General features: G+C 37.6%; 21 protein-coding genes and 5 pseudogenes across 31 annotated transcripts; 19 read left to right on the top strand and 7 right to left on the bottom strand.

Moving 5' to 3' along the window:
- The first annotated feature begins 2,243 nt into the window (after positions 1–2,243).
- On the top strand, positions 2,244–4,895 carry LOC126795967 (pre-mRNA-splicing factor SPF27 homolog). Of its 4 annotated transcripts, none has more exons than XM_050522699.1 (7): positions 2,244–2,529; positions 2,622–2,788; positions 2,893–2,976; positions 3,231–3,300; positions 3,390–3,523; positions 3,637–3,689; positions 4,453–4,895. In XM_050522699.1, the coding sequence occupies exons 1-6, from the start codon at positions 2,275–2,277 to the stop codon at positions 3,683–3,685; spliced, it is 759 nt and encodes a 252-aa protein (XP_050378656.1). In that variant the 5' UTR covers positions 2,244–2,274; the 3' UTR covers positions 3,686–3,689; positions 4,453–4,895. The 4 variants fall into 4 exon arrangements, with proteins under 4 accessions (XP_050378656.1, XP_050378657.1, XP_050378655.1 ...); XM_050522700.1 differs by having other exon boundaries at positions 4,593–4,894; XM_050522698.1 differs by having other exon boundaries at positions 3,637–3,685; positions 4,535–4,894.
- Positions 4,896–4,919: 24 nt separating this feature from the next.
- LOC126795961 (ABC transporter A family member 7-like) lies at positions 4,920–6,884 on the bottom strand. Its single transcript, XM_050522688.1, is given in 9 exon segments — positions 4,920–5,304; positions 5,398–5,420; positions 5,423–5,479; positions 5,596–5,701; positions 5,781–5,909; positions 6,024–6,108; positions 6,200–6,309; positions 6,393–6,598; positions 6,695–6,884. Coding segments are annotated over 9 exon segments (1,197 nt in total). The 3' UTR covers positions 4,920–5,013.
- A 167-nt stretch (positions 6,885–7,051) lies between these two features.
- Positions 7,052–9,425, top strand: LOC126793845 (ABC transporter A family member 2-like). The gene is given in 11 exon segments (XM_050520477.1): positions 7,052–7,089; positions 7,374–7,413; positions 7,462–7,579; positions 7,676–7,752; positions 7,871–7,972; positions 8,138–8,214; positions 8,216–8,267; positions 8,577–8,651; positions 8,738–8,869; positions 8,962–9,041; positions 9,305–9,425. Coding segments are annotated over 11 exon segments (912 nt in total).
- Positions 9,426–12,359: 2,934 nt separating this feature from the next.
- LOC126794326 (uncharacterized) lies at positions 12,360–19,675 on the top strand. 5 transcript variants are annotated; one of them, XM_050521002.1, is made up of 19 exons: positions 12,360–12,498; positions 13,008–13,049; positions 13,158–13,271; positions 13,563–13,595; positions 13,730–13,810; positions 14,449–14,560; positions 14,908–14,953; positions 15,055–15,126; positions 15,934–15,996; positions 16,072–16,226; positions 16,327–16,391; positions 16,578–16,728; positions 17,148–17,253; positions 17,349–17,484; positions 17,660–17,724; positions 17,842–18,006; positions 18,554–18,626; positions 18,716–18,815; positions 19,316–19,675. In XM_050521002.1, exons 1-18 carry the CDS (start codon positions 12,495–12,497, stop codon positions 18,784–18,786), a joined length of 1,554 nt encoding a protein of 517 aa, XP_050376959.1. In that variant the 5' UTR covers positions 12,360–12,494; the 3' UTR covers positions 18,787–18,815; positions 19,316–19,675. The 5 variants fall into 5 exon arrangements, with proteins under 5 accessions (XP_050376959.1, XP_050376960.1, XP_050376961.1 ...); XM_050521003.1 differs by having other exon boundaries at positions 18,716–18,811; XM_050521004.1 differs by having other exon boundaries at positions 18,716–18,803; positions 19,312–19,675.
- A 3,141-nt stretch (positions 19,676–22,816) lies between these two features.
- Positions 22,817–25,789, top strand: LOC126793846 (loganic acid O-methyltransferase-like; annotated as a pseudogene).
- A 1,052-nt stretch (positions 25,790–26,841) lies between these two features.
- On the top strand, positions 26,842–28,170 carry LOC126796031 (loganic acid O-methyltransferase-like; annotated as a pseudogene).
- An 8,236-nt stretch (positions 28,171–36,406) lies between these two features.
- On the top strand, positions 36,407–40,186 carry LOC126795298 (loganic acid O-methyltransferase-like). Its single transcript, XM_050522138.1, has 3 exons — positions 36,407–36,536; positions 36,756–37,418; positions 39,684–40,186. The coding sequence occupies exons 1-3, from the start codon at positions 36,444–36,446 to the stop codon at positions 40,032–40,034; spliced, it is 1,107 nt and encodes a 368-aa protein (XP_050378095.1). The 5' UTR covers positions 36,407–36,443; the 3' UTR covers positions 40,035–40,186.
- Positions 40,187–41,914: 1,728 nt separating this feature from the next.
- Positions 41,915–48,081, top strand: LOC126795122 (loganic acid O-methyltransferase-like; annotated as a pseudogene).
- Positions 48,082–48,487: 406 nt separating this feature from the next.
- On the top strand, positions 48,488–50,246 carry LOC126793848 (loganic acid O-methyltransferase-like; annotated as a pseudogene).
- Positions 50,247–51,580: 1,334 nt separating this feature from the next.
- Positions 51,581–53,474, top strand: LOC126796344 (loganic acid O-methyltransferase-like). The gene is made up of 3 exons (XM_050523154.1): positions 51,581–51,841; positions 52,062–52,709; positions 53,003–53,474. Exons 1-3 carry the CDS (start codon positions 51,749–51,751, stop codon positions 53,339–53,341), a joined length of 1,080 nt encoding a protein of 359 aa, XP_050379111.1. The 5' UTR covers positions 51,581–51,748; the 3' UTR covers positions 53,342–53,474.
- Positions 53,475–54,140: 666 nt separating this feature from the next.
- Positions 54,141–55,693, top strand: LOC126796342 (loganic acid O-methyltransferase-like). The gene is made up of 3 exons (XM_050523153.1): positions 54,141–54,347; positions 54,454–55,110; positions 55,219–55,693. Exons 1-3 carry the CDS (start codon positions 54,249–54,251, stop codon positions 55,540–55,542), a joined length of 1,080 nt encoding a protein of 359 aa, XP_050379110.1. The 5' UTR covers positions 54,141–54,248; the 3' UTR covers positions 55,543–55,693.
- Positions 55,694–56,786: 1,093 nt separating this feature from the next.
- On the top strand, positions 56,787–58,219 carry LOC126796346 (loganic acid O-methyltransferase-like; annotated as a pseudogene).
- A 516-nt stretch (positions 58,220–58,735) lies between these two features.
- LOC126796341 (ATP synthase subunit beta, mitochondrial-like) lies at positions 58,736–62,186 on the bottom strand. The gene is made up of 9 exons (XM_050523152.1): positions 61,631–62,186; positions 61,399–61,474; positions 61,192–61,280; positions 60,571–60,688; positions 60,378–60,481; positions 60,136–60,294; positions 59,782–60,006; positions 59,352–59,663; positions 58,736–59,084 (listed from the first exon to the last, which is right to left on the bottom strand). Exons 1-9 carry the CDS (start codon positions 62,099–62,101, stop codon positions 58,974–58,976), a joined length of 1,665 nt encoding a protein of 554 aa, XP_050379109.1. The 5' UTR covers positions 62,102–62,186; the 3' UTR covers positions 58,736–58,973.
- Positions 62,187–63,841: 1,655 nt separating this feature from the next.
- LOC126796345 (uncharacterized) lies at positions 63,842–66,428 on the top strand. The gene is made up of 5 exons (XM_050523155.1): positions 63,842–64,054; positions 64,149–64,331; positions 64,436–64,495; positions 64,920–65,195; positions 66,188–66,428. The coding sequence occupies exons 1-5, from the start codon at positions 63,863–63,865 to the stop codon at positions 66,242–66,244; spliced, it is 768 nt and encodes a 255-aa protein (XP_050379112.1). The 5' UTR covers positions 63,842–63,862; the 3' UTR covers positions 66,245–66,428.
- Positions 66,429–70,400: 3,972 nt separating this feature from the next.
- On the top strand, positions 70,401–74,081 carry LOC126794108 (cyclin-dependent kinase D-3). Its single transcript, XM_050520756.1, has 8 exons — positions 70,401–70,693; positions 71,102–71,400; positions 71,494–71,602; positions 71,786–71,911; positions 72,458–72,693; positions 72,784–73,107; positions 73,463–73,597; positions 73,695–74,081. Exons 1-7 carry the CDS (start codon positions 70,589–70,591, stop codon positions 73,518–73,520), a joined length of 1,257 nt encoding a protein of 418 aa, XP_050376713.1. The 5' UTR covers positions 70,401–70,588; the 3' UTR covers positions 73,521–73,597; positions 73,695–74,081.
- A 1,141-nt stretch (positions 74,082–75,222) lies between these two features.
- LOC126795048 (RNA-binding NOB1-like protein) lies at positions 75,223–78,071 on the bottom strand. The gene is given in 7 exon segments (XM_050521864.1): positions 75,223–75,375; positions 75,472–75,591; positions 76,029–76,194; positions 76,566–76,986; positions 76,989–77,327; positions 77,803–77,924; positions 77,926–78,071. Coding segments are annotated over 7 exon segments (1,467 nt in total).
- Positions 78,072–78,313: 242 nt separating this feature from the next.
- On the bottom strand, positions 78,314–80,938 carry LOC126793852 (putative disease resistance protein RGA3). The gene has a single exon (XM_050520481.1). It carries the CDS (start codon positions 80,918–80,920, stop codon positions 78,314–78,316), a length of 2,607 nt encoding a protein of 868 aa, XP_050376438.1. The 5' UTR covers positions 80,921–80,938.
- Positions 80,939–81,250: 312 nt separating this feature from the next.
- Positions 81,251–84,290, bottom strand: LOC126793544 (protein DETOXIFICATION 16-like). The gene is made up of 8 exons (XM_050520095.1): positions 83,780–84,290; positions 82,859–83,403; positions 82,577–82,663; positions 82,382–82,438; positions 82,063–82,301; positions 81,849–81,967; positions 81,670–81,756; positions 81,251–81,573 (listed from the first exon to the last, which is right to left on the bottom strand). The coding sequence occupies exons 1-8, from the start codon at positions 84,071–84,073 to the stop codon at positions 81,514–81,516; spliced, it is 1,488 nt and encodes a 495-aa protein (XP_050376052.1). The 5' UTR covers positions 84,074–84,290; the 3' UTR covers positions 81,251–81,513.
- Positions 84,291–91,823: 7,533 nt separating this feature from the next.
- LOC126794626 (beta-1,2-xylosyltransferase XYXT1-like) lies at positions 91,824–94,042 on the top strand. Its single transcript, XM_050521387.1, has 3 exons — positions 91,824–92,211; positions 92,326–92,589; positions 92,674–94,042. Exons 1-3 carry the CDS (start codon positions 92,070–92,072, stop codon positions 93,858–93,860), a joined length of 1,593 nt encoding a protein of 530 aa, XP_050377344.1. The 5' UTR covers positions 91,824–92,069; the 3' UTR covers positions 93,861–94,042.
- Positions 94,043–95,967: 1,925 nt separating this feature from the next.
- On the top strand, positions 95,968–97,211 carry LOC126793854 (alpha-1,3-arabinosyltransferase XAT3-like). Its single transcript, XM_050520483.1, is given in 5 exon segments — positions 95,968–96,362; positions 96,364–96,558; positions 96,560–96,609; positions 96,612–96,886; positions 96,888–97,211. Coding segments are annotated over 5 exon segments (1,239 nt in total).
- A 2-nt stretch (positions 97,212–97,213) lies between these two features.
- Positions 97,214–104,604, bottom strand: LOC126796267 (DExH-box ATP-dependent RNA helicase DExH3). The gene is made up of 18 exons (XM_050523050.1): positions 104,123–104,604; positions 103,684–103,841; positions 103,502–103,589; positions 103,114–103,356; positions 102,929–103,024; positions 102,418–102,766; positions 102,214–102,344; positions 101,917–102,090; positions 101,570–101,842; positions 101,109–101,303; positions 100,524–100,727; positions 100,334–100,403; positions 100,073–100,221; positions 99,438–99,743; positions 99,087–99,146; positions 98,807–98,959; positions 98,603–98,713; positions 97,214–98,442 (listed from the first exon to the last, which is right to left on the bottom strand). Exons 1-18 carry the CDS (start codon positions 104,492–104,494, stop codon positions 97,945–97,947), a joined length of 3,630 nt encoding a protein of 1,209 aa, XP_050379007.1. The 5' UTR covers positions 104,495–104,604; the 3' UTR covers positions 97,214–97,944.
- Positions 104,605–107,504: 2,900 nt separating this feature from the next.
- Positions 107,505–110,467, bottom strand: LOC126794354 (probable protein phosphatase 2C 8). The gene is made up of 9 exons (XM_050521047.1): positions 110,210–110,467; positions 109,973–110,081; positions 109,637–109,673; positions 109,433–109,518; positions 109,140–109,301; positions 108,678–108,761; positions 108,292–108,381; positions 108,083–108,130; positions 107,505–107,927 (listed from the first exon to the last, which is right to left on the bottom strand). Exons 1-9 carry the CDS (start codon positions 110,446–110,448, stop codon positions 107,817–107,819), a joined length of 966 nt encoding a protein of 321 aa, XP_050377004.1. The 5' UTR covers positions 110,449–110,467; the 3' UTR covers positions 107,505–107,816.
- Positions 110,468–110,633: 166 nt separating this feature from the next.
- Positions 110,634–114,381, top strand: LOC126793916 (2-oxoglutarate and iron-dependent oxygenase domain-containing protein CP2). The gene is made up of 9 exons (XM_050520548.1): positions 110,634–111,072; positions 111,346–111,393; positions 111,632–111,808; positions 111,914–112,064; positions 112,178–112,264; positions 112,432–112,556; positions 113,148–113,266; positions 113,635–113,746; positions 114,016–114,381. Exons 1-9 carry the CDS (start codon positions 110,785–110,787, stop codon positions 114,052–114,054), a joined length of 1,146 nt encoding a protein of 381 aa, XP_050376505.1. The 5' UTR covers positions 110,634–110,784; the 3' UTR covers positions 114,055–114,381.
- A 217-nt stretch (positions 114,382–114,598) lies between these two features.
- Positions 114,599–119,871, top strand: LOC126796348 (nuclear poly(A) polymerase 1). Of its 2 annotated transcripts, XM_050523158.1 has the most exons (12): positions 114,599–115,211; positions 115,315–115,392; positions 115,522–115,629; positions 116,289–116,351; positions 116,439–116,600; positions 116,895–117,008; positions 117,114–117,176; positions 117,270–117,599; positions 118,031–118,195; positions 118,292–119,179; positions 119,463–119,533; positions 119,694–119,870. In XM_050523158.1, exons 1-12 carry the CDS (start codon positions 115,092–115,094, stop codon positions 119,737–119,739), a joined length of 2,208 nt encoding a protein of 735 aa, XP_050379115.1. In that variant the 5' UTR covers positions 114,599–115,091; the 3' UTR covers positions 119,740–119,870. The 2 variants fall into 2 exon arrangements, with proteins under 2 accessions (XP_050379115.1, XP_050379116.1); XM_050523159.1 differs by lacking the exons at positions 114,599–115,211; positions 115,315–115,392 and having other exon boundaries at positions 115,593–115,629; positions 116,443–116,600; positions 119,694–119,871.
- An 824-nt stretch (positions 119,872–120,695) lies between these two features.
- Positions 120,696–122,619, top strand: LOC126793621 (uncharacterized). Of its 2 annotated transcripts, XM_050520195.1 has the most exons (3): positions 120,696–120,913; positions 121,627–122,221; positions 122,456–122,619. In XM_050520195.1, exons 1-2 carry the CDS (start codon positions 120,752–120,754, stop codon positions 122,176–122,178), a joined length of 714 nt encoding a protein of 237 aa, XP_050376152.1. In that variant the 5' UTR covers positions 120,696–120,751; the 3' UTR covers positions 122,179–122,221; positions 122,456–122,619. The 2 variants fall into 2 exon arrangements, with proteins under 2 accessions (XP_050376152.1, XP_050376151.1); XM_050520194.1 differs by having other exon boundaries at positions 121,627–122,619.
- LOC126793620 (uncharacterized) lies at positions 122,194–125,079 on the top strand. Of its 2 annotated transcripts, XM_050520192.1 has the most exons (4): positions 122,194–122,499; positions 122,794–123,380; positions 123,721–124,283; positions 124,599–125,079. In XM_050520192.1, the coding sequence occupies exons 2-4, from the start codon at positions 123,225–123,227 to the stop codon at positions 124,657–124,659; spliced, it is 780 nt and encodes a 259-aa protein (XP_050376149.1). In that variant the 5' UTR covers positions 122,194–122,499; positions 122,794–123,224; the 3' UTR covers positions 124,660–125,079. The 2 variants fall into 2 exon arrangements, with proteins under 2 accessions (XP_050376149.1, XP_050376150.1); XM_050520193.1 differs by lacking the exon at positions 122,194–122,499 and having other exon boundaries at positions 122,756–123,380.
- The last annotated feature ends 13,442 nt before the right edge of the window (positions 125,080–138,521 follow it).

Here is a 138,521-nt window from a genome sequence, read left to right on the forward strand (position 1 = left end):
TCACCTATAACTTACTGTGCCAAACAAATTTCTCGCGTCTATTAGTTATCGAATTCACATGCACTTTATGTAATTGCACAATTTCTAAACCATTTGTTATGATCAATGATAGAAAACTTCATAGCTTAATTCCATCTCTGCTCCAAAAGCTACTCCAGTGCTTAGCTTAGCTTAACTCATTCATTAATTCATCGACTTGGAATCAAATTTACTATCAAGCTCTACAAGAACAAGGCGTTTTGAGGCCATGAAAAACCTCTGCTAGCACATGTTGTGACTTGGTGTTGCACATAAGAGTGAGAAAATTCAAGAAACTGATGAAAGTTACATTAAATATTGAAATGTGGCCTACGTACAAGCAATAGTAGTCTTTAATCTGTTTGGAAATGACTTGTGCATAAGGAGAGGCTTAGTTGCCATGACTGGTATCACCTAAGAGAGTGCTGAAAGTTTATGAAAGCTGTATGAAAATGGTTTACCAGTACAATCACTAGTTTGGTTGCCTATAGCTAAAACCATTCTCTCCCAAGTTCACAAGTTTGTATTTATATCAATAAGTTGTGTTGCCACTTGTGAGATGTTGGAGAAACCAACTAGATATGACAAAGCATATGTTATTATGAATGTTTACACTTTTATGATTGGATAAATGTTATTTATATAAACGTTATTTGTTAAGTAATTATACCTAGTTCATCATCAGAGCAAATTCAATCTCATATTTTATGTAATGGAGCGGCCTCCAATGATTTCGGCTTCATTGTTTAGCCTAGGTTGACAACAACCAACACATAAGGGACACTGAAAACCAATCATCTTAGCTTAACCGGAAATGCCAGTAATTGTGAATGAGCAAATTAGTAGCATTATTGCATGGTCAGAAAACATAGAAGAATGCATTAGCATCGGTGATTAGTCAAAGAAAAGTTTGATCGACTTACTTAGTTTAGAAGAAGTTTCCAAATTTTGACTGAATCGTACTAAATATGACTGCTAAATTTTACTGCGCTAATTATTTCCACTAATTTAACTATTTAAGCAACCTAAAAATAGACCGGTGAATTTGATTTTTTTCATTCACCTATTGACTAACCGTCATTCGATAGTTATAAGTTCATAGTCATCCATAAGCTTGCATGTCTCAACAACTTTAAACTTTCAACCATTATTATAAATTTCACTTCCATCTACTGATAGTTATAACTGTAAATTCTTTACCAATTATGTAAACTCCTCCACAAACTTATCATTCCACCACGAAATAAACAGGTCAAATTGACAGGCAGTTTGCGGCTCAAAAAATCATGGACGAAGATCAAACTCATCAAGGAAAATTGTATAAAAAAAACTTAAAAATCTGTCAAACAAAATTACTTCATCATGGACCTTGTTGAGATAGTATCTTTTCGGAGCATTGTTGAGATAGTATATGTTTTATTGCTTATGATAGTATCTTTGTTGTTGTTGGTAGTAGAATTGTTTTCCATTAGTAGTAGTTTTTGATGATGGTAATAGTAGCTATAGCTTTATACAGTAGTAGCTTTATTTGTCATTGGTAGTAGTTTTTGAAGACAATTCTAACTAGTAGCCTTTTGATTCGCTTGGTAGTAGCTTTGTTTTTCATTAATAGTAACTTTGGTAGACATTCATAGTAACTTTTGTTTTGCTCGCTAGTAGCATTTATATGGCTTATTAATAGTTTTTAAAATCTCGTTGGAGGTTGTCGGAAATCTCATCTCAGTATCTTTTACTGCCGGTGGTAATACCTTTTGGTGCATGTGACAACATCTTTTATGACATCACTAGAGGCCAGAACCTCACCGGAGCCGGTCAGAAGTCGTATGAGACCTTTAGGGTGATGACTTTTTGGTCTAATGACATTTATTAAATATAATGGTTTTCAATGTCCAAACATTAAGCCATATTGAATTGTTGTGTCCTTATTTGAGAAAATCTTATTGGGTGCCCTTCTTTATAAAAAAAGGGGTGGTCCATTTGGACTTATATGTAATTCTGTAAAATAAACCTTGTGCCGGATGATGAATATGGGCCTTTTCTTAGTAATAGCTACTGACCTCAGACGTACACTGTACACTACTAGGTTGCGTTTGTTTGGGCCTTGAGTTGCATACAAGAGAAAAGAGAGATATCGTACTTGGGCCTTATTTTAAGTCCGATATTATAAGAAATAGTAGAACGGGTCGGGTTCACCACTTTCCCTCTCTCTCAAAAAGTATTGGGGATCTATCGGACACTCCCACACAGCTCACAACAATGGCGAACGCCACCGCCGCCGCCAGCACCGAAATCTTAATGTTAGAAGCTCCGCCGCAAGGTCCATCATGGCCGGGCCCCTTAACCAACGCCGAGATCATCGACGCATTACCCTACATCGACGAAGACTACTACTCCAGCGCCGCCGTCAAGAACGAGGTCGACCTCATGGTGGAGGAAGAGCTCCGTCGCAGCGCCAAGAAGCCCGCCGACTTCCTCAAAGACTTGCCGCCGCTCGCCAAGCCCGATTTCAAGGTCAGTAACCTCGCTAGGGTTTCAAGTTTCAACTTAGGGTTTTGAAAATATCTGCGGATGAAATGGAGAGTGAAAATTTGAATTGGATTCAGAATAATCCAGTTCTGGCGAGAGAGTACGACCGCGTGAGGGCCTCAAAGCCGCCGGTGGTGCTTGATTTCTCCAGAGATAAAGCGGAGATGCCGAGGAGGAGTGATGAAGCTTCTTGGAGACTGGCTCTGCAGAAAGCTCAGTGCTATTCGCAGCACAATGTCGTAAGGTATTTCAAAATCTGAGCTCGGTGCATATCGATACGAATGCCTTTGATTGTGTATCTATATGTGTGTGAGTTGAATTGTGATCGACTGAATGACCGGGTTTCAGGTTGGAGAATTTGGAGCTGATGGATAAGTATGGCCCTGATGCCTGGATTCGGTACAACAATGTATTGCAATCGCTTCAGTCAAGGTTTGTTTACCAGTTTTCGTATACGAAATCGGAGTTCTAGGTTGAGATGATTATTATATTTGTTTAGGATTGGTATTCTCTTTGTTACCTAGATCATGAGTATTCTTAAAATGAGAGTGTGTTACTTACTTCCTTATGACATATTGAAGTTTAGCTTCTTATGTGCAAACAAATTAGTTTTAGTGGGAAGTGCAGTTGATAGTACTTAATATCATGTGCATGCTCTTGTTTTACAACTGCATTGATCTGTGCAGGTTGCAGAAATTGGCTCATGAAAGCTCCCAAATGATTGGAACCGTGAATCGTGAGAGGAAAGAACATCAGGTGATTTGACTTCCTTTCTGACCATCCCTTATTTGTTTTAGATGCTTTCTTGTAGTTTAATTGGTGTGTTTGTCTTCATTGTTGAGCAGCAAAACACTGCATATGAGCTTAATGCTTTGTCTGCGCAATGGAGGGAACTTTCTCTGAAGAACATAGAAATCCAAGCAGCATGTGCTAAGATTGAGAATTACATAGATGAACTCAAAAAGGAAGCAGCGGAGAGGTACTCCTCCTTTTACTCTTTTTTTTTTATACAACTCCTCCTTTTACTTTCCGGGGTATTATATACTCTTGAATTCACTAGTTTCACCACTAATTATTAAATTCTGATTCCAGAGGCTGGGACTTAAAACCAATGGAGAATGGCCAATTGAATTCTGAATGAGTAGGTATGCTTTTGCTGCTAAGATAACATTTTGATTTTCTTTAAAGAATTCGGTGTTGTTATTTTTATTGTTGCCTACATAAGGTTTGGAAATGACATGTAAACGTGTAATAATATGTTTCTTCATTCTATGTTAGAATTCTCTCCTTCATTTTTCTCCTTTGGTTTTTAAATGTAATTTTGAAGCATTGATAGTTTGCACGTCCCAGTCAATGGATCTGTCCATTTATCAGCCTTACAAGTTTGGTTTCCAAATCTTGAAAATTTGATTCATTCTGTTTCATTTCTTTCCTTAGGCAAGCCATTGGGAAAACAGCACTACATATTCATAAGTTGTGCTGTACTGTGATATTGTTAATGATTATCCTAGTTTTGTGAGTAGATGACAATGCTCATGCAATTTATGGTAGATGTCTCGGTCATGCCTTTGTGCTACATTGTTGTGGCTCATTCATTGCAGATATAATGATTAACTTTTACGTAGTTTGAAAAAGGTCTCCCAGGATCCACAATGTCTAGGAATTGGTTTTTTGTTATCACCTAACGACTTTTGTGTTTCTATTTAAGGTTTTTTTTTTTTTATGATCTCAGAAATACAGATAAGAGTAAAATTTATGAAAGGTTTTTAATATTGAAAGTTGGCCTTTGCGCATTTGAAATCTTGTGATGAGTTTTAATTACTCACTATATGCTTCGTATGAGTTAGAGTACCAAGCTGCTATAATGATCAGAGTTTATTTAAGTGACTTGTGTCTTAAATGATGCAGTAGAAGTTAAGACAAGTTTGGGGTGCTGCTGTGATGAAATTACAGTCTGATGGCCTTCTTTAACCATTGGATTTGTAAACAGAATGTGCATGAGCACCTGGAAGTGGGAAACAAGCTAATGTTTGCTTTGATTCACGCAGCTGCAAAGGATACATCTTTCTGGATTATTGGCTGATAATGGGTCAGTTGGAGCTTTTCCTAGTTATTCCAGTTGGAATCCGTATAATTTGATGATATATCTGAATTTTTCTGTAATGATCATAACGAGTAGAGCTCGATTTGAGTAAATCGTTCCCAAGACTTGAGCTAAGTGGATTTTGTATTGGTGTAGAAGCCTTGTACCAAGCCATGATTTAGAGAGGAATCATAATATGGTTGCACAACGCACGTTATATGAAATGTAGTGCTTTTGTTCACATCTCAGTAGTTAAGGAGGACGAGTTACTGAAATAAGATACAATCTAAACGCATCGATTCATTCTTATAGTCACAGAGAGCCATCACCACAAAGGTCGGGGTTTTTGGTGCAAATTGCGTCTACAATCGAGCTTAACCTGGATTCTATATCAATGATGTTTGCGCAGTTGTAGCAACCTTGATGAAGACATCCTCCAAAGTAGTATCGATGAGACCCCATGCGAACACCTGAAATCGTCTCTTTGCAGCCTCCACGGCTCGGAAAACACCGGCGATGGTGACCTCATTTTCCGGCAACCCAAACTTCTGTGTCCCCGAGAGTCGGTATACCTTGTTGGCATTGGGTGACAATGTCCGAACCATCTTCTCCACTTCCTCATGATCACCACTTGTGGTCATTGTGAAGATATACAATCCTCCATATCTAGCCTTCAGCTGCAGTGAGTGAAGGAGGATGTGAAAATGAGTTGAGATCTTAAAAGTTGCACTGTATTGTAGTCAAAAGCTATACTATCAAATTCGATGTACCTCTTTCGGATTTCCAATACACTGCCATCTACGAAAATTACTAGTCGATCACAAAGGGCTTCTGCCTCTTCCATGGAGTGACCTGAACATCATATGCAGACAAACTTGCTTTGTAAGTGTATATAACAACATAGGTCTTACCTCATTGTAAATTCACAGTGAATACTATATAAGATTGGAAGAGAGGGAGGACAGAACTGGTTAAGATGATTGCTCGGTCCTGTTTTGCAGCTTTTACAACGTTCCATAAATTTTTTCTTGAAGCTGGGTCGAATCCACTACTAGGCTCATCCATGTAGGCCACCTGCACAAGAAATTTCACAGTAAAGTAGTTAGAGATCAGGGTAGTCAAACTTCAGAGTTAGAGCAGCATGTTGGTCAACCTTTGGATCTCCTATGAGTGAAATTGCGACGCTAAGTCTCCTCTTCATACCTCCACTATATTTCCCAGCCTGTTTGTCAGCAACTCCACCATTGAACAGATTCACACTCTTCAACGACTCTTCCACAGCCTGATCAGTGTAAACATATTAAGCTCAAGATGTGATAATTAACACTTTACAATGCCAATATATATATCTTTGTACGAATTGAGTTAGAATACATGTACAGGATGCATGGCTTACTTCTGTTAAGGCAGAACCTTTGAGATTCTTAAGTCTGCCATAAAACAGCAAATGCTCCCTTCCGGTCAGGGTCTCCCATAGTAAGCTACAAAATAAACATGAAACTAGTTTCAAGTAATTAAAGGAATGTTACCAAAAAGTAATATCTTAGTTGATTGCAGTATTGGCTAGCTTACTCATGCTGTGAACAAACGCCTATGCTGGTATATATTTCATCCATTTGAATCCGAATGTCCATACCATGAACATATGCTGCACCAGAGCTTGGTTTTGTCAGACCAATCATCTGCATGTCAATAGAAATCAGAGGTTAAATGCAACTACTAGATAGCGGTAACTAGTCATTGAACAACTGATGTAGTACTTTACCATGCTAATAAAAGAGGTCTTCCCTGCACCATTGGAACCAAGCATGCCAAAGCATTCCCCTCGTGGCAAAGCGAGAGACAATCCTTTCACTGCAAACTTCTCAGGGTTACCATCTCTTCCTGGATAAACTTTTCTCATGTCATGGCAAATGATCGCGTGACTTGTTTTATCTATATTCAGTAGCAAACTCTCAACCTTCTCCCTCTGCAAATTAATTGAGCATGCGATTGTAATTGGAAAGCAGCATACATTATTCATTTTGATTCAAATGAGTGACAAGAAGATTCAAATAAGACATTTACCTCGTGTAACATCAGGTTTGTCCATCTGGATAGAAACTGTAGATCCCTGCCTCTCTGCACTAGGTGTCCTAGTCTGAAGATGTGAGGAAAGTTGTTTCTTCTTTCCAAAGCAGTTTTGCAAGAAACATAGAGGACTTTTTCCACTTGCAGATGAAGTAACTTTGTCCATGTTATATGCAATAAAAAGCATCTCAAGGTATGGATTCGCCGATTCCGGCGACGGCAGGTTGCAACGACGGGAAGGATCACGACAGCCGTACTCCTCATCTCTCGGCGATCTAGTCTGTGCCAGTCAGAGCTCAATCGGCGACCCATGGCGGCTGAAATCGTGAAATTTCTGGCCGCCGTGGGTCGCCGATGGAGCTCTGGCCGGCACTGACCGGATCGCCTGGGAGGTTGGTAGTGTAGTTGTGCTGATCTGCCGCGTCGTTGCGGCCTGCCGTCCGGAATCGGGACGTCCGCACTTGAAGAGCCATATATATATATATATATATATATGGTTTGTGTGGAGGAAATCTTGTAATATAGTGATCATAGTCGAACTACATAATTTACACAATGAATATTCCTTTTGGGTTAGGCACTACTAAAACTTTTCAGTACATAATGCAGATGCCCTGCATATGTTTCACTTACCAGTTCTTAGCATATGATTGATTAATCATCATCCATGATGCAGTGGCTTAGGCATTGCCCGCTTCAATTCTAAAATAATGCTGGTGCAGTGTTATGTTTCAGTAACTATGTTATCTTTGAACAATGTTTAGGGCTTATGGGTCAACTTTGCAAAGGATCAGCTATTTTGGCTACTCGGACCCAATGGAGCTGGGAAAACCACAGCAATTAATTGTTTAACTGGCATCACACCAATAACTGGAGGAGATGGTAATAGTACCCTTGTTCCATCAAATTCATTGATTACAAATTTATGTAATAATGTCAATATGGAGATCATAAAATAGTGTTCTGCCTCAATAACAGCCTTGATCTATGGACATTCTGCCCGAAGCTCCGTTGGCATGTCAAACATTCGAAAAATGATAGGAGTTTGTCCACAGGTGTCTCTCTATCTCTCTCAAAGCAAAAAATATGCTATGTACTTATTTTTCTACCTAAGTGCAACCTTCTTTGTTATTTTGTAACTTAAATTTGCCTGTTTATTATCTCTATCCATAGTTTGATATTTTATGGGATGGATTGTCCGGGCAAGAGCATCTCAACATCTTCGCTAGCATCAAAGGACTACCTGCAGCATCAATTAAATCGTTAAGTGCCAGTGCCAGAGTATTTTGAGCAGGTTTTGATAAACCTACTAGAATTTAGAGTTGGTAATAGATTTGGTTGTCAAAATCATTTCATGCTCATCTGCTTTGAGAAAAAAAAAACTACTAATTCGTCATGTAAGAGATGAATAATGCTTTTCAAATGTATGCTACTACGAAGTCACTCGAAGAGGTGAAACTTACTGATGCAGCCAAAATGAGAGCTGGTAGTTACAGTGGAGGAATGAAGCGTCGCCTGTGTTGCAATAGCCTTTATTGGTGATCCGAAGTTAGTTATCCTGGATGAACAGGTAACGACATTGCAACTTATCCCTTTAGTTATTCATCTTATTTTCTTTGGTTACATCACTTACATGCCTTGGTTTATAATCTGCATACTGGTATGGATCCAATATCAAGAAGGATTTGGGACTGGTTCTATTGCGAAAGTGAGAATAAGAGATAACACAAGTGAACAAGAGCTTCCACCACACTATGGGGATGAAATTGCAACATCTCAGTAGGAAGCTGTGAAGCAGTTATTTAGTAACGTATGTTGCTTTCAAATAACTCGAGGAAGTTATTTACAGGCACATCCAAGTTAAGTCCTAACATGGCAGAACGTCTCACTAAAAGAACATACCAAAGCATATCTGACATTTCTGATTCCTCATGATCGAGAGGAAATTTTGGCGGTAGAAACAGTAAGTACTAAAAGAACCTCTAAGTAAGAGTCGTGATTTTCTGCTGTTTTAATTCTGCTCATATATATATAATGGAGAATTTTTTTGAACTTCAAGATTAAGAAGATGATCTTGGCATAGCAGACATTCAACTTGGGCTTGCAACTCTTCGAGTATTCCAAAAAGAAACAGCAGGGGGGAGATTGGTTACTCTCACATTAACATCTGGTGTTGGTTCAGGTAAACTCCTTCCTTTCATTTCACTGATATCCTTGCTCGTTTTCATGAATATGTTCATTTTGGTTACTTAATCTTGGTAAAGGAGTTGCATATTCCAGTAGGAGCTACGTTTATTGGGATTCCAAGAACGGAGTCTGAGTCCAAATGGTTTAGGGTTTTAGGGTACATACATTGGCAGCCCATTACACTGTTAAAAAAAACTACTTGCATAAAGAATTTACGCAAATCAACATCATGATGGAGAAATAGACAACGACTTTCCAATACGTTTAACATCAACCAAGTAAAAGGTCTACGTAGCCATTAAATATTACAAATGGATTGAAAATCTAAACTTAATTAGTCATCCAGGAAAAAGATCTGACACCAACTAATATTAAAGATCTAACACCAAGAATCTGCCATTGAAGATCTTAAATCGCCAGATCACTGCATATGGATGGACAGTCGCTACCAGAAGAAGACTACTATCTGGGAGCTTATCTTCTGCAGAGAGATGGGAAAGTTACTCTAGATCTGCAATCAAAGCAAAGTAAAGCACCGTAGAAAACAAAAACTTACAAGATAATAGATGATAATATTACAACGATTAGTATATAGCAACTGGTCGTTCACGGTCGGAGTTAGACGCCTTTCGGTGGCCAGAAGAAAACTGATAGATCTGACGAAACTTACTATACTGGCTAGAAAGATAGTTACATAGATCGAGATAGGAGGCAGATAAGCCATGGTGTAGAGCTCCCTTCAATCCAAAACATGATGCAACTCAGGTAATGCAGCTCCTGAGATATGCAAGCCACAAGCCTATCATCTTTGTCAAAAAAATTAGAGATAGAAGTGTGGGATACATAGTTCAGCAGCTCAATCAACCCAGCAACATCTTCTATTGGACTTAAAGGAGCTCCCCTCCGTAACCCTAGCTAAAACCCTAACACCAGTTGCTCACAACACCAAAATAGCTCAAGAAACAGAACCTCTGTTTGCTAACAAAACAGCTCAAAAGTCAAAACCGTTATCAGGATAAACTTCAAAACCTTGGTTGGGTTTTCCAGCAAAACCCTAGAGAGGAAGAACGAGAGCAAGAAAACTATGAATAAACTAGGTAAAGTAAACAAATTAAACCCAACCTTCAAACATGCTATGTAAAAGAGCAGTATATCTTGTAAAGCCGAGACAGACGAGCGAGAAGGATGTGGATGAAGAGTAACCAGCAGTAGCAGTGGTTTGAAGGATGAGAACGATGGATACAACGTGGTGGAGGGGCTTAGTTATATAGTGGTTTAGGAGAGCAACAATTAGTAATGGTGGGGATGTGGATGGGTGGGCAAAGCAAGAGTCTTGGGAACCGCCCTTTCGTCTCTTCTTCACCGTTCTCTATAATTAAGATTCCCTGCACATAATCACGTGCCTTGTTTATTTCCATCACGATACTCGATGATAATGAACACCCACCTTCAATTTATCGTCCCTCCTTTAATTTAAGTTTCCCACCAGCCAGAGGTAGATTTCGAGTTCGACGGTAAAAGAAAATGGTAAATTAGCCCACTTACACGAGATATCGTGACAAATTGATACAGTGATAAAAATGGCGGGAGTAAATAAGAAAGAAAACGAGAGAAGGTGGGAAAAAAGTTTGGTGGGAGACGTGCACACGTGGCGCACGATCACATATAGTACGGCGTAAATGAATGGTAGTTGTTGAATTAAGATTTCCCCTTAGATTAGACAAAAGCGACGTTGATGTGACTATACAGCTCAGACGGGTGGGTCTAACCACGCCGGGCGCACTTTAGTTCGGCCATGTTTTTTTCTTTCGGTGTGCGCGACTGTTGTGCTAATATGCGCAGGTGCATACTAGTCTTGGAATCATACTCGTTCATCATACACTATGATGCTGCCACGTAGCCCTAATGGTGATAATGGGGCCTCAAAATCTAGGGGCAGATCTCCCGGCAGTGTACTTTTGTCGGTTTCCTCGACCTCTTTTTCTCACTTGTTTGGACGGTCATTGTTATCTGGGCCAGTCCATACTTTCCCATTCACGGCCTTAATGAATTGGGCCAAGGCCCACACTCCAATTCAAGTAAATCCTTGCTATCGAGGATCGACGACGTCGCGCAAGTTGGATACGCATGAATGAATCATGATGTTACATGTCTATATTTATAGAGGGTCGGAGTTTGAGTGGGTTGTCTTTAAGTTGTACCGAGATCAACTTATATTAGATGTGTTGTCTACAATCATGTTCACCTTGCTGACCATGAACATTTGACAACAATCATCATATATGACTAATCTCAATTCTTGAATTGAGAATTGAGATATAATGAGTTAATTTGAATTAAAATTCATTGATCAACTAAATCTTCTTTGATAATTAGATGAATAAATATGATATTTTTTTTTCTCAAACCACATTTTCGACATTCGTCCTCCTCACAAATTCATTAAATTCGCTCTCCTCTTGTTATTTTCATCCACACAATGCAAAATGACCCAATGAAGGAAATGGAGGTCGGGTTGATCTAGAGGAGGGACCAATGAATCCAAGATCGAAAAGTCAGAGGCTTTGAAGAAGAAAATGACATTGGGGCTGATTTACCGAAGTAATCGGAGTTTAAGAGAATCGAGAGTCAATCATGGCGTCTTGGATTTTTCTGGGTTCATGGTGGAAGAAATGGAGGATCTGGGTTAGAGAGAGGACATGCATTTTGAGAGGAAGACTATATGATGATGAGAAGACATGCTTCCGTGTTGGGTTTCCACCTCCATCCATTCTTCTATGGGTTTCGGCAAATTTCATGAACTAAATATGAGATTCTTGAGAAGAAGAGAACGAAGAGATTGTGAGGGAGACAATTAAACAATACATTTTAAACCACATTAACCTCATTAAAGCTCAACCATTAGATTGAAATTGGGCAGATCAGACATTAGTTGTCCAAATATTCCAACTGACCAGGTGAACGAGACTTAGTGTTGTCTAAGGATGTGTAATATGACTATATGAGTACCCAACATGAGAGTGCTGATCACCTAGTCAGTTGTTGCGCTCAACAGCCGTCCGATCTGACTGTTTGTTGAAGTGTTTTTATTGTAATTTCTCTTATCAAATAAAAAGAAATAAAGATTTGGTTCGGCAGCTTTCAACCACTAACCCAAGTAGGGCTAGTAGCCTAGTACACAAAACTATGTGGCGAGTATCTAGGCCCACATAATTAGTTTCATATGTTCAATCAACGTTGAAAACAAAGCAACTCAGATTGAAAATTCATCCTTTGTATCCTCGATGGTTGAGCACGGTCTTATTCGTCGTTGCTACACACTGCTCTTATTGGGCCCCTTGAAATCTTGCAATGGGCTCTCAAATGTAACCCAATAGTCTTTAATGAGCACAGTGGACTGATAACGATCTGGGCCCAGTAGTATTGTAGCTACCGTATACCTCTTTTCTTTGTCAAGCCGGAACCGTCTGACACTCTGACGCATACAAATTGCTCACAACTCCATCCCTAAGCTAACAGCAGATTCTACGGACACCAGTGTTCACCACTTTTCTTCTTCCTCATCAAAACCCTAGCTCTCCGTACACAATCGTCCCCCAAACTCTTCGCCATGGGTAAGCTTCAACTTTGCTTCTTCGCTTCGTTCAATTTCAATTTCTCTTAATTTCATTCAGTTCTCTTATGTGTGTAAACTCCGGTAGATCTATTTGGTTGAACACGATCGTCGATTGATTTCTACTAGTTCCGATTGAATTGACGTGGCTTAATTAGTGTTGGCGCTAATCGAATTTCAATTAATTTCATCTATTTTACAACGAGCTTTTACTACGAGTTCGCCTTAGCTTCATTAGTTCAGTTATGATTTACTAGAGCTAGTAATCTCTGCGTTTGTTATCGAGTATGAAGTTTACTGTACAGTGTATCTACTCTGGCTGTTTAGTTAGTTATTGATTTACGTGTTTAATTGTTGTTTGCTTATCTGTTGTGTGGAGAATTACTGGTATTACGAATGTTGAACTCTTTGATAAACTTTATAAGTGAAAATCGGGGGTTTTGGATTGAGGTTGTGGCGAATTGAATAATTGATTGTAATTTACCTGTATGAACTTGTGCCAAATGGTAGATATTGAGGAGGAGATCCGCTCGCTGCAGCTGGACTCAGCAGGTAATTATGAGAGGGTTAAATTTATGTCAATGTACGGTATATGATAATGCCGGTTTGTTTGTGGTTTATATTTAACATGTGAGACAACGGGTTGTTTTAATCAAACAGAAGATAATGGGGATGTAAATCCAGAAGCTGCGAATCTGGATGTCGAGAATTTTGAGGATAAGATGGAGGAAGGTGATGAAAAGATGGATGAAGGTGATGAAAAGATGGTGGAAGGTTGGTAGTATCCTTGGATATGGGTTTTCTTTTACTGTTGTTATGGGGATGTCTGTGTTTGATATGTTGGAGGAAGGTTGGTTGTATCTTTGGTAGTATCAACCTGTTATCCCCACAATTGCTCTTTTCCTGCTATGGTTTGTCTTTTTGTATTTTTAAGAAAGCCTAACTCTGGTTACTTGCTCACTGACACATACCCAAGTTTCCTATGCGTACTAGCGCCTAGCATACATATACAATTTATTTCATTATTTTCTACTGTTGGACTGATATCAGATTCGGTTCTTGCAGATTCTGCTGAGCACTTGGCCCATGAGCCAAAAGGTACTTTGTAGCTATGATTTATATCTTTGTTATTATTATTTTGTGCTCTGTATTCATGTGCGTTTTGTTTGTAATTTATAATAATCTTTTGTTCATTATCCAAGTTATCTTCTCTATTTGACTCGAATCTACAGTGAAGGCGAAGGAAGAACAACATGATGAGGAGGAAATAAATAAAAAGAGGCACTTGAATGTTGTTTTTATTGGCCATGTGGGTAAGTTATCGAATTTTCATTGATTGCTTAATTTATTATTGTTTTTATCGAAACCGTTATTTTATTAATATTATATTCACTAGCTTAACTCAGAAATATTACTGTCTTGCTACACATTAAACCATTAAAACCCTCTTTGGAGATGTAATGTGGTGTTTCGTGCGGTTTATCTTGAGGCTTCTCCGTCTCCCTCTCCCTCTCCCGTTTCTTATATCTTTATCTCTATACTTCTCATTTCCCGATTCACACCATCTTACAATTAACATCTCCGAATGGTCCTTATCTTCATGTATAATGAGAAAGGCTATGCAGCATAACTCATTTTTTGTATGCCCTCAACAAGGCGGTAATTGTTGCTGCCACCTGAACTGTTGTAGCCTGATTTCAGGGTTTTTTCTTTCCTTGGTGCAGAAAATTAAAGCATTTTTTGAATTGGATTGAATTAACAGATTTTCTACTGGAGTTTTTTTTGGCTGCAGTACTTCTTTCCCTTACAGTCCTTTTCTCCTTGTGTTATAGCAGAGTGCTTATACTCTGAATGCTTTAATTTTCTCTCATGGTAATTTATATGCGACTGTTCTGCCATTATTCTTTTATCGGTTAACATGTATATTGATAAGCTTTTTTGTTGATTTCAGATGCTGGAAAGTCAACAGCAGGAGGTCAAATCCTTTTCCTTAGTGGTCAGGTTGATGATCGTACAATTCAAAAATATGAAAAAGAAGCGAAAGACAAAAGTAGAGAGAGCTGGTGAGTGTGCTATATTGGTATTTTTTGCAACTGTTTCAATTTCTTAGATCTGTGGATGGTAATACTATAAATGGTGGCATAGCCTAGAAGCTGTATGTTGAAAGTGCAGTTGGGGAGAAATATCTGGTTATTATATTTCATTTCTTTCTATCTACTTTTACAAACTTTATGCGCTTGAAGGTTATGATAGGATTGCCGAAAATATATATAGACTGATACTAATTCCATCCATTTGTTTTTTACTGTAGTTAATTTGGAACTGCATTAGAATACCTGGGGTATACGCACCTGATTTAGTGCTAGGATTCTTTGCTGATCATTGACAATGATTTTTTAATATTTGCTAGGTATATGGCATACATCATGGATACCAATGAAGAAGAGAGGGTTAAGGTATTATTTAAGTCATTGATTATAGAAATTGTCTTCCAACCTACTGATGCTTTAATGTGGCCAGTTTTCGCTTTAACTACTTGTTGGAAATCTTATTGCAGGGTAAAACTGTTGAAGTTGGACGAGCACATTTTGAAACTGAGACAACTCGATTTACAATTTTGGATGCACCAGTGAGTGACTTTAGTTTTCAGAACAAAGATTTGATTAATGGTACTGAAGTACATCAAAACAGAATAAATAACTATGTTTCTTCCAACTTGGAAGTGAGGTTAAGTGGTTAACTTCAATCTGCGTTGACCACTAACACTGATTCCATGGAATTTGCAACGACTGGTGTCTTATTCTTAAACCCCAGTATGAATGCAATCTCTGTCTTGATGCGATAAAGTCTGTGATGGCCTTGACCAGCATATGGCTAACCTGCAATTAGGAATCTTGGTTGATTTAGTTTGATAAATGATTCTTCTCATATATAACATTTGAATATTCCAATTTGCTCAATAACTAGCTTATTCCATTCTGGTGAATATGACCACTGTTTTGTCAAATGTAAGACTCAAAAAACAAACCAGGTCATGATCAGCAGCGCAATAGCATCATACCACCCTGACAGAACAGAAAATTAAGAAAATGAGCCAACATGATTGATTGAGAGTGACTTTGTTCAGTGGCCAGAAACAATATTTGCCAATATTTTTTTGGTCAGTGATTAATGTGTACCTCTCATATAGGTCTATTAATTTTTGCTTCCAGTAATAGAGAAATTATGATTAAAAATAAAGGACTGGTGCCCTCATTGGTAATTAGGTCCATAATATGGTTGTGTGGCTTCCTGTCCTTCATCTTTTATGAATTTGATATTTGCTTTATGGGTTGGTTTCTGGTTTTAAGATTTTCATCATCGTATTTTTTGAAATCATGAGTACGGTTGGTTTGTTTGATGGGAGAGAAATCTGATTGTCCATGTCTTGGATCAGGGTCACAAAAGTTATGTACCAAATATGATCAGTGGTGCATCTCAGGCTGATATAGGAGTACTGGTGAGTCTAGTTCTATGATGCTCAATTAGTGCAGAGGTTAATTTTGGGTATTTAACTCACTATCTCCCTGTTTAGGTAATATCTGCCCGTAAAGGAGAATTTGAGACAGGGTATGAGAGAGGTGGACAAACCCGTGAACATGTTCAACTTGCAAAAACATTGGGAGTGTCCAAACTGCTTGTTGTTGTGAATAAAATGGATGATCCTACTGTCAACTGGTCAAAAGAAAGGTGCTCTACCCTCTGTTAAAGAGAATACATCTTGTAATTCTTTTTTTGTGCGACTTGTTCTTATGTCATTGTCATTTTATTATGCTGTCGATTCTACCAGATATGATGAAATTGAGTCGAAGATGGTACCATTTCTCAAGACATCAGGCTACAACGTGAAGAAAGGTAAATGTGTGATGATTTATCACACCATCTTTGTAATATATGGGATTTAGGAACATTTTCTCTTCTGTGTAGATAAGTTCTATTTTGATTGCTGTTCTATCATAGCAATAAATAATGGTAATTTTTTAAGACTTTATAGTAATGGCTTGTTGGCTGAAGATTTCAATTATTTGTTGTGTTGTACAGATGTTCAGTTCCTACCAATATCTGGTCTTATGGGTACAAACATGAAAACTAGATTAAATAAAGAAATTTGTTCATGGTGGGATGGCCCCTGCCTTTTTGAAGCCCTTGATGCTATTGAAGTTCCTTTACGAGACCCTAAAGGTCCATTCAGGTAATATGTGGTTTTTATTATCTCTCTCTCTTTCTCTCTCTGTATTCTTAAATTCACCTGAATGGACGAAATTTTTAATGCCAATCTCTATTTCCCTGTCATATTTCTTTAACATAGGAATTAAAACTAAGAAAAGTTCCTATGAGAAGTATCTACTTTAATGTGTTCGATCTGTAAATAACTTTTTTGGCCAAATTATCTTTGTATAAATTTTCTTTTTCTGCCTGCGTCGGGACAGAGGCATTATGCCAATAGTTTATGGTGGGATTGATGATGATGTCTTGTCTTTATTGCTCGTCTTACTGTATCAGTAATCTCCACGGCAAATGGGATTAGTCTCTCACTTAATTTACCTGCAGAAAATATGGCTGTTTGTTTTACGTTTATATATAGTTGATAGAATTTAAATGCCATTTTAGGTTGCCGATCATAGATAAGTTCAAGGACATGGGAACTACTGTTATGGGGAAAGTGGAATCGGGTTCAGTGTGTGAAGGGGATTCACTGGTTGTCATGCCAAATAAGGTGCCACTTTATTGTACCTTGACTCTTCCGTTCCATTTTTTTTAATTTACTTTATACCTGTACTTATAATGAAAGTCTGGTACATTGGTATGCAGGCTCAAGTGAAAGTTCTTGCTTTATTCATTGATGAAGATAGGGTCAAATATGCTGGACCTGGTGAAAATCTTCGCGTTAGGTTGTCAGGTATCGATGACGAGGACATACTAGCAGGTTTTGTCTTGTCGAGTGCGGGTAAGTAGAATGTACTATGGTGATTGTTTCTTTATGTCAATGAAGAGAAATAATAGAGATGTTTAGGAGAAAGAGAAGTGAGTGAGATTTGAGAAAAATTGAGAAACTGCTTAAATGATTAATTGTCACTTTGGTCCTTATTATTAAGTTAACCTTTTGATTTTAATTTATGCAGCTAATCCAATACCTGCTGTTACTGAGTTTTATGCGCAATTGCAGATCCTTGAGTTGCTGGAAAATGTATTCATGCCAACCTCTCTTTATTGCCTCATTAAATTCTCCTCCAGTAAACAAATTTCTTGTGTTTCTTTTTCTAGATTGGTTAATGAACACTTGTACATATGTTCTTTCTTTTAGGCAATCTTTACACCTGGATACAAAGCTGTCTTGCATATTCACTCCGTTGTCGAGGAATGTGAGATTGTAGAGCTGATAGAGGAAATTGATATGAAGACTAAGAAACCGAAAAAGAAGAAGCCTCTTTTTGTGAAGAATGGTGCTGTGATAAAATGCCGGATTCAGGTTTGTTCTTAATTGTTGCTAATGTAATATCAAGTGAGGGTACATCATAGTATGCTGTTAAGTTGGAGGTCCCCAATCTCATTCATATGATGCTATTTTCCATTCACACCCCTATCTCATTCACATGATGTGATTTTCCATTCAAGTGGAAAAAATTGGTTTCCAGTTGGAAAAAATGGAAATGATGGGTTAGGTCCTTGTGTTTAATTAATAAATTTTTTGCAAGTAGTCATGTGATTTTTTATACTTATTTTACTTTATTACTCATGTGAATATATGGTCCTCCATCCCTAATTAAGTAACTTTGTGCAAGTAGTCATGCAGTCTGTTATACTTTACTCTATTACTCATGTGATAATTTGGTCCTTCACCCCCATCTCATTCACATGATGTTGTTATCCATTCCAGTTGGAAAAATTGGTTTCCAGTTGGAAAAAATGGAAATGATGGGTTGGTTTCTTCTTCTTTAATTGATTTTGTGCAAGTAGTCATGCGGTCTGTTATACTTATTTTAGTCTATTACTCATGTGAATATTTTGTCTTGCAGGTGACTAACATGATATGTGCGGAGAAGTTTGCCACTTTTCCCCAACTTGGGAGGTTTACCCTTCGTACTGAAGGTAACTGACTTGCCCTTGCCCTGTAAATTTTGTACACAATGATTTGGGTATGATATGGTTTTGGGCCGACATGTTTCTTCATTATGCAGGTAAAACTATTGCTGTGGGAAAAGTAATTGATGCTCCATCAAAGAAAAGTAAACAATCCTCGACAAACTAAGATCTTAAACAATTTTGGTATGAAGGCAAGTCTGTTAAAATGTTTGTCATTTCATACCGGTTACTTAGTGGACCTATAATTTTGTATCTTTTGTGCATCTCCCTTCTGTATTATTGTGTGTTGTAATGCCTAGATAGCTTAAAGTCCATAGATTTTATTTTATTTCTATTTTCAAAGCATCCTTCAAGTTGTGTTACTGAATTATATTTATCATGTTTCAACCCATTATAATTTTTGACCATTTGTACTTAAAGCCATGTACCAAAATGACCATCAGATAGAGTAGTTTCAGGAGTATTCACACCACAACTCCTTGCTTTTTAAATTCTGAGTCTGCCTGTCAAGGAGGTTTGCTTATTTTTTGGGTGCCTACATCAGGAAACAGATGTTCCATCTCTGTGTGAGCCTGAGTGTGACGTAAGCCTCAAATTAGAATTTGGGATAATATAATTTGCGGTATTTTTTTTTTTGTACATCTGGTAGAAGAAATTTGAATTTAATTATCGTCCATGTTTGTTCACACAGGCAGAGCTGGGTGAGTAGGACTGGCAGCATGATGGGCTTCAAATCTTTGAGATGCATTTGATCGTAATAGTACGCTACACGGTTTTTAGATTTGATCATCAGTCATGTACTGTTGCGGATGCCCATGTACTCTGGACCGTTGCTGGGTAGGGTGTCATTTTTCATTTACGGGTGTAAATTAGTCTTCATTTTGATTCACCCATTGCTGGGCTTTTACTTAATTGTACGATCGTTTATCAGCCTATTCCATCTATGTTTGTTATGATTGGTTTAATATTTGTACAGGCCTCCCTAACATGTGCGGAAGCTCGGTAGTTTGGCGATTTTTGTTTTATGCAATCTTGATGAATTTCTTTTCTTCTTGCATTGTGTTTTTACTTTTTGTTTTTGTTTTGTTTTGTTTCACTCTATGAAAAATGCTGTGAAAATGTGTACCAAGCTAGTTGCAGCTTATATACCGACTTCTTTTCTCAATAATATATGAAATTAAAAAGAGAAGTTCTAAATACACACCCATAAATTTTTAATACACCTATTATTTGATAATTCAATTAAGATTTTGCATGTATGTTAAATAACTAAAATAAATATATGTAATAATTCAAAAAATCAAATACAAATTAAATTATCAAAATAGAGAAGGATTTATTTTTGGTAACAATAAATTTAAAAAATTTAAAAATTTATAGAAAACTTTAAATTAATATATATTTTGATGGAAAATTAAGTGGGTGATACAAACTCAATTCATTCCTTTCACTGAAAAAAAAAAGAGATCATTTATATTTTTAGTTCCAAACAAATGTAATTCATGAAAACAAATTATGATTTTTTTATTTTATTAAATTTTATCTTCATACATTTAAAAAAAGAAAAAAAATATTCATCTTCTTCAAACAACCAATTCATCTCTTTCTTATATATATATATATATATATATATATACATATTCTTCAATTTGTTTATCATTTTTATGACTAAAGAATTTGAAAAGAACAAATGTGATCTATAATAGTTCGTAAGAATAAATAAGAATTAATATGAACACTCATAAGATAGCAATATATATATATATATATTAATATACTAATCACACTAAAAAGTAGCCTTGTATAGCTAAATAATGAGTTATTTTGTGATTTTTTTTAAATTCAAGGGTATTTATGTGGTGTATTTTGTAAAATTATTAGAATGTGAATTGAAATAGGTGGTGTAGCGAGTATGTGTGTGTATTAAGAGGTTTGTGTGTATTTAAAATTTCTCAATTAGAAATGCAGCAATACTGCAGCGTGAGGTGACACTACTCTTAGCAATGGCTAACATTGATACAATGATACTCAGCCATGTTGACATTAAACTTAATGGTTTTTTTTTAACTTTAAAAAACACATCCCAGCCATAGTACTATGAGCATGTAAGCCGTCATTATTTATAATATATTTAATAAATAAATAAAAAGCAAAGTCGATAAATCTCCTAATATCATATATTTCCAGTATATTTTGTCTTTTGGCTGATACAATTTTGATAGGCGATTTTAGACAACTGGCTCATAATTAATAAAATGCGTATATTAAAGATTTCTCTCTAGTGCTGACATTAAAAGATATATTTTTGAAAAATATGAAATGGTTGCGATGCAGGTGGTTGAAACACGTGATATAACAACTATGCATCCGCTCGTGACCATTTAGAAAAGCTCTATAAAATGGTCCCTAAGAGCATCCGCACCCATAAATTGCATTTGCTCAAGCAAATGGTAGGGCCAGAAGCAAATTTTGCTTCAAGCAAATCGATTTCATATTTTGCTCAAGCAAATCGATTTTTTCACACACCCATTTACAATTTGTTTGAGCAATTCAATTTTGTCTTGTTGTGTAATAATTAATTTTTTTTATCAGATATATTTACAACCAATAATAATGTGCCACGTGTCATTATCGACTCGATATTATTCAAAATTTCCGATAAGATTTTCGACTAATAGATAATTGACACGTGTCACTACCACGTGTCATTGTCGCTAAAATAATTGGAGCAGATTTCCGATAAGATTTTCGACTAGTAGAGAATTGACACGTGTCACTCCTTAGCTTATAAGATGAGGAGAATACCCGTTTGGTAAAAGCATAAAGAACTTACTTATCTTAAAACGGAGAAAAATCAACTTAGATGTAAAAAAAATAAAGTATACTGGGGTTAGTAAAATTTTTACTAAAGTTTACTAGAGGTAGTAAACTTCTACTGGGGGTATTAAACTTGAAAAAGAGTATTTCTAAAGGCCATAACACACCTTAAAACGGAGAAAAATCAACTTAGATGCAAAAAATAAAGTTTACTGGGGTTAGTAAAATTTTTACTAAAGTTTACTAGAGGTAGTAAACTTCTACTGGGGGTATTAAACTTGAAAAAGAGTATTTCTAAAGGCCATAACACACCTTAAAACGGAGAAAAATCAACTTAGATGCAAAAAATAAAGTTTACTGGGGTTAGTAAAATTTTTACTAAAGTTTACTAGAGGTAGTAAACTTCTACTGGGGGTATTAAACTTGAAAAAGAGTATTTCTAAAGGCCATAACACACCTTAAAACGGAGAAAAATCAACTTAGATGCAAAAAATAAAGTTTACTGGGGTTAGTAAAATTTTTACTAAAGTTTACTAGAGGTAGTAAACTTCTACTGGGGGTATTAAACTTGAAAAAGAGTATTTCTAAAGGCCATAACACACCTTAAAACGGAGAAAAATCAACTTAGATGCAAAAAATAAAGTTTACTGGGGTTAGTAAAATTTTTACTAAAGTTTACTAGAGGTAGTAAACTTCTACTGGGGGTATTAAACTTGAAAAAGAGTATTTCTAAAGGCCATAACACACCTTAAAACGGAGAAAAATCAACTTAGATGCAAAAAATAAAGTTTACTGGGGTTAGTAAAATTTTTACTAAAGTTTACTAGAGGTAGTAAACTTCTACTGGGGGTATTAAACTTGAAAAAGAGTATTTCTAAAGGCCATAACACACCTTAAAACGGAGAAAAATCAACTTAGATGCAAAAAATAAAGTTTACTGGGGTTAGTAAAATTTTTACTAAAGTTTACTAGAGGTAGTAAACTTCTACTGGGGGTATTGGCCAATCTGCTTGACACGTGGCAGCCATTCATTGGCTCGATTTTTTTTTGGCGCGTGCGTTGCACGCGCCTAACATAAAAAAAATTCGCCCGCGCCTGACGTCACCCACGGGCGGTGGGCTCCGCCAGGCGATCGAGCAAACGCCGGAGCAAAATTTGCTCGAGCGATCGGACGAGCACCGCGGCTGGGTTGACTGGGCGAGCAGCTCGCCTCCTCCTGCTCGCCGGTGCGAGCCTCCCCTTCTCCTGCTCGAGCTCCTCCGGCTGGTCCCTCCTCCTGCTCGAGCACGCCGGCAAAATTGCTCGCCGCTGCGGATGCTCTAAGGTTACATAAGTGTTACCCTTCCGCTCGTTGCACATCTGCAGTTTGGGTTCCAGAGATGACGAGCTCTGCACAAACAATGATCGGTGGGGATGGAAAATACAGCTACTCTGTGCACTCTGGTGTTCATGTACGTACGACCATTTTGCTGTCAATATTTTTTAACCCACACACAAGCCTATACACACAAAGGTTGATATATTTGTCTCTCTGATTGTTAATGACATGTAGTTATATTGTGTAGAAAGAAGCAGCTGATCGGTCGAAGAGAATGCTGATGGCAGCCATAGTCGAAACCTTGATGTCGAAACTGAGCCTCCTGCTAGAAGCTCGTTCCGGATTGCTGATTTGGGTTGGTCTGTGGGTCCGAATACATTCTTTGCGATCAACAACATCATTGAAGCTCTAGCACAAAAATGCCAGCTCGTTAAAGAACACTCTCATCTCCCAGCAGAAGTTCAAGTTTACTTTAGTGATTTGGTGTCCAATGATTTCAATCAAATTTTTGCCAGTCTCCCTGAGGACAGGCAATACTTCGCGGCTGGAGTTCGGGGATCTTTTCATGGAAGACTGTTTCCTAAAGCCTCCTTAGATATTGTTTACTCTTAGTATGCTCTCCAATGGCTTTCTAAGGTACCAGAGGAAATACTCGACTCCAACTCATCAGCATTTAACAAGGGGAGGATTATGTATGGAAATTCAACTATTGAAGTTGGCCAGGCATTTTCGGATCAGTATGCTAGGACATGCAGTTTTTCTTTGATGCTCGAGCACAAGAGCTTGTTCCCGGAGGGTTATTGTTGTTGTTGATTCCAGGCCGTCAGTGGCGGAACCTGAAAAATAATTACGGAGGGACCAATTTTTTTGCCAGAGGGGCAATTTATACTAAACATATCACTAATTGTGTAATTAAAACATAATTAAGGGGATAATTAATTTTCGCCTGAGGGGCCGTGGCCCTCTCTGGCCTCCTAAGAGATCCGCCACTGCAGGCCATCTGGATGGAACTCTTCCCACACAAAATTCCATTACTCCTCTTGTTGAACCCATAGAGTCTGGTCTATTAGATATGGTTAATGAGGTATAACATCATGACTTCATGGGTATATATATAGGGTGGTGTTATTGACCAGGATCCTTGCAAATCGACTATCGTCCCGACGAGCACTATGAGGTAGGATTTGCAAGCCATGGAGAGTAATCAGGTCGGGTTCTTGTCCGGGACGGGGGAGAAAGAAAAGACGCTTTGAGTTTTTTACGTTTGTACAAGCTGCTGCTCGACAACAACGAGAGCTTGAAGCTAATTGCCCAGAGCAGATATGGTGATAAGGGTGCCCATAGCAATTTTGGGTGCCCAAGTCAATTTTTTCTTATTTTCGTTTCTTCAAATCTTCAGTTTCAATTTATGTGATTTTGTGATTTCTATTCACTATGTTAATAAAGGGTAGTGTGACTATCAGTTTTTGTGGGATTTGTGAAAGGTACGACTATGTTAATGAAGCTATTTTAGTTACAATGTCGCCCACAATAGCAGTCAAAGTGACTGTCATAATGAGAGTCACACCACTTATCACACTAGCCATGACACTACTTATTACATAACAATGTTTGTGTGATAGGTAGTGTGACATGCAGCTAACTAGTGTGGCTGAGAGTGTGAAATCACATTAATGTTGATATTTAGATCGTATATATGAGTTGATTTGAGAAGTACAAGATCACATAGCAGTAAACAAAATATTTGTTATTTTTAGTCATTCTTCTTCTTATTCTTCTTCTTTTTTTTTTGCTTCTTTATCTTGTCACAACATAATCACATAAAACAATGTGACATCGGGTGTGACAGGTAGTGTGACAGTGGGTGTGACGGTGGGTGAACAACATGTGTACATGATATGCTGAGAGGAAATGTCTAAATATGTAAAATTATGTTAAAATTCAAAAGAAACTGGTATGAGTATGCCCAAAATTAAGAGAATAACTAGAATGAGGGATTATTGAGATCCGGTTTCGCCAGAATAACTTGAAGCACCACCATAGACGGTGGCCCCTTGTGAGGGTTCATGCACCTTCTACGGTGGTCAGTTCGGAGTGGGTATGGTATCAAATGAAAGAGGGAATAAAGATCTTTCCAATGATACCAACCATGCTCAAATCCATTGTCGGACGGGAAAGTTATGGCCGAAATTAGAAAGTTATGAAAAAAGATGATGAAGTTTTTACAAGGTCACTAAATATAAGTACTAATCACATCGGCTGGTGTCGATTAATCCCAATATGTTTCATTCATATAGTCACTTCATAATGCGATAGTTTTATTTTAAACGTAGTATAAAAGTTATGATACATTAGTGGACACTTCGGCGATCGACAATTCTGGTTCTAAATACGGTCGATCAACACCAGCAGATGTGATCGGTATATATATTTAGGGACCCCGTAAAAATTTCGTCCATTTTGGACAAGTTTGACCGTCCGTACCTATGGTTAACAAAAAAAAATGCATTTTGACATATTAAAACCTCATTAACTGGGGCTTTGTCAAATGAGTTTTCTCGGTGCGACCGCGCACGATCGGTGAAAAAAATTAGATGATTTCATATATGCAAACATCTTTCGACGTTCGCATCCTGGTAATGGATCTTCCCTTAGGGCATATTAGTGGTGGTTTTTGGTTTATTAGAAATTCTGACGGTCAGACGAGGTCCGAATTAGATGAAGTTGTAACAATGTCCCTAAATATTAGTAACAATAACATCAGCTGGTGTGTCGATTAATCCCGAGAAGTTTACTTCATATAGTTGCTTTATAATGCTACAATTTTATTTTAAACCTAGTATAAAGTTATAGTATAAAGAAATATAAAATTGTAAATCTAGTATTATTAACATATATAATATTTTATGTATAATTATTACAAAAAAAAGCCATAATTGATATATGTATAATATATTATATGCATGTATAATATTTTATTTCTTAACAGGCTTTTACAGGCCAGGCCTTGCAGGCTTTTGGCGGGCCAGACTGAGTTTCACCTCTAAACTAAGCTCGGCCCTCTACCCACGAAAGCATGTTTTCTCGAGGGCCGGGCTGGGTAAAAGCCCATCAGACTTGCGGGTCTTCTCATACTTTTCGAATCCGCGATCTTAATAATAAGGCCTACTGATGTGCTAGCATTTTCTTCAAATATGCGTCTTTTGATTTGGCTCATAATGCAAGTGATCGGTCTTTATATTTGTATAAACCAAGTGGGAGTTTGACATAAAAATCTGGATCAGCGTCGACTTAAAATAAGCTTTTTAATTAGAAAGTCACTAGGGTTACGTAATGTGAGAGAGAGAGAGAGAGAGAGAGAGAGAGAGAGAGAGAGAGAGAGAGAGAGGGATGTACAAGTACAACAGTACAAGCATGTGTATAGTTGACGTGATTCATTTTTACAAAGAAAAAGAGGATAATTACGTTGATGCGAATGAGCAGTTTGTTTATTTTGGATCTGCAGCTGTAAATCCTGTAATCCATGCATGTTGGTCTAGAACTCTAGATCGGTGAATTGGCGCGCATTTCATCTCTCGAGTTCAGAAGAAGACTAAATCAAATTATTGGGATTTCATTTCTTCCCAAATCCCAATAGTGCGCGCGCACAGCAATGACAGCATCACGCTGCAGCGTCGATCAGCTAAGAAATCGTACGCGTAATGTTTTATAGAAGAGAGTCTGTATTGTCAAGTGAGGAACGAGTCTTTGTGGAAACTTATTCACGGCACCTCAGACCATCTGGATATTGAATAATTAAACGGAGAAGTAGGGTTTGTAGCTACCCACCCCTAAATTACGTCAATGAGTAATCTAAGGTAGCGTCTTTGGACATGATTTAGTGTTCTATTATAATCAAGTTGAAGTAGTAGATCGAAATCTGGATCGTAGTCAACTTAACAAAGCTCTTAATGGTTTCTGGCTAACTGCTAGTTACACATTTGCATTTTAGGTGTTCCACAGTTGGGACTTGGGAGAGTTTGAGACTTTGGATGTTATCTTTCTTATTTTCAAAAGAACGACCACAGAGAGAGCTAGAGTAGTGAGATGGCCAGCTCTGCATATACAATGAACGGTGGGGATGGAAGATACAGCTACTCTGTTCAGTCTATTGATCAAGTATGTTCAAACATTACATTCTTCTTCCCGAATTTAATCGCCGGAAAACTTGCTATATATACCTTAGAAAGTTAAGGTAAATAACTTAGAAAGTTTTCCGGCATACAAGCCAGATTTCTGTACATAGAAGCTAGGGTTGATATTCCTCTTTTTTCAATTGTTATTAGTTATATGTACTTATATTTCTGCAGAGAGAGGCAGCTGATCATTCGAGGAAGATGCTGGTGGCAGCCATAGTTGAAAACCTTGACATTGAAACACCGTCTCCTATTACAAGCTCATTCCGGATTGCTGACTTAGGTTGTTCTGTTGGTCCGAATACATTTTTTGCGATCAACAACATCATTGAAGCTGTATCACAAAAATACCAGCAGGTTAAAGGCCACTGTCATCTCCCAGCAGAAATTCAAGTTTACTTCAGTGATTTGGTGTCCAATGATTTCAACCATCTCTTTGCCAGTCTCCCTCAGGATAGGCAATACTTCGCGGCTGGAGTTCCCGGATCTTTCCATGAAAGATTGTTTCCTAAAGCTTCCCTAGACTTTGTTTACTCTCAGTATGCTCTCCAATGGCTTTCTAAGGTACCAGAGGAGATACTTGACTCCAACTCACCAGCATTTAACAAGGGGAGGATCATGTATGGAAATTCAGCTAATGAAGTTGGCCAGGCATTTTCGGATCAGTATGCTAGGAACATGCAGTGTTTCTTTGATGCTCGAGCACAAGAGCTTGTTCCCGGAGGGTTATTGTTGCTGTTGATTCCAGGCCGTCCGGATGGAACTCTTCCTGCACAACATTCCTTTAATCCGCTTTTTGAACCCATGGAGTCTTGTCTATTAGATATGGTTAATGAGGTATAACAATATCACTATATAAGTATATATACATAACATCGCTCAGTAATAATCCGATAACATCATATGAAACATATAACGGTACGTATTATTTTTTGTGTGTAGGGTTTAATAAGTGGAGAGAAACTTGACTCTTTCAACTTGCCTATCTACTCGCCATCCATGGAAGAGCTAAGGAAGATAATAGAGATCAACGATGATACAGTTGCCTGAGAGGCCTACCCCTTTGCGTAGTGAGCAGGCTAGATCAGGATTTGAGAATATTCTCACCCAACACTTCGGCAGTGAAATTATAGAACCACTGTTTCATCGATACTCCAAGAATGTACAGGATCGTTCTCCCATTACTTCTCGTGATGGCATGGCTGTCGGACTGTTCGTTCTTCTCAAGCGCAATCCTTGATTGTTCTGCAATGAAACTGGAATATACTCATACTTATTATTGTGTTTGTAATTTCATTTTACATGCTTGTTTGTAACTTCATTTTACATGCTCTAGAGAGTTCTTGTATTCTTGTTACGTTGTTATTGTTTTTAAATTTGCAAGAAACCAAAATGATGAGGTTCTGCCGTTTTGGTATTCTGGTTCGGTTTTGTTAGGTTATGTTTGGCCTTGTTTCATGATAGAAGTTTCACGTATGATATACATGTACGTAGTATTAATCGGTGGGGAAAACTGTCAATTTAGTACTAATTTGGCCCACTCTTTGATCATTTTAATGACACATTTCAAAATATGCCCATTTCAACTCAAGATAACTAAACATTTGTCCAATTTGTACAAAAAAAATATTATTTTAAAACTATTTACCCTCACAAATTAAAACAATTATATAGAGAAAAATTTGATGAGAGATAACACTAGGCCGCAACCTCACCGGTCACCAGTAACCCGTAATAAATTTCGAGTCACCGGTGGTCGGAATTGGAAATCTAGTCAACGATAGCTGGAATTGCAAATCCAGTCACTGATATTACTAGCAATAAATTACTGCCTCTAACAATCCACAATAATAAATTATTGACCCCCAATAATCATGCTACTAACCCTAAGTAACCCACAAAAAAAATTGTTGACCCCTTAGTAAGCATCTTATTAATTTCAAAATATCATATAATTGATGTATAGTACTTAACTGCAAAAAAATGAATTACTAACTTTCAGTAACTCTAAACAATAAATTTTTTAACCATAGTAATCCATAATAATACATTATTGACACCTAGTAACACCCATAATATACTATAGACTGATAGTAACCCCACTTACTAACCTTTTGTAACCCACATACTAAATTACTGACCTACTGTAAGAGGGTGCTTTGAGGCGGTGCGACTAGGCCCAAAATCAATCAAGGAAATGATCCAAGAATGAATTTGTTGTGATTGACTTGATGATAACAACATCAAATTTGTATCAATTTCACAAGAATAAGACTTACAGATGATGTGGTGAAGGAGCTGGATGCTTGAGAGTTTGGTAGATAGAGGATTGCATGATTCAAGGTAAATTGGGTGAAAGCCAGATTCGAAGAGACGAAGCATGATCTCAATCTTAAAGTTTCTATGTTGTTGTGTGTTGTTTACTAGCGGCAAGGTTGCTATATTTTTGAGATTGATTTCCTCCATGCAACCAAATTGGTGAAAGGGCTATGGGTCTTTGTTTGAATTGATAGGTTGTAGAACAACGGTGCACAGTCTAGGACAATGGCTTCTTTCTGGATTCTTGCTGTTGTGATTCTGGGATTTGGGTTCCTTAAAATCTGGTAAGAGAACTTGTGAGCACTAAGGTATATGAGGGGTTGGGAATTGAAAAGAGATTATGAAAGATGTGGATGAGATTTTTTTTTCCATGAATTCAAGGATGCTTAGCATAATTGATCAAACACCAATCCCAGCAACAATCTGGCTAGAACGTGATATCTATTTTAGGAAGAAGATGATTCTATGGATATTTGGGTTGAGACTCACCTAATGGATTTTGGGCTTGGGATTTGGTTTAGTGGGTTTGGGCTCAATTTTGCTTGTTCCTCATTTCTCTACGAACCCATGTAGAGACTTAGATTTCGTAAAACATAAATTTTAGCTCCCAAGTCAAAAGTTATTCATGAACCTTGTTTAAACAATGGGCCTCATAGGCACCGTTACTTTCACACCATCACCCTTCGTGTAAGCCCTAAAACGTAGCTTGGGTCTATGCAAATTGTGTGTCTTGCTTAAGCTACGCTTGACTTGATATTAAGCTTGACATGAGTGCGTGACTTTAGGATCATTGACCTAAATATTTGCATAGTGAGCCTTGGTTTTGGGTTTGTGAAAAAACAGATATCAACACCTACATTGACCCCAAATAGTGACAACCATAAATAAATTATTGACTCGGCCCTCAATAAACAGGTTACTAGACCCCATTAATTTTTGGTTGAGACATTATTTCTTATATTTATGAGCAGAAGAAAGAAAGTGAATAGGGAGTTTTTATTCATACCTCTAAAAATGGTATTTAGATCTCCTTACTCAGTGGACCTTCATATTGCGTTTATATAGATACCTAAAATGATATTTAGACCTTCATAGTTTTCCTAAAATGCCCAATATCTAATTTGGTATATTAAATCAGACTATTATCAATTAATTAATTTCATACTCTATTTCAAATTCATTTATTATACACAACTCAGAAAATGTATAATAATTACACAAACTATATCCTCAAATTAATTCACTCTTCCACTCATTTTATAAATTCATGAAAAAATTAGTAGACTAACTTTTTCATTCACTAATATATATATATATATATATATATATAACTCACCAAGAATTAACATCAACGTATATGAAATATTTTAACCTCTGATGAACAAATTTTGTTATTTGACTCTTTAAAGTTTATGAGAAAATTTTTAGATAGTCATATAGTTTATACATTAAATTGTCTACATTCAATTTGATGTTAATCATCTACATTTAATTTTTGACTTATGATATTAACAAAAAAAGAAGGTAATCAATTAAATCATTTTATGCAATTTCATATCCCACTTTGGGAGTAATAAATATAAAATATAATTATCTACATTTGTAATTTAGAATAGATAAACTAAGAATTGTTTTTTGGTAATTTTATATGCATTGACTAAGTCAAAACTATATAGAAAAAAATAAAGGTCTAAGTACCATTTTAGGAGGTATAAATAGAAGCTTTCAAGTGAATATTAATTAATGATGAAAAAAAAGTCAACAAAAAACTATAAGCATTCCCGCCCGTAGCTACTATTTCTGAAAAAAGCAAAGCCACCAGGAAATGACCTCCCCTCCTTGTTTGTTGCACCCATCCTAATTAATATATCAAATACCCACCAACTTACCATCTTATCCAATTCTTCATTAGTTTTTCTTCTAAATAAGGAATAAAATATCATGGAAATTAGATATTTCGACCTTCTGAAAAATATATATTTTGAAAGAAATATCATAAAATATCGATTTTTATAAAAATTTTAATCAAGATAATTAAAATATTTTGAAATTATTAGCAAGCACTTATATATAATTGCGTACAAATGTAACACAAACCATCTTAGCGAGGATGGTTAGGATGATTGGTTGGGATGATTTAACACATCATGGGAGTGTAGGGTTTGATTCCCCCTACCAGCACCAATATTTTATCTCAATTTTCAACATTTGAGATGATATTAAAGCAATTTATCAGTAAAATATCTAGAATATTGTGATAATTTTGAGAAATATCAAGAATATCATATAATATTTATTTGACATGTGAGTAAATATTTTATAGTTAAAAAAACGAAAATATCACGATAATTATTAGGAATATTATCAATATTTTAGTCTTTGCTCCTAATGCTAAGTGTACTCAATTTTTTTTTCTTGGAAATAAGTGTACTCAATTACTTATTACACCTCCGTTGCTTAATATATCAAATACCCACCCAACTTAACCGTCTTATCTAATTGAAGATAACGGCTGCCGCTTCTCTCATCAAAGCTCGTATCTCTCTCATTAGTCACAGAATCATCGAACTCAGTTAACAAATCCACATGCACTCTCATTCTAATCACTCCATCACTATAACTTGTGTGCGCCGCACCCAAACAAGATTCTAATCATCATCCCTCGCTTTTCGATAAAGATTTCAGCTGTTAATTTCCCATTTTTAATCATAGTCGATGGTCGCTCCACTAAATTCGTGACAGTGATCTACATACAGATATGCTGGACCAACCTTGCTGGCCACGGGTCACCATATTCGGGCCAGACAAACAAAGCATTATCACAATGATGTCTTCTCTTAATTCATCTTAATATTCTCATGAAATAGCAACAGAGCAACTAGTGTAGCATTTCTCTGGCTCAGCCTCACACTACCTTCACTTCTATCATCCTCAATCTTTTATAAGTTTTAATAGAAACCATTAAACATGTATAAGTGACAGCAGATAATATGACTTAAATGCATACTATTTTTGTTAACTTTACACTTCTAGCATGAAGATTGAAATTTAAATCACCCTACATTATCGTCTTTACTTCTAGCATGAAGATTGAAATTTAAATATCTTCATTTAAATCACCCTACATTATCGTCTTTACTTCTAACATGAAGATTGAAATTTAAATCACCCTACATTATCCTCACACTACCTTCACTTCTATCGTCTTTACTACTCGTACCCTATATTAGACGGTCTATTAATCAATCTTACAATGAAATTTTGTGATGATACGTTTGATAACGTATGCTATTTGAGAACCTATATGTGTGGTAGGCTAAGAGAAATTTCTTCAAATACCTGACATATATCATATAATTCGAAGTTTAAGTTTATAACTTGTTCTTTTGTTTTTGTTGTGAAGAGCTCAAAAAGAGTCCAAAAAATCGGGCTCTTGGATAAATTAGCCTTCTTCAAAAAAACTTTAGATACGTTCTTAGTACTTAATACTACCGTTCATTTTTCATCTCTTTTATTTTTACCGTTCATTTTTTTTTAGGAATTCTAAACTCAACATATTTTAGCCTTGTAAGTTGAACTCTTTGACAGTTTGACCTACGCGATTATATATCCTTCTCATTGACACCTACTTGGGTTCCGTACTTTGCGTGGTTGTACTTGTACCGAAGAAGAAAAGTCTTTGTTCTTTTATCATTTGTTTTACTTTTGGGATACCATTTGTTAACAAATCCACATATCATGATCAAGCTCAGCCCTCCCGATATCAAACACGTCGTCTTCATCGAATCCAACCCAATTGTCCTCAAAATTCCTGTCTTCATCGCACTCCGTCGGCGAGACCTTAGCTGATACCAACTGTAACGACCCCAAAATTTCGAGCTTAAAAATTCAAAATTTCAAAGTCGTTAAACACAAAATAATCTCAATGAAATCGAAATCATTTAAAATGTCACAGTGGATCAATTCTGAGTTCTCAATACAACTCAGACAAACCAATTATTACAAACCAAATTTATAATCCTTACATAAAATGGAAATGTAATAATCCTCACAATCACTCACAATTCTCACAAATAAAACCACACCAATTCTCACATACAAATCCACGCTGAAAACCTCACCACAAGTAGGATTCGAACGACTTCGAGCCTCCGGAGTTGTCACTCAATCTCCACTAATCAACACCTGCGGAATTATCCCCTACACCATCGGATTGGTGCACCGGGATTGTAAACACAAACCCGGTAAGCTTATAGCTCGTATGAGTAAAATGAAAATATAATCGCATATCAATATATACGAAAAATCACAAATCATCAAATATAAATGCACTCATGAGTCAATGGACGACCCATCTGGTCGTCCCAAAGAAATATGAAATAAAACGCTCATGAGAAATTAAGTAACCATTCTGGTTACCCAAATGCATTTATATTACGGGTACCAAGAACGCTGGTACACATCTGTTACCCCTCTCGTAATACACCGCCGATATTGGATAGCCACCCGCTACCCAACATCCAAAACAATCTGAGTACCCATGAGCAGATAACCACCCGTTACCTCACATGCAGTACTAAGGCAGACATACTAGAGCTCTAACTGTATCGTAACTTTCGCCCGGCCAAAGGCTAGGTTTCGACTTGCCAAACACGTACAATAATCTCACATCATATTGTACCAAACATCAAGTCCGAAGACAATTCACATTTTAACAATCTCAATGTTAAAAATCACGTACAATAATCTCACATCATATTGTACAAATCAAAATCACAATAAAATCATAACAGTATATTATATAGCAAACTATATATATATACGTATTTATTTACCATTTATACGATATATATATATATATATAATCCATTATATCTTATACATGTCATAATTTATAAACACGTCCGAAGACAAACGTTTAACAATCTCAATATTAAACTCACATGCTTGTCATCGAATTGACTTAATCCATATGAATTCATAACAATATATAATATAGCAAATTATATATATATGTACTTATTACCATTTATACAATATATATAGAATCCATTATATTGTATACATGTCGTATTTCAATATTAAAAACTCTTGCAAATATCTTAGAATCACCGCAAAGGTAGATTCGTAAATATGTGAGATTTTACTCACCTTATTGACTCGGGCGTAATTCCACAATTTCCGGAGATAATCTTTCCCTTGATTTATCGATCACCTTGAAAAGATAAGAAAAGAATTTAGAAACATTTCGTAAACCTTTAAATGCCGAAACAGTAATAAACTGTTACTGTTCACGGTTACTGTTCATGTATTAATGTACAAATACACAAAATAATACGTATTTCTGTACGTATACATACTGTTTACGTATGTCTGTACGTATACATACTATTCAAAATGTAAATACAATCTCAGTAAATAAAATTTACTAAATTACCTTTTTACAATTTACTTTTTATAATTACTGAAAGTAAATTATATTTACATTTACCGTACGTAAAATTTAATTTACATTTACCATACGTAAATAAAATTTACATTTACATTTACCGTACGTAAGTAAATTACCAAAATACCATTCTGGAATACTGTTCAGACCGCCGCACGTGGCGACGCGTGGCGCTCACGCGCCACTCACGCTCCGAGCCCAAAACCAATCCTTTCCTTTCCCCGTCCCTCTCCACGGCCTCACGCCGCCTCTAGACCCCTCCACGCTCCCACACGCCCCGCCTAAGGCTTCGGTAACCTCCCTCTCCCCACTTCCTCCGATTTGTCTCCAATCCATCAAAATCCAACAACAAACACACACAATCCATCAATTACATCTAACCATACCTCGATTTGAAGTTACAAACCCCTATCTTGCATCGGAGAAGCTCGGATTCGTCGGCAATGTTCAATCTCTCGAGATGAACTTGAATCGACGTGATTTGGCCCCAAATCAGGTGGCAGAGGGTGCGAAGGGTGAGGATTGACGTCGAGATCCCCTCCTTCGAGCCCTTGCGTCGCCGGAGATCGAGTGGCGGCGAGTTGCAGAGGCTTGGTGGCGTCGCGTAGGCCTAACGGTGGTGCGGAAAGTGACGTCGTGCTCGGGGTTTGGAGAGGAGAGCCGTGCGGTGCTCCTGGGCTAGGCGGTGAAGACCACGTCCCCTTGTGAAGGGAGATCGGTGGTGAGGCCGAGAGGAAGAGGGAGAGAGCTCGGGGTGGAAGAGAGAGAAGAGAGAAAGAAAAGAGGGAGGCGGAGAGAAGAGAGAGAATGAGGGGTTTCCACCTTTGGAAACCCTAGCTGATAAAATCCCTTTTTATACTAGTTTCCAAAATCGGAAACGAACTTCCGACGTTAATAACTTTCGCGTTCGATGTCCGATTCGATCGCGTCACATGTCCACGCACTCGTATCGACGAGCTCTTCAACTTTTGTGAAGGAAGTTTTTGCAACCGAGCGACGGAATAAAAGTCGATATTTACGTATCGGAAATGTAACGGTTTTCTAATTAAACGTTCCGAGATCGTTTCCGTTTCTCGTTTTATAACGTCGTTACCAATCACATTCATTCTAATTAAAATTCGCAATTTTATAGAATACAAATCAAACTAATATTGTTTTGAAATTTTAGGGTTATTACATCCTCTGAGTTACCGACGCTGGCGCCGCCTAAGGCTTTCGTTTAGCTTAGTTGACGTCGTCGCCGGATTGGGGATGGAGATAGAGAGCGATCCAGCGATATGAGAGAGAGAGAGAGAGAGAGAGAGAGAGAGAGAGAGAGAGAGAGAGAGAGAGAGAGAGAGAGAGAGAGAGAGAGAGAGAGGTGAGAGCTTCATTTTTCAACTGCCTCAAAAAAAATAAGGTCGTTTTGTATTTTGCTTAGCTAATATTGAATTGGGCACACAAAATTGGACTGGTCAGATTTTTTTGGCACTTCTTGTGCAAATGGTCAAATAATAATTGGTGAGAAGTACATGGACTTCAAGACAAATTATGTGATCGATATTTAATTTATTTGATGAGAAGTACATAGACTTAAAGACAAATATTATGTGATTCAATATTTAATATCTTTTTCCTTAAATATGGTATTGTCTATATCATTGGTAATGAAAAGAGGGAATGCACTGAAGTGCGTATATCTATTATTGGCCTGACCGATTTCTGTGATCTTGATTTCCGGAGAGCAGCTTAGATTTTAGAGAGGTATGGCAGAAGGAATGAGCCTTACATCCTCTGAAGGATTCCCAATGAATGGTGGCGATGGCGAAGGCAGCTACTTCATCAACTCTTCTCATCAGGTATCACATACATGATACATGTGTTTTTCTTATGTTCTTATCTTCTCAGATATGTGTTTCCCTTGTATGTATGGATCGAGCAACACAATTCTAGCAGCTAATATATAATTTTAAATTGAAATTATATCGTGCTAGAAGGTTGGTTGACTTGATAATAGACGCGACATAACTTGTGTTTGCTTTTGTGCCTGAATTTTACCTATGTATAATCGCGTACAGAGATATGGAGCTGATAGATCAAAGGGAATGATGGTTGCCAAAATATTTGAAAACCTTTCCATCGAAAATATGTCTTCATCAACAACGTTGCGAATTGCTGATCTAGGTTGTTCTGTTGGACCTAACACATTCACTGCAGTCGAGACCATCATTGAAGCAGTATCACAGAAATATCATACAACCAAATGGCACCACTCTGGTGATCTCCCTGAGTATCAAGTATACTTCACTGATGTCGTCTCTAATGACTTCAATCATCTTTTTACCAATCTCCCTCAACCTAAGCAATACTTTGCCGCAGCAGTTCCGGGGAGTTTTCATGGAAGATTGTTTCCTAAGTTTTCTCTTGATATTGTTTACTCTGCATATGCTCTCCACTGGCTATCCAAGACACCCCAAGAGCTACTTGACCCGAACTCTCCTGCATATAACAAGGGGAGGATTTTGTATGCCAATTCCCCTAATGAAGTTGCTCAAGCATATGAGACTCAGTATGCAAAGGACATTCAGTGTTTCCTTCATGCTCGAGCCCAAGAGATTTCTCCTCAAGGATTAATGGTGCTCCTGGTTCCAGGACGTCCAGATGGAACAAGTCCACAACAGCCTTCCATCGCCCCTATTTTCGAACCTGTGGAGTCTTGCCTTGCGGATTTGGTTAATGAGGTACATTACGTTAGATGATGAGCACATATACGTGTCACATATCTTGTTATTATATATAAATATATATATATATATATATAGTTTCTATCCACAGTGAACCTTCACTTTGAAATTACAGATTGAAGTTACAATTTTGGTACACTTTTCGGTTAAAATTTTTCACTATAAACAATTCAATATTTAGGTATGTTATTCAAGATCATCTTTGCAAAGTTTCATCTAATTCGACAATGATTTGAGTTTTTAAAATTGAGATTTACACGAACGGTTCATGTTGAACAATTTTAATTTATTAATTGATTTAATCTAATTTCAATACTTTAACGATGTCCGAATTGGATAAAATTTTGTAGAGATGATCTTAAATAACATACATAAATATTGAATTGCTTATGGTGAAAAAATTTGACCGAAAAGTGTGCCAAAATAAGAACTTAACTCTGAAATTACAGAGTGAAGTTCCAATTTTGGCACACTTTTCGGTCAAATTTTTTCACCATATGCGATTCAATATTTAGATATGTTATTCAAGATCATATCTACAAAGTCTCATTTAATTCAGCAATGGTTTGAGCTTTTAAAATTGAGATTTTTACGAACGGTTCATGTTGAACAATTTTAATTCATTAATTGATTTAATCTAATTTCAATACCTTAGCGATGTCCGAATTTGATGAAATTTTATAAAGATGATCTTAAATAACATACATAAATATTGAATTGCTTATGGTAAAAAACATTACTGAAAAATGTGTCAAAATTAGAACTTCACTCTTTAATTTCAGAGTGAAGCTTCACTAGATATATATATAATTATATATATATATATATATATTTACAAGCCGTTTTAGGTGCGGACGTCCCGATTCCAGTGACGGCAAGCTGCAACGGTTGGGTGGACCACGACAGCTGCACTCCTCACATCCCGGCAATCCCGTCTGTGCTGGCCGGAGCTCCATCGACGACCCACAGCGGCCGAAATCTACAAAAATCAAGTTTCTGAGCAGATTCTGGCGATTTAGAGATTTCGGCCTCTATGGGTCGCCGATGGAGCTCCGATCGGCACATACGGGACCGCCGAGAGGTGAGGAGTGCAGTTGTCGTGGTCCGCCCCGCTGTTGCGGCCTGCCGTCGCCGAAATTGGTAAATCCGTACCTTACGTAAGGTACGAACGTCCGCACCTGAAAATCATCATATATATATATATATCAATGTTTTCAAAGAGGAAAGCAAAGGCGAAGACGATTAAGTCAAGCTTAGCGAGCCGAGAGTATCGGCGTGCTAAGGCAATCACCTTTCCAACAATTAATATTTTAATTAGATATGTATAAATGTTTTTTCTATTAGGAAATAATGAATTTCATGTGTCTTCAAACAAAAAAAAAGATGGATTTTATATATATATTTGAAGAGTAAACCCAGCCCAAGAAGAAAACCATTAAAAAAGATCATATTAGTCATATATTTGACCTTTATTGTCCAAATAATGTATATACGTGATAATCCCATGTTACTTAAAGATACGACGTCGTTTCCGGGAGAAGAAAGAAAACATCATCTTCAACATCTTGCCTTCCTACACCCCACCCTCGCCAACTGCAAAAAACGCCGCCCCGACGCCTCAGCGGTTGCCTTTCTAGCAGTCTGCTTGTGTTTGATTAGGCGAGGCTTTTCTCTCCCGCTCCACACCAAGGCGCCGCCTTTAAAAACATATATATATATATATATATATATATATATATAACTCTTTTTGACTACAGAGGTCCGCACCACTGTTTTAGTGCGGATTTCTATTTTTGCACCACTTTGCGATCAAATTTTCTCATCTCCACCGTCTAGTATCTAGATAATATTGTGTAGATCATCTCTGCAAATTTTTCAGCCAATTTGGTGATCGTTAAAGCTCTCAAAATTTTGTTTTTCTGTAAGAAACATGAACTGTTCATGTTTGACATAATTCAGTCCGTCCATTTTCTTTTCAATTTTGAGGACCTTAACGATCACTAAATTGACTGAAAATTTACAGAAATGATCTATACAATATTATCTAGATATTAGACGGTGGAGATAAGGAAAGTCGACCGTAAAGTGGTTCAAAAATAGAAATCTGCACCAAAACCATCAGTGCAGACCTCCTTATTTGAGAAAATCTGTATATATATATAAATATAAATGGTACGATAATTGTAGTATCTAATGATTAAAGAAGTATCGATCAACATCATTTTTTAACCTACGTACTATTTCACTGTTATCATTCTGCAGGGTTTATTGAGTGAAGATAAATTTGACACATTTAACTTACCAATGTACTGCCCATGCATGGAAGAGCTGAAGTCACTGATACACAAAAATGGATGCTTCGACATATTGACGTTGGAGATGCAACCTCCTAGCCCTAGCCCTAGCCCTTTTCATTCTGCGCAAGAAATGAGAGCTGGTTTGGACAGCATTCTGATAGAACATTTTGGGCATCAAATTGTCGAACAACTATTTGATCGATACTCCAAGAAAGTTGCAGGACGTTCACGCCTTGCTCCTTCTGTCGGACTATTTGTCATTCTCAAGCGCAGATACGTTGAGTCGTGTAATCAGAATGTGCTGGATTCTACATAGTCGATCATCGTTATGTTTGTTTCATATGCCATGAAAACTATTTTCTCCATCCTTTTTTCGTTTGAATATATGCACTTTCATGACATTGACATTATCATGTAAGGTTAAATAATGACTTTTCATTTACACCGTTGACAAGTCGATTCATATTACTTGTAACTGTGTAATTTTACTCTTCTTTTATTTTCTATATGAAATTAAAGCTTCTACTCTTTTTTTTTAAAAGAAAAGTAAAGCTTCTACTCAAATATATGCATTTCAATTACTCAGAAAGAAAATACATGGTTAACTTTACTGAACGAATTAGCTCTTGGATTAACAAAGGAAAAAACACATTGAAAGAGTAAAGTTAAATCCATGGACTTTATCTTCATGAACTATCCTCCTCCACTATTGAAGGGGCAAGGCTACTAACTTTTTTGTTGTGCTTAAACGAAATTAAACTTGGAAATTGATTTGCACGACAATCAATTTTAATTAGTGTTATAAGAAAAAGATGACATCCTCATTCCTCTATCAGCCCAGACCTTCAGAAATTGGCCAAGCACTGCCAGCCCACTCTCCTTGCACCCCACCTGTTTTGGGCCTCAGCTTCAGCCCAGAGCAATTGCAAGATCCTCGAGTTGCTGGAAAATGTATAAGAATTGGTTAGTAAACCAATGACTTACGCAGTTATGCTCTTTTTGACTTGTACTAAAACCCTCTATTTTTTTTATTCACGGCAAAGACATGTTTCTTTCGGGGCCCCTAATGCTCATGGACACTCACGTGCGTGAGGGAGGGTAGTCCACAACAGATGCAGTGTATCCCCACAACCGAAGGTAATACATCCGACATGAGACTAATTCCTGCAGGGACCCATGTAAAATGGTTCTAATCCGGTATTGCACCGGGGCGTCCTGGCCACAGTAATGTCCTCAGCGGCCCAATGAAAGCTGAGCTTTTCACTTTCAAGGCCCATCAGAAACGATGAGGTGTGCAATGTCATCGCCAATGATCGAACATGTGACCAATGCCACGTTTAAACACTGGTCAAAAGAATTGCCGCGGTCAACAACCTCTACACCACACCTTGTGGTTAAAAAACACTCTGTTTCTTCTCTCCTTAATATAAACAAATTAACTTGTGCAGTTGTGCTCATATGCCCCTTTATTTTAGGCAATCTTTACACCCGGATACAAAGCTGTCTTGCATATTCACTCTTTTACATGTAACTTGCATTTTCAATTTGAAGTTTGTTCCTTTTAGGATTAGCAAGATTCAGTTATTGCTTGGATTCTCTTCTGAACTTTTACTTATAAGTACCTTACTATTCTCAATCTAAATGCTTTCAATGACTTCTAATAGTCGGTTATTTTAGCTTAGGGGTATAATTTATATTCTATCGATGCTTACTTTATTTTGGGTTTTCAATTTTGCAGCTACGAAGTTCTTCCCCACCAACAAATCCCACTTCCAGCTAGGGGACAACAGTTCATGGAAACAGCTTAGATGGCAGTGTGATAGGTACTTTCTACTAATTATTTATTCGTAGTTTTGATTCTTTCAGTCATTTGGTTTGTAGATTTTGTTGTTGAGAGTGATAACTGGAATGTAATCGTTTGAGGACTCTGAGATGAAAAGAAGAAGGTAACGTACTGTCCGCGCCATCGGCCATCTTGAACATTGAATAGGCAAACGGAAAATCCGAGGCTACGTACGTAGTGACTTCAAATTAATTTGGTCTCTCTCTCTCTCTCTCTTAATGACGTGGGAGTAGTAAGTTTTCAATTAGGCTGCTTCATTCATGTTAAGACAGTCTATATATATTTACCTTTGCCTGTAAACAAGAGAGACGTGGTGAGAGACATAGAGAAACACAGGAACGAAGATGGGACTCATGGCAGCAGAGGAAACCGGTAAATGTTCTGAAGCCTATCCAATGAAAGCTGGAGATGGCCCCAGCAACTATGCCAACAACTCCATCTTACAGAATTTTCTTTAATCTCTTTGTAATTAACAGTAACACTTAAACGTGTGCATGCAGTTGTTAGTTTACTAAAAGAATTAACACTGAAACTTAACTGGCATGGGTTTCCAGAAAGGAGTATTGGATGCAACAAAAGAGATTCTCAATAAGGCAGTTACAGATAGTCGACATGGAAATATTTTCATCTGTCAACTCCTTTCACATCGCTGATTTGGGTTGCTCCGTTGGGCCTAATGCATTTTTCGCGGTTCAGAACATTCTTGAAGTTGTGCTATTCAAGTATCAAAGCCAAGGGCTGAATTCCCATATCCCTGATTTTCAAGTCTTCTTTAATGATCATACCTCTAATGACTGCAATATGCTATGTTAGCGTGATTTACGGCAGAAATCACAGACGTGATTTGTGAGATTTGTAGAATGTTTATTAGGTTATATATAGAGCAGATCATGATGTAATTAAGTAAGAAATCAATACAAGTTCATACCGTTTAACATGGTATCAGAGCGGATCCATTTCCAGTCGCGCCTCCAATCTGTCGTGGGCCCAAGTTGGGTGTCATTATCATGCCATCAGAGGGTTTTCGATTGGATGGTCACTAAGTGTCGTTGGTTACTGGACCTTAGTTTATTTAGTCACAGTATGTGGGATGTTAATCTGTCATGTGCATACCTAAAAATTAGGTTGTACGTGTGTGGGCGTGTTGGAGAGGAGAGATCTCACATCTAAGAAATGACAAATAAAATAGTGGGTGGATAATACTCAATTGTATCGAGGCCTTTTGTGATTAAAACTCAACACTTGTGAGATGACTAAGTTGGGACAATATCGGTACAGTTGGTCAACGGGCCACGTTTGTCACTGTTTAACATGCTATTCAATTCCCTCCCTCAGAATTGGCAATACTATGCTGCGGGTGTCCCTGGTTCATTCTTTGGTTAATTCTCCCAAGGCTTCCATCCACTTCTTCCATTTTTCTTATTCCCTCCATTGGCTTCCTAGAGTGCCAAAAGATGTTACAGACAACAACTCCCCGGCTTGGAATAAAGGAAGAATACATTACTTAGGCTCCAAAGATGAAGTAGTGGGGACTTAGAGAGCTCAATATGCCGAGGACATGGAATGCTTTTTGCATGCCAGAGCACAAGAGACAGTACATGGAGGTTGTTAGGATTTGAGATTTATTGAAAGTAAATTCTGAAAATGTAAAAGAAAGCAAGAAAGGGCTTGGAGGCTACATTGTTGATACTCATTGAATAGAAAATGTAGGTTACATGAGTATATATGTAATAACCCGATTTTTCATGAACGATTATTGGATTGATTTCAAATTTATAAGTTTGTGAAACTCATTACAAGTGTTTGTGTCACCTTGCGACTTCGGAAATCGAGAACGGAAACGTTATCGGAACGTTTATTTAGAAAAAAACGTTACGTTTTCGCGACGTGAGTATCTACTTTTATTCCGTCGCTCGTTTGCGAAAACTTCCTTCACGAAAGTTGTATATCTCATCGATACGAGTTCGTGGACACGTCACGCGTTGGAAACGGACATCCGACGTGAAAGTTATTAACATTGGAAGTTAGTTTCCGATTTTAGAGGTGGGTATAAAAGGAAATTTTTCTGAAGTAGGGTTTCCATTTTTGGAAACCCCTCTCTCTCCTCTCACCCGCGCCTCCCTCCTCTCTCTCCCTCTCTCTTCCCGAGCCCTCCCTTTGTCGAACCGAGACCTCCCTCCTCCGTGCGTCGTGGCCATCACCGCCGGCCCCTAGGCCTCTTCCGGTCCGACCCCATCCCCCTCCGAGCACGACGTGGCCCACCACGCCGCTGAGGAGCCGCATCGACGAGCGGGGTTCCTGCGAAGAGCTCGCCGGCGATTCTACCATTTCTGGCGCCATTCTAACTCTGATCTAGGTAATGATGCATTCAATATCATGGTTGTGGATGATTTTTGAGTTGATTTGATGGAGATTGGAGTAGATCAGAGGAGGATGAGGAATAGGAGGAACCGCCGCTTTAGGCGGCGCGTGAGGAGGCATGCCGGGGGCATAGAGGTGGCTGGAGGTAGGGGAATGATAGGAGCACTTTGTGCGACGTTTTTAACATGTTTTTACCTCAATTTGTACTTTGCTTAGCCCTTATTGTTGTACTATTAAGTCATTGAGTCGTAATAAGAGTCTTGAGCGGTATTGGATGCATTTTTGTGCTTACATGAGTTAAAACGCATAATTGGTTTAGAGTCCTAGTTTGACTAGGAATCCTTGTTAGGTTTTGAAACTAATTATCTCTTACTTATGATTTTATTTTCTTATTTTCAGATTGGATTGAAGAGATAATTAAAGAAAAAAAAAAGATGGAGCCAAGTCATGCAACAATTAAATAGAAGATAATCATTAAAGGCATAAAACATGACATGTTTTAGGGAATAAAACTTTCCATGTTTTATTCATTAAAGCATGGCATGTTTTAGGGAATAAAACTTTCCATGTTTTAGGGATTAAAGCATGGCATGTTTATAGGAAGAAAGAAGCAATTTCAAACCCTCCATCTTTCCTCTATATATACATGGCCTCACCTCTCAAATATCATCACTTCTCATTAGCATTCAAGAGCCAAAACTCTACCAAAACACCACCATAAATTTCCCTCACAAATTAGCCAAGCCGTCCACCCCAAAACTCTCATCATCTCCACCGAGTTTCACTATTGAAGACACACCTCCAAGGTTCCTACAACGTGTGATTCTCACAACTCATCTCCATGGCTTCGTCTATTTGTGTTAATCTACAATTCTTTGTCTATGAAGATTGTAAGTTGTTATTTATGTGGAAATATTGGTTTTGTATATGTTTTAGAATTTTCAGATTGTATTTGATATTTTTTTTAGACTATACCGAATTTATGTTCTTATAATTATTAAAGTTTGTATTTCTATTGTTGTGTTCTAATCATCTTTCTCATACTTTTAGATAATTTTCAGATATGTGCATATGAATTTAGTGCTTAGATGCAGTCCCTAAGATTGTGTTTGAGTGCTAGATTCATCAACCATATTGACACATATCGAATCATGCCCTAAGTATGTTCGATTTGTATTGATTAAAAGTGGTAAAAATTCTGGAAATTTGCATGTGAAACCATGGTGGGTGACGCCATACATGAAACATGTCTCCAACAAAGATTTGGTGCTTAAATGTAATCTTGTTTGATTTCTACTCTAAGTGTTATTGAATTCGATTGCATGCAAATTTAGATTAGGCCCTAAGTCAATCTAAATGTTAATTGAAATCTTGCACGATTAGATGGTCCCCTAAGGCTCTAATTGTATTGGTGTCTAAAAAGTATGTAATTGGTCGAATTAGAATGCATGATAGGTTCGAACTTGTAATTATGTGGTGTAATGGTAAATTTGGTTTAAGTTTGTTAAAGAGAAGTCGATCATGTAAATAATAATTTAGGTTTTATTTTAGTAGTTAATAATCAATCTCAAACCCCCCATTATTTGTTAACACTAAAAGTTTAGAGTTCCCTTCAATTCCCCGGAAAGAACGATCCCTGCTTATTCTATACTAACGATGATGTTTTACAGGGTTTATTATAGACGTTTTAAACCAACGTTCTATCAGGGAAGGAAGGAGGAGATTAGGAGGCGGCGGTGGCATGATCTGCGCCGTTGGTGGTGTCAGCGCGTGGGCCCCACGCGCTGTCACAGTAAGTGACGCGTGAGCGCCACGCGTGGTCAGCCGGAGGTGGCGCCTGTACCCCACGCGCCGCCACGTGCGGCGGCGCGTGAATAGTGTTTGCGAAACAGTAAAAATTTATTTTTATGATGGTGAATGTAAAAGTGATTTACGAACTGTAAATATACATTTATTTTACGTACGGTAAATGTAAATGTAAATTACTTTCAGTAAATGTAAAAAGTAATTTCGGAAGGGTAAATAAGTAATTATTATTTACTGAGACAATATTTACATTTTTGAATAGTATATATACGTACAGAAAACAGTATGTACACGTACATGAATACGTAATTAATGTGTATTTGTACATAAATATGTGAATAGTAAATACGTGAACTATAAATTCGTAAAACCAAAAATTGCTGAACAGTAACATATTTTTACTGTTTCGGCATTTAAAGGTTTATGTAACGATTCTAAATTCTTTTCTTATCTTTTCAAGGTGATCGATAATTCAAGAAAATGGATTACTTTCGGAATTGTGGAGTTACGCTCGAGATTATAAGGTGAGTAAAAATCTCACATTTACGAATCTATCATTGCGGAGATTTAAGATTATGCTAGAATTTAAGATTGAAATGACATGTATATGATATAGTGAATTGTATATATGTATAAATGGTAAATAAGTATATATATAATTTTCTATATTATATACTGTCGAGATTGTTGCGAATGATGTTCATTTTGGAAAAGAGATTTATATATTGAGCATGTCTATGAGATTTGTACAATATAAAGAGATGATTATTGTACGTGGTTTTAACATTGAGATTTGTTAAAACGTTTTTGTCTTCGGACGTGCTTATGTCTTCGGATGTGTTTTTGTCTTCGGACATGCTTATGTCTTCAGACGTATTTTTGTCTTCGGACGTGATTTTGTCTTCGGACGAGTTTGATGTCTTCGGACGAGTTTGATGTCTTCGGACGAGTTTTTGTCTTCGGATGTGATTATGTCTTCGGATCAGTCTTCGGACGTGTTGGTATGTCGGAACTTAGCCTTTGGCCGGGCGAAAGTTACAATACAGTTAGAGCTCTAGTCTGTCTGCCGGGGTATTGCATATGAGGTAATAGATAAGTTATCGGCTTATGAGTACCCATATATTTTGATATTGGATGACAGATGGTTGTCCAATATCGGCGGTGTACTACGTGAGGGGTAACAGAGGTGTACCAACGTTCATTAGTACCCGTATTATAAATGCATTTGGGTAAACAAAGGGGTTGTCCAATTCTCATGAGTACTTTCATTTTCATATTTTTGGACAACCAAATGGGCCGTCCATTGACTCATGAGTGCATTTATAATTTGATGTTTTGTGATTTTCGTATATATTGATATGCGAGTTATATTTTTATTTTACCCATACGAGCTGTAAAGCTTATCGGGTTTGTGTTTACAATCCCGGTGCACCAATTCGATGGTGTAGTAGATAACTCCGCAGGTGTGGATTAGCGGAAATTGACGGACCGCTCAGGGGACTTGAAGTTATTTATTTCCAGCTTGTGGTGAGGATTTTGTGTGATTTTCTTGTGAGGTTTTGTGAGGATTATACATTTCCATTTGTTATAATGTCGAATTATAATTTGGTTTGTAATAATCGGGTTGACTGAATTGTATTTTGAACTCAGCGATGATCCGTTGTGACATTTTAATGATTTCGTTTCTTTGAGATTGTTTTAGTGTTTTTCATGACTTCGAAATTTGAGTTTCATACTTGAAATTTTGGGATCGTGACAATATATGCTAAGTTGATACACCAAAATAATGTAACTACCTGCACGTTATCACTCCTATAATACTAAGTCCTAACAGAGGATTGATTCTACTTACTGTTCCTGGCTACTGGGATGAAACATCTCTTTCTCATTAACTGGCAAGTGTCACCTATCAAACTTTACAATCTTGCCTCTTTGACATGGCTAGGAAGGTAAGCATTCACAACCGTTCAAGTACTAACGGAATTCTGCATACAATGTTTGTCGTAGCTATAAACGTATCGTTTGTTTATGCAGGGAATTGTCAGCGAGGAGAAAATACTATGTGCGTCCTCAAGACATAGAAGCTGCAGTAGAACGAAATGGATATTTTAGCATAGAGATATTGGACCACCTAGCTTCTATTATCGAACCAGATGCCATTCCAAAAAATGGCAAAGTCTTGGCATCTCATGCGAGAGCTGCTTTCGAGGGAGTGTTCAAGCAGCATTTTGGAGAAGAAATCTTAGATGTGCTATTCGACTTGTTCCGGAAGAATTTTGAAGATCAGATCTCTGCTATTGAGTGGGAGAATGAAGTGGACATCCTTAATGTGCTTAAGCGCAAGACAAATTGATTTCATCATGATTCATGCTGTTTTTGATGATATGTTAGTTCTGTACTTACTGTTTTCTTAATATTTGAATAAGTGGCTATTTCCTAATACTTTTTAAAGTACGTTCTTTATTAATAACACCCCGGATGATTTCAACTGTCTCATAATATTCTCATGCCAACTTCATCGTCATTGTGTTCATCATCCTTTCATGTATTTTGCCTGATGTTTCCTATGTCATCCTAGCTATGACAAACAATTTATGTAAAAGAGTCGGACGACAATGAAATTGCCCAATGCATGCAGCTAAACAATACGCTAAACGACATATGATGAACTGCATTTCTAAGTAGATGAGAGTAATTTGTGGCATTTCTCAAGTCTTTGCCGTCCACTGTCAAAAGCTCATGAATCTTTCCACATACCAATGGTCAGTGTTAAGTGGGTATAAGTCTACCTTTATAATATGATCAGGGACGTCCATTGATATATAAGTGACATAGAAATTGATTTGTGGCCACGATAACAGAAACAACACAGAAAGCAACATAAGATGATGTGGCGTAAGAAACAACACGAAATAGGAGAACTCAGCCTTTCCTGTTTTCTTGTACATTTCTTTGACTATGATTAGTGTCAGATAGCATCAGTTTTGTATATAAACAATTATGTGCAAAATGTCATAACCTGGTATCCAAAGAGAGACAGAGAAAGAGAAAATGGCAGCAGAGGATTATCAGAAGCATTTCCAATGAAAACTGGAGATGACCCCAACAATTATGCCAAGAACTCCACATACATACCAGGTTCTTTTACAGTATCCTTTACTGGGTGTCTATTTTCTACTAATAAGAATAAACAACCTCTCATATTTGCTCAGTACAATTGTTGTTGCAGTTCTTAATCACTACACTGATACAGAATTATTATAGGCCTAACAAAAAAAACAATCATCACAGGCTTAGAGAAAATCTTCATATGCGACGTTTGCAAATGACTTGGGTGAACTAGCTAGACAATTTTGTTGAAACACCATTATAGTTTCGGATTCCTATTATAAAAAAGTGACATGCACAATCTCTACTTACGCAGAGAGGAGTGGCCGATGCTGCCAAAGAACTTCTGAAGAAGGCTATATCGGAAAAGCTTGACACAGACATCTTGTTATCTTCACACACATTTCGCATTGCAGATTTGGGTTGCTCTGTCGGACCTAATACATTTTATGCTGTACAAAACATCCTTGAATCTGTACAGTCCAAGTATCAATCTTGTTAAACAGTGACAAGCGTGGCCCGTGGACCAACTGTACCGATATTGTCCTAACTTAACCACCTCACAAGTGTTGGGTTTTAATCACAAAAGGCCTCGGTACAATTAATTATTATCCACCCACTTATAAGCTTTATTTTCTTTGTCACTTCTTAAATGTGAGATATCTCCTCTCCAACAAATCTAAAGGGCCAAATTTCCAAATCCCTGAATTTCAAGTTTTCTTTAATGATCACACCACAAATGACTTCAACATTCTCTTCAAATCACTCCCTCACAACAGGCAGTACCATGCCGCAGGTGTGCCTGGTTATTTCTACAGTCGCATATTTCCTATTGCATCAGTTCAGTTTGTTCACTCTTCCTATACCAATCATTGGCTTTCTAAAGTACCAAAAGATGTAAGGGACAGCAACTCCCCTGCTTGGAATAAAGGAAGGATACATTACTTAAATTCAACAGATGAAGTTGTGAGGGCTTACGAAGATCGATGCGCCAGGGACATGGAGTGCTTCCTGCACGTCAGGTCACAAGAAATTGTGAATGGAGGACTAATGATGCTTACCATTCCAGGCCGACCTGATGGTACTTGGGTACACCTCACTCAAGTGCTGCATCAAACGTTACCGATCAACTTTTAGTAACTTGCCTCAGTGAAATGGCTAAGAGGGTAAGGATATGGAGCTAGTCTACCATACTAAATAGGTTCATCACGTAATAGTTTATCCCAAACGCGGAAAATGAAATTTCTACACTAGAACTCATTTCATCTCTAAATATTGCATACCTAAATGATTGTGAAAAGTACATGGTTTTGTAGCTTAAAGAATACTTCTTTAATTTAATGCGGCTATGTGTTGCAGGGAGTTATTACTGAAGATAAAGTAGTACTACTTAAACATAAGGCATATTGATTTACTGTAAGGCATGAACGGTGAAATACCACATGAATGAAGAAAGCATGAGACACTAATATTTAGTAACCCATTAAATAAAGAAAGACATAGCTGCACGGTAGAGCAACAAGACGGATCAGCATTTGTTGAAAGATGAGAAACAAGGGTAGTACAAGATGGTAGCAGGAGTCTTTGTCATAAATTTCATCAACATGCAATTGATAGATAATGTTAAGAAAGGGAGAGGTGTGACTTTGATCTTCATTTCTTCACACCTACAACCTGCCATGAAGCAATTGTTTTAGTGAACAGTAGTCAGTAACTCAGTATATTATATATACTGAGATTATTCATTGTTCATTGCTATAGCTTCAATTTCTTTGATCTTAATCTTATCGAAAATAAATTTTCTTTGATCTTAGGAGAAATTACTTATTGGTACTAGACCACATTTGAATTAACTAAAAACTTACTTTTCATATTTCTTATACAAATTAGGACATAAACCCAAACCCAAAAAATAAGTAGAACAAAACTGATTAATTAATAAATGCAAAAACATCCAAAATATTCTTATTTTCGTGAAAATTACCAAATGTCATTCTTAAATCTAACAAATGTCTTTCTCCTCATTTTTTAGTTTTTTTTCGGCAAATTTAAGTTTTCCGGCCAAATCATCGGCAATTTGGAGGTGACCCAATATATAAAGTTGTTCCTTATCTCATGAGCTTTCATTTAAGTACCATATTGCATATATTTTGAGAAATTTTGAATTTTACTCACCAAAAACCACAGTAGCAATTAGTTTCTCAGTCGACATTAGCAGCTAGATTTATAGTTGACAGTAGCATGTACATTCCAAATCGACAGTAGCAGTTATATTTATAGTTGACAGTAGCATGTACATTCCAAGTCGAAAGTAGCAAGTGTCTTCCAAGTCGACAGTAGCAGCTAGTTTTTAACTCGACAATAGCAGTTAGTTTTTATAATCGCATTTAGTTTTTATAATCGACAGTAGCATAAAACATCTTCATTGATGGTAAAGAAGGGTAAAAAAATAAAATATTTTATGACATGTGGCAACTTGCCATCATTTGATCATTATTTGTAAATTTTAGTCTTTATTTGCTTTATCAAATTAAATAGTGAGTTATTTTTAAACGAAATTGTTGTATGATACTTTTGAGTAATTTGTTCTTGATCTTAATTATCTAATTAGGTGATGTGCAAGATTAATGCATATAAAATTGTAAGCCGGCCACCAATCTGAAAATATAAACATTACAGTGGCCGGCTTTATTGATACCAATACAAACAGTAGTAAAGATGATTCTTGCACATCACCATACTCGAGGGGATTTGATTTAGTATGTCGAGAAAGGCCATTTGCTTCATGAAACCACGTCAGTGTCTATGACATTTTCTAGACATATATTTCTTGATTAATTTCCCAAGACCTTCTTTCTTGGTAGTAATATAAATAACAGTAACCCTTAAGAAACATTATGCAGTAGAGAGAGATGGCAGAAGAAATATCCAGCAAAGTTTTTGAAGCACATCCTATGAATGGTGGAGATGGGCCCAACAGCTATGCCAAGAACTCAATTTACCAGGTTTCTTCTATAGTATAACTCTTTTATATAAAGTAAAGTTGGTTTGTCTAAATTTGTTTCCTGGAGTCATATGCTTATTGGATTATTTGTTTATCAATAACATAGATCTCATGTATATAGGAATCTCTATTGAGAACTTTAAACTAAGGATTTCATGGATACTTTCAAATCAACGATTAAAATAAACAAGATTACAAACTTAGCATTTCTAATTTTGCAGAGACGAGTTGTGGATATTGCTAAAGAGCTCATGAACAAGGCAATTCTAGAAAAGCTTGACATAGACATGTCCAACACCTTCTACATTGCAGATCTGGGTTGCTCTGTTGGTCCAAATACATTTTATTCAGTGGAAAATATACTTGAAACCGTGCGGTCCAAGTATCAAATCCAGGGGCAGAAATCCCAAATCTCAGAGTTCCAAGTTTTCTTTAATGATCATGCTGAAAATGATTTCAACATGCTCTTCAAATCCCTCCCTCAGAACAGGCAATACTTTGCAGTTGGTGTGCCTGGTTCTTTCCATGACCGTCTATTCCCTAATGCCTCGATTCACATTGTCCACTGTTCTTATGCCATTCAATGGCTTTCAAGAGTACCAGAAGCGGTAGTTGACAGTAGCAGTTCTGCTTGGAATAAAGGACGAATCCATTATTCAAATTCCACAGATGAAGTAATAAGGGCTTATGAAACTCAATGTAGTGAGGACATGGAGTGCTTCCTGCATTCCAGGGCACAAGAGATTGTGTATGGAGGGCTGATAATACTTACGATTCCAGGCCGCCCTGATGGAACTCCGCACTCTCTATCTCAGGCAAATATGACCTTACAATTTCTAGGATCATGCCTCATGGACATGGCTGAAAAGGTGACTAAGCAACAATCCACTGCTCTACGTTTGATACTATATTCTACTGCTCTATATGTTTGAGACTATATTCGATCCACTATACGTTTGATACTATATAACTAGTTCACTAAAGTCCTTTTAAGCAATGTTAGCTAATTGAACCTAATTCTTGTAAATCAGAAATATATTGGAAGACACTTCTCAAATTGAACATTTACATATAGCTATTGGAGAAGTCTGTCACATATTTGAATCTACTCAATGTACAGCAGATCCTTACGCTTGCTACGTATTTTGTTTTGGCTATGCAGGGAGATGTTAGTGAAGAGAAAGTAGATTCATTTAACATACCTATGTATACCATGTCTCCCCAAGAACTGAAAGCTGCAGTTGAACGAAATGGATGTTTTAGTATAGAGATAATGTCAGAGTTACCTCATCAGTCGATAACTAACACAATCTCCCTATCTCAACTACTTGCCTCACACCTGAGGGCCGGCATGGAGGGGATTGTCAAGCAGCACTTTGGAGAAGATATCATAGATGAGCTGTTTGACCTGTATCAGAATAAGTGTGAAGAAAATGCCTCCATATTTAAGTTAGGGAAGTCACTTAGCTTTCTTGCTGTGCTTAGGCGCATTGCAGATTGATCGGTTTGGACCAGGTTACTGGTCAAGCAATTGTTGAATTTCCCTTTAGCTTCCTTATTGCTTGTATAACTACAGAACAAAGTGACAATCCAAATGTATGGAATAAATGTAGTTGAGGATTTACCTGCAGTAAGATATATTTCGTTAGTTGAGGAACCCTAGATGATGTTGGATTAAGGATGACCTGCAGTAAGATATTTTTTCAGGATCATTAAAAATAATCCTGATATGTAATTAATCACTTCATCCAGGCTCTATTACAAAATCACTGCACCAAAATTGAGATCTTTAACATCTTGAAACTATAATAAATGCTGCAAATCTAAGATTTCAAATGAACCATAATGAGCAATATATACAAGGAAGTATCGTCAACCGTATTTCTGTAGCAAAGTTGCACACCACTTGCCCAGTAATGTGTTGTGCAGAAGCAGAGGCTGCCCAGCGGTTTGTATTATATACATGGACATAGGACTTCACGGAAACTATAGAGTTTTGTTTTGAGATTTTCAGAAAAGGAGAAAACTTGATTGGGTTTAGGGTTATTTTTCTTCACAAACATAGGATGGTCTTGGTCGTCCGATTATGACTATGACAACATTATGAGTTCGATGTTGTCATCGGACACATAGTACCCAAAATTGACCAAATTAATATATTCAGATTTTTTGTCTTGGGGTTTTTAGTTCTCATTTGCTATTCCCTCTTCCCTAATTAACTTAATATGCTATGCATCATCGAATAAACTTAATATACTAAGCAGCTGCATAGACATCTTGCTCCTTTAATGGCCTCATTTCCTTGGATAAGCTCAAGCCGCCTTATCAATCTGATGAGTTGTTTCCATTTTCGAATCTAGTTGAAGAAAAATGCAATGTTATAAATAGGGGGCCTGTAGACTCACCAAATGATCAAAATCGTAGAAGAAAGCAACAAGAAAGAGATGGCAACTAGAGTTAATGGTGCAGATTGTTTCTACAGCTATAGCAAAAATTCTTCTTTTCAGGTAAGCAAGCATGTCACTTTCATTTTTTACAAGCTTCTAATTTGTAAATTCATGGGAGCAAAGAAAATTACCCGTCAACTCATTTGTTTCTTTCTATCATTTTCAGAGGAATGCTATAGATGCTGCCAAGGAACTGATCAAAGAAGCAGTTTTCAGCAAGCTTGACATCGCATGCCTGTCATCCTCAAACACCTTTCGAGTTACGGATTTAGGCTGCTCTATGGGGCCTAACACGTTCCTAGCTGTGCAGAACATACTTGAAGCTGTGGAGAACAAGTATCGTACCCAATGGCGCAATTCTGAGGTCCCCGATTTTCAAGTCTTTTTCAGTGATCAAGCTGCAAATGATTTCAATGAACTCTTCCAATCCCTCCCTCCAGACAGGAATTACTTTGCGATGGGGGTACCAGGATCTTTTTACTCTCGCTTGTTTCCCAAGGCACATCTTCACTTTGTATACTCTTCATTTTCTCTGCAATGTCTCTCTAAAGTGCCCGAGGAAGTGTTGGACAGGAACTCCCCTGCTTGGAATAAAGGCAGGGCTCATTACTCAAATTCTGCACACCAGGTTGTCGAGGCATATTCAGCTCAATATGCCAGGGACATGGGATGCTTTCTAAATGCTCGAGCACAAGAGATCGTCGAAGGAGGGTTGATGGCATTTGTTGTTCCCGGGCGCCCCAATGGAACCCCTCATGCACAAAACTATTACAACATGACATTAGACCTATTTGGTTCCTGCCTCCTTGACATGGCCAAGAAGGTACACAGTTTTTTTTTTCTTTCATTGAACTCTTGCACATATAAAAGGCAATATCAGAAGCAATTGGTTATCATGTTTTTAAGAAGATTCCTTCATATTTTTGTGTAGGGTGTCATTGCTGAAGACAAAGTGGACTCCTTCAATCTACCCATGTATAATGCGTCTCTTGATGAAGTGGAAGCCATTGTCAAATACAATGGATGTTTCAGTATAGAGAGAATGGAAAACTTGCCTCAAGAAAAACTACAGCCTAATGTGTTCCGCTCAACTGTGAGAGCTGGAATGGAGAATATTGTTCGGGCAAATTTTGGCGAAGATATTTTAGATGAGTTCTTTGACTCATTAAACAAAAAATATGAAGAATCCACCTCTGTTCTTGAATCAGTGACAGCTGTTAGTTTATTTGTTTTACTCAAACGCCATAGCAAGTAGTGACTAATAAACAGAGGAGAGTTCTCCAGTTTATTAGATGAAACTTTGCTTTTGTGACTTGTAAGGGCCTTGGTCATGACATGTAATCTTACGGAATTAATAAGTGGTATTGGTTGTTCTATATTTTCAATAAAGTCTTCTCTTGCTATTAGCACACAGAAACTAGCAAACAATGTAGAATTTATACAACATGTAATTCATATTGTTATGATATTGGATGGCACAGCACTTCCTTTGGCCTGCAACCTATATGGAGGGAGTTGTTAGTGAAGGGAAGGTACCTGAGTATTCCATGTCACAGGTACTCTGCTTGTACGGAACAAAATGGATATTCATACACATATAGCTAGTAAGATAATAGTTTTTAATCTTCAAATTGCCAATGCAAGCTAATAAAAACCAAGTAAAAGTTTCTGGCATATTTCATCCTACGGTTTATTGATTCCTAACCTGTATAATATTTATTCATTCAGGGAGTTATTGGCAAGAACAAAGTAGATTCGTTTACATACGTATTATAAATGTCTCCCCAAGAACTAGTAGCTGTTGTAGAATAAATGGATGCTTTAGCATAGAGAGAGTGGAGAATGTACCTCTTCCCTTGGTTCATGACACTATTTTAAAGGCACAGCTAATTTCCTCTCACTTGAGAGGTGCCACGGAGGAGGACCTCAAGCAGCACTTTGGAAAAGAAGTCTTAGATCAGCTCTTTGAGTTGTTTCGCAAAAATTGTGAAGGGCATGCCTCCAGACTTGATCAAGAGAAGTTGGTCAACTTCCTCGTTGTACTTAGACGCAAGGAGTGCAGGTTGATTTAGACATGCTGTTTCAGTAGCTGTGATTTTTGAACTTGAACTTGATGATTATGTTTTATTTGTAATTCAAAAGCAATTGTTAACAATAATCGATGCATAGTGTTTGTATTTAGGTCACTTTTTAACATCTTCACCATTTAGTAGTTAGGTGAATTTCACCCAATTTGGTGACCGTTTGAGCTTTCACAATGGTGATTTACAAGAATGGTTCTAGTTGGACAAATTCGGTTGGTTCATAGATTTAATAGTGTTTTGATACCTTAGCGATCACTAAATTAGGTGAAATTTTGTATGAATGATCTAGACATACATACTAACTACTGAATAGGAACTCCTCACTTTAATTTCAAAGCGGGGCTCCGCTCTGGAATGAGACTATATGATAGAGAGAGAGAGAGAGAGAGAGAGAGATAGAGAGAGAGAGAGAGAGATGACAGAAGTTGATACCAGTAGTGTATGTGAAGCACATCCAATGGAAGGTGGCGCTGGCCCCAACAGCTATGCCAAGAACTCCATTCTGCAGGTTAATATATATAGTTGATAGCCTTCTCCTTTAATTCTTTTGCATTAGTTTATCAAATAATATAAACCCTTACATGTTCTGTTCTTATGAGTTAGTAACCTCAACAATCTTGGGTTTCGCAGGGAGGAGTAGTTGATGCTGCCAAAGAACTTCTGAAAAAGGGAATTGTGGAATCACTTGACAGTCATCTTGTCATCTTCCAAATCCATTAAAATTGCAGATCTGGGTTGCTCTGTAGGGCCTAATACATTTTATGCAGTTGGAAATATAATTGAAGCTATGGAGTTCAAGTATCAAAACGAATAGCAGAATTCACAACCCAGAATTTCAAGTTATCTTCAATGATCATACCTCTAATGACTTTAACATGCTCTTCAAATCCTTCCCTGAGAACAAACGATTTTATGCAGCAGGCGTGCCTGGTTCTTTCTATAGTTGAGTATTTCCTAGTGCCTCCATCCACATAGTTCACTCTTCCTATGCCATTCATTGGCCTTCTAGAGTACCAAAAGAAGTGTTGGACAAGCACAGTCCTGCTTGGAATAAGGGAAGGATTCATTACTTAAATGCCAGAGATGAAGTAGTAAAGGCTTATAAAGCTCAATATGCCGAGGACATGAAGTGCTTCCTGCATGCTAAAGCACAAGAGATTGTGTATGGAGGACTTATGGTGCTCACCTTTCCAGGCCTCCCAGATGGTTCCACAAGTTCTCAAGCTTGGGCAAATCTGGCCTTCCAAGTTTTAGGATCATGCCTTATGGACTTGGTCAGAAAGGTAAGCAATACATAATCCTGTCATAAACATGTTTCAAAACCAGAAATGTTGAAAATTTAGCTTCTCAAAATAAATTCCGTACTCTTTAGAATGAAATGCATTCCTACACATAAAACATAATAGATCTTAAACTTGGAAAATTTTCCGTATTGATTCTATTATTCTTGTTATTCTTATGGTGCATTGCGTAACACATGACCTGTTTTCCTTTATGGAGGGAGTTGTTAGTGAAGAGAAAGTGGACTCCTTCAACATGCCGGCATATTCCATGATCCCCCAAGAACTCGAAGCTGCTGTGAAACAGAATGGATTCTTTAGTATAGAGATGATGGCAAACTTACTACATCCCTTGGTAGATGACAGTCATGATACTAGTTCAGTTTCGCAACTACTTGCCTCTCACCTGAGAGCTGGCTTGGAGGGGATGGTCAAGAACCACTTTAGCGAGGAAATCTTAGATGAGCTGTTCGACTTGTATCGGGGAAAATGTGAGCATCATATGCACGACTTTCTTGCTGTGGTTGGACTCAACTTTCTTGTTGTTCTTAGACGCAGGGCAGAGTGAATTGAACATTCTCATTGTTGCAAAGCGTGCTTCCTTGGGTTATATCATCACGTATGTATGCCCATATGTAACACAGTTGAATCTGCAGATTATGCATCTGAGTGCACAAGTCATGAGTACTGGAATTTGGCAGAGTTGCTCTTGCCCTTGTTTTTGGTAACTTGTGCATTTATGCTTTCCTTCCATGTGGTTTTGAATTAATCTATAGAACACAAACTCATTTAAGCTCTCATTTGTAGGTGCAAAATGATTTTCCATGATAACATCTCTGTTACTAGATTGCAACATGAGGCAAGACAAGCCGAACAAAAAGAAGGAAAAAAATCACATTACTTGATAAAGAGTTTTACAAGTGTAGACGTGTGTTTCTTTCAAACTAAATATCTTTCTATCGATTGAGTATCTTTACTATTCCAATTTGTGTATCTTTTCAATTCTCGTTTGAGTATCTTTCTAAACGGCTTTCTGATGCGAGTTTCTATTGAATTTGAGAGTTTTGCAAGTGTGGGCGTGTATTTCTTTCAAACTAAGTATCAAATAAATACACACGAGTGCATACCTTATTGCATAAGGGAAGGGACCTACAAGAACATGCCCACTCCTCACCTTTCTACCTAATACAACCCTAACAAAATTAATGCTTTAACTGAAAAAGCCAGTTCTCTCCTCAAAACAAATGAAATTCCTGAGAATTACCAATGCCGACATTATTAGCTCTTTGGAAATTCAGGATGATATATAGCAGCTACAGGACCTAAGCATTTTCCTTAGCAATCTTCTCTGCCTTGGCAATGACTTCTTCAATTCCACCAACCATATAGAACGATTGCTCAGGAAGATCATCATATTTCCCATCCAGAACTCCCTGTAGAAACAAAATCCGAAATCAAAACATCAGGTAATGGCCAGGTACATATTCTAAAGGTATAAACACAGGGAACTGAAAGAATAGAACAAAAATAAAGAGAATGCATCCAACTAATAATTAGTGTTTAAACAGCTGCTGAAGGCAGTAAGCGTGAATGTCATTTGTCATTTTAGCAAATACATAATTTTTACGGTTCTAACAAGTGCAGGAAAGGTTAGAAAGTTCCGGGGAATCAAAATTGAAGAAAAGGAAAATTTTGATCACCTGGAAACTGGTAATGCTCTCTTTCAACTCCACATACTTTCCAGGAGCTCCCGTGAATACTTCTGCCACATGGAAAGGCTGGCTCAAGAAACGTTGAATCTTACGGGCACGAGCAACTGTCAATTTGTCATCTTCACTAAGTTCATCCATACCCAAAATTGCAATAATATCTTGCAGATTCTTATAGTTTTGAAGAACTTTCTGAACACCACGAGCAGTGTTGTAGTGTTCTTCTCCTAAAATATGAGGTGACAGCATGCGAGATGTAGAATCCAAGGGGTCGACCGCAGGATAGATTCCAAGCTCAGATATCTGACCAAGGACCAGTTGTCATTAGATTTAAGAACAGAAACATAGTAAATAGATCAAAAGATTATCTGCCAAAGGTTCCTAAAAGATTTTCAATTTTTGGGACTAAAAGACTACATACTTGTCGTGACAGCACAGTGGTGGCATCAAGATGGGCAAAAGTGGTTGCAGGAGCTGGATCTGTCAAGTCATCAGCAGGTACATAAATAGCTTGAACAGATGTAATGGAACCCTTCTTGGTTGTAGTAATACGTTCTTGGAGTCCTCCAAGATCAGTAGCTAATGTAGGTTGGTAACCGACAGCAGATGGGATACGACCAAGCAAAGCAGACACTTCTGAGTTAGCCTGTACAATGGAGACAAAAATCAGGGGCAGATTTAGATCAGAATGCGTTTATAGTGTATCTCTTTCAACAGAAAAAAAAAATTCGATAAAATGTTAACTCAAATGTCACTGTTGTGGGAGAGAGAATACTTGAGTAAAGCGGAATATGTTATCAATGAAGAGAAGCACATCTTGCCCTTCAGCATCACGGAAATGCTCAGCCACAGTCAGCCCTGTGAGCCCAACACGAGCACGGGCACCAGGAGGTTCATTCATTTGACCATATACAAGAGCGCACTTGCTATCACTCTGCAATAAAGGGGTATGTATTTAAGAACCCAAAGAAAAAGTAGAATTAGCAAAGATTCAAGTGTAGTTTGCAATAAGTTAACCTGCTTTTCTCCAAGCTTAATGACACCACTTTCAATCATTTCTCGGTATAAATCGTTACCCTCTCTTGTACGTTCTCCAACACCAGCAAACACAGAAAAACCACCTGCAGTAGGAGGACGAAGCATTTCATTAATCAAAAGGTCACCAACTTAGAGAAAGGTTAACTTAAGAATCTATTTTAAAAGAACCAACCATGAGCCTTGGCAACATTGTTGATTAGTTCCATAATAAGCACTGTCTTTCCAACACCAGCACCACCAAAGAGCCCAATTTTTCCTCCTCTTTGGTAAGGAGCAAGAAGATCAACAACCTGATACGTAGAAGACACACATGCCAATTGGTCTCTGTTAATGGGAATTATATAAACTAGTAACTAGCAGCATGACAGCACTCTGTGCAAAATGTAAGACAAGTGAAGAAGAAATAAAATAATGCTTTTGCAGAAATGAGTACTAATAAGTATAGTCCTTGAAGAGACATTTTATTTCTTCACATCTAGAATTTAATAACATGTAATCTCATATAGCCTCATTATTGGACCAAAAACATTATTAATTTGTGGGCAAGGCACCAAACATTGAACTTCAACAGCACCATTAAAAACAGCATCCAAAGTAGCTCAAAACTAAGAATTATATGTTTTAACCCAGGACAGTCTGTACATAGAGCTAAAATAAATAATTGTCCTTCAAAAGAAACTACATAGAGAACAACTCCTTCATACTTGTATACAAAGTTTGTTACTTTTTCAAGTTCTGATTGTTTCACTCTCGTTGAACCTAAACAAAAGAAATAAGGGACATCAAAGCATACCTTGATTCCAGTGACAAGAATCTGTTGCTCAGTTGCCTGCTCAACAAAGGCCGGCGCTTCTCTATGAATGGGCAGAGAGTGATCCGTATCTAACAAAATCCAAACAAAACAACATTCATTCACAACATTTATCATTCGAAATGCCGAAATAAAATTACAAAACTCAAAAGACAAAACATTTTCAGGTTTTAGAGCTTTTCTACTCACTAATTTCACCCCTGTGATCAATCGGCTCTCCGATAACATTCATAATCCGGCCTAGGGTTGCTCTTCCAACAGGCACCTATATACACAAAATTTACCCACACATTAACATTTCAGCATGAAATTACACATCATAACTACAAAAGTTACCCAAGTATATCTGAAGAACAGTCACAGTAAAAAGGTAAATTTCATGATCGAAAATGTAAACTTTGAACGGAAAATAGGATCTTACAGTGATGGGAGAGCCAGTGTTGAGGACTCGTTGACCTCTGACGAGCCCTTCAGTCCCATCCATGGCGATAGTCCTCACCATGTTCTCACCGAGATGCTGAGCCACCTCGAGCACCAATCGGATCGAGTTATCCAAAACCTCGAGCGCCGTCAGGATCGGCGGCAATCCCTCCTCGAACCGGACATCGACGACGGCGCCGATGACCTGGCAGACCTGGCCGATGGCGCCTTTGCCGGTGAAATCGTCGGTGATCTTGCCGGACGTCGCTGCCGTGCCGGATTTGGGAGGCGCTGAGACGGCGGCGGCGGAGGAGGTGGAGTAGTGAGCGGCGCGCGAGAGGAGGTAGCCGGAGGAGCGCGCGACGGGGGATCTGGAGAGCGCGGTCCTGGCGGCTGCGGCGGTGGATGAGGTGGAGGTGCGGCGGAGAGAGGTGCGGAGGAGAGTGGAGAGGAGCTTGCGGGAGGAGTACATGGTGGCAGGTTTGGTAATTAAGATGGGAAGCGAGGGGTAAATGGATCAAGAGCTCATTGGGGAGACTGTGAGGAGTGATGAGAGCGATTGGTTTGGGGCTATCGAATTGTTCGATTTTATCGTTGCATCACCCTGGAATTTCGGGGTCGTTTTTTTATTTTCCCGGGTTAACCCGTTTTATTTTATTCGGGTCCTTATATTTATATTTGATAAAATTGTCAAAATACACTTAAAATTTGGTTTAAATTGTCAATTTGCACTCCGAACTTGCATTTGAGTCAATTTATCTCCTAAACTTGGTAAAAATTGCCGATTTGCATCCCATCCGTTAAATTTAACTGTTTTCCATCCAATTTTGTGTCACATGTCATACACATGAGGGGTAATATTGTCATTTTCTATTTATATTTGTCTTAAAAACAAATAAAATATTCTTTAAAAGGAGAATTATTTTATTTATTTCTTTTTTCTACATACTTAACCCTATTTCGAATTATATATTCAACATACATACTCATTCAAATAGTGTGTTGTATATATATATATATATATATATTTATACGTATATATTGTTGGAGGAGGAACGAAACGAGAATAATAACGACGTAATAGAACAAAACGTAACCGTTTAATTATTAATAATGTGGCTTGTATATAGGCATTACAAAACCACAATCCCGTAGGATTCAGAGTCCTAATCTATTACAGAGATGTGAATCTATCTCTAACAGGAAACCTAATAAGGCTAAGACACACATAATGATAGAATAATAATTCTTCCAGAACACACATTTATTTTTAATTTTCAATTTATTTATTTATATTTTTCTAATATCTTTTAACATATCATATCACGTAAAATAATAAATATATAAATCAATAACATGTTTAAAAAAACATTGTAACAAGTGTTCATCTTAAGTAATTTTATTAATTTATTTCATTATTAAATATGAATAAATATATAATGACAATATTGCCCCTCAAATGCATGACATGTGACTTTAAATTGAATGGAAAACATTAAATTTAACGGATAAGGTGTAAATCGGCAATTTTTACCAAGTTTATGAGGTAAATTGACTCAAATGCAAGTTCAGAGTGCAAATTGACAATTACGACCAAATTTGAGGTACAAATCGGCATTTTTGCCATTTATATTTTTTCCATGTATATTATTCCCTTGAAATGAGTAAACTCATTTATTTTCTTTTTTTGGTCATATAGTAGAATTACTATCACCATACAAATCGTGTGTTAATGAAGTGTTTCGGGTTAGCCAATCATGTGATGATAAATAGTGTGAAGATTGTAGCTCATCGCAGCTTTGAATTAATAATAGAGAAAACGCTTTCAACGTAATAGAGAAAAATTAGATGCATATTAATCAAATTAAATGTTTATCAGATATTATTTTACACTTGTATATATATAATAAAATTTGATTGTTTTTCTTGTAAAGTTGATATCAAACTATAATTTCAATTTTCAATTTTCAATTTTTTGGGTATGAAATTGTGTGGAGTGACAAATTGACCGTAGATTTGATAGAGTTAGCTCTATGGAGATTGTGAATGATCTCATTCTCATACACCTATAGTGAAGTGTCTATTTGCCACAAATATATATATATATATATATATATATATAAAGGCTTCCATATATAAAAATATAAAACTGAAAATTGTCCACCAAGCTATTTTGTGGAAAGATATAAAAATCTAATCCACTTATAAACAGTTGATCACTGTCAAATACTTGATGGCTCTGAGTTCTTCCCAAGCATTTCTCAGACCCTCAAATCTTCCTCTCCAAATTCCAACACATGCTAAAGCTATAAACTTCAATCTCCCCAGATTGCCCAGAGCAAGAACCAGAGCAGCCCTTGAAGGAAATGACCAAAGTGCCATAGCCACTACCCCTCTGCTTGTTCAGGAACCACTGCTCAGCGAAGTAAGCTTTTTGTGGTCCTTTCATAACTTTTTCATGAACTACCCAGAATGATTATAATGGTTTTGATTGAGTTGTGTGGTTTTTGGGAATGAAGGAAGTGGAGGAGAGTGTGAAAGTGCTGAAGAATGCTGCAAAAACAAGAAAGGTTGCAGCAGAGGAGATTCTGTCTGCTCTATCTGTGCTTGAGAATGCAAAGCTGGATCCTTCTGGGTTTCTTGAGACACTTGGAGGGACAGAATCACCAGGGAGAACTTGGATGCTCATTTTTACTTCTGAGGTGAATTCTTTTTTCACTTGTGAGATGGCAGAGTTTGAATATTTTGTTTAAGCATTCGTGTTTAGAGATTAAGATTATTAATTTGGATAGTTTCGTGTTTGCAGAAGAAATTGAAGGGTGGTAGATACTTCCCTATTACAGCTGTTCAGCGGTTCGATGCTGCTGTAAGCCTTTGTTCTCTTTTCTATTGCTTTTGCTTAATTTGACAGATAAAATTTGAGATTATAAGTCAAACTAAAAGGATTTGTTTTTCACCTTCTTTCATGAGGTAAGAGACTGAATCTTTATTATAGAATGCGCTGTTTGACTCTCAATAGCTGAACACCAGCATAGTCAAGTTTAGTTTGAGATATTGAATGATGGGTAGGCTTCTCAGTTAGACACTTAGTGTCGTTTCTTATTGCATTCATTTTCCTCTGGTGATTATCATATGCCAAAGGCATTACTTTAGGGATAGACTTGCTTGTATATTGTTGTTGAAATAGTAAATTCATACTCTTGGAAGCATTAATCAACCATAAAAAAATAAAAATAAAAACAAGAGGCGTGAGTTGAGATTGACTGACAAATGTGCGCCTGGATTATCAGGGAAAGAGAATTGAAAATGGAGTATATCTTGGGCCAATTGGAGCATTAACATTTGAAGGTAGATTTTCTTGGAAGAAGAGAATGCTGGCCTTTGTCTTTGAGAGCATTCGGATAAAAATTGGAACTTTAAAACCTTTGGAGATAAGTCTAGGGCAAAAGGATGACATAGAGCCTAGCACGAAGGATCCTTTTTTTATATGGTTTTACATTGATGAAGAATTAGCAGTTGCTCGAGGCAAAAGTGGGGGGACTGCTTTCTGGTGCCGCTGTCGCCGTGTAATCTCTTGATCTTTTTTCTTTTTCTGAATTTCAGTTGAATATTCAGATGTCAATTTTACTTCTATAGATCATACTATATACATATTATATGTCAGGATTAACATGAATTCAAATTGGAATATATTTCACCTAGTTTACAAGTACAAATTCACTTCATTTGGCATTCTGCTGAGCTCGAAAGTGATTTGAGGAGATCTTCCTTCATTGGTATACTTTCATTGATCGTTGGAATTTCAGTGAATCTCTGTGCCCATTCATTCTACAGTGACAACTCTTTTATATCAAATAGCTTTATGCCAAATTGGGTAATGCTCCTGCCATTAAATCTTGGAAACCCATGTTTCCTATCATTTCAGGTATTAGTGAAACTGAAAGTTATGAGAAAATAGTAAAAGTAATTTAGCTCAAGTGATTCTCACCTCTCAACATCTCTTAGAAAGAAAAAAAATTAAAGTCATATATGTGTGTAAATAATGAATTGCCACTTTGCGAGAATGGAGTTTGCTTTTACATCATGACCAATTGGACCCTCTTCTAGAAATGTAATGATGTCAAAGAAATTTAATACATGCATAATTGGCTTAAGAGCTTAGTTTTACTATTCTGAGTCGGGTGCATGAATTTTAATCTTTTATGCGTGAATATTAATGTTCCTTCCTCAGTGATACATCCCATATGTTTGTGCTCCAATTCTGACATGCAAACAGTTTATATACTACTTTTCATTCATGCTGTTGGTATAATCAAATTTCCACATAAGGTATTCTGGATGCTTTCTGAACTAATTTGCATGTATTTGAGTTTCCCTCTGTACGTAGTTCATAGCTTTAGAACTGAGTTTTCAGAAGAGTTGGAGAATGGAACACAAATTTAAAACAATGCATCATTTTTTTTTCCTATTAAAAATAACAGTGCATCATTTATTTCTAGATGAAATACATTAGCAAGTGGAAGACCCAAAAATAAATGAAAACTAACCAGACCGACAGGGTATGATACAGGACACTACTACTAGGACGTACAAGAACATTAGAGCCTGTAACTAACAATAGCTCTGGCAAAAGGGTCCTGGGGAAGTAAGGGATTCTCCTTCCATGTATCATCGATTCATCGATGTACTCAAGGATCACAAGTGACTCGGCAATGGGTGTGTCATGGTGCACAAGCACAGGGACCTTCTTGTAGACAGGGTTATACTTGAGCTTGGGGCTCTTGTTTCTTAAATCTTCTTCTATAAACTCATACTCCACCCCTTTGAGCTTCAAAGCCCACTGAACCCTGGTGCAGAAAAAGCTTTGAGTTGTAGCAACCAGCTTCACCCCACCCATTTTCGGCAACACCTTTCGATGAAAGCTGGTGGAATACTTGTGTATTTGTAACTCTGTGCGGCTTCTACCAGTTCATAGTGGATCTTAGACTATTAAGCTTTAGAAAATTCAACTTTGACTACTGCATTTCGTGGAAGACTCACTCAACATAGAGAGTTGAGACAACTATGTTTTATTGTTTTCTAAGAGGAGAGGGACCTTCTTGTTCATTCAGTACTTATTTGACATCATTGCCTGCCTAATACAGTTGGAAATTGGTATTAGAAACTAGTATTATTACTATGATTTGAGTCAATGGCTACAAATGTGCTGTATAATTGTATATATCTACTGAATGATAGTACATTATTACTGTGGTCATATTACTCATTTTAGTTTGTAGGTCCGTCTGATGTACTGCCCTATAATCCATTGCTTTCTTTTGGGAGGTAAGTTTGGAAATTTGGTTTCAGTTGGTTTATGTTTTCAGTATATAAGCAAGCGGATGTGCAAAGAAGTGATGCAGAAACAATACACCCTGTACTACTAGGACAATGCCCCAAAAGCTGGAAATCGAAAATAAATCAAATTCATCTCAAAAACCATGGTTGTAGTTTTGCTTAATTATGGGACAAGATGGTTTGTTGGCTGCTAAGGAACGTCGGTAATTCAGGCTAAAATTGAAATATTTGACAAGTTTTCTCTCGGTGGAATGCGTTCTCTGATCGCCGGAGCTTGGATGAAGTTCTGACCCCATGCATGGAGAAATGGGAACCTCTCAGCTTCAAGCAGCTTCATGCCTCCAACTTCTTTCATTACATTGAGCCACTATGATATCCAACCCACTACCAAATCAAGGTACCCTATCTGTTCTCCACCAAAAACCTTATTTCCTTTAATCTGCCGCTCAAGAGATGCAATGGTTCTAGTGCAGATTCTATAGCCTTCTCCTTCTCTTCTCCTTCGGCCGTGAAAGCTCCCCACACTTCGATCACAACCTGCATACAAGAACAAGAGTGGGAAAGCTCAAAGAGTTAAAATGAAGCTAGCTTTGCTACAAGCTTACATGCATCATGTGTTAGTTTATATTTACACGCACCAAACCGGTGGCACATTATACAAAAACTGTACGTAGGAAAGGAGATCAAGTACTCAAGGATCAAAGCTTCATAAAGGAGATCGACGTACCTTTTCATCAGCAAACTGAGCCCAGAACCGAGCTATATATGGCTTTGTCATAAGGGTGCTGAGGGAGCAAGAGGTTCTCCTTCCATGTCTCATCAATGCACTCAAGGATGAGAAGTGACTTGGTGATGGGTTTGTCACGGTGAACAAGCACTGGCACCTTCTTGTGGACAGGGTTATACTTGAGCATGCAGGAGGGGACTCTTATTTCCCAAATCTTCTTCTACGAACTCATGCTCCACACCCTTCAGCTTAAGAACCTACTGAATCCTAGCGTAGGGAAAGCTTTGTGTTGTGCCAAGCAACTTAACCAGTGACGGACTTAAGATTTAGAGAATGAAGTTCTTAAGGCTTGATTTAAGAATAAGAAGACTAGAAATTAGTAGAAATTGTAGAAAGAAACTGAACACATGAATATCAGTATGTTAATTAGGGTTATATGTTGTTTTTGGAAGTGAAGTAGTTGGTTTTGTTCAGGTTCCGACATCTGGATGCTGCAGTCTGCCATCGCATGACGAAGGTGCCCAATGTTTCCCTGCTCTCTTGTTTTACTTGAAATAGGCCATCAGTTGTGTGGGCGGCCCCGGCCATGAGTATAAACCGATTAAGAAATGCTGTGGTTAACTGCGCGAAAGAATCCATGGAGTTCGCTGGTTGTTCAAAGAACCAATTCATGGCATCCCCATCTAATGTTTCGCTGAATAGGTGGCATAAGGTGGCGTCGTCGAATTCTCTACTGGCAGTGACTTTTTTGAAGTTATCAATGTGCCGGAATGGATCGCCTTCACCTGTGTACGGCGTGATTTTTGGGCTCTTGGATTGAGAAGGATGCACGGTGTTCATTATTCTCGTAGTGAATGGGCCTGGCCTGGCTGCGAACACTGGTTGGCACCGTGGATTGGCATCCCGTTGTTCTATCGCTGTTAGTCGCTGCAAGATCAGGGCTAGCGTGGCAGACTCGCTGTTGTGAGCAGCTGTCTGGGGTCTGGAACGGGAGATGACGCTTGTGCTTCCTTCCTCACGGTTATGGATACGCCGTGGTGATGGTGGCCGTTTCTTGGCGAGTTCGGAGGGGGTCAAGCTGATGCTTAAGCGAACTTGTTCTCGTCCTCTTGTTTGCGCGCTGCCCTCGCGATTTGACTCCCCATGTAAATGACTACGCTCAGCCCGTTCGAGCTGTGTCCGTATCCTGTCAAGTTCGCTCTGAAGAGCTGCTGCTTTCTCGCGTTCCAGTACCTCGCGCTGCTGGCAATCAGCTAGATCGCGAGCCATGCTTTCCATTCTTGCGGCGGTTGCCGGATCTGTAGTCGCATTGGTACTAACGACTGTTCCGGGTATAGGTGTGAGGATGAAAGGGTCGTTGGCGGAGGGTAGAGGGTGGTTGAGGCTAAGGTTTGTGACGTCTTCGATGTGACCGCCTGCCGGAGTAGAGGGGGACGGATTCGTAGTGCCCATGTCGAAGTGTAGTTGTTTGGCTAGGTGTTGCATGGGATGTTTTTTTTTTGTTTGACTTTTTGTTGCGGTTTCCCACAGACGGCGCCAATGTTAATGCGGTGATTATACTTGATTCAGTACGCCGTGCTCCACGTATATATAGTACGCCGTACTCCCGGTCACTTTCCTGCCACGGGTAACACACGTCGTCAGAGTAGAGACCACAGCGGCGTGGTCTTCGACTCTCCGACGCTTAAGTCAGGGCAATGATAATTCGTGCAGAGTGATGGTAGGAAGTTCAGTGTACTTACCTTGTAAGGTCAAGAGTCTGACCTTTTATTGTTGAGTTGAAGTGGATCGTTTACTTGCCATTCGATGTGGGACGACGTCCGATTAAGGTGCTCTCTGGAGCCTTCTTTGAGATGCGCGTGAGGGCACGTCCGTAGTCAGTTTGGGCCGTGGGGAGGCCCGTTGTGTAGTTAACGCGGCTGACTTGCTATTAGTATTGTAAGATTGTGCTATACGTTAGCTTTAATGCGCTGGTAATTGTGCTGATTATGGCGGGCATAAGCCTATGCCAACACCACTCTATATTACACTTGGGTCTGCCCCTGAACTTAACCCCTCCCATTTCTTTGAATCAAAGCTAAATTGTTTTCTGCCTAGCAACTTGAAGGCTATTGTGGAGGCTCGTTTTCCTATATTCAACCATGGGTTACCATGCTATAGTTTACGTGGAAGACTCGCTTCTGTTTTGCATTAGTTAGCATGCCACATACACAGGGGAGGGCTCTTCAAAACTTCATTACATCATTGCTTGCGAATATGGAGCACTCTCTGATATACATTTTTTTCCTTCGGCTTGAATCATCGAATTGTGAACTACAGTGCAGAATGGAGGGGGACCCAAATACTTTATTACATCAAATACCATCTTCAACTCAATGGACTAGATGTCTAAATTCTAAGAGCCAAAAGTATCTAAAACTCAGACTAATTTGTCCATTCTTTACATTTGGCTTCAATTTAATCGCTTACTTCTCCAATTCATGCGTCCAATCATTCAGAAAATTGTGTTGTATCAAACACCTGTTGGAAAAATGTAGCTTAGATTAGAACCATTTAGAATATCTTACCTATGCCTGCACCTTCTTTGGGTGGTCTTGACTTTATCTTTGCAACACTATCACAAAACAAATAACTAAAAGAAATAGAAAAGAGAGTAGAAAATCGTAAATGGACCATACTGTAGTCTTCTTCTCTATAGAAAGAAACACGCTCCCTTTTTCACACACGCTCTCACTCTCTCTCTCTCTCTCTCAGCCTTCAACGGCAATTTCCAGAACCCTAAATTCTTCTCCCTCCGATTATGAATTCCCCACAGAACCCCCAATTCTGAGCACAAGACCCACCCAGAAGCCAATCCCCACTGTAAAAAGGTAAATAAAAATCAAATCTTTACCAATGGGTGAGGTCGATTCAACGAAGAAAGTTGCAGATAGATACCTCAAGCGCGAGGTCCTCGGTGAAGGTACCTATGGAGTCGTCTACAAAGCCATTGATACTCATGTAAAAACCCACCAAGACTTCTCTTTTCCTTTTCGATTTTATTCTAAAGTCTGTTCCTTTATATAGTTCTCGGCCTCAAATTTCAGGGTCTCAGAGTTGTTTGTTGTTAATGTATCTGACATTTGAGTTTCTGGGTTTTGAGAAAGTTTTTTTTTTTTGGGTATGAAGAAGTTGAGAAGTGAGACTGTGAGACATTAGCTGGAATTGTATAATTGTTAATGTTAATATTGTAAATTTGAGCTGATAGTAAAGTGATCGTTCAGTTGGTGATGGAGTAAGTCAGTAGTGTAAAGGATGTTGTTTTTTTGGTTGTGCCTACTTTGATTGATTGTTTTCATGGTTGTTTTTATTGATTTTGAGTTTTGACATGTGAGCTTCGATAAGTAATCTGTAAGTTTTGATGTGCAGACAGGGCAGACAGTTGCTATCAAGAAGATTCGGGTTGGGAAGCAGAAAGAAGGGGTGAATGTTACTGCGCTTAGAGAGATTAAATTGTTAAAGGAGCTGAAAGATCCGAATATTATTGAGTTGATTGACGCGTTCCCCCACAAAGGAAACCTGCATCTTGTGTTTGAGTTCATGGAGACGGACCTCGAAGCTGTTATACGGAACCATAATATTGTCTTGTCACCAGCTGACATAAAGTCGTATATTCAGATGACACTAAAAGGACTTGCTGTTTGTCACAAGAAATGGGTTTTGCACAGGTATATCCTTCGTGCTGAGAAGGTCATTTGCAGGTCATTTAGTTGGTTGTCATTATCTATCTATCTCAAGTGTGTGCTAACTGTGTTTTGCAGAGATATGAAGCCCAACAACTTGTTGATAGGATCTAATGGACAGCTTAAACTTGCAGACTTTGGTTTAGCGAGAGTATTTGGGAGTCCTGATCGCAGGTTCACTCATCAGGTATGCTTCTCTCTGTAGTCTGTACTGATGGTGCATTTTGATATTAAATAACAGATGTTTCGATTTAGATCTCTTTAGGTGTAAATTGTTCTCTTGACTGAAGAAAGCTTATTACAGTAGTGTTATTAAATGTAGTCTCTTTTAAGTGCACGCCTGTTATAAGCTCTTGAGCCATATGAATAGGTCTTTGCTCGATGGTATAGAGCACCTGAGCTGTTATTTGGCACCAAACAATATGGACCTGGGGTGGATGTTTGGGCTGCAGCTTGTATATTCGCTGAGCTTCTCCTACGACAACCATTTCTGCAGGTAGAAAAAATATATAATCATAGTTAGTAGTAAAATTATTATCATGTTTTTGTATATTCCATTAGGCATGATTTGTGCCACATACTTTAACTCTTATAAATTTTTTACTCTCCATTTGACTCTTGCTCACTTTGCTTTTGTGTTTATGCTGATTGATGTGTGGCTTATAGATGGATGTTTTCAATTTTTTGCAATGATTAAGTACTGTTTATTCAATTAATTGAATAATTATTCCTTCCAGTTTTTTTTAATAGTATTTTGGGTTCAATTTTTTGTTTCTCTGGTTGTAGTCTTGTAGAATTGGAGTGTGGTTTCCTCTTGCCAAAATGTTTACTCTATTATGTTTTGGCTTAGGTTGGCTAAATAGCATGAAACCCCATTTACTGCTATGATCGTGTGTTAATCTTTAACCGATCATATTACATCTTGTCAGCGGTCCATCGTGTATATTTCTATTCTTTTTCTTCAAGGTATGTTCTTTTTGAACTTTGTTTTTGGTGTGTGTTTTCTGATTGTTTCTTTGTTATTTGATACAATATTTGATAGGGAACAAGTGATATTGATCAACTAGGAAAGATTTTTGCGGCTTTTGGGACTCCAACACCTTCTCAATGGCCTGATATGGTATACCTTCCTGATTATGTGGAATACCAGTATGCTCCACCATCTGCTTTGCGTAAAAGGTTTGCAATGGCTAGTGATGATGCCTTCGATTTGCTATCAAAGATGTTTACTTATGACCCAAAATCCAGAATATCTGTGCAGCAGGCACTGGAGCACAGGTATGTTACTAGCCATTCAATAGAGCTAGTTGTAAGGTTTAGTTTTCTTCTCTTATTGGTTCTGCCTCTGATCAATTGTTTCCATATTAGGTACTTCACATCTGCTCCACTACCTACAGATCCAGATAAACTTCCAAGGCCTGCTCCAAAGAAAGAGTCCAGCAATTCTAAGGCTTCAGATTTCAATCCAAATGAGGGTCCTACTGTTTTGTCCCCACCAAGAAAGTCGAGGAGAGTGATGCCAGAACGTGTGAGTTTTGAAGGAAATGCATCCCAATCGGATAAGGTTGATGATCATTTCGGGGATGTCCGACAGGTTGCTGGTGAAAGTACAAGCAGGAATGAACCAATGCCGATGTCAGTAGATTTTTCTATCTTTGGTGCCAAACCTCCGAATAGGCCTACAATAAACAGGTGAACCACTATCCTGATATCTATTGCTTTTTCACCCTGTGCTATCTCAAATCTGTGTGACACTTTGGCTTGAAATGGATTTAACCCTTCAGTTGACACTTTAGGGAAATGATAATTTAATCTGAAATTCTGAATGGGCTAATAGTAGTAAGGTATATCAAAGTAGGTGATATGATACTCTATCAATTTCAAAGCTTACCGGACATTCGGAAATCTAAACTGCAGATTCTTATTGAGTTTATTGCCAAAGACTGGCTGTATGAAAATCAAAGAAGCAAGATTTTCCTACTCTTTTGTGTTGTTACTTATACTGGCGGAAGCTGATACTTGATTGTTTCTATTTTCTCTTATGAAGTGCTGACAGAACACACCTGAAAAGGAAACTAGAGCTTGACTTCCAACATCCTGAATAATTGATTGAATGAATTCTGTACGCAAAAACAGATGTTCTTTGATTGAGGGATGAAAGATTGCTGGCCACTTCAATGAGGTAGGCATGTTTGAAGTATGGTGCGATAGTTATGTCATTACAGGTTTTATGTGTTGCAAGACTCATGGGCTGTTGTTGTCATCTGTTGAGATTGTAGGGAGGAGATGACAACTCGATTAAAATGCAGAGGTTTCGTTTGGAGGGTTATAAATAATTGTGATAACATGAGACGGAATTGGTATCTATGAATTATGATAGCCCATGTAAGGCTAAATTTTGAGGGCTTTCTGTTGGTGAGGTGTTTCATATATCATCTATGATTTTACAATTCTTTTGTTTACTCTTTTTGTTTTCTTTTTCTTTTTGTTACTTTTACCATTGACATTATTGTTTACATGATGTGTGAGAGTAGGTCAAACTGTTGTCCATGGTAATTACTAATTAGGTGCCAAGACTAACACTCCCTACTGAACTGATGTATACAAAGTTTGTATTATTTAAGATGAAGACTCAATGTAGTGACCTGTTATCTGTTTTGATTGTTGATGAGGTCCTTGAATCCAATGGTGTATTTGGCTCAATGAAGTTGTGATTAGATCCATAAGATTTGTGAATTCATGTGAAGACTTGTTGGTTTTTTGGACAATTTGGATTGATGATATTTGTGATACAAGTTCAACCCAGTCCCTGGAAGTTTGTGTTGCTACTAAACTCACAACAGGTAGCAAATTCCTTTTTTTATTTTTTAACTAGAATCAATCGGTCAAAGTTTGACTCAAGCATCAACCAGTCATATTTCAATTTACTAGTTTCACTTCAAAAACTCTCATCATGTACAAATTCTAGAATCATAACCTTTCACCACAATTAACCAATGGCAATGAATTTCATTGCCACATTAGAGTTTCAGTTAGAAATTTTTCCTTCTGTTGTCAAGCCATACATGGACTAAAAATTTGTTTGAATTGCGAATTGTTTTTGATTCTTTTGCTTGTTGCAGTTCTGAGTGTCATTTGTGAGCTATTGATTTCGGTTACAGCGAAATAATCTCGTCATGTCAAATGAGAGCAGATTCTATTGTATACCTTTCGATTTGATGTAAATGCTGGTCTTGTTTTGTGAATGAAGGTGAATATCTGGATAGCGAATTTCTGATATCATATCATATGATATTAACTACTTTGATTGTAAATATGAACTGTCTTCAGAACACTACTTTTTGCGAACCGACTGAAGTTTAAATTCAGTTCAATTTCCGATTTTAGTCTAAAACCGAACCGAATTCCACCCCTAGATGAAAGGAGGAGTGTGTTTGTAAAACAAGAAGTACAAATTTCAATTTCCTTGATGAAATTATGATCCAAGTACATTGCCAAAACTCAGTCGCTAGAGCTAGAAGTTTGTGATACTAATCTCATGGAACAACTTGGCAGTTCGATACACTACAAATGCACGGAATCGAATATAATCAGATGGTTGTCGTTGCCGAGCTCGTTATTCAAATACTGTATGTAGTTCCGTACAGTTTTTTTTAAACACTGCACACAAAGAAAGGGACAAATTGACAATTTACATCACATAATTTATAAAAACTGAAATTATCAAATAATTTATGATGCCAAATTTAGTATTGATCCATATCAATATTAGTCAATTTAACAAGCAGAAGACAATGAAGAACACTACTAATGCTTGGAGCGTGAATAGTGATTGTCGTTGGGATTCCTCCTCCCACTGAAAGCAGCTAATACCTTCCTCACCGGAGGCTGCAGAGGAGCCTTTTTATTTGAACGGTGGCCAAAGATGGAATCATTGCAAATGAATAGGTCGTCATCTCCCTAGATGTGTAATAAGACATGCACTTCAGTCTTAAAATCAAAAGGTAAGGACAAAAAAAAACAGCAATATTTCACTCGTGCACTCTGAAATTTTACCAGCTTATTTGCTTTTCTCATTGTCTCTGGATAAAGGTACTGTTGTGGAAGCTGATCCTCACGTAAAATAGGGTTTTTGGTGATGGCATTTCTTCCACCTTGTGGTAGAGGAAGTGAAACCTGCAAACAACCAAGCATTAGGCTGCATCCGTAGTAGTCAAGAGAAGCAAAGTTCGAAGTGAAATACAAAGTAACGAACCAAAGCTTCAGCAAATGCATAAGCAGAGATGGATTAATCATTATCCAAAAAAAAAAAAAACAGATGAATTAAGGGATGATGGGGACAAACTTATGTTCTCTAGTTCATATAAGGTTAAGTTAATCTCATATATCCCATTGAGTCACAACTGTGAATATAATACATTCTTATGTCCTTCCAGTATCAAATGAGCAATAAGCAAACCAAAGGGACAAGCTAGTAGAATAAAAAGAAAGTTTAACAACCACTCTTATGATCCTTATATACATACAACAGAGGAACGACCGAACGAGTGAGCGAGAACCAATAGGTATTGAGCAGTACCCAATTTCTGATAATAACTAAAAGAAATACTCACTCTGTTGCCACACTTGTTGATCCGAGGACGTGCCGCAAAAACAATCACATTCTCACTCACTGTAACTTCTACCTTAAGCAAGGTAGCACCACTTCCACACTTTGGACAAAACATCCTCCCAGTTTCAGCGGTCATAGTATTACAACCATGGCATTTCAAAATCCACCTAAAGGAAAGAAGAGAGATCAACATAAAATATATGCATATAATACAGTCGTTTCATCAAGGAAATATTAGGGGACCTAGTCTGCAGAACACTATATTTAAATTCATCCAAAGCAACTTATATGCAAGTCATCTTGTTCAGGTGTTACTGAAAACCTTGAAACATGAATATTAGCAAGGCAGCAGAATGATCCCTATTTCAAATGTGTTAAAGGACGAAACCTACTATGAAAATTGTATCATTTTCAATCAAACAGACACAAGATAGAAAGAAAAAAAACAACAGAATGAAACAAGTCCTTAATGGATACAGTTGGTAGAAGAATGAAAAGGTAAACTAAAATTAATGGGGCATACGTATCAAACAAGTACCTCTTCAGCTGGTGGATCTGCATTCCTCCAGGTGCCAACAACCGTAAACCCATTTGCAGAATAACATTCTCCATTGCAAAATCACCTGTTATACAAGCTACACTAAGCTCTGACAAGGATCTTACCGTCGAGCTCTGCTCACTACTATCATCGTTCATGAATAAAATATCAACACTTGCATAAATATCGCTTGTGTTTTCCCCAGTACCATGCTGATGATCATCATCGGCCGATGCTGCCTCTTTGGACTCACGTCTAGCTTTTCTTCTCAAAAACCTTCTATGTGTACTCCTACCAACAGCAGGCATCCATTCATCAGCATTCTCATCAACTTTTCCTTGGGACGCATCAATCCCCTCAGAAGCCATCATCTTCCCTTCAATAGTTATCTCTTTCTTCCTCGGAAACATCTCCCGTGTCTCCCGGCCTGAATGCTATCACCTCCCTCCTGATTCTCAGAATCATCAACAACATTCAATTAAATATCTTTCAACGGGAGAATCCTCGAACCAGAGTTGCTTTTATCCTCTGGTTTGTCTTCCAGAGCTTCCCACTCTTCCAAATTAGGCACATTATTGTCCCAGCCGGACAAGTCCTTCTCCGGCAATCTCCTGACACTGACAGTAAGCACCGGCGGCGGACAGTCCCTGAGATGCTCAGTTCCATGTTTCTGCGCCTCCAGTGTATAAGTCAAAGCAATAAGACGACAATCAACCTTTGACAGTGACCCAATATCCCCAGTTGCCCTAGCAAACTTCTCAACTGCACAAAAACACACACAACAGCTTACCAGGCGGAGTTAATGATAATCTGGATAGCTGGGTGACATATAACTAAAGTAGGTTAGTGCTTTTACATCGTCTCATCCGATGTAAATCTAAAAGTCTTATCAGTTAGCTGTTAGCATTAGCATTGCATTCAAAGAAAAGTAGATATGATCCGGGGAGGAAAAGATATACAGAGGAGTTTTTTTATGTATATATTTCGCATCGTATTGTATCAAAACATAGTTTCCATGAACAATTCAGTTAGTAGCTAACAATTATTCATTATTTGGTCCTAAAAAAATCTTGTTTCTTCGATCCGACAACAACAAAGAACAAGAACTGCTAGCTTAAACATGGTAACAAAAACTAACACCTATCTACATCAATTCTCGTCTTGTCTAGGCTACAGCAACTCGGTTCGGTTCCAGCCTCAAACAAACAACCAAATTTAAATATGCAAACAGATTGACCTTTAACGATGGACTCAGGGGAGGGCTCCATGGAGTCGATTTGGAAGGGAAGGGCGGCGAGTCGGTGGCGGGAAATAGGGTCACGGACCTCGGGGATGGAGACCAAGTTGTCGGCGCAGCGGAGCGTAGGCTATGCCCTTGGAGGATTTGCAGCTTCCGACCAATACTTGGGTGGTCGGGGAGTTGTGGGGCTTTGGGTCCGGCTGCTTCTTCAACATGTTGCTCCAACTGGTGACTGGGGCTGGTGTCAGTGTCACGGTGGCGTCCATGGTTGTTGGGACTTGTTAGTTAGATAGTGATGGCCTTCTTTTTGTTTTTACCAGACGGAAGTGTAATTCGCTTTGCCCAAGTGAAGTGTGTAATTGCCATTGATGGCTATACTTGGCCCAAATATTTATACAATAATTCAAGTTTCAACACAATACTTATACCATTCAATCATTCATGATTTGATCGATGATCAATGATCTACATTTGATTCAGGGAAACGAAGAGTCTAGAAAAATTAGACCTAATCATCACTTGACGCAATGGTCTCTCCATCGATTGTGATCTTAGCAAGACGAGTGATCTTGGGCCAGTCCTGACCTTCTCTCCTTCCGTAACTTTCAGCCAATTTAGTACAGTCATTGATCTTCAATTCTTTCAAGGCAACGAGATGATGCATCCCCTCCGGCAAGGCCAGCACTTCCGGACAACCTTCTATGACAAGCTGTTGCAGCATCGTCAAGCTTTGCAGCCACTCTGGAAGTGCCTTGAGACGCACGCAATTTTCTATGCATATGCTCTGTAGGGAGGTCTTGGAGTCTTGAAGCCAATGGGGCAACGCCTCTAAATTTGACATTTTGGAGATCGAAAATGATCGAAGACCTCGAATGCCTTCTCCCAAACTCATCATGTCGAGCTGCTCACAATCAGAGATGACTAAGGCCTTCAATGGTGTACTCAACTGTGGTAACGACTCCAAATTACCACAATTACTAATAACAAGTATCCGAAGGTTAATGAGAGATCGTACCACTTCACCTAAGGATTCAAGATTACTGCAGTTGTGGACCTCGAAATGTCGAAGAGAAGTGAGGCTTTTGATTTCTTCGGGCAAATCCATCCGACTTGTGGTGAACACCAATTTTCTAAGGTTGATCAAGATCCCTATGTCTTTGGGCAATCCTTTGAGATTCTCACATCCTGAAAGTAGCAATGTCTGCAAGTTTTGCAACTCACAAATGGAATCTGGAAGCTTTTGCATACTTGGATTCCTAGACAAGTCTAGATACCTCAAGTGGCTCAGATTACCAATTGAACTTGGTAACTTTTCAAGACTCCAACCACTCATATCTAGCGCCCGCAGGTACTTGAATTTCTTGATGCATGCTTTCATCAATGGTTTGTTGGTGATGACCGTATCTTCTGGATTTGGAAATAGAATGGTCCACACTTTCTTCAGCTGGAGTAAGTAATTAGGAACTCGTTCTTCCTTCATGCACAAGTCATCTCGTGGGATTGATACATGTCGAACCTTTTTGTGCGTGATGGATGAAGCATCAGGGCGATTCTTTTCAGATGAACACTCTACTTGTGCCACCGATATGGCCAAGTCATGAACGAGATCATGCATTTCAAAGGCAATGAAATTAATTGAATCTTCGTGAATTTGAAACAATGATCTAGAACATATCTGCCTTATGTAGTCTAGTCCCATCTCTTCAGGCTCTTGGCTTCCTTTTGAGGTTTGAAGAAAGCCTTGTGCCATCCAGAGGGGGACCAAATCTGAACTTCGGAAGATGTAGTCTTTGGGGAAGAGAGAGCAGAAGGCAAAGCATGGTTTCAAGTAGGGTGGCAATGCATCATAGCTCAATTTGAGGGCAGGCAATATGTCGTCGTGCTCTTGTTTCAGCTTCCAGATGTCGCTATCTCGTACTTCAGACCAAGCATGTTGTTCTCTTTTTGAACACAGCATGCTCCCTAGGGTAGTTACGGCTAGAGGAACCCCTCCACACTTCTCTGCAATATCGTCTCCGATTTCCATTAGCTGTGGAAATTGTTCCTCATCTCCCCTTCGGCCAAATGCTCTTTGAACAAACAAGGACATACAATCTTCATGGCGAAGACCTCTCAATTGATGCACGTATACAGATTCCATAATCGAAGTAACTGACTCATTACGTGTTGTGACTATGATTTTACTCTCATTGTCTCCAACATTTAAAAGAGTTTTTAAATCATGCCATTTTGAAATAGTTACTCCAATTTGACTCTTGTCCCAAACATCATCCAACACTAACAAAAAATGTTTATCAGTTAAAACACTCTGCAACTTTTTTTGCAACTGTTCTAAACTTTCACTATCACTGCAGTTTTGGTTAGTTGCAGAAGTGATGATTTCTCGAACCAATTTTTTGATATCAAGGTGGTCCGAGACATACACCCACATTCTCAACTCAAAGTTCTTCACTACCCTTTTATCATTGTACACTAACTTGGCAAGGGTGGTCTTTCCCATACCTCCTAATCCCAAAATGGAAATAACAGACACGTTCTCACGAACACCAGTATCTTTCAATCTTAAGTTCAAGAGATGAATGATGATCTGTTTTTTATCATCATCTCTTCCAATTACATCATAGACTTGCACAAAAGAGTGAGTCTCCCTCTTTACGTGCACCGCCTGCCATTCCCCTGCTCGTTCCTCAAGAGAAAACGAAGCCTTTTCAGCTGCTACTGTATCTAAGCTTTCTCTAATCTCTTTGATTCTATGAGCCATTTGGATGTTAAACACAAGTGGGTTCCAACGCGAAAAGAATCTACGTACCTTGAATATTACAACATTGCCGCGGGAGTTCAGCACTTGCATTTGTAGCTCTTTGAATGCAAATTCATCAACCACATCATCGACATCATAGCAAACGTCTTTGAGCTTCCCTAACCACTCGGTCAGATGGGGGTCCTTCCTCTGCTTTTCCTCTGCATCAAGGACCACTTTTTTGACATCTGAGAAGGTCATCTGGAGCTTGGCTAGCTCATCTGTGACACCCCATGCCAAGCAAACTTCTTTGTATGTATAAGAAGCTAGCCCAATCATGGCGTTCTCTGCAATGCTAGTGACAAATTCCCCCATGGTGATTCTGAAAGAGGAAGAGAGTTTTCTTTGTATATATGGTTGCTCAGCTTAGTGATTGGGATGTATTCAAGAGGATGTTGCAATGAACCAATGTCAAATGGCTTTTTATAGGAAGTAATTGGCTTGCAGGGGAATGTGTCTTCATCAAGCATGAGACATATACAGGACTGTCTCAAGTATATTCTAAATTTCTAAACAATATGATTAATCCCACATGTAAAGAAACACATTGAGTATGAATGGGGCAATTAATATTTTGTTCTTGTACTTTGGTAGTCTTGTTCAAATAATCTAGGTACAAGATTCATTCTTTATAATTTATACCAATTCCATCCTCGATCCTTAACCTTTTTGGTAGAATTAGCAAGCAACCTACATTCTGGATTGTTATATAGTAATTAGTAAGTACATGCTCAATCTGTCTCCCAAGCCTAGTCCTCATATCAGTTGAAGTTCTTAAAATAAAAAAGGGAAATACATCAGAAAAAACAAAGGATGCTTTATTATTTCAAGGATTTATTCGTGAACCAATACATGCTATCTTGATTTTCTCCAGTGTCGTCCATCAGTCATTAACTCACTATTCAGGTTCATGAAACTATGTCAACTGGAACTGCCGAGTCATATACTCTTTCTGCAGCTTGTTTAGCCTAACATATACATAAGAAAAGTTAGATTGAAAAAGAACACATGAAGTAAGAAGCAAATTTATGTATTGCATTGAATAAATACGACGAGAATCTGACCTCTTTCTCCCAGTTGGTTCGTATAGTTATAGTAAGAAGTGACAACACTTGAACAATGAGTGCACAGATGATTCCCAGCCACAGCCCCTATTCAAAACAATTTAACAAACAAGATTATGACAAGAAAAAAGAATTAAGGAAGACTGAAAGAAGAGGCAATTTTCCAAGATTTTCTTTACCTTTCCACCAATCTGCAACACAAATGCCATTAATACAGCCAATGGAATTCCAACCAAATAATACGACCCAAGATTAACATATGCTCCAATCTTCTGCCACCCACATCCTCTTGCAGTGCCTGAAAATGTTATAACCACCTAAAGTATACTAATGGGAATCACTTGTGTTTATTTTGATTTTAATCAATAGAGTATTAGAAAAAGTAGGACTCACCTGAAAGAACACACTGGAGGCCATCCAAGAAGTTGGATGTAGCAAGTATCGGCATCATGGTCGCCAGATAATCAACCACTTCTGTTTCGTTGCTATAAGCGTATCCCCAGAAGTTGCGGATTAATATCAGGACTAATCCCACCAATAAACCTTCGGTAATGGCCATGACTAAGACGACACATACTGATAACTGTGCTGTTTTTGGATGCCCTGCTCCTAATTCATTTGAAACTCGAGTGCTGCAAATTATAAAAATGTAAGCTTATAAAAAGGCTTGCTGACTTTATAACTTTCAATGCATCATCCGAACACAACTAACCTCACAGCAGAACTGAGTCCAAAAGGGATCATCCAAACCATAGCTGCAGTATTGAGGCTAAAATAGGGTATTTCTTAATAAGTAACATTGAAACTTCAGAATGTAAAGCCCAAAACAGTTTTTAAAAAAAAGAACTGCAAGAACAAAAAAACAAAACAAAAATTTTAGAATAAATTATCACAGGCAGTATCTAACCTGATAGAAAGCACTGAGGTTTCCAACTCTGGTTTAGGAAGAAGACCAGATAAAAGAACAATCAATTCAAACGACCACATTTCCAAGCTGTTAAAATTCACGGTCAACTGCTTTAGGATCTTAGACACTCAAACTACAATTCATAGTAGAGATAAAAACCTGTACTTATTTATGTATAATTTTAGTTTTAGTCAAGAAAACTAGTAACACAAGAAATAATCGAGGTTAATTAGTAGTTACTATAGTATATATGCTTCTGTAATATTAAAAAGTTTAAATTACCAGACCATGACAGCTGATGGGATAGCGAGTCTGAGAAATGTAAGAACATTTTGAAAGGCCTCCTTCGAAAGGCCTGTCCAAGTTTTCGCACATGCTGAAGAGAACCTGATATAAATAACCAAAAATAGCACGTTGATCCAGTAAGAGATGGAATTTGCCAGTGCCGCTCCCCTGCCTCCAAGTCCAGATTTAAACACAAGAAGCCAACATATAGGGATATGCAGTAAAGTGGTGATTCCAGAGCTCAGCATCATTGGAAATACAATATTTTGAGTCTGTAAGAATCTCACAAGACACTGAAGAAGTGCATATGCAAAAAGGGAAGGGATGTTGAAGCGTGCAAATTTTCCAGCTTCGGTAGATATGTCAATATCTTGGCCTAGAGCTATCAAGATGATTCTTGTGTTGGCGGAAATGATAGCGAGGGGTATGCACACAAGTAAAAGAACAAACATTGCTCTCTGCATGTGTATGCTCATCATATGATATTGCTTTGCACCATAGCACTGCCCAGATAATGTATCCAATGCACTTGACATTCCCATCTATTCCATTGAAAGCCACAATTAGTATGACAGGTTTATAAACACTTCAAATTGCAACTAGCACTTGAAGGGACAAATCACTATCTCATAGGATATGCAGTCTATTAAAAGTATGAGTAAATATAAATAGAATTATGCTTAATTATATCTGACAATAGTTTTCAACTGAGCAGCTAGTAATATCTTGTAGCCACTGGCCAGTGTATGTTACTCTTTTCATTTGAGGCCCAATTAGGCTCACCTTGAATCAAACTTATCAAGGATTTTTTTATTCTGAATTAGCTTATTAGAAGATGTAGACTTAGTTGCAACAATCAGACAAAAAAAAAAACAAAGGCTCAAAATTAATAATCAGAGAAGAGGAGTAACAACTTACAAGCAAGCTGAAACCAGTGACTGATGTGAAGGAGAGTGCCATGGTAGCACCAGATAGTGATAGCTCACCAAGATGGCCAACGAACATGACAGCTATGATCTGAATAGAGTACTGTAATATACTGACACATATAAGAGGCCCTGCTAACCACAACTGCTTCTTCACTTCTTCTATAACATCCTCTTTCTTGAACCACTTCTCATGGCTCCTTTCCTCTTCAGAGATTACTCCATCTTCTTCATAAACTGGAATCAATGGTGAGCTCAAGAATGATTTGTTTTCTTCTCCCTCCATTTTTCAGAAGAAGAGAGAGATATAGAGAGACCGGTATGATGGAAGGGAGAGTAAATTGTGGCTTATATAAATATAAGAGTTGAAGCTCTTGATAGAAAGACTGGCACCAGACAAGGGGGGTTCTATCATGGCTTCACTGATTGCAGTATATATGTAATATTTCACTTTTGAAATTACTCACAATCTGATAATTATAAAGGTTTTCTGCACATGACTCTGACTTTATTTGGAAGAGGACAAATAGTAGGTGGCGGCTTCATATATCATTTATATTCAACAAGACAAAAAAGAAAGCATGTCGTGTATTACAACAGAAAACACAGAGGTTCTTTATATATATATATATAGATATAAGTAACAAAAACTCACAGGTTGTTTCCCATATTTCTTGAACCCCAAGCCAATAGCAAGACAATCTTCATTACTAATTAACAGCCACATCCATTCTTTAAATCATTCCATGGAAATGAGCCGTAAGAAAGCTTTCTGCTAATACACTAGTCTAGGATCTTTCCTAGTAGGACTGAGGAGGTAGTAGTTATCAAAGTTGTTACGTCTCAAGTTTTATCATTGGCTACCTTTTTCAAGCTGAAAATAAGTAAGATAAAAACCGAATAAACTTCTCATTTTTATTTTGCTCAGCAGGGGATTCAGTTATTCATCATTTTTCACTGCAATCAGTAAGACCATGATAAGGCCCCACTTTTCTGGTTACCCTTGAGCTCACTAGTGAGTTTGTGAAGATGGAGACATATTTGAAAAAGAGTGGAGCCATGAGAAGTGAAGAGGAACAGTTATCCTCTTTTTACTGGTTCAAGAATGAGGAAGTTGTAGAAGAAGTGAAGAAGCAGTTTTTCTTTCTTTTTACTGAGTATATATATTAATTACAGTACTCAATACAAGAGAAGGAGCTGTCATGTCTGTGGGTCAACTTGGAGAAATATCTATCTTGATGAGAATTTAGAGGCTCAAACTGACGACTGAAGTGACGGATCGAAAGCGCCACGGTAGCACCGGCCAGAGATTACTCAGCAAGATGAAGTTTTGAAACAAGGGCCCGCGAGTGATATATATGATACGAAGATATGAGAAAAGTATCAAGCACAATCGATCATTGTAGCTGATTTCGTGATCAATGTAGAGTTTCAGCACACATGTTAGTGTGTGCTGACTGGAAATTTTGCACGATATCTTTTATAAAGTTGTCTTTATCAGAACTATTGCAAAGGACAACAAGATATCCGTAAAATTTGGGAAAAGGTTTCGATCAGGCTTAGTTGATTCCTTGCACACACTGTAACTTGGAATCCACACAAAGCAACTTAAATTTTTTTTTTAATTGTGACATATATTAAAGGAAGTTGTTGATAGCAAGAGAGAAAATTTGGCAACATTTGGGCAGAAAAGAAGACCACACTGAAAGACCAACAATGAAAGAAGCACAAACCTGGAAGTAGGACGAGAATTTCTGTAGTCCTGTAGAAAACCTCACAGTACATTCCAATCCAAACTGAAAAAAATCTAGGGTGGTTTTTTTGTTTAGCTTTCAAAATCAGGATTGCTACAGCAGCATGAAAAATGTATATCAACACAGTAAATTGTTACTTTTTAGTGCCGAAAACCCAATACATGTAGCTCACCAGCTCAAAATCATAAAAAGTGTTGCCGGATCATCATGGAACTGTTGGTAACTGAAAGGTTTTGTTGGTTAAAAATGCCACAAGTCCCACAACGAACTGCACTTTGCATATAAATTGTGAACACTGACTGGAACAAGTATCGGAAATTGCAGTACAGCCTCATAGATATTGATAGCACAGAAAATTTACAATCTGGGCCAATTTTGTAATCTACTGCAAATCATCAACAGAAAGTTAGAATTATGCAGACTAGTCGACTAGAGAGAAGTCAGATAACACGTAACATTAGTAAAACAAAATCACCATATTCTACTATATATACATTCACGACGAATGAACCTTAAATCTACCTTAAACTTTGGATTCCAAATTTCCAATGCGTGATGGACCAAGGTGCATACGCATGGACTATAACAGAGGAAAAGAGCCGGTGTTTCCAAACAGTAAGAAGAAATTTCAGAATTTTACTGAGCACCTACAAGAATTCCTCGTTGATTATGGATTATGAGGAGTTGAAGACATGTAGAGGGAGCTCTTTTTTTTTTTTTGGTTAACAAAAAGATCCATAATTGACAAAATGTCTCATTCAACAAAACAGCACTAGGAATGAACAAACTAATGACCTGCTTTAATTTGTACCCATATAGAAGTCGGTTTATGCCAATGTTTGACGTACTGTATCACATTCTAGATCGAGCTCAAAATACTACCGGTATTCTGGGAAAACTCCACCTTTCTCGTCTTTGTCTTACTAAAGCAGTCTTCAGTTCCCATATCTTCACCTTCTGGCGCGCGTTGTGATGCTGATTTCTCTTTGTTCTGCCGTGGTAAGTTGGCAATCTGGATCATTCGAAAGAGAACTGGAATTTTCAGAAGAGAGAGAACAATGAGACATCGGAGTTTCGTTCGGTTTGGTTTTCGAGTATGGTTTTCGGGTTCCTCAACAATGAGGGGACTGGGGACAAGTGAGCTCTTTATTTAGGGCAAGAAGATGAAGACTTCAGACTTTCTCTCGAAAGACACTGATTCTGGGTCACAAGTTTGAACGGGCTCTCAAATCTGATTGGTGGGAACTATTGGTCCAATGGTCTGGCGGAACTTTGGGCTTTGGTAATTGGCTTCTATTATTTGGGCCAAATATTGGTCAATATAATTGGTTTTTAGTGAAATATTTTAATCTCTAACGATAAATAGGATGGTGGCTCCGTGGCTGTACCAAAAAAAAAATACAAGCCTTGGGCTTATATGTCTTTCATTAATGTGATTTTCTTTTTGAATTGGTGTGATTTGATTGATTTGGGTTTATATATGTCATACCATTAACAGAGCAACCCAAAGGTCGAGCAGTAAGAGAGGGGGCTCCGCAACAAAAGCAAAGCTCGTCGACTCCAACAGGCGGCCGGGGGACGTGTAACCACTCACCCGTGTGGTTGTGCGCGTTGGGACTCACTGTATATAGCAGAAGCGCCAAAACCGGCCTTCAAGTGGAGTGAGACGACAAATTTCCTCAAGTTCATATGTGATATTTAGATCTGACCGTCAGTCATTCGATACACTTTTTTTGTGTGGTTAATTTAAAAATTTTCACCCTTAATTTAAAAATGAACAAACATTTCGATTTCTTGCTTAACAATTTATGTAATAGAAACCTTTTGGAGTTTCCTCCACTATATGTCTACATGTCTTTCTTTTTTTTTCTCAAAACAATTGTCTTATCATTAAGGACATTTTTGTTCATTTGGGTTTGAGCAAATCAGCAAAATGTCAATACGTACCATATGATTTTCCTTTATGCAATTACATAAACCAGTTGAATAGAAGTATGTGCATGTGTGCGAAATATTGTTAAGTAGTACATGCATTTGGTCACAGACTGCCGGACTATATGATGATGGATTTGTAGGTACGTGAATCAAAGTCAATGTTCATAATTAGCGTGACTAATGATGAATATTGCATCAGATCCCAAATGGATACCCCTCATATTTCTGTGCTTCAGTCATAATTAAACCAGAAAAACAAAAGGAAAAGTCCTAATCAAACCCACTGGGTCGGATATATGGTTTATGAGCTTTGGTAAGAAAATGACGTGGTAATGGCTATGCAAGCTTAAACATCGATCCAAAACCCTAAGCAGTTCCAAATGGTGCGAAGTATTTTTCTGAATTAAGCATCAAATATTTTATATACAGAAGCTAGCACAATCAAGTTGAAGTACAAGAAGACAGCCTTTGACCATTACGAAACAACCCGTTCCAGATAAAATCGACACCACCAAATAATAATAAGGACACTATATAATCTTTATATTTGTATTATGAATGATACGTACATACATGCTTATTTTATACACGTATCATATAATTTAAGAGATTGAATAATTGATTGTAAATAAAGGAAACATTATAAAGATATTGAGCAGGAAAGGATTTTGGTTCAAGTGGTAATGGTTTGAACTAGAGAAGATCGATAACGAGTGATTTGATGTAAGCACATAACTGCACCGATCGAAATCCAAAATTAAGGGTGATCATGTCATGCAGCAAATAGGCATGCATGATATTTCAACTGTAAGGTAATGTTTTTATGCAGTTTGCTCATTCTGATTTGGACCGAAGAAGGTGAGTGATTTGCGAAATAATTATCATAAGAAGAGAGTTGGTTTTGATGAGCGGGAATCAAACTTAGCTAATAGTCAATTGAAATTAACACCAATTGATTATCAATTAGTGATAATGATACTTTTGCATGCGGCGTAATTTGTCCATGCATGTTTTTCTCAATTATTATGGTAACAAAAACTTTACATATTTACCAGTTAATTCATTTCGTTCTATATGTTATATGTATGTGTGTATATATATATATATATATATATATATATATATATATATATATATATATATATATATATATATATATATATAGTCTATATCCGGAGTGAAGCTTAACTCTGAAATTAAAATAGTTAAGTTCCAATTTTAACACAATTTTCGGTCAATTTTTTTTACCATAAGCAATTCAATATTTAGGTATGCTATTCAAGATCATCTCTATAAAAATTCATCTAATTTGGACATCGTTAAGATATTGAAATTAAATTAAATCAATGAATAAATTAAAATTGTTCAACATGAACCGTTCGTGGAAATCTCAATTTAAAAGCTTAAACCATTATCAAAATAGATGAAACTTTATAGAGATGGTCTTGAATAGCATGCCTAAATATTGAATCACTTATGGTGAAAAAATTTGACCGAAAGTGTGCCAAAATTGAAACTTCACTCTGTAATTTCAAAGTAAAGCTTCACTCTGAATAGGAAATGTATATATATATATATAGAAAATCTCAGCTGCGGAAGTCCGAACGGTTTTTTCATCCGGATTTCCGCCGTTTCTCCTCGATCCGACGTCGACGACGCCGTTTCTTCTCGCCGGAGTGACACCACACCTTCCTAGACGTTGCTCTGATGAAGAAGAATGTGAAATAGATCAGAATCGGAGGTCCACCATGATCGGTGGTGAAGTTATGAGTGAGATATATTGCTGCAAAACCTCCGATCTCGAGTTCTTTCGCCTTCTTTATCGGAGCAGTGTCTAGGAAGGTGTGGTGTCACTCCGGCAAGAAGAAACGGCGGAAATCCGAACGTCCACAGCCGAGAAGATATATATATATATATATATATATATTGTTTATTTTCCCATTTTAGTTCGAGTCGAGACTAAAGACAACATTTCTACATCCTCTTTGGCCTGCTATGTCCTACTTGTGGCCCATAACTAAGCTCCCTAGTATTGGTAATAGCCTTAATTAGTTTTATGGTTCTTGGAATCCTTGCTACTTGCCAGGGTTCTTATGAAATTCGATTGAAACATTAATTCATGAAAGCACTGATTGCATTTCCAATTAGGTACCTAGAAAGAGATTTTAATTAGTTCTTCTTCTCCAAATAAATTGATTACACTAACATGCAAGCTAGGTACCTTCGTTAATTACGTACCCTTGCGCTTGATGAATGTATGGAACGAGAATATGAAAACAAATGAGAATGCAGACACGTGTACAAATAAAATGTAATTTATTAATAATCAAATGCAAGGTTACAATCTTTGTGAACTCCTCTGATTCTATCTCCGTATGTAACTTGGCTCAAGGGTGACATGCACTTGATCTTGAGAATTTGAGTTTAGATTTGATGAAGAACGAGCGATTTGGTAACTTAATGATTCTTCGTGGACTTGAGTTTGAATTTGGATTTGATGAAGAACTAGCGATTTGGTAGATTGATGATTCTTCGTGAATTTGGGAGACTACGGGATTGCTTGAGAGTGATCTTGCTCAAGTGATTTTCTCTTTTCTTCTCCAGTCCCCTTCTTTTCATGTTGGAATGGGTATTTATAGTGTCAAGACTTCTATTTTATAGAATATTTTAATAACACTAAGATAATAATATTTATTTAATTTATAATTAAATAAATATGTATTTTCTGATTAATTTAAATTTAGTTATTCTCATAACTAAATTAAACATAAAATAATTGATTTAATTATAACCGTTAAAGAATTTATTAATTTAATCAAATGTCCGATTACCATTTTGAATCGTAAATGACATTCAATTTCCGATTTAAGTCAGAATCACGTAACTTCGATTACGATCATCCATTTATATGCTGACACGAGTTTTATTCGGATCCGCACTAACTTGTTGACTTTTGGGCCACGTGTGCAATTTTGTCGGGTTCTTGGTCGATTTAATCACTTAATGAAGATGATTTACTCCATTAAATTTTATGTGTCTAGCATGCTACCTAACAATGACTTGATCAAAATAATCAAAATAAGGTCCCAGGGTTGTTGTTGGGTGCAGAATTTTAATCGATTGTACGTGTTCAAAGCTTACTTAACACGCAAAATATCGATATCATATGGAATGTCTAATCCATGGAGTTGAGGCCCCAGACTCTTCGAGTGGTTGCATAATTAGTGTGTGATAACAATCCATTAACAACTTCTATTACTTTTGTTCAAATTAATAAGACCTATTTTTATGAAAGTATATGATAATATGAATATACCAACTGCATGCTAATGAAAAAGAAGCACATATATTATTGTTAAGTCACACACAAGCATTGCTTGAGAAAACGAAACACCCGAAAAACCATTTTTAAATTGCAAAGTCATCCAATTTCAGCCTCGTCATACTACCCACCAATTTAGAGAGACAAAAATGTATTGTTAAAATGTCATTCTCCTAATCTACCACATCAAGTTTTGTATGGTTATAGCATGCATGCATGCCTCAGCAATTTCCTCCCTGCTAGACTTTCGATCGATCAGTTTGTGACCGACACATTTTTTTACCATGAGATAGATGAACCATAGTGGCCGGTGTTGATCATTTGATTCTCGATCTAGACAATATGCCATATTAACTGGTATCTGTAACTCTTTCCATGTATTTGCTCTTAAGACTATCAATTACGCTAGCTATATCGATTTTCACATCAGAAAACTTAAGCTTATGAAAGAAGCTCAAGTTTTTCACCTACTGCCTACTGGTTTAAGTACCTAGCTAATTTCGACATGGTATATCGTTCAGTTAATCAGTTTACCAGACAATTGCGTTACCATCATTATTCTAGACCTGTATTACTAGACATGTGAAATAGTCATATATTGAACTTGAACGACTCGGTCTGAATTACTAAATTTGATATGAAATTAACGTAAGAATGTGATGAATGAGCAAATAAATACTATTGAGCTGATTAAAGTGATCGATGATCATGGATGACACTCTCATCTGTATGAATTCATCGGTGTAGAAATATCCTCATACAGTACGTGAATTTCTACAATCGTAGTTGGTTTAGAGCTTTCAAGTGAAGCTGGAATCCACGGCCGGCAGATTGTTAACAAGTTCGAAAACAATCATGGAAGAAAGATCGGTGTTTGTCACAACGGTCAACCGAAATGTCCCTTTCGTAATATCTAATTTTTTATTTTTGAAGAATCTACTAATTTACAAAAATCGTGGGGTGCAACAATTTTATAGAAAATGCACCTCCAACATCCTTCACTATTAGACACATATATACAAAATGGCCTCCACGTAAGTCTTGCTTCACCATCTAGCTACTCAATCCTCTCAAGACTTAAGCTAGCTAGAGGGAGGTCACTCTTGCTTATTCTTCGCTTCTTAATTAGCTTGTAATGATCTTCATCTTCTTTAAGGCCTAGCTAGCTTTCATAATTCATATGCAGAAATCAATGGCCTTTTAATCAGTCAGCATTTTGAGTACATACTTATAGTTGGTTAGTATTGTATTATACTAGTTACAGAGTGAAAATGATGTACGATTCGATACTTGCCAGAAGCTTCAGTCGGCATGAGCAGAAGAAACTAGGATATGGAGCCTTTCTTTGCTGCTTGTTCTTAGCATTGTGCTTTTGCACAGTGCTGAAGCCTAGTTTGAATCCTCTACCAGCTTGTATGTCCTTTTTCATGTCTTTTTCTTCAGTATTTTGTCTTCTATATATGTTAGTTATTCTTTCTAATCAACATGCATGAATTTTTGATAATGTGTCATTCATTTTAATTGCAGTGAACTTGCAGCGATCACTCGGTGTCAGAAACAAGATACTGGCACTAATGGAGTCGAACAAGGAATATTCAAACAGCTCTGAGCATGTCATGGAAATCAAAGTTATTGATCACATCATAGAAACAGAAGAGTTCAAAAATGTGAGTCACATTTATAAAGATGAAGTAGAAGATTCTAACCAAAAGCAGAAGAATGAAAGCAAGGACAGTGTTACTACTAGTCCCATTTTTAGCAGCAGTGATGATGATGATCATGAGGCAAAGGGTATGTTCACTACGTTCACAAGAAAATTAATGTATTAAAATTTTTCTTTCTTGAAAGCTAATGATGTAAATGTTCAAGTTGCAGTTGTTGAAGTTGTGATGACAAAGAGTGTGGAGCCAATTATTTGCAATGTCAAGCAACCAAGATCTGAATATTGCGAGGTCAACGCAGGTGCTCGGGTTGATGGTAAATCAGCCTCAGTTATTGTTGCTTCATCTCAACAGGAGATGTCATCAGCAGGCAATAGCTCCTGGACTATAAGAACTTATGCTCGGAAAGAAGATACAACAGCGATGAGTCATGCTCGGAAATGGTTTGTGAAACAAGCAAGCACTGATGACCAAGAAATTCCTCAATGTGGTCGGAATCATAATGTTCCAGCCATCCTGTTTTCAAGTGGAGGATACACTGGAAACCATTTCCATGACTTCACTGATGTGGTCATTCCTCTCTTCATTACTTCTCGAAAATACAAGGGTGAAGTTCAATTTCTTGTCACCGATAAACGACCGTTTTGGATTGAAAAGTTCAAAGCAATACTAAAAGGATTGTCCAACTATGAGTTCATTGACATTGACAATGAGCAAGTAGTCCATTGCTTCCCAAGCCTAACAGTTGGCCTCATACGACACGAAAAAGAGCTGAGCATCAATGATCCTTCAAAATATTCACATACTATGAAAGACTTCAGAGAGTTTCTGAGGAAAACCTACTCCTTGAAGAAGGTTAATGCAATTAGAGTCAGGGATGGTCAGCGCAAAAAGCCACGGCTTCTGATCATCCCAAGGAAGAGAACAAGGTCTTTCACAAATACAGGAAGGATTATGAGAATGGGAAAACACTTGGGGTACAAGGTAAGTGTGGCAGAGGGTAACTCGGACGTTGCGAAATTTGCACAATTGGTAAACTCTTGTGATGTGTTGATGGGAGTTCATGGAGCTGGCCTCACAAACATTCTTTTTCTTCCAGACAATGCAGTCTTCATCCAAATACTTCCGGTTGGAGGGTTTGAATGGCTAGCAACGACAGATTTTGGAGAGCCTTCGCAGGATATGAATCTCAAGTACTTGGAGTATAAGATAAGCAATGAGGAGAGCACATTGATAGAGCAATACCCGCTTGACCATGCAGTTTTTACTGACCCCTATTCTATTGGAAAACAGGGGTGGGAAGCATTCAAGGCAATCTTTTTGAATAAGCAAAATGTAAAGCTCAACGTCAATAGGTTCAAACCCACTTTGTTAAAAGCCCTTGAGCTGCTGCATCATTAGCCCATTGTTTGGTTTCTAGAGGAAAAAAAGGTCCTCTAGGTCCTGTTACTTCATGTAGTTCTTTTTCGTTTTGTCCATGTTTATTAGCCAAGTATTGCATCTCGTTGTTGGAGAGGCCTCTTTGTATAGAACTTAATTGAGGAAGAAGCATTTATGAAAATTTAAAAGCTTTCTAGCTTTTGCGATAACAATTGACTTATATGATATAATTATATCTAGGAGAGAATACGTACGCTGCATATATCACTTGTATGAATGATTCGTTGTCTTTTGATAAGGGAAATAACAAAAGAGATTAAGTAGTTGTTAATAAACTTATGTTCAAAAATCCAATATATGGACTAGGAATCACAACTTTTAGAAGAGGGTACCGTAGACAAAAACTAAGATGGGAAGATAGAATAAATATACTACAGATCAGGCCAGAGCCCTCATCTCTCCTTCGTCATCATATTGAACTAACATTTTGCATTTTTCATTTGGGGTCTAGTTCCGTATGGAGATTCACAATGGACATCATCTAGCTTTCCTTTTTTTTAATTAAACTCTTGTTGTTGCTGCAGTCCAAAATTGTGATTAGTATTTTGGTAAAGCAGAATAACAAGTTGCAAATTTGGAACAAAATAAGTAACTCGCTAAATTGAACCAATTCGCCAGGGAACACGAATGCTGAATTTAGTTACTATGTATAATGTATGTAGAAGACTTTATTTCCTCAATTGTTTCCACTGCAACTGAAACTTCTAGCCACACATAATACTACTATGTAATGATTTGATCTGATATAATGTGCTAATTTGTTACTTGATCTGGTGCCTGTTATTTGGGGATTTAAATTAGTCTTTGTTTTACTTGGCTACCTGATTACTTCGGTTTCAACTTGTAGGAACGTGCGTGCATGATACATATAATTCGGGCTTCATTCAGCAACAAACTGCATACATAGTTGAATTGAGAGTATTATACTTATGTACGGCTTCTCAATATAAATTTAGAGTACCGTATCCTATGATTTTAGCTGTAGTGAACATGAAGTATGACTGTATGAGTCGATACTTGCCAGAAGCTATAATGGCCTTGTACTGAAGAGATTCATTATGCAGCAGTTTCTTGTTGCTTACTCGTAGGTAGCATTGTGATTGTCCACAGTACTCAAACCTAGAGATCTGAATATACCAACTTGGGCAGTATAAGATTCTGAAGCAGTGCTGCAGAATACAAGCGGTACTCCCAATAGTGCTACTAGTAGCATATCAAGGAACGGTGAGGATGATCTTCACGAGACAAAGAATAAGAACCCTCAACTAGAAAAACATGCATTTTTGTGGGATATAGCCCTTAGTTACACCCCAAGACATGCATTACATCTAATAAAGAGTACATTCTGCAATTAAAAAATTTCCGATGCAGGGAAAAATTTTAGCCATACAATTCTACTTGAGCAAAAATGTAGTAAATGAGCAAAAGCATGCAATAAATTAACAACTTTCTTTTATATTATGCCAAAGTTAGAAACTATTTAATGTTGGTTTGATTTGAACTATTTTCTGGAATTTTGTTGATTCATTCGATTGTTACTTGAACTGGTTTCTGCCATTTGAGGGATAATAGCTATGTTTTTCTATGAATTTAGTTAGCTTCCTATTAATTTGGATTTTCTTTAGTAGTGCATGCATCCATAGATTACAGGCTTGGCTTTAAGAAGCTGCATATGTTGAATTTGAATATACCATATGTTTTGTCCTTGAAACAGCCTTCGATTTGGCATTCTGATCGAGTAGAGTATCTTGTATCGTAATAGACCAACAACAATGAAGTATGACTCAATACTTGCCAGAAGCTTTATTAATCGGCTTATGCAGAAGAGATTAGCAGTATCGCTTTGCTTCTTAGTCATAGCACTGTGCTTGTCCACTCTCCTCAAGCCTAGCAATTGGAATCTACCAACTTGTATGCACTTTACTACTTCTTCCACAATTTATTGCCTATGTCAATACTTTTCAGATGCCAATGCTATTTCCTGTGCTGCACATGATGATAGGTTTTTGGTAGTTACATATTGAAGTCTACCTTTGATTTTCTCACAGTGAATCTGCAGCTATACCAAATGAATGTTGATCTCAAAATGCTGGCCCTCAGTGAAATAAGGATATCAGAACCAATATGCAATGTTATTGAACCAAGAACTGAATTCTGCGGGATTGAGAATAGGGATGTTCGGGTCAACGGAAACATGTCCTCAGTGTATATTGTTTCATCTCAAACGGAGAATGTGATAGAGACTAGGAATGATTCATGGACTATAAGACCTTATGCTCGAAAAGACGACGTGACAGCAATGAGCCTCATTAGGAAATGGTCAGTGAAACAAGTAAGTACCGGTGATCACCAAGAATCAATCCCTACATGTACTAGTAATCATAGTATTTCAGCCATCTTGTTTTCTATTGGTGGAGATACATTGAACCAGTACCATGACTTTGCTGATGTGATCATTCCACTCTGTTACATCTCGAAAATACAATGGGGAAGTTCAGTTCCTTATCACTGACAATCGTATTAGGTGGACTCGGAAGTTCCGAGAAATACTAAATGGACTGTCCAAGTATGAGCTTATTGACATTGACAAAGAATCAGAACAAGTCATCCATTGCTTCCCAAGCGTAACAGTTGGCCTGAAAACATTTCGCAATGAAATGACTTGATCCTTTGAGATATTCATATTCTATGAAAGACTTCAGGGAATTTCTGAGAACCACTTTTCATTAAAGAGGGCCAATGCAATCAAAATAGGAGATGGACAGTATCAACTAATCAAACCTCAACTTTTCATCCTATCAAGAAACAGAACAAGGTCTTTCACAAATACAGGCGAAATTACTAAGATGGCAAGAGCCAAGAGACTTGGGGTACAAGGTAACTGTAGCAGAGTCTGACAGGAATGTATCAAAGTTGCAAATATTGTGAATTCTTGTGATGTGATGATGGGAGTTCATGGAGCTGGCCTTCTGAACAATCTTTTTCTATCCCGAAAACGCAATTTTTATCCAGATAATTCCAGTTGGAAAGTTCGAATGGATTTCGAAAACATACTATGGAGGGCCAGCAAAGGATATGAATCTTAAGTATTTGGAATATAAGATAAGCACTGAAGAGAGCACATTGATAGAGCAATACCCACTAGATCATGCCGTTTTCACAAACCCCAGCTCTATTGAAAAACAAGGGTGAACGGCATTCAAGTCAATCTATATGAACAAACAAAATGTAAAGCTTAATGTCACTAGGTTTAAACCCACGTTGTTAAAAGCTCTTGAGCTTTTGCAGCGACATGGGCATTGTTTTATCTGAATTCCAAGTAATTACATTCCTTCCTCTATATGAGACTCATGTAACACACATTACAGGAATTTTTCCAGTTATTAGCTTAGAGATTCATGGTTTTGTTTAGATAAGAAAAAAAATGGACGAACATACTGCATCGATATAAATGAATAACCAAGTATTGTACATTTCCTAACTCTGAACCACACTGGTGTATGTCGTCTAGGCACAAGGTCTTGACTGATGAGTTGTTGCTTTACAGAGCTCTTTAGTTGAAAACAAAGAACTTCTTCACTCATTTTGCTAGTGCTGCTGTCGCCAAAACATATATACATACGGGGCAGCTCCATGGTACGGTAGGAAGCAAAGATCCATGTGATCCTTTGTAAGCTGCAGAAAAGCCTAAAGTGATCTACAACTTCAACAGTCTAGGTACTTCTCCATACTTCATAAAGAATGTGCATTACCACCCTTTCCGATATTATGGGTGCTTCTGCCTATAAATAATATAATCTATTACCCCTTTCCAAACATCAGCTCGGAAAGGTACGCAATCACCAATGCTTTATTCTGATGTAGCTTCTAGACTAAAGGCAGTTTATCACCCAAGATGATTGAGCAACTTTCCACCCAAACCTTTCATGTTAGGCCACAACTCATCACTATTACTGCTCAATGCTTAACTCCATCCTGGGAAAAGCAAGGCTTAATGCAACTCTTTGAAACAGATGCCTAACTCCACTATATATATAAAGAATGCTCAACTCCACTTGGCGCTATCCAATGAAGTCGTTCTATGGATTTTCTTTCGACTCTTTTTTAGAAGCATGGACATATGGTCAAGATCTGTGGAAGATGAATGGTTCTCGCCCTTTAGCCAGAGCACAGCTTCAGCAGCTGCATCCTTTTCTGCTTCTTTCTTACTATTGCGAGGCTCCCCCACAAAGTTCAACCCATTGAAGATAACTGTGGAACGAAACTGGTTGTTTTTCAATTGTTTTGTTTTGTAGGTGGGAGCTTCATGTCCTGCTCTCACAAGCAATGTTTGCAGCAGAGTTTTGGAATTATTACCCCCACTATTACCATTATTGTGAACCCTCATTGTGCCTGGTCCTATCTCTTTTTGTATCTTCTTCGAAGGTACTGGCATCTTGCGACCATAGACAAATCTACCATCACATCGGTCTTCAGACACCAGTAATCTTAGGGCAGATAAGAAGTAATTATGAGATTGCATGTCCGATTTGGGATCTAGAAGCTGTTTTGAAATAATATGTCACCATGTTAGAATTTAGCTATAAGCTGAGTGATGCATGTGTGTCTGTGTGACAGAGAGAGAACTGTGACTTGATAGACAACATGTATAACAAGTGCAATTGAATTCGAGAACCAAGACAATGGCAAAGTTAAATACACACCTTATTGTGAATCAGTTCCTCAAGTTCCCTCTTCAAGGTAACATATGTATTTGCTAATGCAGGATTCATGAAAAACTCCAAGTACCCTCCCAACATCTTCAGGTGCCCATCCTACAAAAAACAAAGTTGAAGTATTAACATATTTTTCGTTAAGAACAGAACTGGAGAGAAACAAGCAAAGCAAACAGAAGTTATTGAACATACCAGCCCGCCCCTGGAAATGTTGCCTCCAAACAAAAGGAGCACTGAATCAGATATGCCAGTTGAGTCCCGAAGGAATACTGAATTCACTTTCACCTTTTCATTGAAAACTAGCCATGGATATGGAATTTTAGGCACCATACCATTGACAGAATTCTGTTTCATTACAAATCCACAATTATTATCAAGATATGGAAAAATAATGCACATCAAAAAAGGAATAATTGAGCAAATTGCCATAAAGAATCAAGAATGTAATTTGTTGCCAAAGGCAAGAACTTACCGAGTATAGAAGTACTTGTCCATCTTCCATTGTTTTCAACGAAATCGACTTCTCTTTGTTCTGTGGAACACAAGTGTACACATCATACATCCATATATGAGAAATAGCTCAGCCATCCTCAAGCAAACCAATTAATGCAAATGAATATGCGAATGATGACCCTTTTATCTTAAAGTGAAAACTACATACACCCACTATCACTCTTTTTGCTCACTTGGAACTTATAACATCTTCTCTAACCTTACCTAGAGAAGGAGACAACTACAAAGAACTATGAGTTTCTTCTTATGACAAAAAACCTGCAGCAAAAATAAAACTATACCAGCATTGTAAGTTATGCATGCCGCTTACCACAACAGAACATATTCCAGGAAATAATCCCGCACAGATGATTGCTCGGATAAGATGTTCATCATGGCTCAATGTATTGCAGTTCTCAGTGTTGTCAACCAAACCTGCATCCTTGAGCAAAAAGAAGAACTGCTTCCGTAGAGAATCAATGGCTTTAAGAGTTTGTGCAGAAAGAAAATTCCTCCAGCAGTACTCATAGCCAGCTTGTGATCTTTCAGCATTTTTCCAACCATCATATGCTCGGATGAGAGCAAGATGATCACTGCTATCACGGCCAGCGAATTGTGCTTTTGCCGATTCCGCAAGCTACAAAAATTGAAATGAAAAGTTTATTAGTCACCCTATGCTTGTTAAGTTCCTATGAAAGTATGAGAAGACAAGGTCTGTCTGTACAGATATTGAATACTTAAGAATAACAAAAGGACTGTATAATCGTAATCATTGTATAAACAATATTTTGAAGATAAGTGGGAAGTATTATAAGTCAACATCCAAATCAGTATGAAGTGGGAAAACTTATCAAACTTCAAAAGAACAATAGGTTGGCACACCAGGGGCAGGGGAGACAACACCAAATATAACAGATCAAATTAAGACTTCAAAAAATGTTGACAAGAATTTTATGTCATACTCACATCCTTCTTGTCATAGGGCATCATGAATGGATCTCTCATACTAAGGCCTGCAACAATAGTCATTATTGGATCTAAACAGTTGAAGATAGCCCCTAATATGAGCATTTTCCCAAGTTTTGGCTCAACTGGCAGCATTGACAGGTGGCGACCTGCAGGGAAGACAATCAATATTCAAGCTATATACTTGCAGACAAACCAGTTCCAATTTCAGATTTGGGAAATAATATTGTGAAATAAGTTCAAATAACAGATAATCATCACCTAATACTGTGAGATCTTCATTGTCATCTAAAGCCCCAATGATCTTCAAATACTCAACTGCATTTTGAACCTACAAAAAACAATTAAGACTCAGAAAACTTATACCCGCATAGCCGTTATGGGAGTTCAAAAGTTTTGACAATTATTTTATGGAAAAGAAACCACTCAGAGTATGCAGATAGGAATGTACCGACAAAGGTTCCGGTGACTGTAGTGCCTTAGAAAGAAACTCTGAAATACTTCCAAGTTGTAGACTCTTGATTTGTAAACATAGAGACTGCAGAGGTGTCCTCAAAAGTTCAGGCAACTGATAATCAGAAAAGGCATCATATACACATCGGGGATAAAGATGGTAACACTCGCCAGGTTGAACACGACCGGCTCTTCCTCTTCTCTACAGAATTGAGAGATCAAATTAATATTGCAAATCCATGTAATAAATATAACTAAAAATATAACCATATTTAACATCATAATAGTAGACAACATTCTAGTTTCCTGGATTTACTCATGTATGTTGAAATCAACCTGAAACTTCTTTGCTACTTTTTCACCCAGCCTTCAAAAATGTAATGAGTAAAAAAATAAAAAAATAAAGTATATTTAAGGATCACTCCCCTCAAAAAAAAAAAAAGGACCACAAAAAACAGAGCACAAAGGTCATTGCATTTGACAATTTATCATCCCAACTATCTAAGCCCCCATGAGAAAAGTTGAAAGCCGTTCGTTTATCCATCACCTAGTTTAAGTATTGAATATCTCAAAATTGTCTTACTTGCCGGGATGCAGCCTTTGATATCCAGGACGGAAGCAAACAAGGAGTGTTATTGAGTGCATCATATGATGTTTCTTTTGCCTTTCCACAATCAATCACAAATACTACATCATTGATAGTGATACTGGTCTCGGCCATGTTTGTAGCCAGAACGATTTTCCTAATTCCACCTTCTGGTTTATCAAATATCAACCTCTGTTACAAAAACAGCAGAGAAATGAATTACTAAAGGCTACATATCAGTACACAAACCGATGCACCACTAACTGGAAAGAAAAAAAAACAAAAGAAAATTTATTAGTTCCACGAATCCACGTTAATATGTTGAATGTGACTTCAACAGATTAAGCCAACATGTATGAAGCTGCAGTAGCTCACATAATGCCATTCTTTGGGAGAAGTAAAAGCATTAAATAATCTGATGGAACCATACATGCAAGACTAAAGAACAGTGACAGCACCTGTTCAGAGCTAGGCATGGAACCATGACATGCAAGCAGCAGGACCCTATTCGGATCTCCTAAAAGGGAATGAGATTGGAGTTGATCCTTCAAGGAGTTTATGTCATCCCAGCCAGTCATAAAAACCAAAACAGCACCAGGCCGTTCTTTCCTGACTATGTGGCAGAGCACATGCTCAATGAGATTAAAACCAATGGAGTCCGGATTCCAACATGACAGAGACTCCTGAGTCCTTGAACTGTACTCTCTAAAGTCAGCAGCTTCAAGTGCATCCTGTATACAGAAAAGTCAATATACAAATCCTAGACTCGCATATAACAAGATTAAGATACATATTTTTTGTATACCTCAACAGTGGAAGCAATTTGGCTTTTTCTTTTCTTGAAAGCTTGACCTTGTTTCTGCATTTTCCACGTCTTATCTTGACCATAATCATCAATTTGATTATATTGATTTAACCGGTATCCAGTCATTTCAAGAATATTCTCCAGAAAATGTGCTCGGACTGGGTATGTAAACCCCTGTAAGCAAAGCCCAATCCAAGTTAAAAGTTAGTCCGGCATACCTTATGAAGATTTGACATATCTTTCGATGGATATATAAAACAGCAAAAAAGAAATTGATCAACTAGTCCCTGGACTTACAGGTATATGGAACATCGGAGCACCATTAAAGTAAGAGGAGAAAAGCTCAGCATTCAAAGTTGCACTCATCAAAACTAATCTCAACTCAGGGCGACGAGAGAGAAGTTCTTTCAGAACAATAAGAAGAAAATCTGGCACAAATGCAAGAGGTTAATAAAAGTAACATTTGAAAACCAAATTTAAAAAGATAGACTCAAGAATTACCTTCATTCATTCCACGTTCATGAATCTCATCAACAATGACATGTGTAACACCTCTCAACTTTCTGTCAACAAGTAATCTCCTCAATAATATGCCAGTGGTGCAAAAAAGAAGCCGCGTGTCCCGGCCTTTCATTCCTTCCAGCCTAACTTTATAACCAACCGATTCCCCCAGATTCTCCCCTCGTTCTGCAGCAACTCTTTCAGAAACAGACATTGCAGATATTCGTCTAGGCTGAGTACAAATAATACTACAGACACCTCCACGACCAGCTTCAATCTCAGATTCTAAAATGTATTGAGGAAGTTGTGTAGTTTTACCACAACCTGTTTCACCTGATACAACTATGACCTGCCCACAATCAGAAACGTATGTTCAATTAATACTCTGGTGATAAAATATTTCATCTAAAGTTGTACCCGAAAAATTCTGTAGAACATTATCTAGAAATGGAAAATCAACGATATTAAGGATCAAAAGCAATCGACATAACCATCTCTAAAAATAAGTCACCTGATTTTCAGATATGGATTTTAACAAGTTTTCTTTCTCCTTATAAGCAGGCAGACTTCTACGAAGTTCAAGCATCTTTTGGCCTTCTTCAGATTCCTGTAAAAGATGATATACTTTTAACATCGATGCTTAAAAACAAAACAAAATTGGAAAGAGAAAAAAAGCAAAAAGGAAAGGGCAATGACCTGCCATTCTTCTTGCTTATTGCGCAATCGCAAGCTTTTCTGCTGAAGAATTCGCTCCATAGCAACACTATTCTGTATCAAGGGCTCCTCCTGCTCGTAGAGTCCCTCTTTAGCCGTACTTCCATTACTAATTGACCTTGACATTGAAGTATGTGAAAAAGCTCCTCTATTCATTGGCTTTTGAGATAGATGAGCTCTGAGATGAGCATCTACGTCTTCATGCAGCCCAAAAGGTAAGACAACCTGTAAATGCTTCAAAAAGTTAGAGCAGTATTCTGGTTGCCAAGAACTACATACACGGCCGTCAATTAAAAGCAAACACACTATTAACTAGTGTTTAAACAAAAAAGATCAACAAAGAGAGAAGGGGCAAGTTAGAATAAATTACCTCTCTCTGTGGTCGCATATCATCCAGATCAGGTCTATAATTTGGCTGAGGGACTTTACTAAAGACTACAACCTTTGAATACTGACGGCTGCTTGAGAAATCTCAGAATCAGATAACAGTAATAGGATATAGAATAATGTATGCAATATAATATAAAAACTCTAATCTAAGAGAGAACATACCTATATAACCCCATCCCTCTTGCCAATTCCGCAAGATGATCGAAATCACGTCTGTCCTTTCTTTCCCTCGACACCAATTCTTGCTTATCTTTGTTGCGTACAAGCAGCACTGTTAACTTCCATCTCCACTCATCAATGTTCTCAATAGTCGAACCAGTCTACATACCATCAAAATTATTAACAACACGACGACGCATTTCAACTGCAATGCACAAACATCTACCTAACTACTAAAAGGCACAACGTTTACATTGAAATGCAGTCAATTGCAGATAAGAGAAAAACTAATTCCAGCTTAAACCAATGCTCTACGAGTTCGAAAATGCCGATTCTAGTTCAGAAATTGAATTATGAGAATCAATAATCAGCTGAATTCTAGTACATTCGCAAACCGAGTAAATTCAAATGCTCAACCGAAATTCTGCCGAGAAAGACTAACCATTTCCCGGTGAGAACTCGGACCCGACCCGAACTCGCGGTCGGAGTCGTCACTAGCCGACGCGTCCTGGTACGCAAGCCTCCCGTACCCCTGCCGCTGCTGCTGGTACCACTGCGGCACCGTCGCCGCCGTCCTCCGCCGCGGCCTCCAATCCGTCGCACGCTGCGACGACGAGGACGACATGCACGTGACGCCGCCGGAGCTCCACCTGAGCAGGCCGGTGACGGGGTGGGCGTAGGTCGTCGTCATGAAGCGTCCGAGGAGTAAACTGATGTGGTAGTGGTGGCGGCGGGGTTTGAGGGACATGGTGGCGGTGGTGGTGGTGGTGGTGCGGATAATTATAGAGCGGTGAAGGAAGGCGGAGTAAGGCATGGTGGCGGTTGAGGTGGTGAAGGGGAGTGTGGTTGTTTTCAGTTGAGGAAGATTAGGGTGGCATTTGCTGAAATTAGGGTTTATGACAGAGGGTTGGGTTTATCAGATGGTTTTTGATTGGATTGGTTGAGAAGAAGTGGCGCTAACACCCTCTGCGTCACCACACTAGACCTGGACAAGTTTTCTGTTTTTTTTCTTCTTTATATATATATATATATTATATTGTTTTAATGTATCGATTAAAATAAAATACACATATACTAGTGAAAAATACACTCGATTAGTTGTAACTATTACACACGGATAGTTATTTATCATGTATATTGTTTTTATAGCTGTTTAGTTTGTTATTAAACTAATTATACGAGACTTAAACATGTGAGTTGTGGCGTATGTATTGTTATAACTTATAACTGACCTACATCGTAGAGATTACGTGTCTAATAGTTCAAATCTCATTGGCAATCGAGCATCATGGGATGAGCAAGGTGGAGACAAAGGTACATGGGTTTATGAAAATACTCCTCCCGGTATTTTTCAGTGAAATGGTGCATAGCATAAACTTTTGGATACCTATTCCTTGGTTCAATCCTGTCATAGAAGTGAGAAGTCTCATTTTTACTGACTGTGGAAACAAACAAATAACTAACACTTGGGCATTTAGCCCTCTTACATAAAATGGGAGAATTCTAAATATAAAGGGTGCAACTCTGCAACTCTATTCATATCAATGAGATGAACTTTGCTGTTCATCTGACATGCATACTCAACATGATAGAAATCTCCTGTACTGGGTATAACTTGATAGCCGAGTGTTCAGCGTTCTAGAGCAGCTTAATTGGCTCAGAAGTTGGAGAGGTCATGACTATAAATCATGAAGAGAAATGAGTCCATTCAACAATGTTACCAACTGGAGAGATAAACAAGAAATGAGATACTAATTTCACATCAATCCAACATAGATAGATAATTTATCAAAAAAAAACCCAACATAGATAATAGTACTAAAAGAGGTATCTTTTAGTCATCTTCGCATAAGGTTGGGAACAATGACTTCACAAAAACTGGAAACATCAACTTCCGAACATGAGTTGGATATAACATCAACTAGTCATAAGCTACCAATGTAGTTAGGGTAGAGAGTTGGAAATTAATTGCCTGCTCAGGATATGTAGACTTTGAGCTTACGTTCGCCTATCAACTCGAACACACACCGATCACCTACTTCCAACTGATTGTCCCTTGCAAATGCCATCCAACTAGCTTTATTGAATCTTGCATTTCGTCCATCTTTGCCAGCAGCACAATGAACAGTCCAAGTTTTCCAACCTGAGGTTTGTAAGGTGACATCACAATAAGACACTTCCTCGCATAGATGTTCAATGGTGAAATGATAAGGTAAGCCCTGCAAACATGAGAATAGGTAATCGTAAATACATAATACTCTCATTATGCAACTTGGGGATGTTTGAGAAAAGCTTACCAGTGAAGATGTCAAGTATGATGCAGTCATTTTGGTCCCAAAAGCTGGCTTGTCAGGGCTGTAATTGTAAGCTTCATGAAAATCATGCTGGTTGTGAGAATTTTGGTCTCTACCAGCAGGTGATGTAGAGGAAATAGTGAAGCCACCTCCTTTTGAATCTGGTGTAGACATGTGCTCACCAGCTCCTGTTAAATTCCCATAACTAATACCATGAAGCTTACATCCAAGTCAAAATTGTTCTAAAAATTCTCAATGGTCACTGATTTGCACATACATAACTGAAGTTTAATACGTACCTCCTCCACAAATCGGGTAATCTATCTCCAAATTGTTGCAGTGGAAAATGTGCACTTGGAAATCAGAATGTCCGCCTGCATAGTTGAACACAATGAAGTAATCTTGATTTATGGAGTAACAGTCTGTGAACTGCTCCCATCCTTTTTGTAACCAGATTCGGCTACCACGAATCATTTTTTTTTTAGTTCTACTGGCCATGGTGTTTTGCAATTGGGAACCTCGAGGAATATGGAGTCTGCCATGCGATTCCCAAACTTCCTCACCGCTGGCTCCGGAAGTTCCTGAAGATCATTTGTAATTTGCCAAAACTGAGATGTCTATGTAATTTGTAGTTTCGTACCACAGATGTACAGAATGAATACCATTCAAGACCAAGACGAAGGTTATGCAAAATTGCAAATCAATCCAGATGAAACTTAGTAACCTTAATCTAATGATCAACATGTCTAATCGTATATGCTTATTCAAACCGCAAATTCATCGAATTCAACTAATAGGAAATTAATATAGACTAAAGTCACTAAACGAAAGACTGTAACAAAGCTTGTAGTTTTTTTTATAAGGGTTTCAACTTTCTACATGAACTAAACTGCATCTCTTTTCCCCAAAACAACAAAACATTTCAGCATTTTAGGGTAAAGAAATACCAGAAACGAAGCAGATATACAACTTCAAACTACTGAAACTAGTCTATGTAAAGGTTTCAATTTTCAACATAAAAAAATGAGGCAAATTCACCTTTTAACCTCAACAGATTTGATTTACAAAGCAAGTGGCTGGTGAGGTAAAGACAAAGGTTTAAGCTCAGAATTACCTTCCCACCTTGGAGATCCGCAGCAGTAACAATCTTCAAGCAGAAGCTTGAAGAAAGGCGTGTCCTCTTCCCTCTCTGTTGCTCCGAGAAGGCACTGGGCGTGACATTGTGGCCATCTCTGATTCTCTGTTCAAAAGTTCAAACTTTTCTTTGAGAAACTGAAAGGTTGAGACTTTGAAAGACCCTTTTTTGGGTGTGAAGGTTTTGGACTACTTTTGTGTGTAGTCATTCATTTGTCAGTAGTTAAATTGAAAACTTGCAACAGAAGTTCATAGGAAAGGGTGTCCTCATAGAATCTCCTTTCGGTAAGAAGCAAATGAACGGTCTAGATTTGAAGCCTCCGGCCTCTTGTGTATCTAAGCAAATTAAATATGAATGCAAAAAACTGCTATTGAATTCGAGAAATGTAATTTGGTGTAGAGCCGTAGGCAATGCCTTTCTTCTCTACAAATTATTAGATAACCTAGCAAAATATATGATTAAAGTGGCCCATACAAGGGAATGTAGCTGAACTGCTGTACAAACATACAGAATAAAAGCTAAAGTTGAGATCAGATTTCAATATATGTTTAGCTATAGTCTACAACAATTATCCACGGCTGCAGTTTCCAAAAATTTCTTCATCACTGAGCAGCTAATGGATGGACAACAACTATCAGCTTATACCATGGCAGACACTTTTTATAACAGGTACAGAATTCCTTTCAATATGAAGTTGGCGCCAAGAACTACTTGTGCCTTAACAGAATTATGATAGCCATGCAGTTATCTTTACAGCGCCGTTCACGCACAGCTTCTCTTACTAAAGAGCGGCTAATAGCTGTAACAGGTAATCCCCCCTGCAGATGGCAGACAGATCATTTACGAGGAATTAAGACCGCATGAAAAAAATGGAGAAGTGACATTTAGTTCAAAGTAGAGGGAAGCCTATCTGACTATTGACCTATATATTTAATTCCATTGTAAGATGAATATTTGCCTGAAAACAAATTACCTTCAATTGTTTCTGCACAAAATCAACAGCATCACTTGGTCCAATCACCTGTAATGCATTTAGACCATCTTATTGTTCGAAAACAAAAAAACTTTAATAGTATCCCCCCAATATGGAAAAAGGTTAATCAAACATCATTTTAAATGTTTAGGAAACACTAAAATACTCTAGACATGTTCATAGTGCAGTAGTAAAGAATGAAAGCATACTCCCCAGAGGCAATCGCAACCAAGAATTATGAAGTGCTCTCTTTCTGTAAGATCAAATGAATGAATATCTGGGGTAGCAACAACACCAAACTGCAATTACAGAGTTTATAGAACTATCAATTCAAGCACATGTTGTAAAGAAGAATACAACACATGTGATGACAAAGACGGGGCCACAGCAAATAGATGGGATGTAAATTAAAAGTTTTCAAATAATAATCTATATACTTTTTCTATTTACAAACCATGAGTGATGCTTATTAACACCAAAATCAAGCCTTTCAGGTTTACTCTTTTTGTACACAGAAAATGTGTTCTGCTAGAATGAAAACAGATGATATCATTTAACTACAAGGAAAAGTGTCTGAAAGAAAAGAAATTAACACCTTTTTGAACTGGCGATCTCCAAATGCCCTAGAAACTTCAAGGCGACCCTGTAGTCGTCCATTTGAACCAACACTACCGCCAGCCTGACGACACCAGCATGTATCAAGCAGAAAGGAGAACAAATCATTTGACTGGTCTAGATTAAGTAACATAAGCTACAAATGAATCATTTGACTGATCTAGATTAAGTAACATAAGCTACACATGAAAGACATTAGCAGGACTGTAATTTGACTCGAAAGTTATTATCCCACTACTGAGTCTGTTCTAATCCTGTGCATTCATATGAAGAACTAAAATACCATTTCCTATGTAGTAGACACCAAAAAGCAATATCACATAAGACAATTATAGTCCTTTTATCCGTGTTTATTTATCACATTGTGCTTCGAAGAAGGTAAACAAGGTCACTCAACCCAACAATGATTCAATCCTCAGCTTTACATACATACAGTCCTTACCTTCTGAATACGAGCACGCTCCTGTGCATAAATGGCTTTGTGTTCTCTTGTCAAAACGATGGCCTTCAGAAGACGTGCTTCATCAGAACCAGTTTGCAAATTATCAACAGAAGTTGATCTTGCTACCACAGCTTTTGCATCCCCAATATTAGCAACAAATACCTAGAAACATCCAGTAGTATTCAGGCCAAAAGATTTGACCAACAAAATTAGATGGATGAATATATGGATACAAAAAATTGTAATAAGTAACTAATTGTGATGCAATCCTAGCAACACAGGATAATCAAGACAAGCGGAATCATAAATAGAGGATAGAAGATCAGATCTGTACCTGCAGCACTTTCTTGAAGAATAGCCTCATCAGTTTTCCGAAAACCTAATAAGGGGAATTCAAATATTAATCACTGATTAACAAGCCAAAGGTGGATGAAGTACCATACAGATACATACACACATATATAGATATATTGCAAAGCTGCATAGTAAATTCGTACCATCAAGAATGGCCTTCTTAGCTGCTTTGACATTTAACTGCAACACCACAGAATCCAATTAGACTCAAAAAATATTCCAGGAATCAACAAAAATGACCAGTTATCTACTAATGTGTATGAGAAAGACCGTTACATCATCCCCACATAAAACTTCACCACATTGCACATGCATGAAACAAGTAAAAACTATAACTTTCACGCATTACAATATTCATTTGGCTTGTTTTCATCACTCAAATCTTATTACCAATTAACTTCAACCAAAATCATGATTAACTAAAAACATAAGCAATCAAGTCCCTAACATATACATGAAATCAGACCAAGTAAACAGACCAACTCACGTGGTAATCCAGCCGAGACCACATTGGCATGCAAATGCTTCTGAGCATACTCTGCTGCTAACCGACCTCCATGCCCATCATAAACCGCAAAATGCGCACACCTGCAAAATCCCAAGTTCCAAACTTTACCATAACAATCACCAAAATAACTCCATACACAAATCACAAGACCTCAAACAAACACATTATAAACAAACAAAAAAAAACAAAAAACCAAAGCATCAAGAACCTCAATTTGCCCTGAAAACCCAAGCTTCCATCCAAGAGCACAACCCAAGCGTCCTCCATGCTCTGCCTCAACCCCTTATCCTCAGCTGCCTCAGCTTCAATCTCAAACCCCATTTCCATTTTGCTCGATTCAGCTTCTGGGTCTTGCCCATGTTCAAGTTTCAGCTTCTTTATAACAGAGCTCGAATCCCCAGAATCGCTCTCACGCTTCTGATTCGATTTCTGGGTCGCTTCACTCATTTTCAGCTCAAAGATTCAACCTTTAATCTTCAACCTTGACAGTTGAACTGAAGCTTCCCTGTTATATATATATAGTAATCAGCTCCAATGCCTAGTTGGGCCCGGGCCCGGATCTGCTTTCGGGTCGCACCGGTCCGTTTTAAAAAAGAAAACTTCGAAGTTAAAAAGTGGAAAGGGTGGTAGCTAGTGAAGTGAAGACTCGAAACCCTAACCAAAACGGAAACCCAACACCAAAACCCTCTGCTTTTTTACGTCCCCAACAAGAAAACAAATCCGAAACCCTAACCCTAATCCCCCAAATTTGATGACCTAAATTCTCCGGCCTTTACTCCAATCATGTCGTTTGACGGCCCAGCTCCGGGGACCGGGAACGGGGTGGGGAATTCGAACAATTCAACGGAGGCGGCGTTTGTGACTGTGTCGAGTCAGCGGCTGCGGCTGAACCCTAACAAGGAGCACAAGCCGGATAGCTACGACGATATGCAATTGGACTTCAGCCCGTCGATTTTCAGCTCAATGGAAAGGTATCTGCCGCCGAATATGCTCGGAGTTTCGAGAAATGATAAGGTCAATTTCATGAGGGACATTCTCCTCAAGTATTTGCCCCATGGAGAACGCAACAGGGTAAAGCTTTTTATAATTTATAATTATTTATTTAATGAATTTGAAATTTAATTTGGTCGAAATGATGAAGATTTAAGATGCTGGAGGGCTTTGGATTTTGATTTGTGATTTGGGGGTGGAAATTAGGGTTTCTGATTCTAACGGGCAAGTGAATTGTTGTGTTGGAAATTACGAAAATGCCCTCGGGAGCTTGAGGTTGAATTGTAATTTGTTGTTAGCTATCGAGGTTATAGAGGATCGTGCGACTAATAGTCTGTGAATTGTGTGTACCAGGTTCAGAAGCACAGGGATTACAGGCAGAAGATCATATCGAATTACAGGGTACAGATTGCTGCATGTTGAATCTTTTTTTGCTTGCTTTAAAGAACAGTTTTCATTTTGAAAGTCGGATGTGTTGGGGTTCAAGTGCCCACAGCTGAAACACATGTGTCATATAGATGCATGCACTGCCTCTAAACAAAGTGAAGCTTTTGATGTGTAGTTGTGTTTTCAGACCAACTTAAAGTTGTTAGTTTGAAGCAGCAGGAAACTTAATGAAGTGTATGACATGTGTGTGCAGCCTTTGCATAAAGAGTTATACCAGCTGGATCCTGCCGCCACCTTTGTACCGGTGTTTCTAGAAGCAGTTAATGAGAATACTGAGGAAAGCTTCAGAAGGATGTGTTCTGAACCCTCACCTGGGATATATACTTTTGAAATATTTCAGCCACGGTTCTGTGAATTGTTATTAGCCGAGGTATTGGCCATCAATAATCTTGTATCTACATTTGTATATAACTAATCTGTCATTCTATCAGAGCCCTTTGTTCTTTTCTTTATTATTTCTTTTGCTGTGATATAGGTGGAGAATTTTGAACAATGGGTAGGTGAGTCCAAATATAGAATCATGCGACCAAATACAATGAATAGGTACGGTGCTGTTCTTGATGATTTTGGCCTGGAAACCATGCTTGACAAGCTTATGGAGGGTTTTGTTCGTCCTATAGCTAAAGGTGACGTATTGCTCTCTTCACTGAACATATTGAGAGTTTTGTTCTGCTAGAAGATATAACCTGTTAAGTGTGCATGTCTTGATTTAGTCCTCTGCCAATTCTCTGTTATGCAGAGCTGTTTCCTGAGGTTGGTGGAGCTACTTTGGATTCTCATCATGGGTTTGTGGTTGAATATGGTAACAATAGAGATCTTGACTTGGGTAAGGTTTTTTTTTTTGAATGAAAGTATTTTGTTTTATAAGTATATAGTTTGAGGTGTTATACTTATTGCAGGTAAGCATGGTAGTGTCAATTAAACACTCAGTTTCCACATATGCCGTGTTTCTTAAGAGTACATACAGATGTTTATTAGTTTTCATATTTGTAGGTTTTCATGTTGATGACTCGGAAGTAACTTTGAATGTGTGCTTGGGTAAACAATTTTCTGGAGGAGAGTTGTATTTTCGGGGTATACGTTGTGATAAACATGTAAATAGTGGAAGCCGTCCGGAGGTATGTTGGTCATAGTCGTAGATGCAAACAATTGATTTGATACTTGCTGCAAGGCAGTGCAAACAGTTGTAAAACATGTTTTATGATCTAGTAACCTTGATCCACTTTCTAAAAGACTGAAACGGCTGAATTTTATTCGTTCTTCTTCAAATATTGATAATCAGTTATCATCCATTACCTTTCAAAACAATGTGTTAGGTTCAATAGTGTCAATCACCAGATATAACACCACTATTGTGCTCTTTAGTTCTAAAGTTTATAGTATTGTCCGGAAAAGATTTAATTTTAATTCCTGCAATACTTTTGATACCTGGTTTTTTACCTCATTCTGCTTGTCTTTAATGAGGCTCTGGATACATTTGCAAAAAAGAAAGCTGATAAGAAATATACAGAGTAATATAACAGTATTTGAGTTTCTATTTTCTATTTGTTGCTATTTAGTTCTAGCAAGTCCGTTCAAATAAGCTATTTGATGACTTATAAATTTATGGGTTGCATGTTCTTGATCTTTAAAGTTTTCTGAGGCCAATTAAGATACACATGTGCGTAGGTGGTATTATACTATTAATGGAGTATATTTCTTGAAAGCAGGAAGTCTTTGATTATTCTCATACCCCAGGATATGCTGTGCTTCATCGTGGTCGCCACAGGCATGGTGCTAAAGCCACGACATCAGGTCATCGTGTCAATTTGCTTCTATGGTGCAGGAGGTATTTTTTTAAAAATTTGTATTTTGTAATCTTTCCACAAGAAGCTATTTCCTCTAATTGTCGTTATTAATCTTACTAACTGCTGACTATATTTGTTCGTTTCAATCTCTGGACCATTGTTCCATCTAATTTTTTTTAATCCAATTGTTTGAAGTCAGTAATAAATTTGATGGTGGTAGTTCCATGTGAAAGTTGAACCTGCTCTTTGAACATGATCTGAGAGACTATCTTTATGGACATATCAGAAATGAAATAAAATTTGTTTGCATTGGTTAAGTGCAATTTAGCATTATAAGGTGATTATTATAATATAAAACATGAGTATAGGGTTTGAATTCATTTCTCAAATTCTGGTTATTTCCTTGCAGTTCTGTCTTCAGAGAGATGAGGAAGTATCAGAAAGATTTCTCTAGCTGGTGTGGGGAATGCTTGCATGAGAAGAAAGAGAGGCAACGGATGTCAATTACAGCTACGAAACAGGTAATGTTTATATAGATGCGTGAAAACAAAGTCTAACACACAGATACGAAGTCCACAACATGATGGCTTATGATCACTCACAAGTACTACACTAAAAAGATCAAACTCGTCTTAGAGTTTACTTATTTAACAGAAGAAAAGTTTATGCACATTAATTGATCTGTAAAGATTTCATTACAAAAACAATAAAAATTCGCCCCAATATTACAGCACTTCCATACTATACTGTCAATACAAAACACATAGTGAAGCGAGTTGTTTCTCTGCAGGAGTTGTTGCTCAGGAAGGATGATGAGTCCACAACATGATCTTCATTCACTAAGTAACACCATTTGTTGTAAAATGTAGCTGCAGCCTTGTCCATGTCCAAGCACCAGAGAAACTGATCCACACGACGAAACTGAACAAAAGTTCTGCTTTTGTGCATCATTATAACTAGGGACGCATCTGCTTATGTACCTCGATTATGTTAAGAAGTCGATGACCCTATCCCCAACTTCGAAGCATTTGTGGAATGAAACTTCTGTAAAAAAAAGAGTCCTACTGTTTATGTGAGCTCATTATCTGTTGTATTTGATTTAACAATGAACACTCGTATCACTTAGCTGTATGCAGTTTCCCAAATCATTAATTTTTTTTTTAATTATCTTGTTACTCTTGTAGTTCAAAGCTTGATAATTGTGATATTGACAAAAAATAAATCACTCTTGGATCAAACAATGCAAGAACAAATTTAGGCCCAATGTAAACAAAAGCCCAGCCCAATTTACAGCTCATAGCGCCAATCCGGAAAAACCTATAAAACCCACACACAATTTTCATGATCAATAAAATCTCCCTCTCTACTTTTCACTACACTACTGCATTCTGGAGATTTATCACCTCGAAGATTCTCAGTCTCCGATTCGCAACCGTCGCCGGAGACCTACCCCGCCGCCGATTCTCCACCCCGCTGTGACCGTCTCCTTCTCGCGCTCGATTCCTCGGCGTCGATAATCGTCCGCGGTGGCCGCGTGCCTTCGTCGTCTATGGTTAGGGATTAGGGTTTCAATCGGCGTTGTACTAATCAAGATATAGCTTTGGTTTTCAATTTTGTTATGCATTTGTAGCTTCTGGATTTTCTCCACTCCGATTATACTGTACTAGTGGAAATTTGCAGTTAATTATTATCGTCTTTAATTTTGTTCTAGTTTGATTTTGATTCAAAGAAAAAGAAAAAAGAGAAAGAAGAAGAATAAGAGAGTGTAAAATATCATCAATAAAAAAAAATGTTATTGTCCGGCCCTATATTGTTTGAAAAGTTTGGTTCAGAATATTTCAAATTTTGTTGAAAATTATAATAGTAATGGGGAGCCCCGGATTTAATCACCGGAATAATGGCCAGCAGCGATTAGGCATCACCGAGCCAATTTCGCTGGGTGGTCCTACAGAGGAGGATGTGATCAAAACGCGTGAGCTCGAGAAGGTTCTGATGATAGTCTATTTGATTCTTAGACTTAATTAGAGTCTTTTATGGTGTAGTTATGCTGAATCGAGTTTCGGTGTTTTGATTGTTTGAATGGTTTCAGCATTTGCATGATGCTGGATTGTATGAGAGTCAGGAAGAGGCTGTGAGTAGGGAAGAGGTGCTTGGCCGGCTTGATCAGGTTGAGCTAATTGTAACAATCTTTGTGCTTTATTTAATTTGCGAGTGAGGTGGATGTGCGTGAGTTTGGTTTTGAATTGTTGTTTTTGGTTTCTCTGATTGTAATGTGTGATGTTGAAATGCAATACAGATTGTGAAGATATGGGTCAAGACCATTAGTCGGGCGAAGGGTATGAACGACGAACATGTGCATCAAGCAAATGCTAAGATTTTCACGTTCGGTTCCTATAGGCTAGGGGTACGAACTCTCTTACTCTTTGCCTTCCGACTCTAGGGAGAGATTGTTTATTTGCAGTGATCCTGTTAATTTTTGTTTTTCAAGAACTTTAGAAATATTGGTAAATGTTGATCCGTCCTGAACTGTTGTTGTGCTGTGATCCATTGCTGCATTGTCCTTCCGCTTGTCAAATGTATGTAGGGAAGATCTCAAATTCTGAAACACATTATGGTACTATTTACAGGATATTTTGACATTCTTATCCAGAGACAGTGAATTCATTTAACCACTGTACATTCACAGTTTCAAGAATAAGAATGAATAGAAAAATGCCTATGGATTTCTCTCTTGCCCAACTTTTTGTACTTTTGATGCAGTCTTCATCTCAAAGTTGTTGATGCCTAGCTTAAGCACAGATACGTCACAATTTTAACTGTTCAATGCTTCTGCTTTCATGTTCTTCTTAGAGGGTTGCTTGGTTTCAACTTCCTAGGACTCCAGATAGAAGTGGTACTAGCAGTGAGACTCACTATTACTGTGAAGTCTGTGTCTTGATAGATTTTGAGGTTTAGTATAAAGAATACTTAGGTGTAAAATCTCTAATGTGATCATCTGCTTGTATCTTCTCCACGCCAGCTTTACATGTTGCTTTAAATTTTACTTTTTGCTCCTATTGTTAGGTTCATGGCCCTGGTGCAGATATAGACACACTCTGTGTCGGACCTACATATGCAACTCGAGAAGTATGATCAACCTTACCTTCTATTGTGCAGTAAACTATACTGATTGCCCTTACCCAAGTGCTGATTTCTTTTGTAACTTATGTATAGGAAGATTTCTTTGGTGAGCTATACAGGATGCTATCTGAAATGTCTGAAGTAACAGAGTTGCATCCTGTTCCTGATGCCCATGTTCCCATTATGGGGTTCAAGTTTAATGGAGTTTCAATTGATCTTCTTTATGCAAAACTAGCTCTCTATGTTATTCCTGAAGTAAGTGTTAGTGCTGAAATTTTATTAATTATGTTCTAAATCTATTATTACCATTATCTGATGCATAACTAGCAAGATAAAAGATGGCATACTGATTTGTAAGATGGCATGCATTATTTGTTAAAGCAATAGTTCTTAGACATTTTGGCATTTATTTTAACTGAATGTATGTTAAGGATGCAACTGACTTCAGATGGCTGGTTTAAATATGTTATCTCTGTGTTTTTCTTCTGTTCTATCGTTTTATACTACTGGTTTTTTGGTATTTCTTGTCAACTTTTGAAATCTGAGCAGGACTTAGATGTATCACAAGATGGAGTACTACATGGTGCAGATGAACAGACAGTTCGTAGTCTCAATGGATGTAGAGTTACAGACCGAATTCTGCGTTTAGTCCCAAGCATTCAGGTTGAGGCCATCAGTGTCATGCTTATTTGCATACTGATTTGAGCTTTTAAGTGTCTTTTAGCATCTCTTTTGTCACTCATCATGTATCTGACTTTTGCATTACAGAATTTCCGCACCACTTTAAGATGCATGAGGTTATGGGCAAAGCGTCGTGGTGTTTATTCAAATGTATGTTGATAGATTTACATTGGCTAGATTATGCTGTTGTTCTTGTGGTGCTTTATTACTTATGGCGTGTGTTTTTTTTTTTGTCATGAGCAGGTTGCGGGATTTCTTGGTGGTATAAATTGGGCATTGCTTGTAGCTCGCATATGCCAACTTTACCCGAATGCATTGCCAAATATGCTAGTGTCTCGGTTCTTCAGGGTTTATACCCAGTGGCGTTGGCCAAATCCAGTAATGCTTTGTGCTATTGAAGATGGGTCTCTAGGACTTCAGATTTGGGATCCTAGAAGAAATCCAAGGGACAGATATCATTTGATGCCTATAATTACTCCAGCTTATCCCTGCATGAACTCTAGCTACAATGTGTCTTCCAGCACTCTGCGTATCATGCTAGACGAGTTTCAAAGGGGAAATGAAATTTGCGAGGTATGTCTATTTATTATCTTTTCTTACATGTATGGAGAACATAGACATTACAATAAATAATTCATTGTTCACTGGTATTGTTCAGTGATCTGGCTAGCTGCAATGGTGACATTTTGTACTTGTTAACTAGGTCTTTGGCTGATAGCTGCATAATTTATCTTTTTAAATGGTTGCTGTTGCCTTTAAAGTATGCAGTATAATTATGTTACCAATATAAAATTGACTTCTTCTTTTTTGGGAAAGGGTTACTGTGTTTGAGTGCGTTTGTTTTTTTGTCTGTATATGGGTCCTCCTAATGATCTGGATATTAACTTGTTATAATAAGTTCTATGAAGTGTATATTATGAGGTAAGTAGTCCAAATTCTCTAAATGGTGTGTCATGGCAGCCATTTTCTATCTTCCTGCGTTTAATGCTTGGTTGTGCTTGCAGGCTATGGAAGGAAACAAGGCTGATTGGGATACCCTTTTTGAGTCTTATGCTTTCTTCGAAGCATATAAGAATTATTTACAGATAGACATCAGTGCAGCAAATGCTGGTGGCTTTAGAAAATGGAAAGGCTGGGTTGAATCCCGTCTCCGCCAACTAACATTGAAGGTGAAACTGTGGCATTGCATATTCTTTTTTTCCCTTTCCCTTCCCTCTTCTTAGTAAGCAATGATCATTAATTCTTGATGAGACATGCAAATGCAGATTGAGAGGCAAACTTATGAAATGCTGCAGTGTCACCCACACCCAAGTGATTTTCCAGATAAATCTAAACCTTATCATAGCTCATACTTCATGGGCCTGGGACGAAAACAAGGAGTTCAAGTCAAGGAAGGTGTGCAATTTGATTTAAGTACAGCTGTTGATGACTTTAAGGTTGCTGTCTGCCAGTATGGATTAAGAGAAGTTGGAATGGAGATTCGTGTATCCCATGTAAAACGCAAGGAAATCCCCAATTTTGTATTTCCCGGAGGGGTCCGGCCTTCACGTCCATCTAAAGTAAGTTGGATTAGAAAGCGACCACATTCAGAAGTGGAGGTTTCTGGCAGTACTCAGCCAGATAGTTTTGGTGAAGATAAAACTGTTTCAGATGGAGCAGATAGTGGTAAAAGGAGAAAATTGGTGAATGATAATCGAGAGACTGACTTGAGGCATGACAAGTCTATGCAACCCTGCATTGGGGAAGTTGGTGAGGCTAGCACTACTTTTAGCAATGGCAGTCCATCCTCCGGAAAATGTGAGAATAATGTAGGAGTTACCACAGGGAAGATAGAAAACCCAGCACACACTCCTTATCAGAATGATCAGGCTGAAGTATTATCGAGGTGCGATCCACCAATCAACAGTCTCTCTGTTGCTGCTGATGCATCAAATTCTAAAGAAGCAGAGAAACTGGCCTTAGAGAAGATTATGGTTGGTCCATATGTTTCACATCAAGCTTTGCCAGAAGAACTTGATGAGCTTGAAGATGATTCTGAAGAAAGGCATCAAGTCAAAGACTTTTCAGGGAATATGGAGCCTTCAATTGAGAAATCTAGCAATGGAGCTGAAACTTCCTCTAGTTCATATCATGGAGGCTTAGAAGAACTTGAGGTCAATCATAAGCTTTTGCTTGTACACATGATATTTCAATTTCAATTTCTTTTCTTGTCATTAATTAACATGTTCTGCATCCTTTGTAGTCCTTATTTTGATCCAGTTATTGACAGAACATGCAAAATGTCTTCACTCTCAAAATTTGCCCTTTACACGGCTCTCCCTGTTGGCTCTTAGCCCGTATGATTAGACTAGTTCAGTTTGGTATATCTATGTGATTGTTCATCTAAGCTTTTAACATTTGTTTCCTCCTTTTGCTGTATGTGTTGATATCCCGAAGCCTGCTGAACTTATGGCGCCATCCATGAGTGGAACCCCTGAACCTTTGGCACAGAAGAAGCCAATCATCAGGTATTTACTATGATTTCTATTCATTATAAAATTTCATTTCCATTCTAAATCGTGTGATCCATCTACCGCCCGAATATATGAATTATATTCAGACTTGCATTTTAAACTGGTAATTCCCCAGTATCTGCCTTGTCTTTATCTTTTTCTCATTTATGTGCAGGCTGAATTTCACTTCCTTGCCCAATGCTTCTGGAAAGAGCTCATAAAGAGTTGTTGAATGCTCAGCGTTTATATGTACTATAAGAAAATGTTTATATTTCACTCTTTGTACGAATGGTCATGAAGTTAATAAATTTTGAATAGCAAGTCGCTTTCTTTTTGTACGTGAGAATTAATAACTATATAAAACTTATTTGTCTAAGGGATTACCATTTGGCAATGAGCACTATTGTTTGAGTATGACTACGAGTTAGTGTCTCATTTTGTTGGAACAAGAAAAGATCATATACACACTATCAATGTACCTTGACATCTTTAGTTCTTTACCATTCAAATTGCAGCATCATCCTGCCTTTTACCTTGGGCATTTCTAATCTCAGAAGCAACGATGTGCAAGAATCTTAACAAGTGCACCAATTATATGGACCAAATACTGCCAGCAACTAATGTAACAGTATTGAAAATAATGGTGGGCACGGGACGAGATGAGGGTTTTTAAAAATGCATCACATTTGAAATTAATCTCGATTGAGATCGGGACGAGACATGTCTATTTTCACATTCCGAAGTTGAATAAAAATATATATTCTTAATTTTTCATTAATAAAATAACATTCGACTATTAAATTTTAACGTAAAGAATTACATATAATATTTAAAAATATTACCATTTATCATTATTATATGAATTGTTATAGTTATTAAGAACATAAATTAGTATTATTTTAACACAAATATATTTAAAAAATTAAATTTTCATTAAATGTAAAATAAAACTAATCGAGATTTAAATTATTTATCTCAAGTCTATCTCACCGTAATTAAACGGGACGAGATTGACGTTTCAAAATTTGCATCCCGTCCCATTCCGACAAATTTCTAAATGAAATTAGGACGGGTTTGAAATTACTGAGAATTTATGCTCACTCCTAATTGAAAGCGTGTTACTTGTTCTTTCCTTTTTCGTTTCACTAAAGCTTCGTCTATCTCCCATAATCCTTCTTCCCGAAAATTTATAGACTTAGAGAGAGAGAGAGAGAGAGAGAGAGAGAGAGAGAGATGGGAGAGGAGGATTTGGACTATGTTCTGGTGCCACTGGGTCTCTGTGTTCTGGGAACATATCATGTTTGGCTTCTGATCACTGTGCTACGTCATCCAATTCGAACTGTGATCGGTCTCAATGCTCAGTCTCGTCACCAATGGGTCTTATCCATGATGAGTGTTAGTACCCAGTTCCTCTCTTTTTCTCTATATTGTCTTCGTCTTTGGATTTTTCCATTTTGACGGGCAGTTTTGTTGCATATAAACAAAAAAAAAAGGTTAAGAATTAGACCTTTAGACCTTTAGGCCTTTAGTTCATGTAGGTATTGGGCACTACCACAATTGGATCATGATTTTCTTGTAGACTCAAAAGTCAAAAGGGCCCTGGTCTGTTTATAGGGGTGCCCTTTACAATTGAGCATATGATTTCGGTATTTGATTGGCATATGGCTGTGGTTTTACATTCTGAGCTATTGAAATTTAGAAACTTGCATGCTGATCCTCTATCTGTAAGACGTCTGAATTATCTGTACAGTATGATGCTTGAAAATTGGAACTAGTTCTTGATGTGCCCTTTCAGTGAGATTAGTATCTGGTTTGTTTTTTTTCTTTTTCAAGCATCTTTTCTGTATCACCCCCGCTTCATGCTAGGATTTTCAAGATCTGTAATTTATATTGAAACTTGAATTTACTAGCTATCTGAAAGTGTCTCTCTTGCTTGATTTTTTCTGCAAGGCTGTCCATCCAATGAATACAAGTTAGATTTTCGATAGCTACTTTTCTTATGTAATCTATGTATGCCTGAAGTAAAGAAAAGAAAAGAAAAAAAAAAGAGTTGGGATTGTTAATTTGGTGTTTATAAAGAGTTAATATCTCCTCTTCATATATTTCAGGACCCTTTGAAGAATGGTGTTTTGGTTGTTCAGACGATACGCAACAACATAATGGCGTCTACTCTTTTGGCAACAACAGCAATCACTCTCAGTTCTCTTATTAGCGTATTTGTCAGCAGTACATCAAACTCCTCTGGCAACACCTCTCTAATTTATGGCAATAAGACAGCCACTCTCTCTTCGATAAAGTACTTCTCTATTTTGCTGTGCTTTCTTGTTGCCTTTCTCTGCAATTTGCAGTCTATTAGATACTATGCCCATGTTAGCTTCTTGGCCACTGTTCCAACATGGCAAGGTAGAAAGGATTGTATCGAGTATGTTGCAAGAAACTTGAACCGGGGAAGCTACTTTTGGTCACTTGGATTGCGAGCTTTCTACTTCTCATTCCCTCTCTTCCTTTGGATATTTGGGCCTATTCCAATGTTTTCATGTAGCTGCATTATCTCTGTTGTTCTTTATTTCCTAGACACAACCACCAGCTTCACACGACATCTTCACAGTCATTCAATCAAAGAGGTGAAAGCTGATACTGATCTAGAATCGCTCAGATAACTATCATAGGGTCTCGGTGAAGTAGATGAGACTCTTACAGTTGGTAAGTCAAATGTAAGCACAGGTCTATGTTTATAATTCTATCTCCCCTATGTATTGTATGAATGTGAATATGCTAGGCATCCTGCCTGGTTTGTGCAGTTGGTCTTTAGAATAAAGTGTTATCAGGTTGATAGGAAATTTTTTAGTAAGACAATGCAGGACACTAGTGGCTTAACTGGTCTTCCAGTATTTTTCTTGATTTGATATCATAACGTCAAGGCAATGTGGCTTGTAGATGAAGAAGTGGATCTGTCGAAAGGCAATGAGAGTGGAATATCTGTATCCTTTTTTCTTTTTCAAGTCTGTAAATGTATAATTTATCTTCTAGTAGTTTTTTAACATTGATATGTATGACTCTTGAATCCCAATAACTAGTATGATATTTCATTTTCCTTCTCATTTCTTGCCCTTGGGAGTTGGGACATGTTATATATTTCCATGTTTGAATCATCATTCCTGCAAATCAAAAAGCCCTAATAAGCTCATGCTGTTCTAAGCACAATGGGAACTCTTTGATTTCATTTTCTGCAGAAGAAGTTTTCTTTGCTCAAAACATCTGCTTCGATATAAAAGTTGACTGCAGAGTAGCTGATATACCTCGTCCCATGTTCTTGTTAGTTGTCTTATGCGACTAATATTGCTGAACTGATGCAACACGTGCTTATGAGTCTGATAGATGCCAACCTCAGAGATTTGCATTGCTTTCTTCACACTTTTAATACCAATAGATGTAGAATAGTCAATAATGCCAGAACCAATCATCAAATAATTGAGGGTCGTTAGATCCAATCCAAGAACAATTATTTATGGTCCATATGGTCATGTCATTATCATCTATGATGAGAAATCTAGAAGAGCCTAATTTGACAACTGGAGGTGTATTTTTGCCTTGCGTATTATTGATCGATTACTATCTTGGAAGTATATGGGATCTTACGGTTCTACTCACATTCTGAGATAAGAGGAAGAAAGGAAGCCAGTGTTGCCGCAGGAATTGGTAAGAGATGATTAGCTTGGACTATTTTCTGGTACCAGCAGGTCTCTTTGTGTTGGGAATCTACCATATCTGGCTCTTCATCACAGTTCTGCATAATCCCATAAGAACTGTCATCGGCCTTAATGCTTACACTCGGGAACAGTGGGTCTTCTCCTTGATGACTGTTAGTCCTCTCTCTCTCTCTCTCTCTCTCTCTCTCTCCCTTTTGCAATATACAGTCTTTCTTTTTAGATTAAGTGTGCATAACAAAGTGATAAGTCCTTTCCAATGGGGGGAACACTTCCATTTTCTTCATAAACATAAGGGAGCACTCCTATCTGGGTCACTATCTCAGTATAGCCGATATTATCGGAAACGGGTGATACTTGGATGCTAAGTTTCAATTAGTACTGGAGCTTGGAAGTAAGTTTGGGTATATTAGTTCAAGTTAATTATAGATATCAGCACTTGATAGTGGTATGTTCTCTGTACTATGAAATTTAAGTCGAGTCCATGAATTTCAGGACCCCTTGAAGAATGGTGTTTTGATTGTACAAACTTTACGCAACAACATTATGGCATCGACACTTTTGTCCACAGCAGCAATTACTCTTTGTTCTGTGATCGTTGTATTTGTGAGCAGCGAATCCAGCTTCGATAGCACTGTATCAGTAAACTCAGTTTACTACAATTACACGCCATCCTTATCTTCAATCAAGTACTTGTGCATTATGCTTTGCTTTCTTGTTGCATTTCTCTGTAATATACAGTCTACTAGATATTATGCCCATGTTAGCTTCTTGGGGACCGTCCCAACATGGAAAGACAAGACAGGTTTCATTGATTATGTTGCAGCAACTTTGAATAGAGGATATTACTTTTGGGCTCTAGGACTACGAGCATTCTACCTCTCGGTTCCTCTCTTTCTCTGGGTCTTTGGGCCAATACCTATGTTTGTTAGTTGCTGTGTAATGGCGGTTGTTCTGTATTTCTTGGACACAACTTCCATCTTTGCACAACTTGTTCATAGCCATTTGAACGAGGAGGAAGCGAAAACCGATGATGTGGAAGCAATTTCTCAATCATTGTAAGTTCTATTCAATGTTACATACTATTGTAATGGCTAGCATACACTTTGGTTCCTGTATCTATGAGTATGAAATTATGTCTATTTTGTACTAGTGTCTTAATCTATAGTTCTATTGCAAGTTCAATTACTTCTTCTAAATGATCACACTATAATGGACTCTCAGGTTTATATGATTTTTCACATTCTTGCTGTGGATATTTGTTGCTACCACTTTTGATATCTTTCTAGTATGTTAGCTACATTGGAGCCATGCATCTTGTCAGTATGCTTACTCTAACGCCTAAGGCGATCTTGTTCATTCTCAATTCTCAGGAGCAATTCTGGCCGTGAGAACTTCCAACTTCGTGATCCGCTACTGACCAGGTCCGGCTAGCATAAATCAGTCAATTTTTCCTCTTATGGCGCTGGTTATTATGGTCCGCAATATGTTTCTGTTGCTGGTTCCTATATTAGCAGCAGCAACATGAGAATTTTGGACAGCAGTGATTCGTTATGATCTATGCTTCATTGAGCATTTTCATATCTCACCTTATTTTCCAAAATTTTACAATTTAGCCTGAATGAATGTCATGATTAATGGCAGCTCCGCAATACTTGAAAGTTTCCACAGCATTAGGAATTTGGACAGAAGTGTTTCGCTATGATCTTTGCTTGATTGAGCATTTACCTGTGTTGCCTTTTCCAAAATGTTTAATAGATTCATTCAGGCTGTCATGATTGATGGCAGCTCCTTGTTACTCACTTATTTGTTAATTGTTAGTAGAAATTTCAGTGAATTACTTCATCTTTTATACACATTGCCGACATTGGGAATGCTCCATGATGTACAGCTTAAATTTGACAAGTTGAATCCATTTTGTGATGTTGTTTCTCTGAATAGACCAACTGCATTATGCAGCTCATGCCTTCAGGGTTCAACCATAAGGCTAGGGAGGAGCCACTTCTGTGCTACAATTTCTTTCACAAAAAGGCTTACTACCATGCATAAAAGAAACAGTAAAACCTCGCCTGATTCTGGAATTAGAGGAGTCAGGGTGGAAAAGTATAACCATCTTAAAGCTTAGAAAAACAAATGCATTGTACGCTTTCATGAACAGAATGATTGGAATAAGTTGACAAGCACAAACTGATCAAATACAATAGCTTGTGCACCATGATCGACAGGAAGTCCGACACTAAAATATCGGGACAAGGTTAAGGCACGCACACTTTTTTTTTAGGAGCTTTGCATATATATATATATATATATATATATATATATATATATTTTAAAGGAGCTTTTCATATAGTTGTGAACTTGTGATATACAGAATGGTTATAGACACCAGCTTGGCAGCTTGAAATCTATAAAATAGAGAGAGTAGTTATTTTTGTTTCGACCATCTGGGCCAACTGGGCCTGGTTTTGTATGAAGTGGGCTTGGATCTCTTCAATGGTTTGGTGTTTGCCAACCTACATTGTACTGGTGATTTGGTTTGTGTTTCTGAAAAGTTAAAACTGAATCGGCCGGGACTGTGGAGAACTGGAGTTAGAAGCTACATATACTTTTGAAGCCTTGGAGATATATTTAAATTCCCCGGTCTCTTTTTTTACCCTTGCTCAGATTACTGTATGTTATTACTATGCATGGTTGATTTCCTGCTATTGATCAAAAACCCCTGATCGCTCTGTTCTTATCGCAATTAATCATTTTGAATTCGAACTATTTGATTTCTAATGAAGATGTTGAGCCCTGATTAAAACATTTGATTCGAAATAATGGTCGAGTTGATCGGGTCGACCCTAGCCTTTTATATGTGAGTCGTGAGGAACTGCATAGCTTGATCATATATATGACCTTCTTTCTTCGTCACATATAAGATATTGCTGAAACTCAGGCAACACGTGCATATGAGGCCATGACAGATACTACTCAAGTAGTCATACTAGCAGCTTCCTCTTGTTTGCTTTCATTATGCTCCCAGTAGTTAAGGACATAATAATTGTAGAACAGTGCCTGAACCAATCAGGCAATCACCAATATTGCACCTTGTAGAGTCCAGGTGTGCCACTCGTCCTTTCTATCTAGGTCGATCAATTCAGTAGAACAATTATATATGATGCATTAGGTGATGTCACAGATGATAAGAAATCCAGGCCGAGCTAAGGTATCTTTGCCTAGCTTGCACAGTGACCAAATACTCTTATAGAACTATTACTGCCTATCACTTTCATATGAGAATCTGGGAGTAGTTTTCTACTCACTTCCTGTGATAGAGGAAGAAAGAGGAGTAAGCGGTAAGCAAGAGGAAGAGATCGATCGATGGATAGCTTGGACTATTTGCTGGTACAATCAGGTCTGTTGGTGTTGGGAATATACCGCCATGTTTGGCTAATCATCATCACCAGTTCTGCACAATCCCGTTAAGAACTGTCGATCATTAGCGTCAATGCTCACCCTCGTCAACAGCGAGTCTTCGATCTCCATAATGACTGAAAGTCTTCTCTTCTCTCTTTTTCTAAATTACAATTTTATTTGATGATATTTTGATAACAAAGCCGTGTGTTTAAAAGTTCCATTCCAATCATATGCATACATGCTGTTTTTCTGGATTATAATTTCACTATGATCCACAGGCACTATAGCATCAAACAGCGTACTGTATGTATACGAGCTATATATTCATGTAAAAACCTGGCCAATATAAAGTTTACATAGAATGATATATATCTGTAGTATTACGAATATAGATTTTGAAGATGCATTCCAATTATTCTTAAGCTAGCTAGGTGATTGCTGGTATCCACTGGGAGAACCCTACTTGTCATATATCACATTCAAACAAAGTACATGTTCATATCCACATGGAAGTGTTCAAAAATCAAAACTATTAGAAGAGTACTACGTACAAGCTCCAAACATCACCAGCCTAAAAAACAGTACTCAAATGAGTCAAATCTGCCTGTGGAGCTAGACATGTAAGAAGGCCCGAAAGCACCGTTTATGGACTCATGACCATGTTAGCATTAATTATTCTGGTACGAATGAGAGAGTCTAGTCCTGCAGTTTCCAGGGTCACTAAACAATATGACAAAGAAGCGTGGTTGAGAATCAGAGAGAGTTATGCTAAGGGTTGCACATAAAGAACTGGATTTTCAGATCAGAACACCAAATTTCTACCTAATAGAAGGGTTTTGGAACTTTGCCGATCACGACTAGATTCCAAAATGAGACAGAAACCATTGAGTACAGTAGTAATCTACTAGTTACTGTTCTGATTAGATTTGAAGTTCCCCGGTTCCCTAATTTTTCATAGCATCATCTTCTAATATTCAACCAGTGCAAAAACAAAATTCGACAAAACTAGTGCTAAAGCTAGAGCTAGTTCGTTTTATTTTAGAATTTGAGGATAAAATGATAATTCAAATGAAGCGAAATGTAGATGCAATTGAATTGGGCATCTGTAATCGGATAATCAGTTTGATCACAGTTGTAAAATCGGAGCACCTATCATATGTATATATACGCAAACACACGTAGGAGAAGTGAATTTTTTTTCTTAATGAGTAAAAGACACGACCCCAAAATTTCAAGTATGAAACTCGAAAATCGAAGCCATGAAAACTCAAAAACAATCTCAATAAATCCAAATCGTCTCATCGTCACAGCGTATCATTACTGAGTTCATAGTACAACTCAGTCGAATGGATTATTACAAAACCAATTTAAAATCAAACATTATTTCAAATGGAAATGTATAATCTTCACAATCCTCACCACAAAATAAATGAAGAAACTTCGAAGTCTTCAGAGTGGTCCGTCAATTCTGCTAATCCACACCTGCAGAACTATCTCCTACACCATCGAATAGGTGCACCGGGATTGTAAACACAAACCCGGTAAGCTTTACAGCTCGTATGAGTAAAATAACAATATAGCTCGTGCATAAATACAAAAGAAAAATCATGAAAACATTTAATTATAAATGTACTCATGAGTCATTGGACGACTCATCTGGTTGTCCAATAATATTTGAAAATATAAGTGCTCATGAGAAATCGGGCAACCCATCTGTTTACCCAAATACATTTATAATACGGGTACTCATGAGCGCTGGTACTCATCTGTTACTCCTCATGCTAGTACGCCGCCAGACATTGGGTAACCACTTGCTACCCAATATCCAAAAATATGGGTACTCATAAGCCGGTAACTCATCTGTTACCTCTTATGCCAGTACACCAGCAGATAGACTAGAGCTCTAACTGTATCGTAACTGTCGCACGACTAAGGCTAGGTTCCGACATGCCAACACGTCTGAAGATTGGTCCGAAGACGGAAAAACACGTCCGAAGACAGAAAACGTTTTAACTGTAATAACCCTAAATTTCAAACAACATTTGAGTGGATTTAAATTCTATAAAATTGTGAAATTTAAATTAGAATGGATGTGATTGGTTACGACGTTATGAAACGAGTAACGGATACGTTATCGGAACGATTAATTCGAAAAACGTTACGTTTTCGAACGATTATATCGACTTTTATTCCGTTGCTCGGTTTCGAAAACTTTCTTCACAAAAGTTGTAGAGCTCGTTGATACGAGTTCGTGGATATGTGACGCGTTCTAATCGGACGACGTACGCAAAAGTTATTAACGTCGGAAGTTAGTTTCCGATTTGGAAACTAGTATAAATAGAGTGTTTATGGATTAGGGTTTCCATATTTAGAAACACTCTCTCTCTCTCTTCGGGCCGCCTCCCTCTCACCTTCTCTCTCTTCTCTCTCGCCCTCTCCCCGATTTTCTTCCTTCCTCAGAAATCTCACCGGCGATCTCGCCGACCGGTGGCCCGTGTCACACACCGCTCTCCTCAAAAGCCTCGCACGGCCCTCCTCGTCAAACCCCGAGGAGATCGTGCCCTTCCCCGTCGCCATTCGTCACATCGACGCACCCCGTCCTCTGCCTCGAATCGCCACCACTCGAACCGTCCTCCGACGAAGCTAGGGTGCAGAGCAGGCGCACCTCCGTCACTCCTCAACCCCTGCAACACCACGATCGAGGAAGAAGGCGCGACGGAACGATCGGTGACCCATCTCACACCGACAACGAATCGAAGCTCCACCGTTCAATCTAGGTAAGGATTGATGAGATTGATTGATTGTGTGTGGTTGTTCAATGTTTTGGGAATGATTGGGAGAATTTTAGATCGATTGGGAAGTTTTTGGAGGAGGATCGGAGGTGTAGGTGGAAAATGGAGGACCGCCGCCTTGGGCGGCGCGTGTGGGAGCGTAGAGTGGTTTATAGGCGGTGTGAGGCCGTAAGAAGCGTGGAGGAAGGAAGAGGAGAAGAAATGGAGCGGCGGTGGCAAGTTACGCGCCGTTCCTGGGCTCGGCGCGTGTGCCCCAGGCGCTGCCACAGTGAGTGGCGCGTGAGCGCCACGCGCGGCTGCCGGCGGGTGGCGCGTGTACCCCACGCGCCGCCATGTGCGGCGGCGCGTAAACAGTAGTCCGAGAAGGGTATTTTGGTAATTTACTACGTATGGTAAATGTAAATGTAATTTTTATTTACGTACGGTAAATGTAATTAAATTTTTACCTACGGTGAATGTAAATATAAATTACTTTCAGTAAATGTAAAAAGTAATTGTAAAATGGTGATTTAGTAAATTTTATTTACTGAGATTGTATTTACATTTAAACAATACGTATACGTACATAAATACATAAATACGCATATATTATTTATACGTACAGAAATACGTATATAATATTTATACGTACAGAAATACGTATATAATATTTATACGTACAGAAATACGTATTAATGGTATATTTGTACATTAACCGTGAATAGTAACAGTGAACAGTAACCCTGAACAGTAACTTCGTAAACCGAAAATTGCTGAATAGTAACCGATTATTACTGTTTCGGCATTTAAAGGTTTACGAAACGATTCTAAATTCTTCTCTTATCTTTTCAAGGTGATCGTTAAATCGAAGAAAGGAATTATCTTCGGGATTGTGGAATTACGCTCAAGTCAATAAGATGAGTAAAATCTCACATATTTACGAATCTACCCTCGCGGTGATTCAAGATTTTTGCAAGAGTATTTAATAATGAATTACAACATGTATACAATTTAGTGGATTATATATATATACAGTATAATGGTAATAAGTGCATATATATATATAGTTCATTATATTATATACTGTTATTAATTCATTAGAAAGGATCATTTTGATGACGGAAGATTGTGTATTGAGCAAGTGTTGTGAAATATGACATGTATAAGATATAGTGGACTATATATATATTGTATAAATGGTAAATAAGTACGAATATATATAGTTTGCTATATAATATACTGTTATGATTTTATTGTGAATGTATTGAGCATGTGATTTGAATTGTACAATATGATGTGAGATTATTGTACATGATTTTAACATTGAGATTGTTAAAATATTGATTTGTCTTCGGACGTGATTTGGTACAATATGATGTGAGATTATTGTACGTGTTTGGCAAGTCGGAACCTAGCCTTTGGCCGGGCGAAAGTTACGATACAGTTAGAGCTCTAGTCTGTCTGCCTTAGTACTGCATGTGAGGTAACGGGTGGTTATCTGCTCATGGGTACTCAGTTTATTTTGGATGTTGGGTAGCGGGTGGCTATCCAATGTCAGCGGTGTATTACGAGAGGGGTAACAGATGTGTACCAGCGTTCTTGGTACCCGTATTATAAATGCATTGGGTAACCAGAAGGGTTACTTAATTTTCTCATGAGCGTTTTATTTCATATCTCTTTGGGACAACCAGATGGGCTGTCCACGGACTTATGAGGGAATTTATATTTGTTGTTTTGTGATCTTTCGTATATTTTGATATGGGAATTATATTTTTGATTTTTACTCATACGAGCTATAAGCTTACCGGGTTAGTGTTTACAATCCCGGTGCACCAATTCGATGGTGTAGGGGATAATTCCGCAGGTGCTGATTAGTGGAAGTTGAGTGACGACTACAGAGGCTCGAAGTCGTTCGTATCCTACTTGTGGTGAGGTTTTAGCGTGGATTTGTGTGTGAGAATTTGTGTAATTTTATTTGTGAGATTTGTGAGTGATTTGTGAGAATTATTACATTTCCATTTTATGTGTGGATTATAAATTTGGGTTGTAATAATTGGTTGTCTGAGTTGTATTGAGAACTCAGAATTGATCCGCTGTTACACTTTAATGATTTCGATTTAATTGAGATTATTTTGTGTTTAACGACTTTAGAATTTTGAGTTTTTAAGCTCGAAATTTTGGGGTCGTTACATTAACAAAACTCAATGTTAAAACTACGTATAATAACAATCCACTCATGTTATTGTACTACAAGAAGCGACTCTTGCTCAAATAAAATAAATATAGTTGCCACAATATAATTCATTTGAAAATAAGAACGTAACAGTATATAATATAGCAGCTCATATATATGTATCGTATTTACCATTTTATACACATACACAACCCACTATATTATATACATGTCATAGTTCGATTTTTTGAAGAAAATGTAAATATGAGTCACCACCAAGGGTAGGCTCGTCATAGTGAGATTTACTCACATTCATATAGTCCATAATCACAAAAACCTTTTTCAAAATCATTTATTAAAATAGCGTTTCACTTACCCATGAACCGTAGACGATCAAGTTCGTGTAATTTATACCAAAACATATTTTTAAAATAATTTTTATAAACTAGTGATGCAACGACTATGGTGACAACTCAAACTAAATTCATAATTATAATACTACTTCGATCATGATGATCATTGTGAGATTTACTCACCTTATTTCCTGCGTGCAACTTCCACGACACTGAAAGTAGTTTCCTCACTCGTTTCGTCGGTCACCTAATAGCATGATAAAATGCTTAGAAAATGATACGTAAAATATCAGGTGACGATTTCAATACAGCTAAATACTGTTCATAAAACACGGTTCACATAACACTGTTCATGTTTAATGTTTTACTAAACACTGTTCTAATTTACTGTTTTACTAAAACACTGTTCCAATTTACTGTTTTTACTACAATACTGTTCATAGTTACTGTTTTACTAAACACTGCTCACAGTTACTGTTTACAGAGTATTGTTCATGAACACTGTTCACAGTACTATTCATGCCCTAATTTAAAAACCTAGGATTTTTTTTTTCTTTTATTCTCCTAGCACACAACGATTGGGGTTAAATCTTTTGGAGGATTTGTAGTATAGAATGAGACCTTCAAAATAGGACAAGAATCGTACCGATTGGTTGCCGGAGGAGGGAGATCCGATTAGTTGAAGTTCGGCAAAATATGCTTTTTCGGGAGACAGACTAGGGCTTAACCACTCCTAAACGGCGGCGAGATGGCGTGTGGCGCTGCCACCAATCGACAGGGGACACATCAACCTTTCAAACGTGACTGGTGCGCCGCTCTATGGTGGACGGACGACGGAGATCCGGCGGCCCAAAGTCGGCTGCTCAGAGAGAGAATTTCTGGATTTATTTTCGGGGTGAACAGTACCGACCCGAATTTATGATTTTCTCCCCCTTTTTCTCTTTAATTCCCTTATTTATACTATTTTCCAAAAATGTCCAAATACCTTTTGATTCGTAACTTCTTCATACGAACTCTGATTTATGCGTGCCACGTGTCCACGAATTCGTATCGACGAGCTCTACGACTTTCATGTAAGAAGTTTTCTAATAAACCCAATGAGTCAAAAGTCAACTCTTAGACTCGTCAAATTGAACGTTTCCGAACAATTAATATTTCGAACCTTTTCGTTTTCATCATCGGCTAATAAAATTGAACAATGACCAACTTAATAATATCCAGGAACTCATTGGAAATTAGATATGAATTTTCTGGGTATTACAAGATCTGAAAAAAAACACTTCTACAACATTGTATTCGTTAATTAATTTATATATATTTTCTTAACACTCTTTTCACATTGATCGTGATATTCGATCCAAAGACTTTTAACTTAAATAAACTTTGAAAACACAAACAATAAGAGCCATTTCGACTTCATCAACAGAGACATATCGTGTTCACATAATGACATAATGCTCTGATCACTAATCATATATGCCACAATTCGGCTCTCTCATAACACAAAATCATAAAATGAAAAGACTTTAGCCACTCTATGAACATGTAGGGAAACATGGAATTTTTCGATACTCCATTCCTTGATTTCAAAGTCGAAGCCTGTAATGAACCATGACTAAGCCCCAGTAATTAAGCTAGCATTGGTATGATATGAACCCACTAGCTACGGTACCCTGATATTCTTGTCAGGGCACATGTGATGATATATATTCTGTGCTCCAACTTTAAAGGTCTGCGATCAACTTCCTCCACTTCACTCCTTTCTCAGTGGTGGAAGAAGCAATTGGTATTGTGTTTTTTGGTCAAGTTAATATACTATACATCAATGTAAGTTATATATTTCACATCTGATGACAATGAATATTCTTTTTCTGACCCCACTTACAAAATAATATCGACCATGGGATATGAGATATATAACATATATTGATGTAGAATAGAATTTTCCCTTTTGGACTTGGTTATATCAAGAGTGGTATATGCCATGGATATTACAGCTTTATCATCGACTCTAAAGTTCCAGTACGTACTACTGGATGAGAACTATGAATTTCTCAATGTTACTTTTCAGTGTACACACTGAGATCGATCAATACTTATCAAAGCTACGCTGTTGATTATGTTACTTAAAAGACTGCTCAACTAAACGATGGATTTTATGTAATAGGGCTAGAAGTACGTAACTAGCTACTTAACCGTTAGCTAAGTCAACATTGTTCTCTATGAAGATGTTTATTCTTATAAAGTAAATCCAAACTTACTCTAATAGCCATTGCCAGTTATACAGTCCCATTAAATCGTTTATAAGCTAGAACACTCTGTCAGCGTAGCCTTGTGCATACATATCTAGGATATATGCAGTTGATCGAGTACTTGAGGTATCTAGTTGTCCTGGCTCACCCATTGCCCTGTCCAGTATCTTGGCAACCATGGTTGGGGCCGGGGTACCTGCAGTGTTTCTCACCTGCTTCATTAATCGATCAAATTTAATTAAACTACTAGCTAGCTTGATCATTTTATATTAATAGTTAGCTAATATGTATATATCTAGCTACCAATTGAAATTTTGTTTGAAGAATAAAAATACAAATAATAGCAAGAGAAATGGAGGGATGGAGGGGGAAAATTTGAAGAAGAAATGAATTGAAATTGCACATAAAAATGTTAAAATATCACAACTCCGACATCAATAGGCAATACTGTCCTATGTATTTCTCATATTGTTAATTCTTTATTTCTGTACGTACTGATATGTATTCCAGAAAATGAATGTGTTTTTGTGAAAGTGGAACACACACACACACACGTATATATACACAATTATGTTTAATTTATTTTATTTTTATGTATCTGTTGGGAGTTGGCATGGCCTAGCCATAATCATTGATAAAAGATAGCCTTCTATATATGTCAAAAGCACAATATTCAAGTTTACAAGCTAAGTGAATAATATCAACAAAACATACAAAGAACAAACATATGAAGAATAATTATGACTTCATATATATACATACATACATATATATATATATATATATATATATATATATGAATTTCTAGCAGAAGCAGATCTTTATATGAATCAGAGAAAAATAAATCTGTTCTCAACAGCTCAATTGTAGTTCAGATAAATTTTGTGAAAGAGGAGATGGCCTCCATTGGAAAATATATAGTTTGAATCTCTCATCTGTTCTCAAGAGCTGTTTCAGCCTGTTAGAAACAGCTCTAGTTTATTGCAGTAGTACATAGACTTATCTAATTTTCCAGAAATGAAATTCTCCAAAATCAATATGCAGCTTCTGCTTCTCACCAGAAGTGAACCCCGTCTTGTTCTAGAATTTAACATTTCTTGGTATTTGTATACTACGTCAGAAAGCCTTGATGTTAATTATAAGAAAATTAATAAAAACAAGATATATATAATTAATATATCTATAATTCTATACATGTGGAGGAATTGCTATAACCCCTCTAAAGGGATTTGAATCTGGCATAAACTCAGACCTGGATTAATTTGAGTGTAAGGTTTCTGACCTAGGGCAGGGTAAGGTTGCAAATACTCATTGGCCAGTCAAATGAGGTGTTTTGCGAGGATACAATCAATTGAATTGGATAATCTGAGATACTTCAAATACTCTAGCTAGTTCTACATGATCCCAAAAAAAAAATTATATATATATATTACACTTGAACAAAACAGCATCAGTGTATGTAATAACCATTTTAATCTGGAGCTGAGGATGGGACTTATTTGACCTAGTCATGTAGTCTAATACTCTAATTAACCAGACTGCAGGTTTGGATTTAGAGGTCTGTCAAACAAGACGTACCTTAACTGCAGCTCTGCTCTATCTCCCTGGATCTGTAACCCAGTTCTTCAATTTGCAGGAAAACAAACATATATAAGATCTGCAAGTGTTAAAATGATATGTACACAAGAACTAATTTGACAGTACAGGAGCTAGCTAAAGAAAGGGTGGGGAGGATCGAGGGACCAAGCAGATGGGACTAGTTAGGTGATGACAGAAGCATAGAGAGCACAAGAACTAATTAGACAGTACAGGAGCTGGCTAAAGAAAGGGTGGGGAGGATCGAGGGACCAAGCAGATGGGAGTAGCTAGGTGATGACAGAAGCATAGAGAGCACAAAGGAGTGAGATGCATATTCATTGCAAGCCATCCATCTGTGCTCTCTATCTTCTGTCAACAACATCATCACCATCACCACTACTAGATCTCTCTACCCCTCTACCCTAAAAAACTGAGTGATCTATCAATCATATCGCGTGATTGGCTAGCTAACTACACAGAGAAAAGCTAAAGCTGTAAGCTGCGAGCAAGCAATGCAAGCAGAGATTGTTGAAAGAACACTGTCCCAATGGTCCCTATTTATAGCAGGAAAAGCTAAGCTCAGCTTTGCTAGAGAAAACTGACTTTAAAGATGAAATGGTAAAAGATGAAGATATCAGATAAGTACTGTCATGGTCTGCTTTCATTAATTATTGTAAAGGGTACTATAGTACAATTCCATATCTGATCACTATCACTCATTTACAGTCTGATATATATATATATATATATATATATATATATATATATCTACTTGACTACTTGCAACTGCATCTCTTTCTCACGAGACTAAAAAAAAATTCTCATTTTCAAAGGACTGCACCCTCCTGTAACTCTTTAACAAACCCCACACGGCTCCCAAAGTTAATTAACCCTATCTGCATACCCTATCTGATGCCATTTTAGCTAATAGAGAATATATCTTTTCAGTTTTCACCCCACCACTGCGATAAGTGAGGACGATTCAGAAATATAGTCCATATATTTGGAAGGAAGGATCAACAATCAAGTTGTGCTAGTACGAACTGCAAGCTCATGCTGCTAACTTGGTAGGGTTGAGTTTAATGAATCAGAACAGATCAGGTCAATTTCTCAGTACACACTACACAGTAGCTAGAACTGTAGTACTATATATAAGATCTCTAACTATTCCCACTGCTACTACTAATTTTCAGACTTGTACTGAAATCCCTGATGCATATCCTAACAGAACGCGTGAATATATATGATATGCCCCCATGTGCCTTTGGAAATCACCATAATCCTTTCAAAATCATAAACCCAAATGGCTGCGGTCAGCAAATCCTTGTGCTTTTTTCTCTGGGTTAATACTAATTCAAAGCTGCTTCAAGGTCAAGTATGTAAGAACAGAATGGTAAATGATTGATGAGTAATCATTAAGAGGGTGTCTGAAGCTTTCAAGTGGTATTTTGTTCGTCAATTTTTGTACAAGACTTGCATAATCGTTGATTTGTTCAAAAGCAAACCTTCCTAACTTATTCAAGTATGACAGGCACTTTAATTGAAAGCTTGCTACCCACCACTTGGGATCGATCCCAGCCACAAGCTGCTGCAACATCTAGACTACAGTTGTGTAGAACATTAGTAGCTAGTCACCGTCTTGACCTCGACAGAGATAACAAAACTCACACAATTTTATGTTAAGAAAATAATTATATATACACATAAATGTATATAAGATATATATGAATGACATGAGCCAACAAATACTGAACGCACAGAGAGTACGTACACAGGACCTCTGTGGTCCATTGACTGATTAAAGGTGTATATATTCATATGTATAGAGAAATAATATATATATATATATACTTAATTCTTTTGAACCAACAGAATCGAATCTTTAACGTATCTTATCTTTATGTTATAAAAATGAAACTTAATAATATTTTTTTACGAACTACTCTACATAAATTATTTTTCTTAATTGCTTAAAATGCATATGTCTATGAGAATAATAAAGATGAGTGTGGCTCGCGGCCATTTATTTACAACTTCTAATTTTTCATCAAGTTTAAAACGGTTAACTTGAATTTAATTTATAACATCTAAAATTTGTTTTCAATCACACATAAAACAAAATTTAGCTAAGTATATGATCGATTTACTTACCCAAATGTGGAGACTATCATGATGTAGTGACGTAGTTTGTCATTCCTTCTCTTGAAGAAAATAGACTTTGCGGAATAAATCTTCAATTTTACGACATGTACTTATTGAGAGTTTGTCGCAATTGGTAAAGTATACCCAATTATCATTAACGCTCTTATTGAATTTTCTCCCATTTATTTATATAGCTGTTAAGCTATATTTCCTAGTGCACATCTGTTTATTACTCATGATCCTTGAAGGGTGCCAGATTCATGCATCTGTAGGGTTAATATTGACGATGTGTGCTGGATAATATGTTAATGTGCATAATTTATTAGAGATATATACGGTTAACTGGGACTCATGAAAGCCTAAAAGATTAACCTACCTTAATGAAGATCGAATAATCTATGTATATAAAGTAGTGAAGAATTCTTAGTCTATGAAAGTCCTATGTTACATGAGTGTTGACAACTCATAATTTCTATGCTCAATTTTATTCTTCCCTTATAGTTTGGAGGATGAAATAGAGAATTGATAGTAACATATGAGTGATATATATGGATATTCATTTAAAATTAAAAGTAAAAGGTAAATGGATATTCATGTTATTTACATGTAACTATCAACATATCCATGC

Source organism: Argentina anserina, chromosome 5 (genome assembly GCF_933775445.1).
Source record: "Argentina anserina chromosome 5, drPotAnse1.1, whole genome shotgun sequence".
Lineage (NCBI taxonomy): Eukaryota > Viridiplantae > Streptophyta > Magnoliopsida > Rosales > Rosaceae > Argentina > Argentina anserina.

Coding starts and splice junctions, on each gene's coding strand:
- LOC126796348 (XM_050523158.1), top strand. CDS start 115,092: ATGGGGAGCCCCGGATTTAATCACCGGAATAATGGCCAGCAGCGATTA. Junction 115,212..115,314: donor AAACGCGTGAGCTCGAGAAG/GTTCTGATGATA, acceptor GAATGGTTTCAG/CATTTGCATGATGCTGGATT. Junction 117,600..118,030: donor GGGGAAATGAAATTTGCGAG/GTATGTCTATTT, acceptor TTGTGCTTGCAG/GCTATGGAAGGAAACAAGGC.
- LOC126796342 (XM_050523153.1), top strand. CDS start 54,249: ATGATCAAAATCGTAGAAGAAAGCAACAAGAAAGAGATGGCAACTAGA. Junction 54,348..54,453: donor GCAAAAATTCTTCTTTTCAG/GTAAGCAAGCAT, acceptor TATCATTTTCAG/AGGAATGCTATAGATGCTGC. Junction 55,111..55,218: donor TCCTTGACATGGCCAAGAAG/GTACACAGTTTT, acceptor ATTTTTGTGTAG/GGTGTCATTGCTGAAGACAA.
- LOC126794326 (XM_050521002.1), top strand. Junction 18,007..18,553: donor TGATAAAATGCCGGATTCAG/GTTTGTTCTTAA, acceptor TTTGTCTTGCAG/GTGACTAACATGATATGTGC. Junction 18,627..18,715: donor GTTTACCCTTCGTACTGAAG/GTAACTGACTTG, acceptor TTCATTATGCAG/GTAAAACTATTGCTGTGGGA.
- LOC126793620 (XM_050520192.1), top strand. CDS start 123,225: ATGATTAGCTTGGACTATTTTCTGGTACCAGCAGGTCTCTTTGTGTTG. Junction 123,381..123,720: donor GGGTCTTCTCCTTGATGACT/GTTAGTCCTCTC, acceptor CATGAATTTCAG/GACCCCTTGAAGAATGGTGT. Junction 124,284..124,598: donor GAAGCAATTTCTCAATCATT/GTAAGTTCTATT, acceptor CTCAATTCTCAG/GAGCAATTCTGGCCGTGAGA.
- LOC126795967 (XM_050522699.1), top strand. CDS start 2,275: ATGGCGAACGCCACCGCCGCCGCCAGCACCGAAATCTTAATGTTAGAA. Junction 2,789..2,892: donor TCGCAGCACAATGTCGTAAG/GTATTTCAAAAT, acceptor ACCGGGTTTCAG/GTTGGAGAATTTGGAGCTGA. Junction 3,524..3,636: donor AAAAAGGAAGCAGCGGAGAG/GTACTCCTCCTT, acceptor TTCTGATTCCAG/AGGCTGGGACTTAAAACCAA.
- LOC126793621 (XM_050520194.1), top strand. CDS start 120,752: ATGGGAGAGGAGGATTTGGACTATGTTCTGGTGCCACTGGGTCTCTGT. Junction 120,914..121,626: donor GGGTCTTATCCATGATGAGT/GTTAGTACCCAG, acceptor CATATATTTCAG/GACCCTTTGAAGAATGGTGT.
- LOC126793852 (XM_050520481.1), bottom strand. CDS start 80,920: ATGGGGGAATTTGTCACTAGCATTGCAGAGAACGCCATGATTGGGCTA.
- LOC126794108 (XM_050520756.1), top strand. CDS start 70,589: ATGGGTGAGGTCGATTCAACGAAGAAAGTTGCAGATAGATACCTCAAG. Junction 71,401..71,493: donor AAGAAATGGGTTTTGCACAG/GTATATCCTTCG, acceptor TGTGTTTTGCAG/AGATATGAAGCCCAACAACT. Junction 71,912..72,457: donor TACGACAACCATTTCTGCAG/GTAGAAAAAATA, acceptor AATATTTGATAG/GGAACAAGTGATATTGATCA.
- LOC126795298 (XM_050522138.1), top strand. CDS start 36,444: ATGGCAGAAGGAATGAGCCTTACATCCTCTGAAGGATTCCCAATGAAT. Junction 36,537..36,755: donor TCATCAACTCTTCTCATCAG/GTATCACATACA, acceptor AATCGCGTACAG/AGATATGGAGCTGATAGATC. Junction 37,419..39,683: donor TTGCGGATTTGGTTAATGAG/GTACATTACGTT, acceptor ATCATTCTGCAG/GGTTTATTGAGTGAAGATAA.
- LOC126796341 (XM_050523152.1), bottom strand. CDS start 62,101: ATGTACTCCTCCCGCAAGCTCCTCTCCACTCTCCTCCGCACCTCTCTC. Junction 60,007..60,135: donor ACATATTCCGCTTTACTCAA/GTATTCTCTCTC, acceptor TCCATTGTACAG/GCTAACTCAGAAGTGTCTGC. Junction 59,085..59,351: donor AGAGCATTACCAGTTTCCAG/GTGATCAAAATT, acceptor TTGTTTCTACAG/GGAGTTCTGGATGGGAAATA.
- LOC126796344 (XM_050523154.1), top strand. CDS start 51,749: ATGGCAGAAGAAATATCCAGCAAAGTTTTTGAAGCACATCCTATGAAT. Junction 51,842..52,061: donor CCAAGAACTCAATTTACCAG/GTTTCTTCTATA, acceptor CTAATTTTGCAG/AGACGAGTTGTGGATATTGC. Junction 52,710..53,002: donor TCATGGACATGGCTGAAAAG/GTGACTAAGCAA, acceptor TTGGCTATGCAG/GGAGATGTTAGTGAAGAGAA.
- LOC126793544 (XM_050520095.1), bottom strand. CDS start 84,073: ATGGAGGGAGAAGAAAACAAATCATTCTTGAGCTCACCATTGATTCCA. Junction 82,664..82,858: donor CCATCAGCTGTCATGGTCTG/GTAATTTAAACT, acceptor GAATTTTAACAG/CTTGGAAATGTGGTCGTTTG. Junction 81,574..81,669: donor GAACCAACTGGGAGAAAGAG/GTCAGATTCTCG, acceptor TGTATATGTTAG/GCTAAACAAGCTGCAGAAAG.
- LOC126793916 (XM_050520548.1), top strand. CDS start 110,785: ATGTCGTTTGACGGCCCAGCTCCGGGGACCGGGAACGGGGTGGGGAAT. Junction 111,394..111,631: donor AGATCATATCGAATTACAGG/GTACAGATTGCT, acceptor ATGTGTGTGCAG/CCTTTGCATAAAGAGTTATA. Junction 111,809..111,913: donor GTGAATTGTTATTAGCCGAG/GTATTGGCCATC, acceptor GCTGTGATATAG/GTGGAGAATTTTGAACAATG.
- LOC126796345 (XM_050523155.1), top strand. CDS start 63,863: ATGGCTCTGAGTTCTTCCCAAGCATTTCTCAGACCCTCAAATCTTCCT. Junction 64,055..64,148: donor AGGAACCACTGCTCAGCGAA/GTAAGCTTTTTG, acceptor TTGGGAATGAAG/GAAGTGGAGGAGAGTGTGAA. Junction 65,196..66,187: donor TCTGGTGCCGCTGTCGCCGT/GTAATCTCTTGA, acceptor CCAGACCGACAG/GGTATGATACAGGACACTAC.
- LOC126796267 (XM_050523050.1), bottom strand. CDS start 104,494: ATGCCTTACTCCGCCTTCCTTCACCGCTCTATAATTATCCGCACCACC. Junction 103,357..103,501: donor ATATGCGACCACAGAGAGAG/GTAATTTATTCT, acceptor AAGCATTTACAG/GTTGTCTTACCTTTTGGGCT. Junction 101,843..101,916: donor AAATTGCTTCCACTGTTGAG/GTATACAAAAAA, acceptor TTCTGTATACAG/GATGCACTTGAAGCTGCTGA.
- LOC126794626 (XM_050521387.1), top strand. CDS start 92,070: ATGATGTACGATTCGATACTTGCCAGAAGCTTCAGTCGGCATGAGCAG. Junction 92,212..92,325: donor TTTGAATCCTCTACCAGCTT/GTATGTCCTTTT, acceptor TTTTAATTGCAG/TGAACTTGCAGCGATCACTC. Junction 92,590..92,673: donor TGATGATCATGAGGCAAAGG/GTATGTTCACTA, acceptor TTCAAGTTGCAG/TTGTTGAAGTTGTGATGACA.
- LOC126794354 (XM_050521047.1), bottom strand. CDS start 110,448: ATGAGTGAAGCGACCCAGAAATCGAATCAGAAGCGTGAGAGCGATTCT. Junction 108,762..109,139: donor AGCGTGCTCGTATTCAGAAG/GTAAGGACTGTA, acceptor TGGTGTCGTCAG/GCTGGCGGTAGTGTTGGTTC. Junction 107,928..108,082: donor TTGTGCAGAAACAATTGAAG/GTAATTTGTTTT, acceptor TGCCATCTGCAG/GGGGGATTACCTGTTACAGC.